This window comes from Pantherophis guttatus, chromosome 6 (assembly GCF_059756535.1).
Source record: "Pantherophis guttatus breed Tessera chromosome 6, ASM5975653v1, whole genome shotgun sequence".
Classification (NCBI taxonomy): Eukaryota; Metazoa; Chordata; class Lepidosauria; order Squamata; family Colubridae; genus Pantherophis; species Pantherophis guttatus.
This window is the reverse complement of record NC_142068.1, coordinates 21,312,016-21,455,262: the sequence shown is the minus strand read 5'-3', so window position 1 is coordinate 21,455,262 and position 143,247 is coordinate 21,312,016. Positions and strand designations below refer to the sequence as shown.

Genomic DNA, 143,247 nt, shown 5'->3' with positions numbered 1-143,247 from the left:
GCATGTTGTTAAGGATATTGTTGTGTTAACCAACCAGCTGAGCATAGCTCACAGGGAAACGGTGCTGAGAGCAATGAATAAAATACATACAAACTGGTTTATCAAAGTTTTTACTTTGTAGTGAAAAACAATCTCATAGTCTTTAATCAATCCAAGTTTTTGCCAGTCAAATCAGTCCAGTGATACAAAAATCTTCTTACCATACAAAACAGCAGTATGTAATAAATAGCAGCACATTCACGCTGGTAACAGATCACGATGGTAGCATATCCACCCACGATGATAGCATCTCCACACACAATGGTAGCATATCATCAATAACTACATTTCAGCTACCTTCTTAAATACAGTTACAACAGAGCTTATCCATTCAGGATACAATGACTCAGCATTACAATGACTCAGCATTACATTTTAAAGTCATATAATACATATTCATGTTAAAGTCATAGAACACATATATTGTCCATATATTGCCTGGACAACCTGTTAGGCTTACACCATATCCTAACACGTGTGATGTGACATATTTGTATTTGACATGATGATTCGTCAAGCTTGGTACAGTGCAGCGAGATGCGATTATGAGACGCATGCGCTCTGCACAGGAGAATTGTTTTGACAGAGTGCACCGCACTCAAGAGTGAGTCGCACACAAGTGGCTTTGTTTACTTCTTACCAAAACACAACACAGCACACACCCAAACATTAGACTCACTTCTTCTTTTTTTTCTTCAATTTATTTGTGTCTTCCTTCTCATTGTAAAAAAGTTGGTCACCTTACTTACACATATTATTATTTTTTTACAATTTTAAGTTTAAAATTTAACTTTAAGCAAGATTAAATGGAAACCTGGAATATTTTAAAAATAAAATATCAGGTTCCAGCAATCTTTTATTTCCAAGCTTCAGGGCTTTATTGGAATTTTTGGAAAATTAAAATTGTGGCATTTTTGCTGTAGTGTTTTACTTAGAAATACACCTATTTCTCAAAGAAAAAAAAAGAGAAAGCAATGGAAAGATAAGTTGCTAAGGAGGAAATGCTGGAGAAAGAACAGATTTGTGTTTTGGAAGGAATGACTACAATGACTTTTGTGTCTTTTAAGGAATGACTTACGACCACAACTGAGGCCAAAATTTATATTGCTAAGTGAGATATTTGTTAAGTGAGTTTTGCCCTCTTTTACAACTTTTCTTGCCACAATTGTTAAGTGAATCATTGCAGTTATTAAGTGAGCAGCCCGGTTGTTAAGTGAATCTGGCTTCCCCATTGACTTTGCTTGTCAGAAAGTTGATTATATGATCCTGGTGTCAGGTTTCGCTGCTATCTTAAATAAACTTCATTCTCAAACGCAAGGTCTCTAATGAATCTTTTTTTTATTTAAGAATAGAAAGAGCGACATCCTTGAACTCTTTGTGCAGCCAAAACTGGCACCTCCTTCCAAACCCCTCCCTTTCCGTTCTTCAACCCCAATGTCTCATTGGCCATCGTGCAGATCCATCTCTTCATCCCAAGCACTTTCTTTTCACAGGAATTCCCCCCTCCCTCTGTCACCCAGGTAACACTATCTACTAAAAAGCAGGAAACTAGGTAAAAGTTCATGTCAGCATTAAAGCAAAGCTTCTCCCTCTCTCATTAATGTCAGCGCTGGAGGAGAACATAATTTGGAATGCTGACATCTGGCACACTACAACCATCATAAATATGAGTCAGTTGCCAAGCATCTGAATTCTGATCATATGGCCATGAGGTCATAAGTGTGACAAACGGTCTTAAGTCACTTTTTTCAATGGTAACTGAAAAAAGTTACCATTTGTAATTTTGAATGGTCATTAAAAGTTCTGTTGTAAGTCGAGGAATACCTGTATTTTGTGATTAAACATATCAACCATGACAATCAGTTTATACTTTTACCTGTTATCTTGTATATGCTTGACAAATAAATAAATAAATAATAAATTATTTTCCATTGTTAAATAATTATATTGCTGCTAAAAGTATATGATAACCTAATGAGAAGGAAGGACTCACTGGAGAAGAGCCTAATGCTGGGAACGATTGAGGGCAAAAGAAGAAGGAGACAACAGAGAACGAGGTGGCTGGATGGAGTCACTGAAGCAGTCCGTGTGAGTTTAAATGGTCTCCGGAGGATGGTAAAGGACAGGAAGACCTGGAGGAACGTTGTCCATGGGGTCGCGATGGGTCGGACACAGTGGTGGGATTCAGCCAGTTCGCACCACTTCGGGAGAACCAGTTATTAACTTCCTGAGAAGTTTGGCAAACTGGTTGTTAGAAGAAATCATATGGGCAGAGAACCAGTTGTTAAATTACTTGAATCCCACCACTGGTCGGACACAAGTTCATGATTAACAACAACAGCAAAAAGTATATATTTTAACAAACCTTTAGGGATTTTGAGCCGAGGTGGCGCAGTGGTTAGAGTGCAGTACTGCAGCTACTTCAGCTGACTCCTAGTTCAGCAGATCAGCAGATCAAATCTCACCGGCTCAAGGTTGACTCACCCTTCCATCCTTCCGAGGTGGGTAAAATGAGGACCCAGATTGTTGGGGGCAATATGCTATTTAGTATACTGTCTTTGGTGTAAGCCGCCCAGAATCCTCGGAGAGCGGGCAGCATAGAAATATGATTAATAATAATAATAATAATAATAATAATAATAATAATAATAATAATAATAATAATAATAATCTGCTTTTTCCAACAGCATTGTTGGAAATAGTAAGCCCTTGGAATTTAACAAACAATGTAAAACTACATAAGTTTTATGAATTATATAATAAGAGAACATTTCAAAATGACAATATGGTCATATCATTTTGTTTATATATATACGATGACCTCATTTGTGTGTGTGTGTGTGTGTGTGTGTGTGTGTACACACACACACAAAACAATGGAAATTTTCCAGTCTTTGTGACTCTTCAATAAGAAACATTTTCTTAGGTTGCTATTTTCTAATCCGTTCTCTCATATTTAAAACTGTTTTGGCTTTGTTCCAATGTTTACACAGACTTGTATTGTTTTTTGACCACAATGATTTGTTAAATTAGAATCTATGGAGAATTTATGGTGTAAAGTTGGATATGTCAAACATAAGCTGCTGATTAAAAATAATGCAAAATTCATTTTCTGCCTGTCATCAATATTGACCTTCCATTTTCATGTGTGACCCCTTGTATTCTGCTGGGGATGCTGACAATTATATCACCTTGCTATATGTATGCAAATTTATGCTTCTAAACAAGAGAAACACTTTGGCTAAAAGCATGTAAACATTTCCCTAACTAAGCAGGTGAAGTTGAGGCAGATGTTTTCTTCACTCAGGCCATGAATAATGTTGATGTGGAAAGGTGATCTAGATTTTTTGTGTGTGGCTCACATCACAAAGTCTCACATTAAGTTCTTTTTACAAAGACCTAAAATCTACAAAGATTTAGTTCTTTTTACAAAGGGCAACCAGTTATGGTCAGAAAAATTAAGATTTTTTGTGTGTGGCTCACATCGCGAAGTCTCATATTTAGTTCTTTTTACAAAGACCTAAAATCTACAAAGATTTAGGTCTTTGTAAAAGGGCAACAAGTTATGGTCAGAAAAATTAAGGCATCACAGTATGGTCGAAGTTCTGTCTGTTTTTTATGCAGCACACATTAAAAAAAGGAAGACTTTTTTTTTTAAAGGAAGAAAATCTATCTAAGAAATGTGGGGGGGGGATTAAAAACTGATTTAACATCATTCTCCTGGACTGTCAGCACCTTAAGGTAGACTAGATCAGAAAGCATACTCCACAAGAAGGTCACAACTATATTTTATTTTATTTTTATTTTTTAAGACAAACATTTATTACATCATTCATTTCTTCCATGTGACATTTCGGTGTTATCTTCAAAAATTTCTTCTCTCCTCTTCTGTCTTCAATCTCACCAAATCCATTACAAAGATTTTCCACTAATATATTATTCTAATTACAACCAATTTTTTTTCCAATCTCTTTTAAAAAACTTATTTGTATCTCTTTTCTAACCAAAAGTAAAATTTATTACATATCTTAAAATATTCTGTATCTTCTCTTTCCTTTATCATCATAGTTAATCTATTCATTTCTGCACAATCTAAGATTTTTTTAATTACTTCTCCCTCCGAAGGTATATTCTCTGCTTTCCACTTTTGTGCATAAACAATCCTTGCTGCTGTTATTACATGTATAATCAAATATATATTATCTTTACTTGTTTTCTCTGGTAAGATACCCAATAGGAATAGCTCTGGTTTTAAATCTATACATTGCTGTATCATTTCCTCCATTCATAACTTAATTTTATTCCAACAGTTTTTTGCTTCAGGACATGTCCACCACATATGGACACATCTATATTTTATATTATTGAGGAAGGCTATAGTATCTTATAAATCTGATGGGACTTCTTTTCCTTCTTTTAAATACCCTAGTGAGTCAGGGAGGGGACATCCTGAGTCATTTTTAAAATCTATTTTCCTTCCTGGGATGTAAGGAATGCTTCTGTTCTTCTGTTTATATAAACCTCTGAATATTTGCTTCAAGCTGTCTCTCTGCATGGATAGACAGTCCCTCCAGGAACATGTTGTTTTTATACTTTCAATCTCTAACATAATTTGGAAATGTTTCTACTGTCTTATCTGCACTTCCCTTGGATTTTTGGATGAATTAACTATGTTTTGTGTATGCGATAAGCAGCATTCAGATCCTTCAGTCTAATCCTAGAACAAAAATGTCATAGCATTATCTTCTGGAATTGTCTAACCATATTTGGATAGATGTGGTAGCTCAGTAGCTAAGACTCTGAGCTTGTTGATCGAATGGTCGGCAGTTCTGCTGTCTGAATCCCTAGTGCCGTGTAATGGGGTGAGCTCCCGTTACTTGTCCCAGCTTCTGCCAATCTAGCTGTTCGAAAGCACGTAAAAAATGCAAATAGAAAAATAGGGACCACCTTTGGTGGGAAGGTAACAGCGTTCTGTGCGCTTTGGCATTTAGTCATGCTGGCCACATGACCACGGAGACGTCTTCGGACAGTGCTGGCTCTTCAGCTTTGAAACGGAGATGAGCAGCACCCCCTAGAGTCGGGAACGACTAGCACATATGTGCGAGGGGAACCTTTACCTTTATGTGAATAGAATCAGTACAGGATCCAATCTGGGTCTGTCACCAGGATGAAAGATTTAGTCTTCCAAGCTTTCGAACTCATGCTGGAGCCTATCTTCAGGAAACTCCACCAGAATGTGCAGTAGAATGTATACTATCACATTCTGCTAGAGAGAAGTTTCCTGAGGATGGGTTCCAGCATGAGTCTGAAAGCTCAGAAGACTAAACCTCTGGTCCTGGTAACCGATCCAGGTTGGATCATTTAACATTATCCTGGGACACATATATCCGCCTTCATTCGTGAGAATCAGTGCAGTACTATGCCACTGATGCTTGACTAGATAATTCTCCAGAATCTCCTAGTTGACAATACTGAAAGCTTCTTGAAAGTCCTGAAGCATGGAAAGGATTACATTCCCCTATGCTGCTCCTGGTAAAGTTCTCCCACAAGTTGATCAAAGTATTTTCAGTGCCAAAAACAAATGATCTAAATAATCCATATCATTCAATGATGACTAGATCTAATTAGCAATCATATCCTTCAGCATATGTTCTTGAGCATGTTCTTGAGATTGGACAAGCATTTGGTTTTCCTTCCTAAGCAGCGGGTTGGACTTGAAGACCTCCAAGGTCCTTTCCAACTCTGTTATTCTATTTCTATATTGCCCCAAAACATCCTAACCAACTTCTTTGGTCCAACCACCATGAGATTAATTATTATTTTATTATTATTTTTTTATTAGTTTGATTTATATGTCGCCCCTTTCCGGAGACTCAGGGTGGCTTACAATGTGTTAAGCAATAGCCTTCATACTTTTGTATATACCTGCTTAGTAGGGCTTTGCCCCCCCCCCCCAGCGGTGTTCTTTTTTATACAAAGTCAGTTTATTGCCCCCACAATCTGGGTCCTCATTTTACCTACCTCAAAAGGATGGAAGGCTGAGTCAACCTTGAGCCTGGTGAGATTTGAACTTGCAGTAATTGCAGGCAGCTGGCAGCTAAGTGTTACTTTAACAGCACTTAGTCCACTGCACCACCAAAGTTCCTTATTGCAGGATTATGCTTGATTTGAGAAATTCACAGTAACTTTTGAATGACAGGTAAACAAGGATACTCAATTGGAATATCTTTTCCATGGCAGTGAAGGAAATTCCTATGTAATAATGCTACGAAGAAGGAAAATACACACAAAGATACACACCGGGATGCTTAATTCCTTTTCAAGAATGTATCTGGTCTTTAACTTGAACATTATTATAAGTATATTGTTCCTCTGGTCATGGTGAATTAATCTTTTGGATACAGTTTTCTACATCAAATAGCAACCCATCAAAATCAGTGATGTTATTTCAAAATGAGTTATCCTCAGTGGGAGCCTAATGGGAAAGATGTCCTCCTTGAAGGATGAAAATGGGAGCAGGTGTGAAATTTTCTCACACCTGGGAGAATTTATTTATTCCAAAGAACAGCTGCCTGTGCTAAAAAGTCAGGCTCATCAGAAAGTGAGAAGGTATTTTCCTGATGCAATTAAAGGAGGGTGGATTTAATGGAAAACCAATTTTCTGTGTAATACTAATGTCTGGGAAAGTCTCTGAGATTTATTTATTTATTTATTTATGGCTTCTGGACATCTACTTTCCATCTATCTATTTTATTTTATTTTTATAGATATTAGAATGAAAATTACCCAAAATATAGCCACACTGGAGGTTGCCATGGCAATAGAAGTGGGGGAAATGAATTATACAACATGTAGCAAATGGTTCTTATTCAGACTCTACATGTGTAAAACTGCACAGCTGGGAGGATTTCAGGTTTTCCATTTACCAATATAAACAGAGAAATGGAGGGAGTAAAACTGTGTAGAAACAGACTACTTTACAGGAAATATGTTATGCCTTATGTCCCCACGGATGGTAAATTAAAGCACTTGAGAGCTTTCACACAATGTTCTTAACCAGTTCTGTTAAAGATCTAACAGATATATTAGTACAACATTATATGTTATACTAACGTCAGCCTTAGGTATGAAGGGATATGGTTAGCATATAAGGTTGGGCAAATCCAGCCTGTTTTGTTAGTTTATGGTTTAAGATATTGTTTGTACTAAAGGTTTTTGTCTTTTTGAAAATACCTATTGCAATCTATTACTTTTCCTTTTTTTAAAAAAAAAAGTTTTTATTTTTATTTTTTAGACAAACATTTAATACATCAGTCATTCCTTCCATGTAACATCTCGGTGTTGTCTCCAAAAATTCTTCTTTTTGTATTACTTTCTCCTTAATGTCAATGGAGATTCTCAATAATCCAGATCATGGTTATCTCAAAGGTGCTTTTCCAAAAGGCAACTGAACTTTCTTGATTTTTTTCCCCTTGAAAATGTTTCGCTTCTCATCCAAGAAGCTTTTTCGGGTTTTTTTTTTTCCTCAAGGAAAAATAAACAAGATCCTGCTCCTTTTTGGAAAAGCAACTTTGGGACAAGAGAAATTCAAATTTCCATTGCTAGAAGGATTACATTCCAGTGTACAAGCAGAGGTGGATTCACATAATTTACTTAACGGTTTGCCCAGCACCGAAAATGTGAGTGCACCAGTGGTGGGTTTCAATTTTTTTTACTACCGGTTCTGTGGGTGTGGCTTGGTGGGCGTGGCATGGCTTGGTGGGCGTGGCTTGGTGGGCATGGCAGGGGAAAGATACTGTAAAATCTCCATTCCCATCCCACTCCAGGGGGAGGATACTGTAAAATCTCCATTCCCTCCCCAATCGAGGGGAAGGATACTGCAAAATCCCCATTTCCTCCTGATCAGCTGGGACTCGGGAGGCAGAGAATAGATGGGGGCGGGGCCAGACAGAATTTTTACTACCGGTTCTCCAAACTACTCAAACTTTCTGCTATTGGTTTTCCAGAACTGGTCAGAACCTGCTGAAACCCTCCTCTGGAGCACACGTGTGCACGTGCACGCTTCGCTCGCAGGTGCTACCTCTGTGCATGCGCCTGGCCTTCCGTGCATGCACTTTGCTCATGTGTGCACCTTCCGTGTATGCACCCGGCCTCAAAAACGTGTCTAAATAGGACATCATAGAGCTGGGACGGGTGGATGGGTGGGCAGGGCTACCCAAGATTTCCTCTACCGGTTTGCCCGAACTGGTCTGTGAACCGGCTGAATAAACCTCTGACTACAAGACTAATCAGAGATTGTCACAGATCTTGGTGAACTTTACTAAATCCTGAATGACTGTCAAGGTGCCAGAAAACTGAAGGAGGACACATGCCATCCCCATCTACAAAAGAATGGAAGAAAGAAGACCAGAAAAATAATTGTCCTGCCAGTTTGATAGATGTAAACGAAAGATCTGTAATAGATAATCAAGCAGAATATTTGTAATATTAACAGGAATCAGCATGAGCTTGTCACAAACCAATCATCTCAGATTAATCATATTTCTCTCTTTGATCATGATTTGCTTTCAAGGCATGCCGTAGATACAGTATACCTAGGCCTCAGCAGAACAGACAGCCTCCTGATATTCTTCTGAATAGTGTGATATAATAGGGACTTTAAGGTACCACTGTTAGATAGATTCAATGACTGACGGTTCTACTTCATCTTGGAACAGAGTATTGTGTGAAGTGCCACGGGGCTCTGTGCATGGCCCTATGCTGTTCAACCTTTTTTATAAACGGCTTGTTAACCAATCCAGGCAAAAATTAATTTGATACATTCTTTTGATAATGATTTCTTTTACCCAGAATGGAGGACAGGGATAGCAGTGGTGGTAATGGAATTCTAGGCGATACCTTAATCAAAACGAGGTTTATTTTCTTTCATTCCAGGGAAAAAATGCATATACAGTACAGTGAACTTATTTCATTCTGTATCCTTGAACAAATGTATGAACAGACCTTTGGTTATCCTTTGAATCTGCACTGTCCCACATTTTATGCTACGGTTTTGAAAGAGGGAAACCAAAAAAGATAATGAGGAAAGTTAACAAGGACATGGACATATGAAAAGTGCTTGGAAAAAAAGGCATATTTGAAAATCTGTTCCTTGTATAAATATGCATACGTTAGGCAGTATATGTATAATATGCCCAATTTCTACGCATATCATTTTTGAAATATAAATAGCAAGCTGACATAGGAAATGAAGCTTTTTTTGTTTCTTGTTTTTTTAATTATCTGTTTTAGAAGCAGTATTTTAATATTGCAATTCTAGTAATTTGAGGTTTTATGCTGCTATACAATTATGAATGAACTACAAAACAATGAGTGATGCTTTTGCAACAAAAAGGCTATGCAGGTAGTCCTTGACGTATGATCACAATTGAGCCCAGAATTTATGTTGCTAAGTGAGAAATTTGTTAAGTGAGTTTCGCCCCATTTTACAACTTTACTTGCCACATTTGTTAAGTGAATCACTACAATTGTTAACTTAGTAACACGGTTGTTAAGTGAATCTGGCTTCCCCATTGACTTTGCTTGTCAGAAGGTCACAAAAGGTGATCCCAGGACACCGCATCCATCATAAATATGGACTAGTCGTCAAGCATCTGAATGTAAAGCATGGTACCATGGGGATGCTGTAATGGTCATAAGTGTGAAAAATGGTTATAAGTCACCTTTTTCAGTGCCATTGTAACTATGAATGGTCACTAAATGTAAGTTGAGGACTACCCGTATAGAAGCCTTACTAGAATAAAAATAGTTTTCATGGATGAGGTAAACATCCATAAATGCTACTTCTGGAGTGAAAGGTAAAAGGATAGAAGGAAATTTAGATTAGATCAGCGCTAGATTAAGGCCAGCTGATCTCCCAAGCGTAGCGCACAACTGGTGCCCCTCAACGGATGCAAAAATCTCATGTCAAGAGATGGAAATGAATGAAATATCTGTTGACATCTTGAGGCCCACACTTTTAAACTTTCACCTTGCCAAAGAAAAGTTTTGTGTGTGTGTGTGTGTGTTTTAACAATGCAGAGTAAGGTCAAACACAGCAATAAGGGCAAAAATTATAGTGTGGCAGTGAATGTGTTAAAGGCATAATAGCTAGGAAGGAAAAAAAATCCTCCTTCATGCTTTAAGTACATGCTTATTTTGCTTAATGGTTAAATGCAGGAGCTCTAAAGTGGCTACTGCATTTTGGGAAGAGTTCTTATCTACTTCTGACTGTTGTTAAGTGGAGTTTTCAGTGAATTGAAGAGCTGACAAAGCAGAGCTAAATAGGATTTGGAAATTGCCATCTAGCCATTTAGATTCCTCTATAAATATGGCTATAATACATTCATTGTCTTCCACTTGAAAAAGGAAGCCTTATCTTGTAACTAGGAATAATTAAATGCTCATTTGGGTTTACAAGTTAGATTATGGTCCTGATGATGATCTTCAGTGAGTAATGCACATTCTTATTGTCTTCCTTCTGATGTGAGAATAATGACCTCATTTCCTTATCTGTTGGACTAAATGCATTTGAATCATCTTTTCTGTCATACCTACTTTATGAGAATAAGAAATTTATTATCTTCAAAAGTTAAATTTATAAGGTAAGATTTAGTGCCATCCAAGTTTTTTCAGCAGAATCATTCCTATAAAAATAGGCATTTGCTTCTAAGACTTCATTAATTTGTGATAATCAGTTTTCCTTTCCATCTTTGAAAAGATCAGCCATGTTGAATTTGGTAGGTACATTACATTACTGAGTTTTATAAAATACTATTATAATGGTACTAGGAGACTTCTGATTTTTTTTAAATCAAACCTAAAAGTAATTTCAAGTGAAAGTTCTAGTGAAATCATTATTATTATTCCAGGTGCAGAAATAGCAAAATGTAGGAAACTGGGTATATTGAGGCTTTATTGTTTATTGACTATCTACAATAGGGAATTTTCTGTGAGATTAAAATTATAAATAACTTTATAATTTTTAAAATGCTTTATCTCTGACCAGAGAAGGGATAACTGTTATCTTTTATTTCTATCTATATTTATAGATACTATAAAGTTCAAGTAATAAGACAACTACAAGCTTTTATTACTATTATTAGATAATGGCATCAAATAAAATAACCCACAGGTTTTTAAATGTAAAAATTATTTGCAAACTACATGTAAGATAATTTAAAATGAACCCACAATGGACCTGTAGAAAGTCACCCCTCCCCCTAGAAGAATGAAATATATTTGAGAAATATTAAAAAGTCAGAATATTATATTTCCCTAAATGAGAAATGGAGAAATGGGGGGGGGGGGGGTTAGAGGCAGAAAGCAGCCCCAATCTCCCTGCCCCCCCAGCAGAAACTGAGGAGTCACCTTTTAGAAATGCAGATTTGGTAATCCATTCAAGACAGGACATTTTGAAACTCCCTGCAGCAAAGTCTGAACAAAGGCAGAATAATAGGATTAGCTTCTCACTCAAGATCCAAACCAGGACAAAGTGCTCAGTTGTTCAGTCCCTAGTCATCTCTCAGATGGATTATTGTAATGCACTCTACATGGGGCTACCCTTGAAGAGCATTCGGAAGCTACAATTGGTACAGAGTGCAGCAGTGTGGGTAGTTTTGGGACACCCCCCCCCCAAGAATGGCCCCTGTAATGCCATTGCTCAGCGAACTGTATAAGTTACTAGTCTGCTTCCAGAGGTGCAATTCCAAATGTTGATGATTGCCTTTAAAGGCCTTCATGGCATGGATCCAGGTTACTTGAGGAACCATCTCACCCCATTGGGATTGGCCCGTACCACTTGTGCCCACAGAGGAGGCATGCTGTCAGTCCAGTTAACCCAATTATTCTGGCTGGTGGGGTCTAGGATAAGGGCCTTGTCTGCTGTTGCTCCTGCCCTCTGGAATATCTTCCCCCCCCAATATGAGGCTGGCCCTAAGCCTCCTATCTTTTCATAAGGGCTTAAAGACCTGACCCCGCCAGTTGGCTTGTGGCCCCAGAATGGGAACAGTGCAATGGAGGTGGTTGATTGAGTAATATAACAGACATAACAAATTAACAGAGTTGAAACGGACCTTATAGGTCATCTAGTCCAACCCCCCACTCAAGCAGGAGACCCTATACCATTTCTGACAAATGGCAGTCCAATCTTTTCTTGAAAGTCTAAGTGATGAAGCTCTGACAACTTCTGAAGACAACTACTGTTCCATTGGTTGATTATTCTCACTGTCAGAAAGTTCCTCCTCATTTCTAGGTTGAATCTCTCCTTGGTCAGTTTCCATCCATTATTCCTTCTCTGGCCTTCAGGTACTTTGGAAAATAGCTTGACCCCCTCCTCTCTGTGGCAGCCCCTCAAATATTGGAACACTGCTATCATGTCACCCCTGGTCCTTCTCTTCACTAGACTAGCCATGCCCAGATGCCACCTCCATATAACAGATGCCATCTCCCTCACCCACACACAATCTGCCCTTGTCCTCCTCATGTGTCCTTGGTTTTAATATCTGATTTTAACTTTTTATGTTTTAATTGTAAATGTAACTGTAAGCAACCCAAAGTTACCCTATGGTGTGTGTGTGTGTGTGTGTGTGTGTGTGTGTGTATACATATATACATACATATGTCTTTGGTTATTCGGGTTTTCTCCCACGTAAAATTGGAAGTGTCTTGGTGACATTTTGACAAAGTCTCATTCGTCATCTTCAGGCTGGTGTTTTCAGCTTCGTGCTTCTAGGAGCAATGTGTGATCGTAGCTGTTTCTTCCTTTTAACTGCTAGTGAGGGTGTGAACTGATTGGGTGGGAGCTTGGCTGTGCTCTGATTGGATGGGGGTTTGGCTGTGCTCTGATTGGATATGTACATATGTACATATGTATGGTTATATATATATATATATATATATATATATATATATATATATATATATATATTCTTACTTCTTCGTAGGGTTTATGTGTGTTTTTCTTCTAGCCAAGTTTTCCCTACGTAGCCAAGGTTTTTTTGTAGCTCCAGCTCAGTAGAATCTCATCTACTCGGTTCTGGGCTTTTTTCTTTTCTAACACCTAGCAAGCTCTCACTGCTAGGTGGGAGACCTAAATAGATCCATTTCTAGCTCGTTAGCTGTCATCAGTAGGCCACACCCATATCCTCCCTGTAAAGGCACAGTATCAATTTTCTTACTTCTTCGTAGGGTTTATGTGTGTTTGGCTAGAAGAAAACTGTGTGGCTCTCGTGAGTGTGGGTCTGGTGTCATTCGTCGTGTTAGGGACTCATTTGTCAATAAGGGCGGGTTTCCAAATGGCTGGTAGGCGGGAGGTATCGTCTCATACTGTTCATGCTGTGTGGGAGTTTTTCTATGTCGATGGCTCCCGCCTACCAGCCATTTGGAAACCCGCCCTTATTGACAAACGAGTCCCTAACACGACGAATGACACCAGACCCACACTCACGAGAGCCACACAGGATGTCACCACCACACATCCACGCAGAAAGCAGACTCAAACCCACACTGATAATGAGCCACGACCAAGGACCAGAAGCCAGACCGCAGCTGCATCATTAGCCACTTTAAACCCCTCCAATCCATACATGAAGCAGACTGACACCCACCATGAAGAGCTCGCACGGCCACAAACACGAAGCCAAACAACAACGACGCAGCTCACCAGCTCAAATCCCCCTACAACTCAGACTAAGCTGAGCACAACCAAGCCCCCACCCAAACAGAACACACCCCCAGCCAATCAGAGCACAACCAACCCCCCATCCAATCAGAGCACAGCCAAGCCCCTAACCAATCAGAACACACCTCCATCCAATCAGAACACAGCCAAGTTCCCACCCAATCAGCTCACACCCCCACTAGCAGTTAAAAGGAAGAGACAGCCGCGATCTCACATTGCTCCTGAAAGCACGAAGCCGAGAACACCAGCCTGAAGATGACGAATGAGACTTCGTCGAAACGTCACCAAGACACTTCCAATTTTACGTGGGAGAAGACCCGAATAACCAAAGACCTACATACAAACACCCGCGAAAACCTGAGAAAACATATATATATATATATATATATATATATATATATATATATATATATATGTGTGTGTGTGTGTGTGTGTGTGTGTGTGTGTGTGTGTGTGTGTGTGTGTATATGTGTGTGTATATATATATATATATATATATATATATATGTATGTACATGTATATATATATATATATATATATATGTCTGTCTGTATGCATGTGTATGCACGTGCACACACACAGACACACACACAGAGAGACAAACAGACGTATATCTTCTGCTAATTTATAAAGACTTTTGAACTTATAATTAAGGGGAAGCAGGAAAAAACAGTGTACGGTGAGTTTTGTGTGCTTATTTGTGTGTGTGTTTAAGCTTCGAAGTAGAATAGAGACAACAGACTTTGATTGATGAATTCTCCCTTAAACCAAGTAGAAGTATGCAAAATATTATGAATTTGAAAACTGTTTTTGACCATGGCAAAGTGTTCTATTGCTTTTTGAAAATGTTTCAGAACAACAGTGACCCTTTCTGAAATTCAAACAGGGGTTTAAAGCTCACAGTAGGGTTCTCAGTAGCTGGAATAATGTCAGAATACTTTTAGGAAGGTTAAACCAGTTCTTTGGAGCTCAAATCTTTTGCATAGAACTAAAGAAAGAATGCAATTTGTATAAAGAAATTAAGCTAAGACTTCACTTAGCCATTTCTTTGTTCAGCTCCAAATCAAATGTATGACAAAATAGTTATTGAGTTATATCTTATTTTAGATAAAATCTAATGCCATGATAATATATTTAGGCTTTTTCTTTTCCAATATAGTGAGAAAACAGAACAGCATTTTCACACACACTTAAATTGCAATAACCTCAAAGCCCTTGGCAAGTTTAGCATTATCAAATTGAGATAAATATTAAAAAGGCCAAAAGCAGGGAACTTTTATACTGACATCATTCCAGGATTTTACTGCCAATCAAAACACTGACAGAACTACTGATCATGTCAACAGTTGTCAGCTTCCAAAGAAGTACGATTTGAATATTGCCAATAGCCAGTTATTTAGTAAAGCTATGCTTGCGTCAAACTTACATTAAAGTTAATGAGCTGACTCTTTAAAGCAGCCACAGCTACCTAAAAAAATGGTGCTGTAATAAATAAAGAAATGTTCTGGACTGATGCCTTATAACAGTGATGGCGAACCTTTTAAACACCGAGTTCCCAAACTGCGTGTGTGCATGCCCAAACTGAAAGGTGTGCGTGTGCATGAACACATGCATGTGCTGACATGCACGTGCATGCACGCATATGCTTGAATGTGCACATGCATGGACATGCACAAACACGCATATGCATGGACATGCACACATGCGCAGCAGAGACATGAAGACCAGGTCAGAGGGAAGCAGGGCATCCCAACACCGGCAGCACAGCAAGAGGTAAGATCTCTAACTTGGGGTGACGGCACGCATGCAATAGGTTTGCCATCACAGCACTTATAAGAAGTGAAGCACTCCTTCCAACTCATTGTCGAAGTATTCACAATCCTCTTATTTAGCATTGTGGATAATATTTTCTATGATGTTGAGAATAGGTGAAGTATTTCTGTTGTTTCTAATTAGTAACTTTTCAAGTATTAACATCTGTCCCAAAAAGTGACTAAAGATCTACAATACAATTTCAGAACAGACTTTTAATAGTTGAAAGAGTAAGTTCTGTTTCTAAACCATAATTTAGAAAAAGTCTGATAATGGCTAAAATACTGAACACATTTTTAAGGAACTCCTTTCAGACACATTAACCCTTATATTAGCCCTAAAAATTCAGATCTGCAGATACATTTTTAATGGGAAGTTGCCACCCTGAAATGTAAATGAGAAAAAGAGAGGTAAAATAGTTGAATATTTTTCTATGTTATCCTCTGTAGTTTAATTCTACATTATATAAAGAGCTACTCTAGAACCAGCTGTCTGCATAGAGTTTTTTTTTCAAAAGTTTTCATTATTTTTAATATGGAATATATCATTTTTCAAAAATACCTACTTTCTTTTCATAACATATCCAAGATGAGTTTCTTGGGGCAAGATCAATATTTATTTAGTTATTTATTTGATTTCTGTCCTGCACTCAAACATTATACTTGATGTGTGCTCAGCCAAAGAATATGAACATGCACAATGGAAGATTAAATGAGCAAAAGTATGCTTAAAATAATACATGGACTAGAACAGCTGGAACATCTTCAGAAAATTCTGCAGATCTCAGCATCCAAATAAGTCCATAAGAGAACAAGAATCTTTCAAATAACCTTGAAGGCATCTTCAACCGAGTCTGCAAATTACTTGTGAAGTAACAAATCATTTAATTTTGAGTGATATGGCTGTGCTCTCATGAAGTAGGTGATAGCATTACTATGATAGATCCCACCTAAAATGAGCAAAAGCTATGAGGAGTGAAAGCCCATTCCATGACACATGTATCTTTTAGGTATTCCATCTGGCTTTGTAAATAAAGCAGATCTAGAATACACAATCTGTTGGTTTTTAACCTGCTTAACCACCAAAATGTTTCTCTCTATATATATGTGTGTGTGCCTGGGGAGAGAGAGAAATGGGCCTCTCCCCACCACCCCTGAGACCCTGCAGAGGCAGGAAACAGCCTGTTTCCCTAACTTCCAGTGGGCCCAGAAGGCCGGCATGCACATTCGCGCCAGAGCTGAGCTCACGTGCCCACTGATATCGCTACACGTGCCTCCTGTGGCACGCGTGCCATAGTTCGCCATCATGGTTCTAGTATCTCTATTGGCCGATCTGTTCCTGACTCCATTTCTGAAAGTGATATACTTCTTAAAAAAATTTTTTTTATTTGATTTATATGCCGCCCTTCTCCAGAGATTCAGGGCGGCTTACAATGCGTTAAGCAATAAAATTCTTCTTTCACCTGCTCAGATGTCTCACAATTTTTCTCTCCTTTTTGGATATTCTACATATTTATTTGATCACTGAGCCCATATCCCTAGCATCTAATCTGGTTCTACATCTTCATCTGTCCCAGAAGACAGCTAGAGCGCATATGATCTGTGCATGCATATGCAAAGGCAGAAGGATGTGAGCTCAGGTTAGTAGCCTCATTGACAATAAGCAGGCAGAGTACTAGGAAAAGAAGCAATGCCAAGGAAATTGTTCATTCAAAAGGTGATGATGTGCTAAAGTTGGATGATGGTTGGGTGGTTGGTCAGAAGGGAAGAAGCTGAGAAGTGAAACATCTTCAAGGAAAAAACAAAGTCCAGTTGCCTTTTGAAGAAGCACCTTTGGATGGGTGGGTAAAAGAGAGGGAGGGACGGAGGTTCCTGGCTCATTCTGAATAAAAAGCTTTGTACTATGATAATACCATGTATGTTTCAGAAAAGAGTGAGTCTCCATGAAAGTATGTTTGTATGTGGAGAGCTATATTTGTGTGGGAGCTGAAAAATGTTGCATATTTGGAACCTCTATGCAAAAGCCTCATTTTAAAATAAGGCTGAAACCAAAGAATCGTGAGGGGGAAAATGTTTATCTTGCACAAAAGTAATAGTAGTGAATTAGTCTACTTTAATTACTTTGTTAATTTAAGTGACTTGTGCATTTTTACTGTAATTATGTTGCCATTTAGACCACAAATCTTACAGAAAAAAAAATAGAAAGAAAGAAATATCTCTTTACTTCAGGATACATTTGGCTATTTGCTGGAAATATCAGTCTAGTCCCTTTTTCAATTAATTATTTAGAACTATTTTTGTCTTATTTATGTTGAATGATTCACAGGAAAACATCCAAATAGGGCTTAATGCAGTCAATTTGTATACTGTTTAGTATTTGCCTAAATGAATCCTAAATGAATCGTGAGCTGCTACAGTATGTGGACATGTACACTTCAAACTGCTGAGATACAGTTTTTTTCAAGCTGGTGATTTCTAGATAAGTTAATAAGTTGCTTAGTAGAGGATTATGGGATTTGAAGTCCAAAACACAAAACTGTGTTAGGGAAAACTGTGGTAAGGTAAAGGTAAAGGTTCCCCTTGAACATATATGCTAGTCGTTCCCGACTCTAGGGGGCGGTGCTCATCTCTGTTTCAAAGCCAAAGAGTCAGCGCCATCCGAAGACATCTCTGTGGTCATGTGGCCGGCATGATTAAATGCTAAAGGCGCATGGAACACTGTTACCTTCCCACCAAAGGTGGTCCTTATTTTTCTACTTGCATTTTTTACGTGCTTTCAAACTGCTAGGTTGGCAGAAGCTGGGACAAGTAACGGAAGCTCATCCCATTACATGGCACTAGGGATTCAAACAACTGAACTGCCGACATTTTGATCGACAAGCTCAGCAGCTTAGCCACTGAGTTACCATGTCCCATCTAAAACTGTGGTGGGAATATTTTATTTATTTATATCCCATCTTTATCATTTTTATATAGCAAACATATCTAATGCCCCTTCCTACCTCTATTTTCCCCACAATAACGACCCTGTGAAGTGAAAGAGAGTGATTGGCCTAAAGTTATACATTTGGTTTTCATGTTTAAGTTGGAACTATAACTCTGAGTTTCCTGGTTTCTAGCCTGGTACCTTAACCACCAGACCAAACTAGCTTTCCTCCCATCAGAATATTTTTCTGCTAGAAAAATGGACAGTTGGCTACCAACATAAATGAGTCCAATTAAATAAATAGGTGAAGATCAATAGGTCAAATCTATTAAAAAAATAAATTTTGGAATGTTCTAGAGTAGAGGTGTTTTTATGGGGAGTGAGTAACATTTGGAATCCATCTGGAGTTCTATGAGGGCTAGTAACTTAGGAGGGCTGTGAGAGTTTTGTGTTAGTTTCGAAGGGTGGTTTGGGACAATCTTCCAATTTTGAGAAATATACATTTTGAGAACAAAAACAGAAAAGCAAGTAAAAAGCTATTTGATTAGAACAATTGGCTTACCTGACTCCTTGCATGTCTATGCATGTTTTAACTTAATCGGTTTGCCTAAAAAATCTAATGTTTTATTTCTCTTCTAAACGTTGTGTTTGCTTGCAGCAGTCATTTACTGTGGCCGCTTATCCAACTTTTTCAAAAATAGAGAGAGTGGGACCTGAATGCCCCGTCAATTTTTTACTTTGAGTTCTGTCATGGCTAAAAGGTCTCTTACTGAAATTGCAGATCAACTGCAGGATAAAATCTATTTCTGATGACAGGTTAAAGACATAATGAATGAAGGAATAAATGGCCAATAAAGAGACATTTCTCAAAACAGACCAGTGGAAACCGAAACAGTTTGTTTCTTATCAGATATTAGAAAGCATATTTGGAAGGTGCTTCTGATAGACACATGGTTCGGAAGCATGTGGTCCTCCAGTTACTTCTGAAGTACAATTTCCAGTATCCTTTTATACTTACCCTGATGGATATGATTATTTGTAAGTGTAACTCAGGAATATTTGGATACTACCTTCATTCTGAGCCATCAGAATTCTTTTGATGCTTTTAGGCAATTGCTACCAGTTACACTAATACATTTCTGTGCAGGTAGTCCTCGATTTAAGACAGTAATGGAGTTTATTATGGCAGTTGTTCCAGTTATTGTGCCAAGGTCCACCTCCCTTGGGCTTCCGAAGGCTTCCTCTACACAAAGACACTCCATGCTTGATTTCTTGTTCCTCGGGGTCTTTTCTCTCCCACCCTCACTGGGTCCATGAAGGCTCAGAAGAGTTTTCTAATAGACAACTACCATATTTTTCGGAGTATAAGGCGGACCTTTCCCCCCCCCCCTAAAAGAGGATGAACATTTAAGTGCGTCTTATACATCGAATGTAGCCCAGCCCACCCACTGGCCCCCACCCTTTGGCCTCTGCCTCCCAGCAGATTACCTCCTTGCAAAAAGCAGCAAGAAGAAACAGCCCATTTCAGCTTCAGCACAGCCTAATTAGCACAAGTTGATTGGATCGTCGTCCTGACTCTCAGGTGTTTGGCTCTCAGCTGTTTTGCGCCAGCCTCTGCTGCTTGCTGCAAGGAGGTAAATTGCTGGGAGCAGATTTTTTTTCTTGTGCTAATCAAGTTATGCTAAAAACGAAAATGAAAGTAAAGAGGCCATTTGCTGTTTGCTGCAACAAGGCAAAATTGCTGGGAGGCAGAGGCAGATTTCTTTTTCTTGTTTTCCTCACCAAAAAAGGTAGGTGCATCTTATAGTTTGGAGCATCTTATACTCTGAAAAATATGGTACTTGGAGAGAGAAGCCAAAGAGTAACCAGTTGTTGTTTAGATAACTTCTATAGTTCCAGATTTTGTATTTACTTCAGTGTACTGTTGATGCAGTTGTTCTTCATAAGAACAATGTGTATTTATGGACAACCAGTTGTGTTGCCCAGGCTGCATCTAATAGGTATTGGCATAGCATCACTTTTCAATGCTTCCTATACATTTTTATTATTATTTACTGATGAAACTATTCCATCAACAATTTCATTCTGTATCCTATGGGTCCATGTGTATATGTATCTAAAATATTAAAATTGTGAAGCTTGGTGATTCCTTGAACTTTTTAAAAGAATTATATTTGGAGTCTTGGCCAAGTGCCTTTGCATTGATTGGGAAGTAGTTATTAATTTCACTTTCTTTTGGTGACATTGAATATTCTCCATTTTTAAAAGATAAAATGAAGTTCATATTCCCTAATGTTGGCTGGTAAAAAAAATAAACTTCTAACTAATTAAACAGGTAGCAGGATGATCAATATTGTATTTTAAGCAAGTCTTTCAAAATAAGTTGCATCAATAGTTAGATCAGTCAATCAAACTGACGGCCCTCAGTTGCACTGACTGATTTGAAGACCACATTACAGAAAAGTGAAATGCCAATTTGTGGAATTGTGAGAGTCCCTTTAAGGAAATCATTTACCAGTTAGGAGAGGTATGAGTTTTGTTTCTTGCTTTAATAAAACTATAGATTATGTAATGTTGTGGTTTACTATCTCCAATGCAAGTCAGTTTGAAGACAGCATGGTAAAATTTCTAGACAGTTACGTATGCATCAGCATACAACTTGCAACATCCAAGAATCACAAGGTAAAATGGATCATTCCCGTTGCTTTTTTTCCCATCTTTGCTCATTTTTACATTGTTGATTACATAGCAATAGCAATAGCACTTAGACTTATATACTGCTTCACAGTGCTTTACAGCCCTCTCTAAGCAGTTTACAGAGTCAGCATATTGCCCCCAACAATCTGGGGTCCTCATTTTACTGATCTCAGAAGGATGGAAGGCTGAGTCAACCTGGTGAGATTTGATCACCAAATTGCAGGCAGCTGGCAGACAACAGAAGTAGCTGCAGTACTGCAGTCTAACCACTACGCCACAGCAGCTCATAAACGACAGACTTCATGTGATCTTGGCTCAGGTCAAAAAGCCAAAAGTTGGATGTGGTTATACTTGAAGGTGAAACCACCAAGTAATCTTACAGCTGTACTTTAGATGAGTGGTGAAATTCAAATTTTTTTACGGTGGCTTGGTGGGCGTGGTGTGGCTTGGTAGGCGTGGCAGGGGAAGGATACTGCAAAGTCTCCATTCCCACCCCAACTCCAGGGGAAGGATACTGCAAAATCCCCATTCCCACCCCACTCCTGGGGGAAGGATATTGCAAAATCTCCATTCCCATCCCACTCTGGGACCAGCCAGAGGTGGTATTTGCCAGTTCTCCGAACTACTCAAAATTTCTGTTACCGGTTCTCCAGAACCTGTCAGGAGCTGCTGGATTTCACTCCTGCTTTAGATTAGGAAGCCATTTTTTAAAAAAAAATTATGGAAGAAGACAGTGGCAAGTGAGTTCTGTATTACTGCCAACCTTAACTTAGGAAAATGGACAGATATAGTTCAGATATGTATTTTTCTGAATATTTAACATTAAAATCGTTTGTGTTCAAGCAATTTATTTCATAGAACCAGGGAATTCTTGATGCATCATGAAACTAAATATGGAAAACATCAGTCTCTTCTTTATAGGATCATAGAATTCTATAGAAGTAAGACAGTTTTGATGGCTGAATAATGCAGGAATTTCAAGAATATGAACATAGAAACAACACTATAAAAAGGAATGTGAAGGAGGTATAGTTTTAGTTAAAGGCACTGATTGGAATTTAAATAATTACTACATAGGAAACAAAATGCAAATATGTATATGATATGTTGAAGATAAATATTCAAAACCTGGTTCATTTCTCACCACATTTATGGAAAACATCAGTCCAGAGATTCACTCAGGACTGGAAATAACGTTGGATCAAAATATTCAGAAAATATCTTCCCTGCTCCTCTGTCTAGTTTCTTATTCTGCTTTGAAGAATTCTCTTATCTATTACATAGAGCAACAATGCATCAGATTATAGACAAGGAAATGTGATGACATCTGACAAAATACCATTTGCTAACTTGCAATCCCTAGTTCAAAGCTTTTTTTAAAAAAGTTTGATGAAATAATAATGACTGTGGAAAACATTCAGAGGCATTGCAATAGTGAAAATGGGAAGTGACCAGAGCATGGGTGCCTGTGCAAAGGGCTTGTTTATTTATTGACATTTAATAATCTACTGCATGTGTTGTTAATAAATGTAAAATTCTCAATGTGGTTCTTAAAAGTTTCAGCCTCAAAGCATTGAAAAATATTTATTTGGCTTTGTACATATTACCTATTTTCAGCACATTTTCAGCCTAGAAAAAAAATAACATCTATAAGGAAATGACCTTTATTTCTCTTGAACATGTCTGCAAAAGTTCACATTAATGCAAGAAAGAGAAGACAGCTGTGTATGCAAGTAGAAAAATCATTTTTTGGCAGAATAGATCTTACCAATCCTTTTCAGATCCTTTTTGCTTGGTGAATCTTTTAACCTTCTTCAAGTTTTGATTCTGGCTTTAAACTTGCCATTAATTTGCACAAACCATGGATGGAATACAATATGCCTCCAAATTTGGCCTTGTGGATGATCAGTGACTTGGTTTTGCTTTACATTTGTCCAGCAAATAGCAATGAAAATGGCATTCATATGCTGTGGAAAGAGTCAAAAAAAAACAAACAAAAAAAAAACCCCCACCATAATGTTTTACTACATTGTTAACAATGGTCCAGTATACCCCCTCCTGCAAAAACCAGAGATGCAGTTTGGGTAGGGTGATTCAGCCAGGTCAAAGCAAACCATAAACAATGTCACTATAATAGCATTGGAGATGATGAGCCTTTCTCAAAGAACATAACTTTTGGAGAACTCTTGTCAGGAAATTCAGTATAATATCCATTAATAAATCGGAAAAAATAATAATACCAGACTCATAATTCAAGTCAAAAAAATAACATCAATGAAATCAGCATTATGAAAATTCTGGGAGGATATAAAGGATTAATGTTGAAAGGACACCAAAGCATCACGGTAGAAGAATCTGCTGATAGCTTGCTTTGACTAAGAGGATTCTTTTCTTATTCACCACTTCCTTCACTTCGAAGTGCAAGGATGGGTCTCTGATGAAATTTTCGGCCTCCAGATGGGCTCATGTTAAAGGAGATCCTTCTGGTATCCACACTTAAGCTGAGTATGACTAAATACTGGCTTCACCATTCTCTGTTATTTTTAGCCATAGACTAGGAAGGCTGGATATTTGTCTAAGCACCAGACAAAGAGGCTTTAGCACCTGCTCTTCAGTTCAGTTTCTACCAGGCAGCTCCACAGCCTAACTACAAAAGCACAATTAAAAAAAAAAAGTGAAGTGGAATTGATCACAGGTTGGATGAAGAATAAAAGTGGATGCTTTTAGTTGATGATTTTAGAGTCCTCCTCCAGAAGATTGCCACCTAAATGTATTTATGGATCTTGAAATGATAAGCATTTGTCTAGATGCTTGATAGGTTCCAGGTTGAAATTGTTGCTTGCATAGCAAAAGAAAATAAGGAAGGAAAAGTGCTTAATTTAACAGCATGTCTTTTAGTCCTTTATAAATTCCATCCCAATGATATAGTCAATGTAATTTCTTCCCTACTTGCAAAGTGTAAGAAAAACAATCTTTTTCTTCACTTCCTTTGTCATAACAAGTGGCAGCACCAAGGAGACTGTCTGATCTTAAAAGAAAACAAAAACAAGCTTGTTCAGATATGGTTAATGCTTGGAAGGGATTGCAAGGGGAAATAATAGGAGTATAGGATAGATTAGGAATTTGAAGGGGAAAAAAGACCTGGGAGATTTATGTATTGTTGATTGCTGCATGGAAATAACATGCAAATACCAATGAAGTCATTAGGAATCTATCTTGACTTGAGGAAGGATTTATGATCACAATTTCTCTTCTCAACAGAGAAGAGTATTTTTCTTCAACAAATAGAGGATATTTTCTAAATATATGTTTTTCGGGGATTGGATTTTTTTTTCCAGGGGGAGAGAAATACATATGAAGATAGATATAAAAAACATGACATTTCCATAAGATCAAGGCACAAAACAAAACAAAATCTTATTAAAAAGCAGAGATGCCAACATTTACCTATCCTGACATGATGAGATTGTGGTAACAGATATTTAATTCAGGACACAATCTGAATCCTTAATCTGCATGGAGCAAAGCCTTCTTTTAATGACATGAAAAATCTGCACATTAATAATCAGAGTGCATTTTAGAAAGCTCTTACAAAAGACATGAATGTGAAGAGGTTTTTTCTTTCTTTCTTTACATTTCTTGGATATTTCAAAAAGAGAGAAAAAGACAGAGACTCCTTCCTTCTAAACTGCAAGCTCATTGCATGTATAACCTTTATTAATTCATTGTTAGAAATTTACTGAGATACCTTGACTTTAAGTACTTCCAAAACTCTTTGTTATTTATTGCACTAGTATTAACTCCTATTTATAGCAAATGAAAAATAAAACCTCTCAGTTCAAACTACAGATATTTCATTTTTTTCCCTTCTGTGGAAATCTTCCGATTTGGATATCTTCAAAGTGCATAGGAAAATCAGAAGTAATGTTATGCTGAATCAGATTTACCCATCTACCCATGGACAAGCTATGTTCCAGAGGTCTGGAGAGCACATTGTTAAAATTTGGAAGTAAAGTGGCCATTGTCAGATATACAGTGTATTTGATTGTTTATCTTGGATTATTTAATTTTTGGAATAATATTATGCACAAGGGCTTGGCTTCAAAGATCTGGTTAGATCATCATGTTAGATTACCTTTAAGATCAACATCTATTGAAAAATAAGCAGCAAGCATTTCCACCCATACAAAGGGGGGAAAGTTGTGCATTCCTGATTTAGCAGCTAAAACATTCCCCCAAAAAATCTTTTTAGGTTCCATAATGCCCCAGAATTTTAATAAAATGTTCTCAATGTTTTAAAGGATTTTAACCCTCTTCACAGATCCACAATCACATCATTAAATAATCAGAGATGGATGAATCAAACTATTGCAGATATACAGCATGACAGCTTTAAATACACTATGTTCTTTCCTAATTTTGCTTCTTTCTTAGAAAGCATACTATTCGAAACAGAATTTTATCCTAACACTTCTTTTTCTTCTTGTTAAGGTCTTTATTACAAAATTTGGATAAGGATGATAAATAAAGGACAATTCATTTCTCAAGGAAAGTGTGGACAGGGTCCATTTATATCACAGTTTAGAAAGATCAGACCCTTGAAATGCTTCATTCAAGAGTTGTATGTGAATGTACAGATTATTGGTCCTTTTTATGAAGGAAGAGGAAAGCACAGGACAAAATATTTTTTGTGATAGATATATGATCACGTCAAACCTGTTTCCTTGCAAAGTGCTTTTTTCTCTCCAGTAAAATGGGATTTGTTCTTTCAACATTTTTAATTCATTTGGAAAAATTAAGAAAATGTGAGATGTCAGGAAAAGCATGATAGGGAGCTGATAGCTGCTTCCCCTATTTCCTATCCTAAGTAGAAACAAATCTATTTAAATATATACCATAGTAACTAACTAACATTGCATTGCTACATATTGTGTTGAAAATATGCCAATAGGAGTAACTATTTTCCCAAGGACAATAACAATTACCTGCCTTTAGTTCAATATAATTTATGCTTGTCCTTAAGAGCCATTATCATTTGAAGGTATCCTTGAATATCTTAGATTAATATACCATCCTCCAATGTTACACTTTTAGAGAGCTTTTAATGAGAGAGTTTTAAACAAATCACATCCACATTTGTATTTGTAGTGATGCAATCTCAATTTGTACTTATGGTGGTGCCATGAATGAATTTCATTCTTGTATGTATCTTAAGCCTCGAATAAGCCATAGGAAAAGGCTACAACCTCCATACATTCTTAGAATGTATGCCAGAAATAGAAATAGAAATTCTGGATCCTTGCCACTAAGCCACGCTTCGATGAACAGAGCTAGGGTCATATACAGATATATTTACAGCAATAAATGTGGGTTCACATGCTCATAAAGATATATTAGTTAGGCAGATGGATGGATGGTACCTAGATTCTTAACCACTTCTGAACCCATGCATTTACACTGTTACAAGTCAATCTTTCCCTTCTGTGATTACTGCTAGGAAGTATGGAAGTATTGCTTTGGTTTGTCAACCTACCTGAAATGAAGCAAAATAATTTGCATTACTACCTAATAATATTCAGTGGTACCTTGGTACTCATCATTAATTGGTTCTGGGAGGTGCAATGAGTACCAAAAATGATGAGTACCAAACATTTTTTTTCTATAAGGAATAATGTAGTGAGTCACAAGGCAGCCGATACTGACAAGTTCTAGTTTGTGTGTTGAGTACCAAACAACGAGTACCAGGACAAAATTTTCATGTCAAAATGGACTGAGTACCAAGTTTGATGAATTTCAAAGCAGTTGAGTACCAAGGTACCAGTGTACAGTTATGGTCCAAATTATGTCAAACTTTCTTATATCCAATATTATATCATATATTACGCATTTGATTTTAATAAAATGCCATTTCTCAATACTTGAAAACTTATTTGAATTTGTCCTAGCTTTAGTTGATTGCAGATACCTTAACTCTATACCACTGAAATCAAATTCACTGCTGGCAAATCTATATATCACACCTCACTTTTGGGTTTCCATGGTAGGAGACATAGTAGAATGTCATTACTATCTGTCCCTGTCAGCAAATCAGAAACATTGTCCATGTTATTTGTGATACTATTTTCTCAGCCTCACAAGTCAAATACTATAGCAGAGCTAGAAATACAAATGGAATTATTGAAACTCATGTAAGAACTGAAACCTGCGAGGCTTTCAAATAAGGACTATGGCAAATTAAGACAACTCTGAAGGATTGGTGTTGTGGAACAGACAGGGGCCAGGCCATAAAATATCACCCACCTACACTCGGGCAACTATTTAATTATGTCTCTAAACATTCCCAAGGCACTGAAGTCAAATTAATCTGGAATCTCCCAGACTGAGGAGGCTGATTTATTGCAATAATGCTTATTGCTTTTCTGCTTGGATTTCTGACCTCAGATGGTTTCCTTCATAATCATTATTTCAGTGAAGTGATCCCAAAGGTGTTTTTCAAAAGGCAACTGGAGTTTTTTTTTTCTTGAAGATGGTTTGCTTCTCATCCAGGAAGCTTCATTCAGAACTGAAGAAGCTGCTTGGATGAGAAGCTAAACAGCTTCAAGGAAAAACAAAGTCCAGTTGCCTTTTGAAAAAGCACCTTTGGGACAATCATGGCCTGGATGATTGAGAATCTCCACAGACAGTTACCGAGGGGAGAATTCTTAAGAGTCATAGAATTGAAGGGGTATTGAATCCACTGAAGTTAGCCACCTGATCCAGAAGCCAGGAATCCACATCATAACAGTGGCTGTCCAGTCTGTACATGAATCCTGCTTAAATATTCCACCAACTTTGGAAAGATCATTTAACCTCAATCTGCTTTTCTGTAACTTAAAATAATGTTCTCTGTCTTAAACCTGGGAAGATTAGAAAGACTTTTATTGTTGTATTTTATATATGACACATTTTCTGGTACTTGAAAACTGATATTGCATTTTCCTAAATATCAGTTTTCTCTTCCTAAGACTAAAACATCTTGGGAAATATGAATGTTTTCTGGGGAAAAGGGTAATGCCCCTTAGTTTAAAAGGCCCAGTGTTACAGTCTTTTCTGAAGACGCTCACCCTGGAACCAGCTGTTTCTTTTAATTTTCCTCCAATTTCCAAACTTTCATCCTTTGCAAATGATTGAGAAGGTAGTGGGGAACCAGCTATAGAGAGTCCTGGATAAATTGAATTATCTGGAGACCTTTCAGTTAAAATTCAAATCTGGGTTATGGGTAGAAATGGCATTGATCGATCTGGTTGATGACTTGTATCATAACCTAGATCCGTGATGATGAACCTATGGGTTTTTTTGTTTTGTTTTGTTTTTTGCTTTCCCCAGCCTCCAGAGACTCCTAGAGAGGGTCTGGAGGCTGGGGACAGCAAAAAAATCACTTCCTGTCCAACTGGAAGTTGGGAAAAGGGCCATTTTGGGACTCCTGAGGGCCTCCAAGGGGATGGGGAAGGCTGTTTTCACCCTCCCCAGATGCATAGAGAGGATCTGGAGCCAGGTAAGAAAGAAAAATGAGGCTAACGGGCCATCACGTGCCAAGAGCAGGGGGTCACACACACATGCACGGAGTGGGCCACATAGAATTATGGGTGTGGGCATGCGCATGTGCAAACCTTCCCCACCTCCCCTCCTGGCACACGATGGCAAAAAGGTTAGCCATCACTGACCTAGATGAACATGTATCACTTTTGATAGACTTGCCAGCAGCATCTGCTATCATTGACCACAGTGTCTTTCTAAACTGTCTGTCCTGTTTGGAAATTGGGGCATGTTTTATGACATTTGGACTATTTCAGACTGCGGTAATATGTAATCAGTGTGAAACTCAAATGTAGGATGCTTTAGGACTCAATAAAGCCCCCATATTATTTATGATCTAGATGAAAGCAACATTTTTTAAACAGGAATTCACATTATGTGAAAATGAAAAATTCTTTACACATCTCATTTTTGTCTGACTGTAGTACTGACCCTTGTGAATAATGCTTCATAACAGACACAAATTATAATTAACTCCCATCTGCAATATGGACATATATAGTATTAATGTAGGCAGTATTAATGTTTATAAAAAGAACTACTAAAGTGACTACTGTGTCCTTCCTCACTGCAATAATAATAATAATAATAATAATAATAATAATAATAATAATAATAATAACAACAACAACAACAACAACAACAACAACAACAACAACAACATAACCCAAGCATCAATTCATAAAGGTTTCTTTTTCCACATATGCACATGATTACATTCCTACTCATAGTTATACCAAAGGACCTTAAAAAATGTAATATAAGAAAATGTAAGGAAAAATATCTGGATAAGGAAAACTAGTAAGTCCCGTCTAAATTCAGAGATTAAGGATGTGGAATATCGAAAATCCACAACTGAGACTACGTTAGTCAGTTATTTATACTTTTCTTTAAATCTGAAACTATAGGTAAATTCAAGAATTAGAAAATATTAAATGAAATATGTATATGCATATAAAATTACTATAAATAAAGACTGCATTAATTTTCACTTCCCAATTACAGTATCTGTTTTTGCACATTTAGAAAACAATAGTTTGGAACTTTAACATAATCTTACTGAATAATAGCTTATTAATAGACTATAAAAATAGCCTACTCTCACCACCTTTTTATTTGAAGCTTCAATGTATGATCTCTGAAAAAAAATAAAGCTGTTCTTTCATACTTTGCCCTCATAGCAACCCTATTATGCAGCATAGGTTACGACTATGTCTTGCATCAGTTTTACAGTTAAGCAAGAATTTGAAGCTTGAGCATTGCCAGACTGAAAAGACATTACATTTAGATTTTAAATAACACATACAATCCACAAGTTGTCACAAACTCACTCTTGCCTCCAGTATTTTTTATCCTCAAGAACATTCTCAATCATAGCAGGCCAACCAAAACAATATAAGAGCACACAATAGATACAAACTCATGGTAAACCGATCGAAACTAGACTGCAGAAAATACGACTTCAGTAACAGAGTTGTCAACGCCTGGAATGCACTACCTGACTTTGTGGTTTCTTCCCCAAATCCCCAAAACGTTAACCTTAGACTGTCTACTGTAGATCTCACCCAGTGGTGGGTTGCCCCTGGTTTGGACCGGTTCAGCCAAGCCCTCCGCCCTGGATGTCATCATTGGCAATCTGCACATGCACAGCAGCTAGGTGCGCGCGCAAGCGAAGGGAGCGCACATGAGCGATCCCATTGCGAACCAGTAGTAAAGGTAAGTAGAACCCACCCCTGACCTGACCCCATTCCTAAGAGTTCTGTAAGGGATATGCATAAGCGCACCAGCGTGCCTACCATCCCTCTCCTAATGTTTTCTTTTATTCGTATACTTTTCATGTATTTATAATTATGTTTACACCTGTATCTGTCATAAAATACATGCTTGATGAAATAAAATAAATAAATAAATAAAGCTCAAAAGCTGAAACAAAAATGATCACCAAACAGTATTTTTTCTGCTCATAGAATTCATATTTTAAATCATCTCATCAATAGTTAATTTTATTTTAATAAAAACTGCTTGATTTTTTTTTTGCCTGCCTCTCTTGATTTGTTAGTGTGCAGTCTTGACATGCCAAAGACAAACACTTATGCCACAATAGATAGATGCTTGGAATTGCCAATGAAGATTCTGTATAAACATCTCAGTTGCAATTCTTATCGCTGTTAGCCTATCTCAGTGATGGCTAACCTTTTTGCCATCGCGTGCCAAAAGTGTGTGTGTGTGGGGAGTGTCGAGCGCACGTGTGCCCACACCCATAATTCAATGCCCCCCGTGCTTCACCCCTGCCCACATGCTGCACGCTCCCCCCCCACTCCCCCCGCTTTAGGCACTCAACAGCAAAAAGGTTTTTCGCCCTCCCCAGGCTCCAGAGGCTTTCCCCTCGGAGGCTCTCAGGAGGCTGGAAACAGCCCATTTCCCTATTTCCGGTGGGCCCAGAAGGTCCAAAAATCAGCTGGCCGGCATGACCCATGTGCACTGGATCTGAGTTAGAGCAACACTCATGTGCCCACAGATATGGCTCCAGGTGCCACCTGTGGCACACGTGCCATAGGTTCGCCATAGGCCCTATCTCATTATATGATGGAAATAATGAGTGCTTGTCTTAAGGAAAAAGGAATGTGTATATTTTAAACCATCCCTTTCCTTCCCCCTATTTTTTCTACTACTTCTAGCCATAGACATACTTAGTTAAATCAAGTAAAATAGACATATTCACACAACATACTAAGCTTCAATGTTAGTAACCTTATTCTGGTTTTCTGAAGGCTCATTTAAAGTTCAATATATTATGCCAATCCTGGAACTGAGTTACTTCAGTTTAAGAGCAATCAATGATTTGGTAATATTTAGGCAAGTTGAATGCAACTTCAGAATTGTTGTTGTTTTTTTTAACAAAAAAAACTAAAATGTTTTTTTCTCACAACAATCTTAAATGCACTGAAAATGAGGAGCTACATGTTGATTAGGTAGCTTTACTTAGTATATAACATAGATATGCAAAGAAGTGCTTTGGACTTGTGTGAGTATGTTTACAATACTTCTTTTTTGTTCATTAAAGAAGGCAATTTTTTTTCAGGCTCCTACGTGAATTTTGAAAAATGAAAATAAAGAATGCTTCCACTTTAAAAGACATATACCCGTGATGGTGAACCTATGGCATGCGTGCCGAAAGTGGCACACAGAGCCATGTCACCTGGCATCTGCAGTGTCGCCTGTTCCTCTTCTGGGTTTTTGTGACGCATGCACGTGCGATGATCAGCTGGCCTTTTTGCCTGCAGCAGTGCTGGAAACTGGAGGAGTTGGTCTTCCATTTTCCTGCGTGAGCATGCGCCAGCCAGCTGATCATTGTGAGCGCATGCGCGCCAGAAACCCGGAAGGCAAGCTGGCCGGCATGCATCTGTGTGCTGGAAACAGGAAGTTCATTTTCGGGCAGGCACATGCCATCACTGACATATACCATCTAATTTTGAGCCTCACCCCGAAGCCTGAAAAAACAAAACAGAGCATTTTAATGAACAGCAGATCAATGCTGTGCTTGTACCAGGTTCAAAGCGTTTCTGAATCATTTGCAAAGCATGCGTAGTTCTAGTAAAGAAGTTCATCTAATGAAGCATGTCCTATAAGCTGCAAAAATAACCCTCTGAAGTCCAAGTCAGTGACTGTCCTTAAAAAAATATGCAAGAAAATGAAATACATGATCAGAATACATTAGTTGTATGTCTTAGCCTGCTTTTCACCAACCTAGCATCTCCCAATGTGTTTCAGTAGCATCTGTTAACACATCTGGAAGTCTAGGCCAGGAAAAAAAGTAACTCTGAAGGACAAACCAACATGATTAGAAAATAATTTTAGCCTTCATTTGTTCTGCCAGCAGAAGAGGACCTGTAAATGTTTGCTTTCAAGGTAACATTCTACAAAGATAGGATTAATTTTGCTGAAGGGGAATTGGATTAAATTTGTTCCACCTACCTGTGCTAAGAATTTCCTTTCAGATTTTGTTTGATTCAGGTGAATATAAATTAAATGGATTGCCATTTGTCAGAAATGGTGTAGGGTCTCCTGCTTGAACGGGGGGTTGGACTAGATGACCTTCCAACTCTCTTAATCTGTTATATCTGTTAAATGACCTGGCTCTGAGTCAGTGAATCTCATTTGCAGTTTTTCTCATAGAAATGGAAAGAACATATTTTGGAAGATTAACAGTTAAGTTTCACTGTTACTCATGAAAAATATTTGCATAGGTGTGATTAGTAATAGCACTTAGACTTATATACTGCTTCACAGTATTTTACAGCCCTCTCTAAGGAGTTTACACAGTCAACATATTGCCTCCAACAATCTGGGTCCTCATTTTACCGACCTTGGGAGGATGGAAGGCTGAGTTAACCTTGAGCTGGTGAGAATTGAACTGCCAAACTGCTGGCAGCCGGCAGTCAGCAAAAGTAGTCTGCAGTACTGCATTCTAACCACTGTACCACCATGGCTCCTACTTGTTTTTGCAATTCCCATTGAATAGAAATGACCCCCAAATTTGGGAACCTCTCATTCTTATACGAGTTTACAAAGAAATTCTGCTCTTTATGTTAGGTTTCCTTGAATCATAGTTGACTGAAGTCTAACACTGAAATCTGAACAAGTACTGCAACAAGTCCCAAGGATAACAGAGCAAGATTTTGCGAAAGTAAAAATGTTTCAGGTTCAGCTTGAAAAGATAGTTAGCCTACTGTTTAAAGGTAATATTTTTTTTAAAAAAATAAAGTAGTTTAGGCCACCGAGGTGAGAGAAAATCAAGTTAAATATCCTATTTATGGAAATGAAAATCAATAAAACATATAACATAAAATCAGAGAAAATGACTCAAACAGTAACCTGTCAGTTATCAAGAACAACAACAAAAAAGTTTTGCTCACCACATAAGAAAGTTGAACATCAACAGAATTTTGGTGCTTTAAAGATCATCCAAGGTTATAACGCTTATTCAATTGTTACACATCAGTTGTGGAACTGACTACAATATGAACTTAATCTTGTACACCTGATTATTTCCCTGATACAGCAAATGGCTCTTTTTCATCTGCAGTTTGTATAGCATTATAGCAAAATCATTGAATTATCACAATGTGCAGCTAATCATTCTCATAGGGAACATTATATTCTGGAACAGAAAGGAGAAGCAGAATGAATATGAATCTTATTACATACATTGTGACTTTCTATAAAACTCACAACTCCAGCTCGTTTGCTATGATAAATCTTATTTCTAATATTCACACAGTGCCTTGGAATATCCTAAACTGACTGGAAAAGAGATGGCGAATTTGAATCATATCCCCTAAACAGTACTGAAAAAAATATCAAGTAAAGTATCAGAAAGCCACATGTCCTTTTCCTACTCATTATGAACAAATTCAGGGAGAAAACACACAGAGATACTGTATACCCGTTTCCCCGAAAATAAGACCCTATCTTATATTTTTTTGAACCCTGAAATAAGTGCTTGGCCTTATTGCCATGTGCTGAAAAGCCCAACTGGGCTTATTATCAGGGGATGTCTTCTTTTGGGGGGAAAGGGTACACTTTTCTCATCAACATAGTCACGTCCAACTATCAAATCTTTTTTTTTCTCAGAATTATCTTATCTATCTGAACTGTATTGGCCAAGACATGACTTTCATCCCATATTCAAAATACAATTTACTCTTTTGTATATACATAAAAATATTGGAGTGGAGATCACCATTATCATCTGCTGCAAAATTTATTGAGTTTGATACCTATGCAGCCTAGACAATAAATAGCCACTCAACTAGCAAACTGTAAACGCTGGAATCAAAGCACACTTGGAAAGTAACAGGATGGACAAGCTTGCATCCAGAATAGGCACAGAAATCCCCTAAGGAAGATGTTGATAAAGATGAAGGTAGAACAGGATATTTAACTTGCCCCTTGATTCCATGTACCATGTCTTAGACAGACAACTGAATTTTCCTTCTGCACTGGGGAAGTCTGGTGGGGCTACACTTTCATCATTTGTAGCACTTAGACTTAGACATCACTTCACAGTGCTCTACAGTCCTCTCTAAGTGGTTTATAATGTCACTCTATTGCCCCCAATAATCTGGGTCATTTTATCCACCTCAAAAGGATGGAAGGCTGAGTCAACCGTGAGGCTGGTGAGATTCGAAGTGCCAAATTGCAGGTAGCTGGTAGTCAGCAGAAATAGCCTGCAGTACTGCATTCTAACTACACCGCCACCACGGTAAAAACATTATGCTGCTTTTAGAGGCAAATTTCAGACTACATACTGTAGCACCAAGTTCTCTTAGCAGCATCTCCTTCTGCTGCATCACTTTGTTTAAAAGTGAAGTTTAAATAAGCCACTTAATCATCTATTCTATAGCATTGATAACCTTTCAGTCAAATCCTCTGAGCTGGGCTGTTTTTCTGAACAACCTAAAAACCCTGGAAAAGGATCTTCCATCCTTTTCTACCATCCTTGCTTAGCTTTGATGTCATTCTGTGGTGTCAACATTCCCAACAAAAGCTAGCACTTATTATGCTTGGCTATATTTCTGAAGGTAACATACTTTTCTAGCAAATCCATAGGGGTGTTGTTTAGTATTTAGTTTGACTTCAAATTGCACTGCAGTTAGTAGGCAAATCATTCAGCCGTTTTCGTTTGACATTCAGCCAGCTGTCACAAGCCATAATATTCCACTACAAAATGTTCCTGAACAGTAGAAATATTAATTAATAAAACCTGTTTTACAGCTGCAGAGCAGACATGTTAATACTTAGAGGGAAAAGGTTTTGTTCAACTTCAATTGCTCGCATGCAGAGAATCCACACCTACTGAAAAGTACCATTTATTTAGCAGATTAACTACTAAACCAAGCTCTGACTTTTCAACACTGAGCAGATCTATGAGAAACTCTTCCGTCATGGGGAAAAAACAAAAACAAAACCAGAGTTGTCTCTTTCAGCTGTCAACACATTGAAAATCTCAGGATTTGATCAGTACTTTAAAAATTCTTATTGAAAATGTTTTATTGTGGGTATATATACATGCTTAATCAGTTAATAACAACTATTCATCTCCTTATAGCAATAGCACTTAGACTTATATACCACTTTTACAGCCCTCTCTAAGCGGTTTACAGAATCAGCAAATGAGGACCCCAACAATCTCAGTCCTCATTTTACCAACCTCAGAAGGATGGAAGGTTGAGTCAACCTTGAGCTTGGTTAGATTCGAACTGCCAAATTGCAGGCATCTGGCAGTCAGCAGAAGTAATCTGCAGGCAGCTGGCAGTCAGCACAAGTAGTACTGCATTCTAACCACTGCGCCACTGCAGCTCTTATGTATATAAGCATGTATATTTTTCATAATAAAAGATTTAATTTCAGGTATGAAAATCCATGCATGAGACATTTTTTGGGGGGTCCCAAAAATTAAATCTGTCCATCAGCTTCCCTGCCCACCCCCAGAAGAACTGAAATCTAGCAATAACACTTAATACAATAATATACAGTTCGCATATAAAATATCAGGTATAGGCACTAATCCATACTGGTGACTCAAAAAAACCCAGAAAAAAAATATCCAAGAGAAAGTAGATCTTTATCCTTGCAGGTACTACCATTATAACCATCTCGCACTTCTTGGCAGCTTTTTTCCCCATCCTTGCCCTTCAAATATTCCATTCTTAAATGAGATGGGTCTAGGTTGTCTCTTGCCTTTTGTGATTTTAATATCTGTACGACTGACAAGGATGCACATATGCCAGGGTTGCTAGGCAGCTGACATTTCTCTACCACCCCCATGTATTTTACAGACACCACCTCTTCCTTCTGCTCACTGGTGAAGATTATCACAGATCTCTAAGAGGTAGAAATGGAAAACATCTTTCAGGAAACTATAATATGGTATTTAATATAAGCATTGACAGTGGATACCATTTGCTTGATGAGTGCCCTTAAAAATGTAAGAATTCTATACAAAGGACTTCGCTGAAGCATATTTTCATAACACTTCCCTCCTACGAATATAATTTTTTTTCACAATTATTTCAATTAATATTATTGCTGCTGCTATCTAACAAAACTGCTAATGGTGATAAACCATCTCCACTAATTACCCATCACTCAGATTAATGAATGAAAACAGTCGCTGATGGGATGACCCACTTTAGAGAAATGAACAGCTATAGTTCTGCCCATTAGCCACTCAATCCAGTAATATTACCTCAATTAACAGTTATATTATATACAGCAGCATTATATAGCTGTGCCTTCAGACCCTGAATATGACAGATTTTATTGGATATTTAATAAGCAAGAGAATTATTTATGCAAGGAAACAAACAAAATTCAGACTCCATGTTCTTCTTTCTTTCAAAAGCATTCCTTTAAATAGAAAAATTAGTCTTATACATTCGTTTTCGCTTAATATTATTTCAGCATTTCAGTTCAAAACTGATTTCTATATTTAAGCTTAGATGTCTTTGTGATTGACAATATAAACAAAAGAAAAATATTATTTATAGCCATTTAGCTCTACGATGCTGGTGTGATGTTATATTTCAAGACATAATGAGCAATTCATCATGTTTTGAAGATTTTATAAAGAAAGAAAACGAAAGAAAGAAAAAAAAGGAAAGGAAGAAAGGAAGGAAGGAAGGAAGGAAGAGAAAGAAAGCAAAGAGGTCATAACTGCCTATAGGAAGTATCTTGGCTGAGATGGGTGGCTATAAAAAAATTGAATAAAATTTTAATTATTTTAATTATAAAATAAATGTGTATTTATGCTGATAATTTTTTAAAAAAAATATCTTGCTGACCACCCAGCCGTACAGGAGAAACAAATGAGCTTGATGAAGCGATAATGCTGTAAACCCAAAACTGCAATGACACCTCTATGATAAAAAAATGCATTTGAAATTTTCTAATTTCAGAAACTACATTAGAAATGATGAGCAGCAAATGCTTTAGGAACTCAGATGTATTGGATTCACAGCCAGACAGCGTTAGGATAAACAGCTTTTTGTACATCTCAAATTTAACACAACTGTTATAACAATTATTATGCTGAATCTTGGTATACTTTTGCACTACAATCATATCCAAAGTTGGTCATATCCAGCATGAATCTATTTTACCCGCTCAATCTAACTTCCTGTTACTGGATTTTGAACAGTATTCTAATACAACCAAATTCCCTAGACTCTTTCTTCCTTTGTGGAATAGAGCTGTTTTCTCTACTATGGAATAAAGTAATCATCATCATCATGCAGTGTAGGGAGGGGGGGGACTGTATCCACTTTACACATGAAAACTCCCAGTAGTAAAAAAAAAAAAAAGACTTTAGGGAAGAAGCCAATGGCTCAATCCAGTTAAGACCATAGGCCTGAGTAAATTCTAGAAAGCTGCTGCAATTCAGAACGTAGATGGACCAGTGGCATCAATGTTACTGGACCTAAAGCATACTTAACCAAAATCACAGTCAACTAAATTACACATTTTATGACTTGAGCTTTGTACACAAGTTTACTTTGATTCAATATGCCCATGATTAATAGCACAAAGATATCTCAAAGCAAAAACTGGGCTTTTGTTACTGCCTTGCTAATTGTAGATCACAGATCGATTATTGCAAATAAGACTCAGTAAATAAATACAGCATTGTACTGTTCTCAATCCCACTGTCTGGGTGGAAGAGCCTAAATTCAATTTCTATTATTCTTAAGTGGGATATATTTCATATTACCCCTGGATAGGTGAATATTAAGACAAAATTCAAGAGTAAAATCTTCAAAATAGTTTCAACTGGCTTAATTTCCAGAGCTTTGATTTTTACCTGGCTTTAGAAGAGGGGATACAGTGGGTTTCCTATTCCAGTTTATTTTAGTGTTATTTTTTTAAAGGAACACATCCCGAGTGATTAGCGACCATATGAAGGAACATATATTTTAAACCCAAGATTGCAATTTATGCACTGATTCCTTAAATAAATTAGAACAAATAAATCATGGATCAAGAGTATGAGAGGAGAGATAGATTTCCCCACCCCACCCCATCTTACAATAGAGACACTTTAAATTCCCTGGATAGCATTTTAGTAAGACAAATAAATTGCTTTTATGACTTATTTTATTTTTTAAATACATTTCCCCTTTCTTCATGAGTGTGTGTCTGTGTGTCTGTGTTATATAAATATAAAAACCATTGCTTGAAATCGTCAGAAACAGGGTACCACCACCATATTGGTACATACTAAAGGAAGTACTTTCCACAGTTTCCCTTTAGTTTGATTTTTTTATCTTCATGTAAGGCATTAGTGACGTCTGGTGAATTACATTCAACGTGATGATTTTCTATTAAGGGCAGATTCGGGACTCCAAATGGATAGGCTGTGTGCACCATTCAAAAGTAGCCTCCTGGTCTCCGGGTGTCATTTCTGGAACTCGGGTGCCATCTACTGGCCATACGGGATGGATAATATTTTTTTCTCCACCAAGGAAATCTTTCCCTTCGGATTTTTTTCAGTGTCAACTCAGTTCTACAAGAAACAAGATACCAGCTAGATACCTTGGAAAGGAAATAAATGAAACAAGCAAACTTTTTTTTTTTTTGCTTCTTTTCATACTAGTCAAAATAATTTGGGGGGAAAAATGCTCTACGAAGTTAATTTGGCAATATAGCAATTCTAAAGTAAAAAAGAAGAGATATAACAAAAAAAATCTATAGCAAACACAACAAAACCACTTCATTTATCTCAGCCCAAACTATGATTTCAGTAAAACAGATGGAAGCTTGTAGCCTAAAGAGAGTTACTAGGTCTAATTTTCTCAACTGTTATAGAAAAAGAGGGGGGGAAGCAACATACCCACACAGTTAAAAAAAATGCTGAAATTTATGCCTCCCGTTCTAAAAATAATATATAATATATTCAATATATTTAAAAAATTTAAACTTCGGGGTGGGGGTTGAAATCAAATCAAATGACTTTTCCTTGCAGCAGAACATAAATAATGGTACCAATAATTTCAAAGAATTAAATAAATCTATTGCATATTATTACGTAGGAAGAAACTCATTCCGATAAAAGCATAACAAATTGAAATGGAGGAAAACAGAAGGAGCAGAAGGGAAAAGGGAAGAGAAAGAAAGAGATTGAAAAATCAGATTTTAAAAATCCAAAATAGCATTTTGATAGAAAAATTGCAGAGATTGTTATTTTTGTTATATTCTATTAACATCACAATAGATTGTACTGGTATTAATAAAACAACATGGACTTAACGGGAAGCAAGGGTATGAACAGGGTATAGCTCAAGTTTTTAAAATTCAAGCTTTTGTATCTTCTAATATATATCTATTTTTTTTCAAAATGTTTTATTAGGAAAGCTATACCAGACGCATCACTGTACAATGATTAAACATTACCTTTACAATTGATATTTACTTGAAAGTACAGAATAAATATATGCACATTTGTATTTGTGTCTGTGTGTGAGAGAGTGTGTGTGAGAGCAAGGAAGAGAAAAAAGAAAGAACATTAAAAGTGTTTCTTCTAAGAAATATCTGTGATTGGTATCCAGTGAGTTTTATTTTTCCCCCACCTGTACACTTATTATGTTGGAGTCTTAATTAGAAGTGTGGCTGCTATTGAATAGAAAAGTAATAAACTTTTTTTAAAATAATAATAATAATAATGGAACTGACCTTTTCTTCCCCACAGGAATGCCACAAGAGACCAAGAGCTGGAAAGCTTGGCTTAAAATAATAGTTTTAGGCCAGCAATGTCTCTGAACTCCCTTACACAACATTTACTGTGGAAAATGGAGGGAGAGTGGGCACTTTGCAATAATGGCAAAGGAAGCTGATCGAAGAAGGTTGGGAATAGAAAGTTGAGACTGAGATTCGGGACTTGTGTGTACATGTAGGTGAAAAAGGAGAGAAGAGAGTGAAAAACATTAACAGAGGACAAGTTCCCCCCCCCAAAAGCAGTTTCCAGACATGCAGCTAACTGCATTTTTGTTGTTATTCACCCCACTTTTGTATTCTTTTAAATAAATGTACAGAATCTGTGCCATGATAAAAGGGGGAGGGGAAAAGCTGAAGACGGTTTTTTTTGAGTCCACCTCCCATTGTTCAATGTAAAAAATAGAATGGAAAGGATTGTGTTTCTATAGTATTTTGTTTCTTAAAAGAAAGAGTGCAGGAGAGAGAGAGAGAGAGAGAGAGAGAGAGAGAGAGAGAGAGAGAGAGAGAGAGAGAGAGAGAGAGAGAGAAGAGGAAAAGGAGGAGGAGGAGGAGGAGGAGGAGGAGGAGGAGGAGGAGGAGGAGGAGGAGGAAAAAGAGGGGAGGATAGTACACACAGAATTGTACTTTGTCAGGATCAAGACAAAGTTCCCCCATGATGCTAATTAATAATAATATTCTTATATCTTAGACAACATGGCACAGTCAAAGTCTCAGGTTTTTTGTTTTTCAATATAAAAAAATAATGATTGATTAACATCTGCTGGCAAAAGTCTGCAAAGGCACTTTTATCGATTAATGGTCATCTGAGTTAGGCCCTTCCTCCAAACCAACAACTGGCAGGGGGGAAGCACAGAGCTGTATCTTCTAGTATCAGCATGCGGTGGTCAGGGGGAGGAAAGGGAGAGGAGCGGATGTGATGTGAGGGTGCTCTGGGGGCTGGGGGGGAGTGGGAGATGCTGGAATTTGGCTGTAAAAAGCTAGACGTTTTTTTTTTTTCTCAAAACCTATAAGTGGTCTTCTCCAGGACTTCGAGGTAATCCGGCTTGGTTTGGAGTTTGGCCCTTAACTCGAGGTATTCACTTTGGGGGGGTTGATGATGTTCTGGGAAGCCCTTACCAGCTGAGAAGAGAAGAGTTTCTTTCAGTCTGGCGTCCTGTTGTAGGTCTGGATATTGCATGCCAGGGGGGTGCACGTGCAGTTCCTTTAATTTGGGCACTGTGCCGTATAGGCAGTCCACAAAGCCCACTGAGCATGGAGGGACCAATGGGGGCCTCTCCCTATTGTCTAGAACGGCACCAGTAGGAGGGAAGAGTACTACCCCACCATTCTTCTCATGGTGGAAGACAGGCGGCACCAGGGCTAGCTCCCCCAAGAGAGGAATCCCCACACCAATTCCTCCTCCAGATGGCTGAGGGTGTGGGTGATGGTTGGTTGTCACTATGGTGTTGAGCTGCGAGCTGGACACTGCCAGGTTCCATTCCTTCTCCTTCTCCAGCAAGGTCCTATAGCAGCTACTGTTCCCACTCTCCTTAGTGGGGTCAACAAACTGTTCCCCAACACAGGTACTACCTCCATTGCCACCTCCTAGAAGTATGTCCCCAGGTTGCCCAGATTCTCCTGCTATAACTTCATCTTCTTCGCGCGGCTTGTAGATGGGATTGTTGCACATCTGGGTTACCGGATGTGGGATGTAATCATAAACATGACCCATAGGGGGTGCCTTCTCTGGGGATGCACTCATTCCACCACCACCTCCACCGCCTGCCTCCTCAAAGAGGTGATGACATTGCATCTGGATGCCCGTTAAGTCAAGGGCTTCCTGCCGCTGTTTGTTCCGGAAAGGAAGCTTCTTGCGCCGTCGGCGTAAGACAAAGGCAAACAAGCCTGCAGCAATGAAGACTGCAGAGAAAAACAGCACAAGTAGACTAAGGATGAGCACAGAGAGTGGTACTGGCCCTCCTCCAGCTGGGGGTAGCTCATAGGGTGAGGGACTGGTAGGACTTGGGTGACCTGATGGTGGTGGTGCTGGTGAGGCAGTGGCAACATGTAACATTTCTGGACACAGCACCTCCAACTCCACAGAGCGGACATCTCTATTAGTAAGGTTCTCTGGGCTGGCACAAAGGACATCCCCCACCACAATGACAGAACTGATCGTCTCGATCCACTGCTTGAGGGGCACCAGATCACATGTGCAATCCCAAGGATTGAGCTTCAGGTCAATCTGGACAATGGCATTAAGGTGCTCCAACACACCAGCCACAGGCAGGTACAAGAATTTGTTGTTCCGCAGGTTGAGTCTGGCCAGGGATGTGCCAGCAAAGGCATCAGTAGGCAGGGTCCTCAGGAGATTGTCATTGAGGAAGAGTAGCTTCAGGTTAGGCATGAGACTGAAGGCGGCGGGTTGGATCTCCCTGATCTGATTGTACTCAAAGTACAGATAATGCAAGCACTGCAGGCCTCTGAACATGCCTGGGGTCAATCTCTCAATGTCATTGCCATTCAAGTATAGGCTTTTCAGATTAGGCAAGTTAATAAAAGCCCCATCCTGCACATACGAGATCCGATTGTTCCCAAGATGCAGAAGATCCAAGGAAGAGAAATTCCAGAAATCTGAACGGTAAATTTTTTGTATCAAATTCCCACTCAGGTAGAGTTTCTTGGCATTGATGGGCCTGGGTAAGAGCTCGGAAATATTGTGGAACCCTCTTTCCTTGCAGTTGACAGTTAGGCCCAAATCATTGATGTGCAAACTACAAGAGCAGCCGGTAGGACATATGATGGGTATAGGTGGCCTCGTCTGGTATGCAGCGATCGGAGGCTGGTTGGGTGCAGGATACAGGCCTCGAGGTGTAGGTGGTGGTTTGGGAGCCCTGGGCTGTTTCGTTGGCTTGGGCTGCTTAATGGAGGTTTTATATTCAACAGAGGAAGCAGTGAAATGGAAGGAGGACAACATGGAAGAAGGTTTAGTAGGCCAAGCATTTTCCTTGCTTGAGGGTAACTGAGGGACACCAACGCTGACAAGTTCCGAGTCAGACAACATGGGGCAGAGTTTATTTCTTTTGATTTCCCTCAAGTCCTTGCCATGGAAGTGAAAGGGGGTCTCACACGTAATGTCTCCCACAAGGGCAGTATACGGAATACGTTCCAGCCAGCTCTTCAGCTGAACTATTTCACAAGTACAGTTCCAAGGATTCTCTTCCAACTGAATCTCCATCAAACTCCTACCAATGTGGTCCAGCATCCCTCGATAGGAAAGTACTTTCAACCTATTCCCACGCAAGTCCAAGTGAGTCAGAGACACCGACTTAAACAAATTGGTCGGAAGCATAGGAATTAGATTGTCATTTAAGATCAGGACCCGGAGTTTACTCAGGTTTCGAAATGCCCCACTTTCAATTCGCTTAATAACATTGTAATCTGCCTGCAGATATTCCAGACTCTCTAATCCCAGGAAAGTATCATTTCGGAAAACGTCTAGTTTATTCTCATGCAGGTACAGTCGCTTCAGAATTTTGAGCCCATTAAAGGCCCCCGTCTGAATGTCTTGCAGTGCGTTGTTGCCAAGGTTAATAGAAACAGCATTGTTCAAGTGGAGAAAACTGTTTGTGTATAATCTTCTCATGGAGTTTCTCTGCAGGTAAAGTTTGAAAGGTCTCGACCATGATTCCGTTATCTGGCTAATATTTATAAATCCCTTGTTGTCGCAGTGTATATGAAAAAGGCTTTCTTTGACTTCACAGTAACAAGGATCAAAGCAAGCTTCCTCAATTTCCTCAGAATCCTCAATCAAAGGAATGGGGGTAGTCCATGCTACTGCAATTGTGCTTAGAAGGGTAATCCACAGCATCCTTCTCTGACGGGGTGGATCTGCCATCGAAGGCTTCATGGTTCAGATGGATTACGAGACTGTAATGAGAATCAACAACACAAAGGGATTACAATCGATCAGCATTTCCTTTAAAAATACATTTCCAAGCAGTCGGACGGGGTGGGGGTGGGGGAAGAGAAGGAATGAGTTTGCGGGGATTCCTATCTTCATCACCAAAGGAAAAAAAACAACAACAACCTAGCAGCATTTACTTACTTTCGTACTCAAGTGATATCCAAACATTTAATCAGGCAGTGGCCTTCTTCCCTTCCCCCAGCCTGTCCACTCGTCTTTATCTAATGTTGTTTAGTACATAACACCATAATGAGGGAGAAAATGAAGGCTGGTAAAGGCCGTGCTGTAAATGATCTAGAAACATTCCCCCCCCCCCCCCAAAACCGAGACAATGTTCAGGAAGCAGATGATGTGCACAAACTCAGCTTCATATTTGCATTAATTAGAAATGAAAAGATGCGGCTGAAGAGAGATTTTTTTTACCCCCTTTTAATCTGGATACAGATACTCAATTAAGGGTAGAGGTTATCACCGTAAGCAATAAGCAAACATACACTTAACTTTCAAGGGATGGGATCCCACCAGGGGAATATCCAATTTTACATGACACCACAACAGACATTACTGAAGAAAAGGAGGACAAACAAGTTTCCGATACCTCTGATTCCTAAAGAAATGCTTGCGACTGGAATTAGAAACTAAATACTGTACACAGCAGCAATGCCAGACTCAAAACAAGAGAATTAAGCCTCTGCTCTTCCCAGCGCCCAAACCCAAATTAACATAACTGGGATATAGTACCAGATTTTTTTTTTAAAAAAAAAACATGCTACATATTAATCATTTCAGCTGATTAAAGCATTTAGAGATGATTAATCTTTGGAAAGAACCTGCTGTGCCATCTACAGATCCAAGTTGAAGACTAAGCAATGAAAAGACTGATAGGGAGATTGTCTGGCTGTACATTGAAAGGGGTGGGGGGTGGGGGAATACTTTGAATGATGATGCCTTGTGCCCAGAAGTCTACCCAGGGATGATCCAGCAAGGGAAAGGAGGAATGGAGGAAGACTGAAACTTGGGAGGAGATAAAAGACTTTTGCATCAACCACAAGCAAAATAACCATTCCTTTCTAGTAAAAGCCATCACCACCACACACATACAAGAATCAACTTAAAAGAGGCTTACCAGAACACAATGACCTACACAGGTTTCTCAGCTTGTCTTTGTTTCCTGGGTTCCTTCTTTCACCCGCACCCCCTCCATTCCAATACAGAAGAATAGATCACTGTTAAAGACTAGGCATCCTGACAAAGGTTGGGGGGGCTTCGTCGCCCTCCATCTACTGCCGTTCAAAGGTTTGCCAAGAGTCCCTGGTATTTAGTTGGGCTGCCTTCGCGGGCAAAGGAGAGACGGATTCGCTCGCACTCCCTCCATGCAGGAGAAGACACTTCAATTCCTCCCTCCCGATAAATAAAGGGTGGCGGGGGGGGGGGAGAGAAACCTTCCTTGGTAAAAGGTCATATTTAGGAAGAAAAACTGGGAGGGGAGGAGTTAGTGGGATTCACATTAGGGAAGAAAGCAAAGGATCCATTTGGAAATGAAGGAAATTGGGGAGCCTGGTAGGAAGAGAATTATACGAATAGGGAGGGGGAGGGGGAGGAAAGAGATCTCTGGGTTCAGCATTTTCATTTCACTCTTTGCCTAGACAAGCGAGCACAGCGACGTATGTGTGTATATTATTATTATTTTCTCTTCTATGTTTTTTTAAAAAAAGATGTTTGATCCAAGCACACATGGGGGAGGGGGAGGAAGAGAGAAAGAGAGAGAAAGAGATCCAGAAAAAAAAAAAAAAGCAGCTTCTACTTACCGGGTTTGAAGGAGGAGAGATTTTAGTACATTTGGAGAGCAGAAAAAAAGAGGGAGGAAAAAAAAAATCCTAGAAAATCTTACTTTAGCAAAATAAAGAGGGAAAAAAAAAAACCCCAAAATGACATATAGGCAAAGAACGTCCTCGGCTCTTCCTTTTTTTTTTTTTTTTAAGTTGCAAAAATAAATAAATAAAGGATTGCTGGTTTCTCTTTCTCTCTGCTCTGATTCTATACTCTAGCTTGGGAGCTGAAGCAAAAGGGAAAGGGGGGGCTGAGCAAGCACAGATGAGACGTGGTAGGAATGCAATGAGCTTCTTTAGGATGCAGAGATACTGCTTGGCACAGTCAATGGAGCAGGGAGGAGAAGGGGGCTGCTGCAGGCATCCCAGTTTCTGCTCTTGCTAAGCTATGCCTGGGCTGGGTATATATCGCCAGCTCATCTTTGGGGAAAGAAACAGAAGGAAGGAAAGGTCTGGGGGTGGGAGACCGACCAAGGAAGGGAAACAGAGCTTCTCTCCTGTGCTCTGGATGCCTCTATGGACCTTATTGCCTCCGGATCAGTTTTTCCCACCATGTACTGGAGCTTCAGGAAGACGCACTTGGCACCCAATCGGGAGCACACATCTGGGAAGTCCTGCCTGACTGTACAGGGTTTGCCCCCTTCTTCTGTAAAGAGAAAGACTGGGGTGAAGAATATCTATCTATCTATCTATCTATCTATCTATCTATCTATCTATCTATCTACAGTATCTATCTCTAAGATATCTAGCTAGGAAGAGGTCAGAAGTGGGGGAACTCTGAGATAATGGGGGAGGCTGGAACTGAAATGCCAGAATGGATTTGAGCTGGAGGTGGTCCCTGCCCTCGTTTCCCCTGAAAAATAATCTATGGGGAGTGTGTGTGTGTGTGTGAATAGGGAAGCCCCTAGGGCTCTCAAACATCCAGATTCCACCAAATTCTTGAGAGCAGCATACTTTAAGGCAAGGTATGGAACTATCTCACATTCAGGCAGGAAAGATTCTTAGATTCTCTGCAGTTCTCCATCAAACCTAAATCTGTCCCAGGAGAAGAAAATACAAGAGCAGCTTTGTGTCTGTTTGTGTGTGTCTAGATATGTGGGACTAAACAAGGACCTTTTTCTCTTGCCTTACTTTTTCCTATTCTTCTCATCCTCTCCCCACTTTCCCATTGCACTAGAAAGTCTTTGCTCTCCCTTCCAATAGGCTATTAAAAAAAAAATGTCTAGAACCAAGGGTTGAGTGACAAGGGACCTCTTTTTCCCTTTCTGCCCAAAAGGAAATAATGGACAAATTTAAGGGCTGCTGCCCTTCCCCTTATCAAAAGATCTGCCTTCCCCTTTCTCCCCTTTTTTACGATTCTTCCTGAAATCTACCCCTGAGGATAGGCTGCCTGGTAGAAGAAAAGAAAAGGGAAAGCTCTAATCTAAGCAAAATTTCTGTCTGAATCCAAGAAAATGACAACAAAGACAAGGAGCCTGGAAGGTAAAGGAAAATTCAGCCTGTGTAGAAAATAGGGGGCCAAGGGATTAAAAGAAACAATGGAGGTGGCAAATCGTAGCTACTCAAGAGCATCCAAAAAAAGGTTTGCTGATATAAGAATCTCCTCTGACCATTACAGCAAATGGAGTTGATGCCCAGTCATTTTTTTTTTTAAATATACCCAGGATCAGTTCCATCTTCAAGTTCTGTGAAAGCTGAGCTTGTATTAATCCATTGGGTGGCTTCCAAAACTGCCCACCTTCCTGCCCAGCCTAAAATTCTTCCCCAGGTGAAAACTACAAACTTTAAGTTTTCATAAAATGGACATCAATCCCGTTTCAATCAGGGAGGAAGGGGCCTTGTCAGCAAAATCCAGTTGCAGCCTACAAAATGGATTTGGAGGGTTGGTTGCTTTCTGCCGTTCCCACTTGAAGCGGGGTAGAGGGAGGGGGCAGTGAGGCTGGCAGGTGGCAGTGTCATTGGATCCCTTGGGAAACCTCCCCCCCACCCCCCAAACTCTATTTCTGCTCTCCCTATCACACTCAAAAGACCTGGGATTGTTAACAACCATTGAATGGTAGGTTGAGTGATGGGTTCAAAAATCAGACAGGCTTGCAAGGAATGAGAGACTCTTGTGCCTGAACTATTCTCTTAGGAGGCTCCACAAGGGTTACCAACCCCCCCACCCCCCATACGAGTGTGTCCCACCCCTCACACTTTAAATAGCTCCATAGGCAGACGCAGCAACAGCCACCTTGTTACTATGTCCTCTGGCACCATGGAAGTGCTCCTTAGTTGCGTGGAGGGGGGGAGCGGTGTGGTCCTTTTAATTGCTTTAAATGCAATCGACAGAAATCAGGGGTTTAAAAAAGGCAGGGATTTGTGCGATTTCTTGGAGAGCTGGGGAAAGGAGATGAATGGGGTGGGGGGTGGGGGGGAAGAAATGAAATGGAGGCAAATTAGCCGGAGGCAGTACATACCACAGCTCTTGCCCTGCACGAACAGGTCTAGGGAATCCTTTGCAATACAACCAGAGCAAAAAAAAAGAAAGAAAAAGAAAAGAAAGGTGTAACCTGTATCCCATTTTTTTTTTTTACCCGCGCGCTCTTTCCCAGGCATGCACAGATAGAAACAAATCGCCTGTGGCAAAAAAAAAAAAAAAAAGCTGCAATCGAGCTTCAGTCGGTCGCCAGATCTAACGGACAAAGAGCAAAGAAGGAAGGGCACCGAATACCTAAAGGCGATCCGCGCAGGATGGGCTGTCTGGAGACCGGTGGGTCGTCCCCGGTGGCGCGGAAGGACGGTCGCGTTTCCCTTCCTTCTTCTTCTTCAGGAATCTGCTCGGCAACTTCCATCCTGGGCCGAAGCGCAACCTGGCCAACTTCAGCCCTGCTGGCCCGCCGCCGCCGCCGCCGCCGCCGCCTTCATACGGCCCCCCCGCCCCCAAGCTCCAAGCGCGCCCGGTTCCTGCTCGTAATCCGTCCCCGCGAGCTCCTTTTCCCGCCCCCCCACTCCCCTTCGCAAGTTGGCCCGAGGAGAGACGGGGAGCAGCGGCGAGGAAAGGCTGGGCAAGAGCGATCGCCCGGAGGAGGAAGAGAGCGCTGGATGCAAATCAGTCAAGCGGGTCATGGCGCCTTGGCAAAAAAAACGCAGCTCGCCGGACGCGCCGCGCCTCGCCTCGCCTCCTGCCTTCCCACCGCGGCGGGGCCGCCCGCTTCCAAGGACGAGCGCGTGGCTCCCGCCGAGGCGGCCGCGACGAAAGAGGCGAGCCAATCGCTCGATCCCCGCCGTTGAATCGCCGGATGCATGGAGGATTGCTCCTGGTGCCTTCACTTCTTCTCTCTTTCGGGGAGGGGAAAGTCGGCCTGGAGGTTTCCGGAATCTGCGGGAGGCGGGGGCATCTCAGCTCGCCCCGGCTCAGCTGTATCCTTTTTTTTTTCCCCTTCCCTGTCTGAGGCAAAAATAATAATATTTTTTTTTTTAAAAAAAAATGGTATGGGTGGGAGGGTCTGCCTTGCCACAGTGATGGAGGCTGAGCAAGGAGAGGGAGGCAAAATGCTGGAGCCGGTCAGCTTCTTATTATCCCAGTCTCTTAGCAGAGCAGGAGCGAAATGGCTTTCGGGGGTGGGGAAGGAGAGAGCTTTTCCCGACGGTTGTAAAAAAACTGGGCTGGCGACGGGAAGCGGAGGAAGCCAAGAGAGCTTCGCAGCTGGACCATCTGGTGGCATCTATCTAGTTGGCGGGCACCATCCCATCCCATCCCACCTGCGCTTCGTTTTGGAGTAAGTCTCGCCTAACTTCAAAATAAGATTCATTTTGAGAGATGGCTGTGGAAAACGGGCCGTCCTGACTGGGGGGGAAAGGACTTTGAGGGGAGGGCACTCTTGTCAATGTTCACTTCAACCGTGATGGGGGGGGGAGATGGGAGGGCTCCCGAGGAGGAGGGGGAGGGGGACATGACTTTTCACCTGGCAACCAAAACCACTTGAGAAGGTTCATTCACATGATGGCAGGCGGGAAGGACCCTCCCACGTGGAAGGGGGACCTTTATCTGCAATTGCACTTGGACTTTCTTCTAAGGAGGGACCACCCCACATAGACCTAGGTCAGTATATCTACACTAAATATCAATGGGGCTCTGAAACGCTCAGACAGGGATTTCCCCGTCTCTCCCTAGAGATGTCGAGGGTTGAAATGAGTGTATGCCACACATTTAGTGCTGACTTTCAGCACACTTAAGATGCAGCATGTAAGAGTTTGTGGATGATGTTCCTGTTCCATAGAGTGATCTCCTGATTTTCCTTCCTGGAGCTGAAGGTAGCACTTTCTTATCCAGTTTTTCCCCACCACAGCCCTGGAAGGTAAGTTGGGTTGAAAGATAGGGGTTGCCAGCCACTGAGACGCCATGAAGATAGTCTTGTTCACTACCTAAAGCAAACCTAAGCAGGATGCTTTCTTTCAGGCTGCCCAGCAAGCAGATTGTTCAGTCTAATCTTCTTTGGCATGGCCCATCCCATGAGGATTTTCTCCAGGAGCTATTCCTTTCCAACCAGAGTACAAAACAGCATCTACAGGTCTGAATAGGAATTATTCTGTTGTAAACTCAGTATTTGCCCCTTAGCCATACTTTTGTGTCACGCCTGTGAATATATGTTAGTACTTTACGCACTAAAGTGAAAGTGTTTATATGCACAGTCTTTTGCTGGTAGACCATTAGGGATGGTCCATTGCTAGAAGCATCAGTCAAGTGTCAAAACGATCAATTTCAACTGTATGCTTTAAGAGAAAGTGGGAATCACAGTTACTGTGACAGATCTGGATTAGACTAAATATAAAAAAAAAAATACCAGGTCTTGGTTTACAATATTCCCTGCCCCTGTATAGTTTATTGTTTTTTGAGCTGAATTTGAAAAAAAAAAAGATCAGCAATAGGTTATCTTCAGCATTGATGGTCAATATGAGAACCAATATGGAAATGGAAAGCTTTTTTTTTTATTCCAAGGGTATCATTGGCATTTCAGTGGATGTATCAAGACCTACACCCCAAAAAGTGCATGGAAACGAGATAAGAAATAGGCAGAGCCAACAGAATGAAAACCTACATTTGATTTAATTTAGATGTGATTTTAAATAGGATACAGATAATTGTAAATATTTTCCAGTCTTCTGTAGTATCAGAAAATAGAATTTTATGGGAACTTTTGTGCATTACAGGTATGATAGTTAAGACTCTTTCAGTCAAGTCTTGTGTCTCTTCAGGACAGAGGTGGTGCACCTGAATTCTTAGTAGAACATTGCAGCTGCTGAGTTCATTTGCATTTGAAAGTTGCTAAGATCTCTTGAGGATTGGATTCTGATCTCTGTTTTTAATTCATGTGATGTGTTGAGGGAAGATTTTGAGCTTGAAAACTGGTGCTTGAAAAAGCTTTGGGGACTGAATTGGATCCCAGGAAGCCAGTTGCTTATCCCAAATAAAATGCCATTTTCTGTTGTATGAATATGCAACAAGGACATCCCAGATGATGGGTGAGGAATGAAGGAGCTCTTTCTCTGCATATTCTTCTCTACCTCTACTTTAATAGTCCTATATAGGATTATTCCTATATAGTTCCTTTTAAAAAAAGAGTAAAATGTCTGAATTGGGTCTCTCTGGAGAACTTGGGGGAGGGGGAGACTTGGGGGAGGGGGAGACAAAATATAGCATCTATGTAAGCATGTTCTTTAGGATCCTAAAATGTTTAAAACACTGTTTGTGGACTAGTTTCTTTACTGAAGTTACAATTAGAAATATAGTAACCATATCTACTGGGATTTTTCGATTTAATCTTTCTTTTTCTTTTTTTAAAAGGTAATTTGCTCCACAGCCTAGATTATTCACCTGACTTTCTATTGCTGAGGCTTTAAAACTACTGATTGTTTTATACTTAGTCCTTTTATATGTATTGTTGTTTGTTGCTTTTTGAAAATCACCTCAGGTTTTAAATCTAGATGTATGCATTGGTTTTTCCAGGAACTAAAACAATACTGTTGCTAAAACCATTTAAATGTTTAGGGAACCAGATTAGAAACCATGGAGTGTTTTATTTGGAAACGGAAAGCCTCTATTTATTTTATTTATTTATTTATTTTTAAAAAATCTCCTCTCTCCATTGTGATGATCCCAGCCACTGCCTAGGCTTGAACACAAATGAGGGCAGGGATACTGATAAGGAAGTGCCCCTTTCTGAGAATCTTATCTGAGCATTACATTTCTACAGAAGGCTTTCCATTAGGCTCACCACACCCCTCTGGAGTGCAGTCATTTTTAACCTTCCATCTTAAACTGCTGGATGAAATCTAATAGGTCTTCCCCCTACATTCCTTTGCAAAATGGAACCAGGGAGAAAAAGACTGGAGTGAAGAAGCTACAGCCACAGTACTGAGAAAATAATGCAACTAATGGAGAGAAAGAGTCACTGTAGTGCTGGCTGGCATCTAGCGAGTGGCAAAGCTTTTGCTGAAGCCTGGAGATTGGCAAAGAGCCCATGATTGCAACAGTGCACAGCCACCATTAGAACAGAGACTTCTAGAAGTCCAGCAGTAATGTGGGATAATTGCCATGTTGCCTGCCTTGTTTTAATAATACAAAATGGTCCATGTGGCATAGCATTTGGTTTTTTTTATTCAAAGTCACAATTAAACAGATAAAAATTAATGCAAACTAAAAGGAGAAGGAAGTGAAGAAATTAAAACAGAAAGAAAAAATGAGCATAAAGAAAAAGAAAAGAAATATATAAAGAAATCATTTCCCTTTATCACAGTAATTTTAGTAATTTATCACGTTTTCTTAAAATACTGCAAGTGATCTCTTTTTCCCATATCTATGCTTTTACCTAAATATAAATCCTTAAAGCTTATTGTTCACTCCTGTTCAGCAAAGTCCATTAAGGGTTACCAGACATAACAATGTGCCTGTTTTAACCTTGATCAAATAAACCAACTTTATATTCCTTTCTTTTACTTTTAACAATATTGATATTTAGTCCCTTGGAATAATGGCATAGAACTTGATTTTTTTTTAAAAAAATTTTTTTTTACCCTTTTCACAAAATTCTTCAAGACCTTAACAAGCCTCTTGCAAATCCAATACAGCAAAATTATTCAGATTACTCTATTTTTTTTTGTTGTTGTTGTTACTTGTATATGCCTTGTAATTGTCCAGGGTAACATTTCCTATAGGATTCTTGTAGTCTTGTCATTTTAAAATCCATTTTCAGATAAATTCAATCTGTCAGGTAAAACTTGTTTCTCTTTCATAACTTCTTTGAAACATAGTCTATATATACTGTATATAAAGGCAGATCTTTGAAAAATTAACTTCTAGGTCCATTGTTCAAAACTATCTTTTAATATATCCAATGTTAAATTTTTTTGTTTCATTCTGTATTAGTAAGTCAAATCTAACTGTTCTTTAATTGTGATCTTTAGTTCCTCCTGGTTCACTCTACTATTTAACATGCAAAATCTGATCCTATCATCTTTTTAAAAAAGAGAATTCAAAACAAAAACATGTTCCCACAAAAGGATTCTTATAATTAATTCCAAAATCTTATTTCAAATCCATCTGGATCTTAAGTCCATTTATAGCTTTCCAAAATCAAGTTCTAATCGCCCTTTTGCTGTTTATTGCAAAAGAAAATAACTAAGTCCTTAAACTTGAATTTAAAGAAAACTCACTTGGTGCTATAAAACTTGTCAATCCAAAGGTACCTAATAGCTGGAAAGCAGTTTCCAAAAGTGATTAGAAAAAAAAGTATGCAAACCCCATGTTCTTTTGAGGGCACTGAACATGGTTTGAGCCAAAAGACTTCTATCCCCCTATTTCCCAGAGCTCTAAACCAACTGGGGACTCCTGTCTTGCAGTCTCCTCATGAGGAGCAGCAGTCAGGGGTACTTGTGACCGATCTGAAGTCCTTTCCTTGTCCAGAAAGGAATTATGAAGAATTGGTCTACTTGCTGACTCTTCATTCCACCATGTTGTGCTCCACTTTTAGTCAAATGCCTTTAATTCACTATTTCTTGAAGCCTGTGGTCTAGCACAGTGGTGAAATCAATTTTTTTTTTTTACTACCGGTCCTGTGGGCATGGCTTGATGGGCGTGGTGTGGAACGGGGGGGGGGTGTAGCAGGAGAAGGATTCTGCAAAATCTCCATTCCCACCCCACTCCAGGGGAAAAATTCTGCAAAAATTTCCATTCCCTTCCCACTCCTGGCGGAAGGATATTGCAAAATCTCCATTCCCACACCACTCTGGGGCCAGCCAGAGGTGGTATCTGATGGTTCTCTGAACTACTCAAAATTTCCGCTACCGGTTCTCCAGAACCTGTCAGAACCTGCTAGATTTCACCCCTGGTCTAACATCTTTCCATCTGCAAACCCGTGAATGGCATTAAACAAATCCATCATCCCAATGCCCAGTAAGTGGTGTGAGTATGCAGAATATTAGTATTCTGACCCTGTTCATAAATGAGTATCATCTGCATTCATGTAGCTTAACTCCTTTTTACAAACACGGAAGGTAGAAGGCATGACAAGTTGGTGCTTGCATCAAACTGCCACACTTCCTAGGACAGATTCAGCATTTCAATAATACAGGTATTTATATAAACTAGCCATGATTGAACTAATTTTATTAGGCATTCTGACTTAACAAATGGTTACTTAAAAAACATTTGGACGGACCCTCAAAAGGGTACTTACAATCTGATTTACATGTTCTTTGGAGGTATATTTCATATAGTTCCAAACTTACTACGAGAGCTAGGTAACAAGAAGGAGATCTTGTGCTACTAGCAAAATAAAAATATTTTTTTTTTACGTTTTATTTGTTTTATTTATATAACATTCAATTTCCATCAAACAGTGTGTGATCTGGATACAGTTATTTTTAAACAACCATAGTCCACATAATTGTTGTAATATTCATCGCCATAATATTAATATTATAATAATATAATAACATAAATAAAATCCTCTTCTTTAACAACTCTCCACATTAGCATTTCCTCTTTTTCTATCTCTTCCTTTCTAACTTCTGTTTCTATTGTCTAGCCAATGATAGAATATAAAATCTTTCTTCATAGTATGCATGATTTTTAAAAATTCAGTTCTAACCACTTTTTCATTTTTTTAAATGAAAAGCCAGAAATGCTTCAGCTTTTCTATCCTTTTTTTAGAAATTATGTATCTGTTCTGCAGTGCCTTCAGCTTTTTGAAATACAACCCGGGATCTAAGAGCAACCAAAGCATTTAGATATATCTTCCAGGCTAAGGGAGATTATGAAAGATTACTTGCTCAAGGGCTTACAACTTCTTGGTTCTAACAGTGAGTAATTTCTATCGTTGCAGTTAAGGAAGGATGGGCCAGTATGATTAATTGATTAATGTATGTAGTGTAATGTATCTGGATTTTTCTATTCTCCTTTCATTTTTTTAATATTTAGAGTCATAGGAGCCTGGATAGCTCTGCAGACTAAGCACTGTAATTTAACACCAGCTGTCTGCAATTAAAGTAAGTTCAAATCTTGCCAGGCTCAAGGCTGACTCAGCCTTCCATCCTTTCTAAGGTAGGTAAATTGAGGACCCAGTTTGTGGGGGCAATAAGCTGACTTTGTATAAAATATACAAAAGTATGAAGGCTATTGCTTAACGCACTGTAAGCCGCCCTGAGTCGCCAGAGAAGGGCGGCATATAAATCAAATTTTAAAAAAAAATAGCAACTTGAGCCTGAAGAGGTGGGAATAGTGACTATTTAAGAGATAGAAGACTGTCAAACACAAATCCAGAGGCAAGACAGCAAGATCCAATCAAGTTCAATCCTTTATTAGTTTCAACCTAATGGACGGAATCTTGCCAAACTAAAGCTATAATGGCCTTACCTGCTAGATATATCTGAAGAGATTCAAGAGTGTAGCTACCCTGACTCTCTTCTCTCTTTCCCCCTATCCATCTTGAGACTGTAAAATTTATTAATTTGGGCCTCTTTCTGGGAAGGCTCTGAGTTAGCAAAATCCCATTCCATCCCAAAGGTTGAAACCAGGGGTGAAATCTACTTACCTTCCCAACCAGTTCAGAAATGCACGCATGCGCAGAGGGTAAAAAACAGGTTACTTCCTGGTTAAAACCAGAAAGTAACAGCGCCCCCATGGGCGGGCGGAGCCTCGCACTGCTATCGCTACCGCCTCTCCGAACCACCGGCCACCATCGCTACCGGTTCAGCTGAACTGGTCTGAACTGGGAGCATTTCACCCCAGTTGAAACCCAAAACCCAAAAATAGAAGGCGACTTTCCCAAGTCAGCAGCAATCTGAAATTTACTGAATTTACTGAAATGATGGAACTTGATGTGAGCTCTCTCTCCAGGTTAAGCTAGAAAAATAAGTAGAACATCGGGCAGAATCATGGCATTCTGAGGAATATCATGGCAGTAAGGAATGAAATCACTTGTATGGACCAACTTGATGCCTTTCAGATATTTTGGACTTTAGTTCCCAAGGGGCTTAGGTAATATGACCCATGGCAATGGACCGTGGACCATGTAGTAAAACATCTGTTAGAGGTGTTGTCATTTTTAGTAACGAGGGCACCTTCACTAGCATTCAACCTCCTCCCTGTAAAATTCCTCTTACATCTCTATAGGGAAGTACTTAGCAGTTATTCCTTGGTGAATTCAGATATTCTGCATATGGCCAGAGGTTTTCTAGTTTCACTGCAGAGGTATTTTTGACAGGTCCTAGGTCATAGCTCATAGTTCAGGTCCAATCAAAGCCTGAAAGAGGGCATATTGAGGGATGATTGTGTTGTCATATCTCTTTATCCAGCCAAAACCTTTGCTCAAAAAGGAGCAAGAACAAGAGCTCAGGAAGAATCAGGATTTACACTCTCAGTGCATTATTTTAGTCTCTATTTGCATGTCTAATAATATCCACAGTACAAGTATGAATATGTAGCTTCGCAAACACGTTTTCTGCAGAAAGAACAGAGTGGGTTCAGTGCAATGATGAGATGGGATTCATCAGAAGAAGAGAACATGTGGCAATTCCAAGTAGGAGGGTGAAATATAGGCAGGGAAATCGTGAAGCTGATTCATTTGATGAAGTAAAAAGCATTTAGGGGAAATGACAAAGGCAATCTCTCTCTGAAAATTTGAGTTCTCTGCTGACCAGCTGCTATGCTGATCTGAAGTGGATCTAATATAAGATCTTTTCTTTAATATACATATGCAATTAGCCAGAGAAAATATCTAGCTCATCAATTTCAGAACCAGTTTACACAAATGGGATCCAGAAAAATAAGTCTGATGTATTTTTTTTTTCCTTCTTCTTCTTCCTACATGTTATCACTACATTGATAAAGGAGCATTTTGTTTCAATTTTCCTTCCAGGGTCAACATTGTTGAAATTCTTGTGGTGTGACTATGGTGGTCTTGTACAGATTTAGTTGTAAGGCAACAGAGAAATATGTGTGAAAATGTCCTATCTTTCATTACACATCAATCAGGGAGTTTTCAGCATGATGGAATGTTGTGTGGAACAGAAAATAACAATTGTATCCTCCATGATCACTTTCAATCAAAAAGCACCAATTTTTTTTCTTCTTTTTTTTTTTTTAAATCTCAAGTACCTTGAAAATCAGTTAAAGAGAAATAGAAATTGGCCTTACATAAGTAAGGCCAGTAGGTAGGGACTTTCAAAAATAGTTTTAATCACTCTTCCTCCCCTTCCTCCTCCTCCTCCTCCTCCTCCTTGTCCTCCTCCTCCTCCTCCTCCTCCTCCTCCTCCTCCTCCTCCTCCTCCTCCTCCTCCTCCTCCTCCTCCAAAAATGAACTTATTCATTTTGGCTTTTCTGGGAATTTTGCATTTGTTTACATAATTGTTCCACTGCATGTCCAAACATAGCTCTGGGCAATATAAGATGAATTAGCAGTACAACTGACCTGTATAGTCTCTTTAGGTTGCATATTTTGCTAGGTAATGTGTAGAAATGACATATGAATTATAATCAGTATTATATATTGTTAAGAAATTTGGGCATTACTAAAATTCAGGAAATAGTCCAAAGGGAAGGGATTGAAACACTCTAGCATAGGTAGTCCTCGGCTTTCAACCATTTGTTCAGCCACTGTTCAAAGTTACATTAAAAAAAAAAGTGATTTACAACTGATCTTCATATTTATGACCATCGCAGCATCCCCATCCCCATTGTCACATGATCAAAATTTGAGCATTTGGCAACCAGCATTTATTTATGATAAATAAATTTGTAGTGTCCTGGGGTCATGTGATTGCCATTTGTGATCTTCCAAGTTGGCTTCTGACGAGCAAAGACAATGAGGGAACCTGGCTTGACTTAATGACTGCATGATTCACGTAACAACTGCAGCAATTTACTTGAATAAGTGTGACACAAAAGGCACAACTCACTTAACAACTGCCTAGCTTATACATTCTGGTCCAAATTGTGGTCATACATCAAGGACTACCTGTATTAAGATCGTTTTCAAATAGAGAATCCCTAATATGACCAGTTTAACAAAAAGATTGGGCAGCAGATGGTGGGAAATGATACAGCAATCGTATTAAAGCTAATTTGATCTGGAAGGGACAAGCATCTGGAAAAGAAAACAGGTGGGGATTGTACTCATGTTGTACTGAGTATTGGGATAGTTGGGGAGAAACATAGCTTTAAAAGTCAGTGCTTTCCATAATAAAATAATATGTTGTATTAGCATGATTAGAACTCCGTATCTTATTGACATTTATAACTTGATCCAGTTTTAGCTGGGCTACAACTTAAAAACAACCTTTAAGCTGATCATCATAAGGGTTGCTCTACTGCATGGTGAATTTTGTTTTGTAGCCAAACAAAAGGAATTATAGAAGAAATACGAAGCATTTTATCCTTTTTCCATGCTCAGCATACAAACCAAATAGACTGCAACAGAAGGCCAAGCAGAAAAATATTGTTTCTATTTTTTCCCCATTCCCAGCAGGCTGTTAAAGTATGGTAGGCTACTAACTCATGTTTGTTTATTTAAAAGACCGGTGTAAAAACATAAACAGTTTCCTGACCTACTCCAATCTTACAATAACATCTCTATAAGTATTTTTCTTTAAATTGAGAAATTCAATGTTGGTGCTAAAACTCGCTCAAGTCTTACCATTATGGTACTTCTAAATAATTGGCAGTACACTTTTTGCTGTAACAATATTTCAGGAACAGGCTAACCTGTAATTTTAGTAATGAGGAAGATTATCTAATATGCATTTTTCCTACGTCTTTTTTTAACCTAAAGTACACAAACTAAGATAAGCTCATTGCATGAACAGAGAATGGATCTTTATGGCTAATCACTTCAGTAGCAGATCTGTAATACTTCTTGTAGTTGAAGGCAATTGATTTACCTGCATTCATATAAAGGTAACAGAAAACACCAGATTTCTGCTTTCATTGTTAATAGCAAGGCTTGTAAACCTCCATCTGTAGAGTATGTAATTAATTTTGCTTCTCTTCATGCAAGGCAGTGCTACTGTATTGTATGATTTTTCAGTTCTATGCATTGGGAAAAATTCTTAAAAGTATTTTATGTCAGAGGAAAGCAACCAGAGCCACTTGTAAATAATGAAAGTCAGTAACACCTATGTTACAAGAATCTCACCAGAGTGCTTGCCTTTCCCTGGACCAAATAAGGCTTCATGGATCTTGGGGAGCATGGACAGTGGTCAAGCTTATGCCACTTATGACTGTGCAAGGACTCCAAGCTAGATCCTCGCTTGACTCCTTCCCACCTGGCTGGCAGTTTCCCAATCTCTTAAGGTAAATCACAACTTTTTTTTTCCCCAAATACATTTCCAGTCTTTTTTCCCTGTCTAGTTTTTAGACCACAGCTGATCACAACCACAGTGATCAAGGGTGCACATATAATTACATTCCCATAAATTATGGAAGTGTTATATTCCAAAGTGATCTACAACAACTCCTGCCATAAAATCAGAGCAGCATTATGCCCAGCCCATTAAACTAGGGTGGGATATATTAAATATCATTTATTTATAATCTATTGTAATCAACTTTTGAACAATTCTTATGTAGGTTTTGCAATAAACCATGGGGAGAGAACTCAGATATGTGTTCTCAAATGTGAAAGAATGGCAAAACGTTCAGGCAACATGCATCCAAATAGTTAAACATTGTATAATCAGAATAAGATTTTGCCAGAGGGAAGAATGAAACTAATAGTTGTGTTTTACAGACAGACAAATACAAGTTTGGGGATCTGGCTTTAAATATAGTTCTCTGTGTAGTAGGAAGCAGATGCCAAATGAAGGGCATAACTCAAATGTAGTACAACATAATGCTTAATTCATAGTCATTAAATAGGAGCAAGGCAGTCTCTAGACAAAAACATTCTGTAGTATTCATAGGTTTCAATTATATTAATTATGTTTGAAGTTCTTAATGACTGTATATCTACCTATAAAGTAAGAGGCAGAAGATGTAACTTCATATTTTCTATGGAATATACTTTTTCATTGTTTTTCCCCCTTTTGGCTAATTTCCTTTGAACATTGTCTTTTTATTAATTTGTCATTCTTCCTCTATCTTCAGGCAAGGCATGAGTTTATTATTCTGCTAGCGGCGACTTCTAAGGATCATAAGGTCACCTATTGGCAAAGAGCCCAAAGGGCCAACTCTCCCAGATCAGCTCACAAATGACAGCATGCTTGAAAAAGGTAATTCAATATAAATAGCATCTGGATAAATAGCAATCAGACCTGGAAGCAAATGCCATCCTTTTCTTAGCAATGGCAGCCAAGCCATTCCCTAGAGACGTGGCCCATTATTCAGTGAGAGAATACAATCTTTGCTGAGCTCAATTCCCCAACATCTCTAAAGAATCTTAGGCAATAAGCTGGAGGAAGAGCCCTGTCTGAAAAGAGGCCCATAGGATACATAGTTTGCATGAAGACGGTCCCAAGCTTCATTTCTGAGATGTCCCGGTAGGGCTGGAAAAGCATCACCCCGAAACAGAGGAAAGTTGCTCCCGATATAAGACAGATTTTTACATTCACAAGATGGAAAGCTACTGCCATCCTGGGAAGCCCGTCTTGGATTAAATATCCTCAATAGGGCTATTCAGTGCAGAGTGAACTAGGAGAACAAACTATATAGTAGGAAGATGATAATCCTTTTCCAGGTTCGTGGGTCCCCAGTCATCTGGTATAGCATCAGTTCTGATGTTGTATGTAATGTGCCCAAAAGAGCTCTGGTGGGCAATTCATTTTCCAAGCACGGTAAGTTAGCTCATCCAATAATATCTACACTGATGTACTTGCCAACTTCATATGACTGTAAAAGAATCCACCTCCTACAGCAGCTTTCCCACCTTCTGGTACCCTACAGATGGGTTCAGAATGCAATTTGCAGAATTGCCAGACAGCTTGATCTAAAGTTCCTGGGAGTGATAGTGCCAACAATTAGGGTAGGCTTTGTTTTGGGAAAGGGCCGTTCTCCATAATATTTGGAAAGGAAATATCAGAGGTGAAAGCTCACAGGATGTTACTGAGATGTCACATGCACATTTTATAATTTAATTTAGTTTTAATTGATTTAATTTTTAATTTGCATCTCAGCTGAATTTGTACATTTTCCAAGAAAGATGGATGAGAAGTAAGCAGAACTCTTTCTCTTCAGAGAAGTAACACATTCAAGGGGTCAGAACGTGACCTCCTGTAGGCAGTGAATCCAGAGTTGCAGAAATTCAATCTGCTACACAATCTTCGAGAGAAAGCTCTGAAAATATCTGACAGGACAATATAGAAGCATAGTGAGCTGTAATAAGAAAAAAACCTCAATTGTACACAAAGGGTATAGAAAGTAGGAAAGCTAATGGAGAAACTAAGGCCATTCAGATTGCTGAACTACAACTCCCAGCACCTCTTTCTACTCACCATGCAGATTACGCTAGAGTTCTGAATCTCAACTTTTTAAATAAAATGTTGAGATTTTGTCCCCTTCCCTGTTTCCTTTTCATTAGGGGATTGGAGGCGAAAACATACAAAGAACGGATGCAAGAACTGGGTATGTAACTCAAAGGGTTGCGGTGGCTCAGTGGCTAAGATGCTGAGCTTGTCGATCGAAAGGTCGGGAGTTTAGTGGTTCGAATCCCTAGTGCCGCATAACAGGGTGAGCTCCCATTAGTTGTCCCAGCTTCTGCCAATCTAGCAGTTCAAAAGCACGTAAAAAATACAAGTAGAAAAATAGGGACCACCTTTGGTGGGAAGGTAACAGTGTTCCGTGCGCTTTTGGCATTTAGTCATGCCGGCCACATGACCACGGAGATGTCTTCAGACAACACTGGCTCTTTGGCTTTGAAACAGAGATGAGCACCACCCCCTAGAGTCAGAACGACTAGTGCGAGGGGAACCTTTACCTTTTTAGTTTAACTAAAAGAAAGACTGGGGTGATAGGATAGCAGTGTTCCAATATCTAAGGGTTGCCACAAAGAAGATGGGGGTCAATCTATTCCCAAAAGCACCTGAAGCCTGGACAAGAAGCAATGGATGGAAACTAATAAAGGAAAGAACCAGTTTAGAACTAAGTAGACATTTCCTGACCATTAGAACAATTAATCAGTGCAACAATTTGCCTGCCATCATTGGAGGTTTTTAAGAAGAAATTAGACAGCCGTTTGTCTGAAATGGTATAGGGCAGTGATGGTGAACCTTGTAGAGACCAAGTGCCCAAACTGCAATCCAAAACCCACTTATTTATCGCAAGATGCCAATACAGCAATTTAACCTGAATACTGATATAATAATTATTAATCAATACAGAGGATTTCAAAAACTATTTCCAGTTATGAAATATTTATTAGCTTGATTAAGAAATAAGTGCTATGAATTGCGGACACCATACATACAGAATACATTATATAAATTTAGCATTTTCACATCAGCTATATTTTCCAAAGATAGAATGCCAATTGTAAAGATTCTGTTTCACGGAGTGGCTTCATTTGAGAAAAGATTCCATCCCACAAACTGACCTCTGTTTTTTGAATTTACAGTCGAGCAAAATATAAAAATCATTGCAAATTTTGCATGTTGTGTTTTTGATTTGATAAATTACTACCTAAAATAATGATAAACAAGACAGAGTTCAGCTAATTGTTCTAAGAAAAATGTGATAAATGCACTTTTATGCCCCTTCATTTTTTTTCTGCTCTTGAAATATGTTTAGCAAAAATAAAAAAGAAAAACTTTTGTAATATCATTTCTTGGTTTTTCTCTTCATTTTGTCATCCCAATTTTCTCTGTATATTTTTACTTCTTTTCTTGTTAAAATAAAATATTTTTAATTTCTATTATTGAAAGAGACATCACCTTCCTCATAACTAAATACTCATCGATTATTTATCTGTATCACCATTAAATGTCTGTCTGAGGTGGAAGAAGGGCTGCTGCTTGTTTAGCGGGGGTGGCCTCGGCTATAGCGGGCAGCTTCGTTGTTTTTTTTGTCCACCACGATCCGTGAAGGAAGAAAAGGCCACACACAGCTGGGCATGCTTGGTGGCAGGAGGAGGCGTGGCGTGAGGGGGCTGTTTTGTTCACTACCGACAGAGCCACTGGCTGACTGACCGACTCGATCAAAGCTGAGCCCAATGTAAGGGAGATTACGGGGTTAGTTTGTCCAGGCAAATTATCCCCCTCCCCACTATCAAACTGGATCCTGGTTGCTGCACTGCAATGTAGAAATGGGAAATGAAATGACTAGCATGAGGGAAAGAGAAGAAGCAGGGAGAAGAGAGGGTGTTTCTCTGTTGCGTTTCTCACCATGTTGTGCTTGGGCGACAGCACACATGCCCACAGAGAGGGTTCTAAATGCCCCCTCTGACACATGTACCATAGGTTCATCACCATTGGTATAGGGTTTCCTGCTTGAAGAGGGATTTGGACTAAAAGACCTCCAAGGTCTCTTCCAACTCTGTCATATATTATTCATGGTTATTAATTTCTATAAATTCTTTCCTTTTTTTCCACCAGGACTTGGACTGACCCAAAATCACACCTTATTCTCAGCCTTTGAACTGACCCTCTCTCAATATAGTAAAGATCCATATGAAACTGTGTAGGCAAGCTTTATTCCAATACTTTTCTGAATTTATTGTCAAATGTGTGTATCACGTTTTCTTTAAATTATTGAACTTTTAAAATTAAAAAAAAATGCATATGTTGTTTAAACCTGGTTTAGTTCTTCTATTTCCCTTCTACACTATATATTATAACTGTAGCAAAAAAAAAAAAAAAAAGCTCTATTAGTATTGAGTTAGAATGACAACTTTTCAAAGTGATTCCACTCTAATATTAGTTCCAACCCTAGCAGATCTGCTCATTGGAGAATCAAAGAGTTGGAAGGAATCAGGGGTGAAATGCTTCTGGTTCGGATCAGCTCGGGCGAGTAGGTAGCGATGGCGGCGGGCAGTTCGGAGAACCGGTAGCAAAAATCCCTGCCCTCGCCCCCCCATGCCCAGCTGAGCCGCACGATCATCAAAGCCTTTTTTCTTTTAAATGGCTCTGACGATCCAAGCTCTGACGATCCCAGCTGAGTTTCCTGCCGATCAGGCAACTCAGCTGGGATCGTCAGAGCCTTTTGAAAGCATTTTTTACATGGTATTACATGTAAAAAAATGGTTTTAAAAGTAAAAAAAAAAAAATTGGCCACGCCCACCCAGTCACATTACCCCCCACCAAGCCACGCCCACAGAACCGGTAGAAACTAATTTTAGATTTCACCCCTGGAAGGAACCTCCTTCTAATCCAACACCCTGCTTATTTAGTTGCTGTAGGCGGCTTTCCAGCCTCTTTTTTTTTTTTTTATTTGATTTATATGCCGCCCTTCTCCGGAGACTCAGGGTGGCTTACAGTGTGTTAAGCAATAGCCTTCATACTTTTGTATATTTATACAAAGTCAGCTTATTGCCCCCACAAACTGGGTCCTCAATTTACCTACCTTAGAAAGGATGGAAGGCTGAGTCAACCTTGAGCCTGGCAAGATTCGATCTTACTTTAATTGCAGACAGCTGGTGTTAAATTACAGAGCTCTGTCTGTTGAGCTATCCAGGCTCCCTGGATTTGAGGACCTTCAGTAGAGGTGTCATAATACTTGATGAGGCAACCCATTCCATTGGTTCTGAATGTCAGGAAACTTCTCCCAAAAGGGAAGTTGAATCTACTTCTCCATAATTTCAACCTGTTGGTTCTGGTACTTGCTAGAAAGAGTGCAGAAAAAAGCAACAGAGATGATTAGGGGACTGGAAGCTAAAACATATGAAGAACAGTTGCAGGAATTTGATGACAAAAAAGGACTAGGGCTGACATGAGATCAGTGTTCCAATATTTAAGGGATTGCCACAAAGAAGAAGGGGGTCAACCTATTCTCCACAGCATCTGAAGGCAGAACAAGGAGCAATGGACAGAAACTAATCAAAGAGAGAACCAACCTAGAAATAAGGAGAAATTCCCTGACAGTTAGAACAATTCATCAGTGGAATGGCTGGTGTTCAGATGCTGTGGGTGCTCCAACACTAGAGGTTTTTAAGAAGAGATTATACAATCATTTGTCTGAAATGGTTATAGAGTATATAGTCTACTGCTTGAGCAGGGTTTGGACTAGAACACCTCCAAGGTCCCTTCCAATTCTGTTATTTTTTGTCTCAGACTGCTCCTTCATTCTTCTCTTCTGCTGCCTAAGCTTATTTTTTAAAAGTTTTCACTTGTAGAATTTGGTTTCCAATCTCCTTACTATTTTTGTAGCCATCTTCTGAAGGCTTTACTTTTTCATAGACTGTGGGGCCCAGAGCTGGACCTAGTATTCCAAGGCAGACTGACCAAGGCCGAATGGAATGGGACAGTTACTGACCATTATGTATTTTTCTACACTCTCTTTGGTTATCCTGAGCTCTAGCTCCATCACTCACTCAGCATATCAGTAGTCAATTAGACCTTTGTTTTTATTCTGAGAGAACACAAATCAACCCTATGAGATGACGTTCTTAACACATCTCACTACCAGTCCATTGCATTTTCTTTATAATAGACCTACAGCTTATTTTTCTTTTCCTTTGCTTCTGATTACCCCCTCCCCTCTTGTGTTCTTTTGGACATTTGCCATAAGGCTCAGCACATTCTGTGCTAAAGCCTTCTTGTTTCAATCCCTGGCAATTGCTTTGGATTGGACACATTTTCTTCCATTTTTCTATATGTGTTCCTTTTTTTCTTTTTTAAGCATTTCAGAAAGCTGTAGGTGTCCATATTGGCCTCTTCCATGACTTCCATTTTTTCTTCATCTGTTCCTACTTTTATGGGCAAGTGCACCTTCAAGGATTTTGCAGAATTTCCCAGATACGTTTCTCCTTCAGGATTTCATATAATTAGATCTGTCAAGCCTATATCAGCAGTGCATGACCGAAAAAGCTAGATTCATACACAGATCTCACTGATTAAACTTAATACCAAGAAAAAGAGGTTAGGAGCAGAGGTGGGTTTCAGCAGGTTCTTACCAGTTCTGGAGAACCGGTAGCAGAAATTTTGAGTAGTTCAGAGAATCAGTAGTAAAAATTCTGACTAGCCCCGCCCCCATCTATTCTCTGCCTCCCAAGTCCTAGCTGATTGGGAGGAAATGGGGATTTTGCAGTAACCTTCCCCTGGAGTGGTGTGGGAGTGGAGATTTTTCAGTATCCTTCCCCTGCCATGCCCACCAAGCCACGCCCACCAAGCCATGCCACGCCCACCAAGTCACACCCACAGAACTGGTAGTAAAAAATTTTGAAACCCACCACTGGTTAGGAGGCAGAGTCTTGGATACTAGTAAGTAGACTTTACTTTCCCCAGGCTTTATTAAGTAATAAGTAAATTACTGTGAACTGTTTGATGTTTCTATCACCTCTGTAATGGGTAAATTAATGGGTAATCTGTTTGTTCAGGTGCCCTGTAAATAACTCCAACAATGACATCATTTTTGTTTTACTCTCCTTTGATTTGTACCCATATGCTTTCAGGATTTCTGCAGACCTAATTTGTGAGGTTTTTGCACAGGCTATTCCTTTTTTACCTACAGCAAAAAATTTCTCTTGAATTTGTTTCTTTTGAATAAATTGTAGCCATATAAGACTATGTTGCAATTAAGTTTGTCATCTCACCAAGTTTCAAGGATGCCTGAGGCAGTATATTTGTCCACTTTGGTTAGGATTTCATATTTTTCCCTGTTTGTTTCCCATATTCCTTCACCATTGTCATTTCTTGACAATCTCCAAGTATTTCCTCTGGACTTATGCTGCCTATTTTGTTTCTTGGGCTGTTGTCCTTGACATTATAATTGGATTTTTGATGTCTTCCTACTTTTGATCTAGTTTAATATCCTCCAGATAGGATTTGATGGCATTCTTTCTAGCCTTCTTGATGTGTAGCTTGTTTCTTCCCCCCCCCCTAAAAGTTCTAATGTTGGCAGTGCAGTCTACACTTAAGGAACTCAAACAGGTCTGGGTAGCATCACTTTTTGACTTCCAGAAGTTTGTTGTCTCCTCTTTAGGCCATGTTCTCAGTTGGAAAGATTGGTGAAATATACTTGCAAATCCTCTTATTCCAAGTCTTTTTTTCTGGCAGCATTGTTCATCATCATATGAATCAATAGGAAGGGATAGTCATTTGTGGGTTTGAAGTGTCTTGGCAGTTTGTCTGTCCCATGCTAATATGAGTACCAGGCAAGTAACGCACCTTCTGCAACATTATATCAGCTCTCTGCTGATTGTCAGCTGCCTTCCTCTTGTCAAGAAATTACTCACCAGGGTGTCTTCTTTGTAATGGCATGTGGGAATAACCTTGGAAAATGGGCAAGATACATATAGCCAAGGAAATGGTCAGATAGGCAGCAATGTAGCCCACAGAAATAATGTGGGTATGGGAAATGTCTCAGAAGATATACTGTCAGTATATTCATGAACTGGAATAGGGCTTAGTAACAAGGTCAGCCAATGTATAGGCATAGCAACTAAGTCAGCCAATGGGAGCTGATTGGTGACTGAAACAGTTTTGGAGCCTGGGCGTGGCTTAGCTCTGTGCTCAGGTCTGAAACTGAAACTGCTCTGCTCTGCTGAATTGAAACTGAAACTGTTCTCTCCTCTGCCTGTGTTTGCTTGTACTTGCTACCATGTTGGAAAACCTGTTTTTGGTATTGTATATTTATTTCATGTGTTATATTACATATAAAGAGAAGTTAATGAATCCTGCTGAATCAGTTACCTGTGTGTGCTTTCTGGATTTGATTTCTGCAACAAACTCTGACATATACCTCCCTCCCCATTGTGTCTTGGGCTATAAGGACAATGGGGGACAAATGTGCTGTCAGACTGCTAAGGTTCTGTTACTGTAACCTTAGTATAGAGCTAGTATTTGCACTACACTTGATCTTAGCCAAAAGACCAAGAAGCAACCATTTCTAGGTGTGCTTCTTGTCTGGACTAACTCACAAGGCTGACATTCTCCTTTTTGTTTCCTCGGATTAATAGTTTTTATTTTTTTAATTTTTTTTAAAGATGTAAAATGCTTTGAGACATTTTGTTTAAAAAGTGTTTAAAATATAGAAAATATATCACAGTTCTGTTTACCAGAGCTATTGGGTTGGTAACTTCCTCCTGCGTTTGACCTCCTTAATTACACAAGCAGTTTTTCAGAAAATAACAACAACAACCTTATTGTCATTGTACGTGTATACACAGTACACCCATACAACGAAATTCACTTAACACCCAAAGACCAGGTCCAACAACACATAACAATCCCCAAACACACCCCCACCCACCACAAATTCCCCACCCCTAAACCACCCAAACATTCACACAACAGACCAAGTAATGCTGCCCAACAGCTCACTGATGGTGGCCCTTTAGTTCATTGTTGAGTGCAATTATAGCTCTGGGATAAGCAACTACAATTCAATAATAAGATGTCCCCTAGCTTTATTGTCACAGTTTCTAATCACCCCAGGAATGAGACTGGAAATGTTAAAAATGGCTCAAAGAATATAGTTGAGGTATTGCATCTTCAGCTGGTTTGCTTTGAATGTCTCCATAACAATGAGGGATGGTTTCTGCCAACTTTATTCTCATTATGCCCTTTCCAATCTTTCATAAAGCATCATCTCACTGAAACTTTGCCTTGGACTTCCCTCTGGTGTGCTTTATTGTGTCACTATGCATAACTCAGAGCTCTTTCCTGTTCAGCATAGCTTTAACGCTGCAGGAATTCATTAAAATTCCCTTCCAGAGTCTTCACCCAATTTGGGTCAGTCACTTTGCCTGACAGGTGATCTTCCCTTAATACTCCATAAATGCTCTCCTAGACATTATCCTGAAGGCATTTCTTCTTATCCAGGTAATTCTCTTGTGGCCTTCAAGCTGCAATGTTGGCAAATCAGCATGCCTCTGCACTGTTTTGCCTCCTCCTTCCTGTTTGTGAGAATGAATCTTCAACAAACATGGTGTGGAGATCAGTTGCAATGCAAACCTGGCTATCCCAAAGGTGTTTTTTTCAGGAGGCAACTGGACATTTTCATTTTTTTTTCCTTTTGAAGACATTTCGCTTCTCATCCAAGAAGCTTCTTCAGCTCTGGCAGGATAGTGGGGAATAGAAGGATTTATAGTCCTTGCAGACAGCTGGTAATTTGCATCCTTTAGAGGGTCATTGAAGCACTTGGAGGTTTAGCTGGGTCTTCATGGTCACCTGAGTGGTGCTACTCCTGTAGTCTGCAATATTTTCCTCTGAAAATCCATCCCTACTCCCACACCATTCAAAGGGTGTTCATCCCAAATTGTATAGCTAGCTTTTCTTCTTCAAAAGAAAAACAACAACAACAACAACAAGGAAGTCCAGTTGCCTTCTGAAAAAGCACCTTTGGGACAACCATGACCTGGATGACCAAGAATCTCTACAGACAATGCAAACCTGGGTACCTCAGGTCTCAAATCTAGGAGATTCAATATTATGACAATTTATAAGATGGATACCAGGGTAGCAGCATCCATTGTATGAGCTGTGAGATCAGCAGTTCTGTGAAAGTAGATATAGTCCCCTAAAGAGACTTTTATAAGTAAACTTTAGATATTTAGGGGATAACGATATGATGCAACAGACAGAAATATCTCTTCTGGCACACAGTTAACATAATAACAGAGTTGTAAGGGACCTTGGAGGTCTTCTAGTCCAACCCTCTGCTCAAACGGGAGACCCTACACCATTTCAGACAAATGATTGTCAAATTTTGTCTTAAAACTTCCAGTTGGAGTTGGAGCAAGTTGGAGTTAATCAAGATTCAAGAACATCATATAAGGCATGCAGCATATCTCTGAATTGAATAGAGGCTGGATTACTATAAGGGTAAGATTTAGAATGACACACTCAGGGTGTATCTCTGGAGAATTTCAGCTACTAAGGAGTAAATGATGAAGGCTAAATGAAATGTCTTCATCTCCATAACTTTAACTTTAAAAAGAATATTTTAATTAATGGAACAGGAAAATAATCCTTGAAATGAGTTATTTTGTAATCTGTATTTATGTCTCCATAATTATCACCATTCACTGCACATTTCTGCCACTGATAGACAAGCTTCTTAAAGCTATCATGAAAGAGCTCCATACTTTTGTCTTTTCAACCAAGTCCTGACAACCCTTTCTACCTCTTCATATTCTACCTCTTCTTATTCTACCTCTTCATATTCTACCTCTTCATACCAAGAGCCTTGGTGGCGCAGCAGATTAAAGTGCTGTTAACTAGCACCAGCTGCCTGCAATTACTGCAAGTTCAAATCTCACCAGGCTCAAGGTTGACTCAGCCTTCCATCCTTTTGAGGTAGGTAAAATGAGGACCCGGATTGTGGGGGCAATAAGCTGACTTTGTATAAAAAAAGAATACCCGGGGGGCGGGGCAAAAGCCCTACTAAGCAGGTATATACAAAAGTATGAAGGCTATTGCTTAACGCATTGTAAACCGCCCTGAGTCTCCGGAGAAGGGCGGCATATAAATCGAACCAATAAATAAATAAATAAAATAAAAAAAGAAATATTAATCAAATAGATTTCAACAAAGGCATTCCTTCCATTTTGGGAAAAGGTAGAACTTGTATGGTAGATGGGATATGGTGATGATATCCAACTTTGCAAATGCCTTTTTGGTGGCTTGTATGATGTGAGGGCTAGTGTTGTCACACTGCAGCAAGCTGCTGCTGAACTCTGCTTTTTCATTTTTCCCCCAAAGTTTTGTTGAAATATAGTGCTTTGTGTTGATTATAATGCTAATTTCAAAGAAATCCCTGTGAATAACACCAAACTTGAGCTTTCCTGCCAAAGACTGTGTTTTCCATTCTTTTCTTCAGGTGAAGATTTGTGATGCTATTTCATGGATATTATAGTTCTGGATCATAATAATGAGCCTGTGCAACAGTGGTGGGTTGCTATCGGTTTGCCCGGATCGGGCAAACTGGTAGTGGTGGTGGCAGAAGGCTCCACCCACCTGCCCAGATGTCTCTGCGCATGCACAGAAACTTCTGTGCATGTGCAGAAGCATTACGCACATTACGCAACCAGGATGATTAGGGGACTGGATACTAAAACATATGAAGAATGGTTACAGGAACTGGGCATGGCTAGTCTAGTGAAGAGAAGGACCAGGGGAGACATGATAGTGTTCCAATATTTCAGGGGCTGCCACTGAGAGGATGGGGTCAAGCTATTTTACAAGGCACCTGAAGGCCAGAGAAGGAATAATGGATGGAAATTGATCAAGGAGAGATTCAACCTAGAAATAAGGAGAAATTTTCTGACAGTGAGAACAATCAACCAATGGAACAGCTTAGCTTTGAAAGTTGTGGGAACTTCATCACTGGAGGCTTTCAAGAAGACATTGGACTGCCATTTGTCAGAAATGGTGCAGGGTCTCCTGCTTGGGTTGGGGATTGGACTAGATGACCTACAAGGTCCCTTCCAACACTGTTAATCTGTTAAATTGTCATGATATTGTGAAAAAAAAATCTTTACCTCTTTTGTCATAGCATAAAACAATTGCTGGCAAATTTCAATTCTTGAGCTTTAGTCTCTGCTTTCAAAATACAAGGAACCCATCTTATACAATCCAACGGCATTGAATATCATCAATAATGTGACCGACACATTCCTGGGAAATGCCAGCATTGATAGCCATTTCCTTCCAAAATATCTGTCAATTTCCTTAATTCATCAAAATTCATTTTTTTATGTGAAAATTATTGGTCACAAGTTATCCACTTGATTCTTTAGCATACAAATCAGCTTTTCTCTGTTCATCATCTTTACATTTTTTGATCCAGTGAAGCACAGTATTCACATCCACACAGTTATCATCATTGTACAACTTGCAGTTAGTAGTGAAGTTCAATTGAAGGGAACATCCTTTAATATTGGAGGATTTACTTTTTATCCACCCTCATTTATTACCAGCAATATTTTACTAGAAAGAGGCAGCGTGTCTAGGTTCTATTACTTTGTGGCTGGGTTGGCAAATCATGCTAAATTGTGGTCTTTAAGCCATAAGCTATGAATTATAAATCATACTATCTGTGTTTGCACTTCATGCTAAAGTATATATGGTGGTCTTTCAGGTTTGAAGATACGCTGTTGTGCAGTTCATCTGTGGAAGGGAGGTGGATCTGCAGTCCCAGTTTGGAAGTTTCTAGCACAGTAGGGTCACTGGAAGTCCTTTACTGGCGACACCCAGGGGGAGGGCCTTCTCTGTGGGAGCCCCTGCCCTGTGGAATGAACTGCCCCCAGAAATGTGTAAGATCTCCGACCTCCGTGTATTTCGCTTTGCCCTGAAGACCCTGCTGTTCCACCAGGCCAGGCTATCAATGTAATGATTTTAAATTAGGTGTTTTAAATTTGGGGGGTTTTAAATTTGAGCCGAAACTATTTAATAATTTTAATTATTTTTAATTGATGTTTGTCTTTGTGCTTTTAATAGGTTGTACAACAGCCAGTCCTCCGGGAGAAGGGTGGTATAGAAATAAAATAAAATAAAATAAAATAAAATAAAATAAAATAAAATAAAATAAAATAAAATAAAATAAAATAATAAAATAAATAAAATAAAATAAAATAAATAAAATAATAAAATAAAATAAAATAAAATAATAAAATAAAATAATAAAATAAAATAAAATAATAAAATAAAATAAAATAATAATAATAATAATAATAATAATAATAATAATAATAATAATAATAATAATAATAATAATAATAATAATAATAATTTACTATAGTGAGTGTTATTTGGTGATGCTGCTCATGTTTTCTATCAGTTTTTGGTTGTGCTGGTGTTCAAAGCCAATGGAGGTTTCATAGAACCTGATTCACCAGTGTATTCTGTCAGCAGCTGCAATTTTACTTCTCTTGGTTAAATATCACGGTGGCTTAGGGTGTCTTTCATGGTTTCTTCGTGGCACTTGCATGGTCAACCTTGAGGTCTCTTCCCAGATTCCAGTACACTATACAGCAACTGGCAAGAGATACAGCGGTCATTCATTTTATGATGTATCTCACCATACTCATCTGTACCAGAACTCAAAGCTGGTGGACTTTGCACAATACAAGATCTCTGGATGAGAGATGTGGCCTCATCAACAAAATGAAGGATGAAGTGGAGAGTCCCCCTTGTGAAATTTCTGCAGTTGTTTGTCAGGCCTTTGGTACAGGGTCCAGAATTCACATCCATGTAAGAGAGAAGAATAACCACAAATTTGTAGACTTTCAGCTTTGTAGTGATACAGATGTTGTGTTGACTGAGCACTCTAATATGCACCCATCTCAGTCCCTGATTTGCTAACCTTGGAGTCAATTTCTTTGTACAAAGACCAGTTGCTGAAGATGATGCTTCCTAAGTAGTTGAAACTTTACATTTGTCAGCTGGGTGTCATCAACAGTGATTTTTAGTTCTAAGGGCTCAGTATTTCACATTGACTGGTAAAGTATTTTGGTCTTGTTCAGATGGACAGCAGCATCTGAGAATGTGTCAAATACCAAATGTATTTGTGCACCAAAAATGCACAGCCATTAGCAAGGAGTCTTTTTTAATAACTATATAAGGAGACCCTTTGTACATTCAAGCAAAGATAGAGCTGTCCAATTGGTACCCGATGTATACTCTCTTTCAGACCTTGGACAGCACCTAACAAGATGCAAGTGAAGAACACATTGAATAGAACTGGGGCTAGCACACAAACCTCTTTTACCTCATTGGAAATCAAAAATGAAGCTGATATATCACCGTTGTAAAGAGCCTGCCCTGACATTCTCTTGTAGAGAGGCTGCATCAATTTCACAAATTTCCTTGGACATCTGTAACATCTCAGGATTATCAGAGAAACTTCCTGTTTACAGTGTCAACAAAGAAACTACATTATAATGGTGCAAACACAGTCTGTTTCAAGTCACAAATGAACTATATATTTGCTGAATTCAATTAATTGAATTAATAAATTCAATTAATATATCTTACTGTAGTTTAAGAGGTGTATGTATTCCAGTAGAGTAGAATAACTTCCTAGGATGGAAATTCATACTGATCAACCAGACTCATGGATGACCTGATATGTACACCAGCTAGTGAGTGTTTTGTTACCCACCTTTATTGCCATCACTATATTTATACATCTCCTAGAATTCCAAGTCAGCACGGCAATAGTTGAACATTCTGGCATTTGAAATCCATGCTTCTATAAAATGTAGCTGTTGCTGTTTAGAATAAGGCAGATTCATAAGAAAATCAGGGTCAGGTTTTAATCTGAATCCATTCTTTGTTTTGTAGCATGTGAAGATGGCTATTCCTGAGATTCTATTTTGTGCTTCATGGAGAACCCTCATGACCGTGTGAGTATGCCACCAAAAATTGATAATAAACTGCCATTTAACTTTGAAAAAAGAAAATAACAATCTTTATTTTAGATTGATAGACTCGCCCATTTCCATTAAATTCATTGCTCAATTTTTTTTTAAAAATCAGAAACATAATGAAAAGTTTTGAGATTTTACCTGTTTTAGCATGCTTTCATGCTTATGCCCAAATGACAATTTTTTTGATATCAACAACATTGTGTCTATGGAGATTCTCAGTCGTCCAGGTCATGGTGCTTTTTCAAGAGGCAGCTGGACTTTCTTTGTTTTTCCTTGAAGATGTTTCATTTCTCATTCAAGAAGCTTCTTTGGTTCTCTCTGAAAGTCCAGTTGCCTCTTGAAAAAGCACCTTTGGAACAACAACATTGTGAACAGAGTTGACGTGAATATACAGTACATGGAGAATGATACTGCTTTATCATCACGTGCTTCCCATTGTCTAGAATTATTACCATGCTTTCACACAATAGACATGAGGGTTAACTTGAACACATCCTCATTGCAAACCAATAACATTTGTGGGTTTGTTGTTGTTCAAATAAGAATAGAATTTATGTTTCCATTTTAATGATTTAGCTGATGATAAGATAATGTTCCATGCCAGTTCCAATTGCCCATCTTTCCCCCCTTAGGCCATTATACTCTATGATTTTCAAAATGTAAGCTAAGCAACATCAATTATAAAGTTACCTTAACTTGTTTATTCTGAAAGTATATAAAGATGGTAAGACTGGAAAGGAAGAGATGGAAGGAAGAGATGGAAGGAAGAAATAGAGGGAACTATTAAGTGATAGCAAAACATGCAGAAAATTCTTCTTTCTTTCTTTCTTTCTTTCTTTCTTTCTTTCTTTCTTTCTTTCTTTCTTTCTTTCTTTCTTTTGCTTTCATCTAATGTTTTTGCAGTTCACAACTTCACATATATATTAGAAATGGGTAACCCTTCACTCAGAGCCATAATTCCACATTTTGGTATCTTTCATATGCATTGCCTTGTAACTCAAGTTTCATAACCTTTGGTCCAGATAACCAAATAACAAATATGCTAGCTAAGGGATTATGGAATTTCCTGACACTATGTGTCATAACTATTTTGATGTGTTGGTTGTCTTAGGGTATGCTTAGAGTTCTAGGTAACTGTGCTTTACTTTATTATAGTTGCATGAGCTTACTTTATCTATGAATTTTCCCAAAGTATTACAAACAGTTGCATGAGACAAAAGTGCTGCTCTCTCTGTCTCCAACCTTATTGTCTCCTAGGCAAGGAGACACTTTACTATGGGAGCTGCCATTTGCATAAGCTGCCTTGCATAGGTTTCCATCTAGAAGCTTAGGAAACCTCCTGACTGGGTAATGCGATGCTGGTGAATTTTCCAGGCTTTTCTGCATCAGTTGGGAATTTAGATTATGTCAACAATCAGTGTTTGATGGCTGCATATATTATTAGCTTTTTAAAAAAATGAATATCTGACTCACCCTTGCAAATGAAGTGACCGGTGTGCCTGGGGCCCTAACTTAAAACATATATCATTGTGCAGTTATTAATTTGGGCTGGCACCTCTCTTCTCTTACTTCTTATTTTCTGGATGAAATTCTCACAGCTCTGCCAGTCCCATCTATCACTTGGAGGCAGCTGTACCATTGGCTTAGAAAGGATCCATTGAACACTGTTCTACATACTGTCTCAGCCCTGAGGTAAAATCTGTTACAAGCATAAATCTGTTGTTTTTCTCCCCCTTTTTCCATGAGCTCATTTATCACATGTAACAGGGTTTAAATTTATCCAAAATGCTCCCACAACTAAAAATTTCCCACAAGTAAAATCTGACTCATTGTGTTCTAGTTGGACAAAAAATAAAAATATAATTTAGAACCCAGCAGAAATAGCATATAGGCTCCAGGCAACATGCAAATAAGTGAGCCATTTTTTGAGGCAGGAAATTGATTAAATAAGTAAGCTATACGAGAGATGAGCAAGTCGTAGCCCAAAGATTATGGTATTTTAATTTCTAGCCTTCTCTGAAATCTTGTTGAAATTATATAAGCCTGGCCTGGCTGTATCAGATAATGGGAAATCTCACATACTATCTTAATTTCTATCACCGAATATAGATAGGATATAAGGCCACAACTATATAAAATAAAGCCAGTTTGAGACACTGTGTATGACTCAGTGGAGAAGAGCTGTACACTTCTGCTGTAGGTATGGAGATTCTCAGTCATCCAGGTCATGGTTGTCCCAAAGATGCTTTTTCAAAAGGCAATTGGACTTTGTTTTTCCTTGACGATGTTTCACTTCTCATCCAAGAAGCTTCTTCAGTTCCCCTGTCCTGTCCAGTCATGACTAACTCTAGGGGGAGCTCATCTTCATTACTTAACCAAGGCAACCAGCATTGCCTGAAGACACTTCTGTGGCCATGTGGCAAGCATGACTATACACTGAGGCCAGAGGTGGTATTCAGCAAGTTCTGACCCGGTAGCGGAAATTTTGACTGGTTCAGAGGACCGGTAAATACCACCTCTGACTGGCCCCACCCCCATCTATTCTCTGCCTACTGAGTCCCAGCTGATTGAGAGGAAATGGGGATTTTGCAGTAACCTTCCCCTGAGTGGGGAGGGAATGGAGATTTTACAGTATCCTTCCCCTGCCATGCCCATCAAGCCATGCCCACCAAGCCATGCCCACAGAACTGATAGTAAAAAAAATTTTGAATCCCACCCCTGACTGAGGCACATGGAACACTCTTACCATCCAACTGAAGTGGTACCTATTTATCTACTCACATTTGCATGCTTTCAAACTGTTAGGTGGACAGGAGCTGGGGCAAATATGGGAACTTACCCCATTGCTCAGTGCTCACGTCTCAAACCCAGACTTGTCATATTTATAGCTGATAAGCTCAGTGACTTTAACCTCTTAAAAAAAAACCTAAACAGAAATCAGAAACAGTATCAGAAAAAGGACAGATAGTCCTTAATTTACAACCATTCATTTAGCAACCATTCAAAGTTACAATGTCACAGAAAAATAAAAGTGACTTATGACCAGTCCTCCCACTTTTGACCATCACAGCATACCCATGGATATGTGATTAAAACTTCAGGTGCTTGGCAACTGGTTTGCATTTACAATATTTGCAGTATCTCAGGGTCATATGATTGCTACTTGCAAAATTCCCAACCATCTTTTGACAAGCAAAGTCAATTGGAGGAAGCCAGATTTGTTTAATGACCATGAGATTAATATAACAACTGCAATGATTTGCTTAACAACTATGCCTAAAAAGGTCACAAAATTGGGTGAACTCAGCTTGCTTAGCGATGGAAATTTCTGGTTCCAACTGCGGTTATAAATTGAGGACTATCTATAATGGCAAAGCATGTTTGTATTGTTACCAATAAAAGTACACAGTCACAGGAGCTGAACTTTATTTGTTGAATACCTTCCCCTGTGTGTGATTGTGATATTTTATCTGGAGATATTTTCTAGCTCACTGTTTTTGAGAGATCCGTCATTTGCCCTTCAATTAGATCCAGAAGAAGAATGTATGTACATTGCTAAAGTAAAAGGCCAAGTCCACAGGGCCATGGCTAGTGGTAAAGCACATCAAGGGTAGTTTTCAGCATTTTAAGAAATGGATGGAAAAACTCCTGGCTGAAAGCCTGGAGAGACACTGCCAGTTAATGTTGGCAATGTTGAAATAGCTGTATCAATACTCTGATTCACTATTAAGTAAGCTTCCTATGTTCCATGATCACACCAAGATAACCTAAATGCACCAAAACGTGAAGACTTTTGAGTGGAAGAAGCAGATCAGTCATCAGTTTAACCATGTGAAAAGATGCCGATCAATAGTGCATATGGAGTTCAGGGCAAATGTGAATTTTCTTACACCATCACACCAACCTTCATCTGTTCTTAACGGTAGAAAAGCAACTTCTCCTGAGGCCAGTGAAAGTATCTCCCTAGAGTCTATGGAGATTCTCAGTCATCCAGGTCATGGTTGTCCCAAAGGTGCTTTTTCAAAAGGCAATTGGACTTGTTTTTTCCTTGAAGACGTTTCACTTCTCACCCAAGGAGCCTCTTCAGTTTGAACAAAGTCCAGTTGCTTTTTGAAAAAGCACCTTTGGGATATCTCCCTAGAGATTACAGCAGTTCCAGGAAGTTCATCCTTCCCTCCTCCCCATGTCAAATATTTAGACATAGAAAAGATTGATAGAAACAAAATACATAAAATAAACCATTTAATACCAAATCTGATATAATATGTAATGTATTAGTTTGCTGGTACATTTTCCACTGCCTGTGATGCAGGTTCCTCAGTTTATACTGATTGATTGATTGATTAATTGACTGACTGACTGACTGATCCTTGACTGACCACTCATACCCATCCCATTTAGTGACCATTCGAAGTTACAATGACACTGAAAAAAGTGACTTATGACCATTTTTCACTCTTATGACCTTTGCAGCATCCCCATGCTCATGTGACTTACATCAGTTACTTGACAAATGGTGCATATTTATGATGGTTGTAGGATCCCAGGGTCATGTGATCATCTTTTGAGACAAGCAAAGTCAATGGGGAAGCTAGATTCATTTAACAACCATGTTACCAGTTTAACGACTGCAGTGGCTTAACAAATGGGGCAAGAAAAGTCATAAAATGGGGCAAAACTCACTTAACAACATAAATTCTGGGCTTAGTTGTGGTTCCTAAATCAAGGACTATCTGTATTAGACATATCAATTCTACTTAGAGAAGACACTCATGGAAGCCCATGGAAGCCATACCATATAAGACTTTTTAGATTAGACCCAGCACTTTGCATTGTTCCCAGACAGTGAATGAAAGCCAAAGGAGGGTACCTACAGTAGTTGGTACCCTCCTTTTTGTTATCTACCAACAAATAAGCTGTCATAAAAGTAGACACCTGTATGGTTCATTCAGCCTAAATTCTTCTATTATGATCTAAGTTACTATTGCTGATGTATATCAGTCCAACGTGAGTGGCAACTGGTGTTCCACCTGAAACTGAAGAACCTTTCAGTCATGATCTCCACATGCCAATCTACTAGTAGCCAAGAAGCCAGACTGATCCTCAATTCCACCCAGAATTAAGCATAGGGCTAAAGACTAAAACATAGGGCTAAGATGCTAAAACATACGGCTAAGACGCTGAGCTTGTCGATTGAAAGGTCGGCAGTTCAATGGTTCGAAACCCTAGTGCCGTGTAATGGAGTGAGCCCCCATTACTTGTCCCAGCTTCTGTCAACCTAGCAGTTCAAAAGCACATAAAAAATGCAAGTAGAAAAATAGGGAACACCTTTGGTGGGAAGGTGTCAGCATTCCATGTGCCTTTGGCGTTTAGTCATGCTGGCCACATGGCCACGGAGACATCTTTGGACAGTGCTGGCTCTTTGGCTTTGAAATGGAGATGAGCACCACCCACTAGAGTCGGGAACGACTAGCATATATGTGCTAGGGGAACCTTTACCTTTTACTTTAGCTCCTCTTCAGACACTTTGTCCCCTCCAGACCAGTTAGCCTCTAGGCCAGATTTGGGGTACTATGATCCTTTTATGATTTGTGGACTTCAACTTCCAGAATTCCCACACTGGCTCAGGGATTCTGGGAGTTGAATGCCACAAATCATAAAAGGGCCATAGTTCTCCACCCCTGTTCTAAATAATCAGTGAAGACTTGGTTATTACACAAAAAACGGCTTCTGACATGTAGCTGCTGGAAACTCACACACAGGAAAGGAAGATGCAAACATTAAACTACAATTTACTATCCAAAATAACATATTAGTAGGCAAAACAAATTTAAAGAAAAAAGTATTCCAGTGAATGAAATATTTGTTTAGGATCAGGAAGTGATATTATTTGCTACTTGCGATCATTAGTTGTGGTACAGAAGAATTCAGTCTTCATTCAGACTGAGACATCATATTAGTGTTCGGGGAAGAATGTCAAGAGCTATTTTCCATTTCTACAAAAACCAGGACCAGCAATTATAAGTTTCAGCTACCTAAATTTCATTTAAAGATAAGGAAAAACTTGATTTTAAGATCTGTATAATAGTGGAATACCCTACCTAACAGAAGCTGTGAGTTTTCCATCTCTGGAGGCTTTTAAGAAGAATGGTTTAATTAGTTTCTCAAGAATGGTTTAATTAGTTTTCCTGCACACCGCAGAGGGTCAGATTAAATGTTCCTTCTGGTTCCTTATAATTCCACAATTCTATGATTCTATACATCAACATACTTTTGGAAATTATTAGGAGATGATAGAAGCAGCAGCAGGGATCTCAATAAATACAAGTTCTACCAGTGATGCCTAACCAATCAATAATTTATATAAAATTAATTGATACAATTTGTGCCTTTGGCACTCGTGCTTACCACAATCAAAAGTTTATTGTCCTTTCCTGGTTATGCTCAGGAACATAGTTCAGACTTAAGAGATATAGTATGTAACACATACCCGTATTTTTCGGAGTAGAAGACGCTCTACTCTAGATACACCTACCTTTTTTGGGGAGGAAAAACAAGAAAAAAACCTGCCTTTGCCTCCCAGCATCCATCCAGTATTCATCTGGCCCATTCACCATGGCCCACTCAGCACTGCCATGGCCAATTCACCAGCACCACCCATTTGCCGCCACCCATTTGCCACCACCATGGCCCGTTTGCCACTACCCATTCACCACCACCATGGAAGTCCATTTGCCACTGCCCATTTGCTGCCACCTTTTTGCCACCGCCACCTCCCATTTGGCACAGCCCATTTGCCGCTGCCCATCTGTGGTAACTTGTTTGCCACTGCCACACCCCATTCGGTGCAGCCCATTAACCGCCACTGATCCCCGCCGCCTGGAACTGGATGAAAATCCAACGCTTGGAGGCCAAAAATGGGGCATGCGGAGGCCGAAAATGCGACGCACGGAGGCTGAAAACGGCTGAATGGTGGGGGCCAGTGGGTGGGCGGGCTTTGGCAACATTCGGTGTATAAGATGCACCACAATTTTCACCCACTTTTTTTGGGGGGAAGTGCATCTTATGCTCCGAAATGTATGGTATTTAGTAATTAAACAATGATGGCAAAAATGTGTTTTGGCAAGTTAAACCCAGACACCACTTGCACAACAAATCTTATTATTAAAAATATTTTTATTTATACTCACAAAGCATCTAAAATCTAACTAGTTAAGCAATTTATTTGTAGAATAGCAAAAATAGCAACAAAGGTCTGTTGATTTTATGTTAGGAATTAGAAGTCCAGTTCAGAATATGTTTTTTATTTATTTATTTATTTATTTATTTATTTATTTATTTATTTATTTATTTATTTTTATTCAATTTGTATACCGCCCTTCTCCTAGTGGACTCAGGACGGTGCACAGCCAGAACTAAAACACATACCAATACAAAATTTAAAATTATTAAAAGAATTACATAACTGGCCCAAATTTAAAACAATTCAGTTAAAACCCAATGACAATTTAAGAACTAAAAAGCTAAAAAAAACTAAAAAGGGGGGAGGGGGTTCACGCCAGCCCTGCTTGATGGAAAAGAAAAGTTTTCAGGGCATGGCGAAAGACCCGGAGATCCGATATCCTTCGTATTTCCAGGGGCAAATCGTTCCAGAGGGCAGGAGCTGCCACAGAGAAGGCCTCCCCCTGGGGGTCGCCAGCCGACATTGCCTGGCTGATGGCACCCTGAGGAGTCTCTCTCTGTGAGAGCGTACTGGTCAGTGGGAGGCTATCGGCGGGAGAAGGCTGTCCCACAAATACCCAGGTCCTATACCATGGAGCGCTTTAAAGATGGTAACCAACACCTTAAAGCGCACCCGGAAGACCACTGGAAGCCAATGCAGCTCACGCAGGAGAGGTGTCACATGGGAGCACCCCCTCGCTCCCATAATCCCCCGCGCAGCCACATTCTGCACCAGTTGGAGTCCCGATCCAGAAAGGGACGCAACTGGCGAATCAGACAGACCTGATGAAAAGCCCCCCTGGCCACGGCCGTCATATGCTCTTCTAAAGACAGCCGTGCATCCAGGAGGACGCCCAAGTTGCGAGCCCTATCCGTGGGGGCCAATAACTCACCCCCAATAGCCAGCGATGGCACCAGCTGGCTATATCAGGACGCCAGAAGCCACAGCCACTCGGTCTTGGAAGGGTTGAGTCGAAGCCTGTTACTCCCCATCCAGATCCGCACGGCCTCCAGGCACCGGGACATCACTTCAAGGGCATCGTTGGGATGGCCTGGGGTGGAGATGTACACCCCAACCATACAAATTAAATGAGGCTCCTAAATAGGCTATTTGGTTTCAGGTTTTTGGTTACTGTTGTACACTTGGATCATCAAGAATGATGATCCAAGCAAGGATTGATAAATGGAACAATGTGGTATGAATAGTCCCACTACTATTGGTAGTAAGGTGAACAAGTTTGTAGCAACCATAGCAAGTGTGTAGTTCTTAATGAATCTCTATCTATATGAAGGGAGGTACACAATGGGTTCTACGTTTAATTTTGGATTGCCACAACTATGCTTTATTCTGAGAAAAAAAAGAGTAAGTGAAGACAAAAAGATGGTGAGAGGTTTAGCGGCTACATCCTATGAATAATGGTTAAAAGAATTGCATATGTTTAGTCTAAAGAAAAGAAAATAGAGGGAGCATTATGCAGGTCTACTAATATTTGAAGGATTATCACAGGGAATAGGGTATTGATTTATTCTCTGTAGTGCTCAAGGTTAGAAGAATTAAAAGGCTTTACAGAGACAGTCCAAAATTCAAATTGAGAAGGAATTTCATGAGTATGAAACTATTAATGAGTAAAACAGCCTTCTGGAGATATGGATAATTTATCATGGAGTCTTTCAAAGGTTGAAGATCTTTTTTCTGTTATCTAAGGAAAACATATTAAGCTGATTCTGGTAAAAGTGGGAGAGACCCCAATTTAGAGAGGCAGAAATCTTCTCTATAGAAAGATCAGAAGGTTCAAAAAGAAAATTGCTACCTAAAAGTCGTTTTGGACCAGGCTAAAGTTGAAGTTTTTAAACGTTTTTACCTTTTAAAGTTGAAGTAGTTGGTCAGGGCCTAGGCCATAAGAAGAGACCTCAGAACTTGTTCTTATTAGCACTCATAAGGTAAAGGTAAAGGTAAAGATTTCCCTCGCACATATGTGCTAGTTGTTCCCGACTGTAGGGGACGGTGCTCATCTCCGTTTCAAAGCCGAAGAGCCAGTCCTGTCTGAAGACATCTCCGTGGTCATGTGGCCGGCATGACTAAATGCTAAAGGCGCACGGAATGCTGTTACCTTCCCACCAAAGGCGGTCCCTATTTTTCCTACTTGTATTTTTTACGTGCTTTCAAACTGCGAGGTTGGCAGAAGCTGGGACAAGTAACAGGAACTCATCCCATTACGCGGCACTAGGGATTCAAACCGTTGATCTGCCAACCTTTCCATCAACAAACTCAGTGTCTTACCCACTGAGCCACCACATCTCCTATTAGCACTCATAGATATTCACAAAACAGAGTAAGGTGAACAAGTGGCATGTATGATAGAATCATGAAAACTACACAAAATACACAATTTGTATTACAATTTGCATGGGTGTGCCTTGTGATGCTCCAGGACTTCAGAATGACCTGAAGGAGACTTTAATTTTCAGCCCAGTAAGCCAAGAATGTTGTCATGGTAGAGACAAAGAAAAGAAAACAGGATTGTTTTTTTTAATTGTTTGTTTATTTGTGAACGAACTCTTGCTTAGATTAGCACCTAATCAAGAATATGGGCATCAACAGATCAACATAATCGTCAGTAGATATTTATTTTGCCCAAATATTTACCGTATTCTTCAGAGTATAAGACACACCTTTTTCCTCCAAAAAAGAGGGTGAAAATCTGGGTGCGTCTTACGCTCTGAATGTAGCCCTGACCAGCTTCTCAAACTGAGGTTTCAGAGGCTGAAAAAAGCATCAGAAACGAAGCTTCAGAAAAGAAGCCCCCAAACAGACTTAAAAAAAGCCCCCAAACAGAGATTCAGAAAAGAAGCCCCCAAACAGACTTAAAAAAAAGCCCCCCAAACAGAGATTCAGAAAAGAAGCCTCCAAACAGAGCTTCAGAGGCTTTTTTTCTGAAGCTTTGTTTCAGAGGCTTTCAGAGGCAGAAAAGGAAGCTTTTTTCTGAAACAGAGTTTCAGAAGTTTCAGAGGCAGAAAAAAAAGCAAAAAAAAAAAAAAAAAAAGCAAGGCACAGAGCTCACAACCAAGGAATCTGTTGCTAAAATTCACCTCTGGGAACAGCTGATTGGGGGTATTCTTGGAGACTGATCCACCTGCCAATCAGCTTTTTTCTTATTTTCCTCTCCAAAAGCTAAGGTGTGTCTTATACTCTAGTGCGTTTTATACTTCGAAAAATATGGTAATCAAATGGAGGTTTAATTAAGAGTTTGGTTCATTCTTTTTCTTTATCACTTCATTCATCCCAAATATGTTAACCGGAATATAAATCGAACCAATAAATAAATAAATAAATAAACTTGAGAGATTGTCTCTCTCTAGTTGTTCTTATCCATCCAATCTGATCCAGCAGGATGAGAATGCTTCAGCTAAGGAATGTTAGTTGGTATGCCTTTTCAGCATTAGTGCCTGACCTATGGAAGTCAGGATGGGCCTGATTCTGCTAGTCTTTTCTAAGTCCTTAAAGAACTGATTCTGAGCCTGGGCCTGGGGCCCTGAATGTGTGAAAGGATCTATCTCTTGTCTGTATTACAGTAGTGGCCAAAATTGTGGAAGCCTTTTGGGAAAAGTGTATTTTCTAAAACTAGCCAATAGCACCACTTTTTTCGGAGTAGTACCATGAAATTATATATCAATTGAAAGATAATTTAATCAAGAATGTAAGGCAATAACTTTTATGAAGGATTTGCTATTAGAATAGTAGTTATAGTATAAAGGAGAAAAGTGAAACACGTAGAAAAAAATGAGATATACAAAAATTATCACCATAGAAAAAATGAGATATACAAAAATTATCACCATGTTAGTTAATACTTAGTTAGGTAACCTTTAGCATGAATTATGGCCTTACAACGTCTTCCCATGGAGTGAACCAAGTCTTTTAATTCTGCAGCTGTTATAATGTGAAACCAAGATTGAATGATCGCTTCTATTAACTGGGTTTTATTGCTGGGTCGCTTCTGACTAACAAGTTTCTTTAGTCGGCTCCATAGATTTTCAATTGGGTTAAGATCTGGGCTATTGCCAGGCCATTCCAGCAGTGGAATATGATTATCTTGAAACTCCAAAAATATATATATATTGTGCTATTAGTCATCAAACTTACAAAAATACACTTTTCCCAAAAGGTTTCCATAATTTTGGCCACTACTATAAGCACTGATTATTGTAATGTTTTCTTTGGCTGTTATGCATTTTAATTTATGGATGGATGGTATGTTTTTAACTTTACTTCTACCCGGAGTTATATCTTGAAATGGACAGTTGTACACATCGATTAAATAAATAAAATATATCTAAAGATAAGGAGGAAATATAGGTTTGCTCTATATAGGTTTGCTCTAGTGGCTCAGGCATGAGGCTAGAAACCAGAAGACTGAGTTTTACTTCCACCTTAGCTGCAAAAGTCAACTGGATAACTTTTGGCCTGTCACTCTCTTTACACCTGTTGTGGAGGAAATAGGAAAAGGAAGGAGTATTAGGTGTGATCACTGCCTTGAGTTATTTGTAAAAAAAAAAATAGACAGATAAAAATAAATTAAAAATACCTTTGACCGCCATTGAGATTGTTTTGCTACAAGTTAAAACAAATATTCCTTCCCCTCCTACCAATTCTCATAGGTTTGGAACCTCTGATTCAGTGGTGGGATTCAACATTTTTTACTACCAGTTCTGTGGGTGTGGCATGGCATGGCATGGCATGGCTTGGTGGGTGCGGCAGGGGAAGGATACTGTAAAATCTCCATTCCCACCCCACTCCAGGGGAAGGTTCCTGCAAAATCCCCATTTCCTCCCGATCAGCTGGGACTTGGGAGGCAGAGAATCGATGTGGGTGGGGCCAGTCAGAGGTGGTATTTACCGGTTCTCCGAACTACTCAAAATTTCTGCTACCGGTTCTCCAGAACTGGTCAGAACCTGCTGAATACCACCTCTGTTCTGATCTCAAGGCCGAAATAAACTTTTATATAGTTAAACACTTTTTAAAGAATGTCTAGCATTTTATCTGTCATTTTCACTTGTAACTCCGATAAATCCTGTAACAGTAGTCATTAAAGGGTGTTAAAATGTTTGCTGGTTTGTCCTTAATTAACTCACGAATGTGCCTTTGCTCACATCCAAGGGCACATGTAGGAGTTGTCCAAAATCAAATCAAGTTATTTCCTTTTAACAGCCTTTAATGACTTTATGATTGATTAAGAGCATTCACTTGGCTTGAGCAAAATGATCCTGTTATATTCACAACTGCCAAAGTAGGTGAAGGGTGGGGAGTTTCCTGCCTTCAATCTATTCCCATCCCATCATTCAAGTCTCTGTGTGAAGCAGAAATTCTATTCTGCAGGAATTAACAGAGGATTTCACACTTTGCTGGGTAAGAAGATGATCTGAAGAAAGTCATTTAAAACATCAGATCAGGGGGAAAAAACATGCAATTTTTTGTATTGCTAAAGATGTTATAGGAAACACACACATAACACATTTCTTTTTTTCCAGTAGTACAGGTTGACTGGCTGGCTGCTCCTTTACTTGAATTACTGATTGGAAAATAATCCATCTTCCCACATCAACAGTGAAAGATAATTGCCTAGCAGAACTCAAACCAAAAGTTTAACTAAAAAGGTACAATGCAGATGATAGGAATTTGTGTCAGGCATCAAGTTCCAAATTCATTTCGGTAGCAACTTAATTCTGTACTTGCTTAGTATAAATTCCAATTCAATTCAGTAAGATTTCTTTATGCTGCTTCTGATGTAGTCAAACCCATACACAACAGGGAATATTAACAGACTTGGAGAAACAGATTTGCAGAAGCAGGGGAAAAAAGTCAATAAATCAGTTAGGAAAACAGCCCGGTAAAGACAGAACATGCTCAATGGGAAGACAATTCAAAAAAAGAAAGAGAATTTTTTTAAAAAGGGATCTATAAGTTCTAGATGACTGACTGCACCTCTAAAAATGATGACACTAGTTGCCTTTTGCTTTATTTCCAGCTTATAATATAAACAATGTATTTTATTCCTCTTTTTACCATATTTCATAAATGTGCATAATCAAATTCCTGAGTAAGTTGATGAATATCAAATGTAAAGAAATAGATTCATTTAGGATGTATAAATATACTGAATATCTGTTCCTGTTTAATAGAATGAATGCCTACGGATATTCTCAATCAATCAGGTCATGGTTGTCCCAAAAGTGTTTTTTCTAAAAGGCAACTGGCCTTTATTATTATTATTTTCTTTGAAAACATTTCACTTCTCACCCAAGAAGTTTCTTCGGGCCAGTAGTTTAATAGAGCATTCCATGATCTAACCCAGTGGTCCCCAACTTTTCCAGCTTGGTGGCCCGGCCTGGCGTAGGGGTGGCGTGTGAGTGGCAAGCGCACAGATACACACAGGTCTATTTGTGTGATGGCATGCGTGTGCCCTTTCCTTGTGCAAATGGAGCTTCACGTGTGAGCAGAGGGTGTTTGCGCTTGTGCATGAAACTCCACTTCTATGAGCGACAGGCACTTGCACGAGTGTGCAAAGCTCCACTTGCATGAGCGGAGGGCACTTGAGTGGAGGGCACTCACCAGCAAAGCTCTATTTGCACAAACAAATGGAACTTCACAAGCAAGCGCAAGGACCCTCCGTTCACGTGAGTGGAGCTTCGTGTGCACATGCTTACCCATTTCTCCTGTGGCCTGGTTTTGAACAAGCTGTGGCCTGGTAGTGGGCCATGGCCCAGGGTTGGGACCAGTGCTGGGTTTCTACCGGTTCGGGCAAACCAGTAGGGGTGGCGGCGGGAGGCTCCACCCACCCACCCGGACGTCATCATGGGTGGTCTGGGCATGCGCAGAAGGTTCTGTGCATGCACAAAAGTGCCACATGCGAGTGAAGCAAGTGCACACACACGCTCCTGTTTCCAAACTGGAGTGAAGGTAAGTGGAACCCACTACTGTTGGGGACCCCAGATCTAACCAAATAAGGAGAAAAAAAGGCAAGAAGGTGTGATTTGCCTCATAATTCCTAGCTACCTTTGAAAAGACATCTTTTTCTTCTAGAAGGTATTTGCAGGTATTTCTGCAATGAACTTCGTTCTCTGTACTTAACATGGAATCATAGAATATGTGAAGTTACGGAGCATGGAAGGCGCAGGTTGCTTTTCCCCAGGCTACTTTGCTATACCCAGTCTTAATTAGGAAAAAGAAGCCGTCAGCTGGTCCAAAAGTCCTTTCTAAAAGTAAGAAATCCAGCACATTTGGAGGGAAAATGACTTTGAACAGATCTGTGCAATGTTTTGGTTTGGGAACTAATGTCTCTTCTAGTAACTAATTTTAAAAGTGAATTTAAAAATGCAATCTGTCATTCTCCAAATGAACTATTTTCCGATGTGCCTTATTTCACATAGTAAAGGCATATAGTCAAGGCTATGGTTTTACCAGTTGCAATGTATGGCTGTGAAAATTGGACCATAAAGAAGGCTGAGCACCAAAGAATTGAGGTCTTTGAACTATGGTGCTGGAGAAGACTTGGACTGTCCCTTGGACTGCAAGGCGATCAAACAAGTCAGTCCTAGAGGAGATCAACCCTGACTGCTCTTTAGAAGGCCAGGTCCTGAAGATGAAACTCAAATACTTTGCCCACCTAATAAGAAGGAAGGACTCACTGGAAAAGAGCCTAATGCTGGGAACGATTGAGGGCAAAAGAAGAAGAGGACGGAAGAGAATGAGGTGGCTGGATGAAGTCACTGAAGCAGTCGGCGTGAGCCTAAATGGACTCTGGAGGATAGTAGAGGATAGGAAGGCCTCGAGGAACATAGTCCATGGGGTCACGATGGGTTGGACATGACTTCATGACTAACAAAAACAACAACAACAACAAGAAGAAGAAGAGGCATCTATCAGTATATGTACAACATCTTATAAAGATGTTGATTCCTTTAAAGCAAGAATTTGGTTTTAGAAAGGATTTATCTTTGATCAGATTAATCAAGCAATGCCAGATTTCTTTCCTGACTTGCTTTCTTTCAATTGTTTTTTTCCTCTGAGTAATCAATTAGGGTATTGAGTTTATTCACTATTAACAATTATTATCTCTATAGTAGGATGGAAATAAACTTTTTAAATATTTCCTCACAAAAAGAGTATTTTCATGGAGGTCAGTCAAAGCTATTTCATTAGCCAGTTTTTCAGTAAACACATCCTGTTATTCAGTAATAATGACCAATAAAAGAAGTTGAAGCCAATCTGAATATATCTCTTAACTACCGTATGTTACATGAGATTATTAAATTTACAAAGCTCAAAATCAATTCCTGTCTATGTATAGTTACAATGGCATATTGTATTATAACAAAAGAATCCCCATTTTATCAATACTCCTGTATATTCATTAGAACATCTAAAAATACAGTATCAGCAGCCAATGTTATTATATTAAGCATAGCTGCAGATTGAGGAGTTTCTCCTTACTTAATCGGACTTGCCTTAATTTTGGTTAGTTTGATCAGTATGAATGTAAGCTTAGTAGGAAAACACTTATTTTGAAACAGAAAAGTCCAGGTTCAATCCACAGCCTTTCCAGAGAGCATTGGAAAAATTCCTGCCTGAAACTACTGAGTTGGTGATACTAAATGTCAACAATATTAAGATTAGGTTCTTAACAAATGTCACCCCAGAATTCTCCCTCAAGGTCAAATTATGCTATTTTGGACACATCATGAGAAGACTCAGCTCTCTGGTGATGGTCTAATGCAGATGAACTCACTATGGACCTGACTACACCATCGGGAGATTTGAAAGAATAGATTATAGAGAGATCATCATGGAGATTTATTTTAAATTTACTTAAATTTATTGGACACCCATCTCTAGATCCTATGTGGCGCACAAAACTGAAAGAGACACAAAAGCTACTAAAAATGTTAAATCAACAGGCAAGACTAACATGCTCTAATAACAAAATCTACAAGCCAAAACAACAAATAACAAGTAACAAATGTCAACCCCAGGCCTGAGATCAAAACCAGGTTTACAAAGATTTGTAGAAGTCTAGGAGAGATGATGAAGTCCTTAATTTTAGGAGGGTGTTATTCCATAGGGCATGCTTTCTAGGTTCCACAGGAGCCTTAATGAGGAGACCTGAAACACACCAACTCTGCTGTAACATACTGGGTGGGTAGAAACATTTGGAGATAAGTGGTCTCTCAGGTATCCTAGGCCCTATGCCACACAGGGCTTTATAACCAAGAACAGTAACCTGTGCACAGTCACTCACACCCTCGTCACCTCTCGCCTTGACTACTGCAATGCTCTCTACATGGGGCTCCCCTTGAGGGGCACCCGGAGGCTCCAGCTGGTCCAGAACGCAGCAGCGCGGGTAGTGATGGGAGCAGCATGGCGCTCCCATGTAACACCACTCCTGCGTGAGCTGCACTGGCTCACGGTGGTCTTCCGGGTGCGCTTCAAGGTGTTGGTTATCACCTTTAAAGTGCTCCATGGCATAGGGCCTAGCTATCTTTGAGACCGCCTGCTGCTACCGACGACCTCCCAGCAACCCGTGCGCTCCCACAGAGAGGGCCTCCTCAGGATGCCATCAGCCAAACAATGTAGGCTGGTGACCCCCAGGGGGAGAGCCTTCTCTGTGGGGGCACCTACCCTCTGGAATCAGCTGCCCCCAGAGATAAGGAGAATCCAAGACCTCAGTGCCTTCCGCCGTGCCCTTAAAACTCACTTTTTCCAGCAAGCCGGGCTGGTTTAGGAAGAAATTTTTTAAAATTTTTAAATGTTTAATTGGTTTGTGGTTTTTTAAATTTTGGGCCAAATTTATATAGATTTTAATTGTTTTTAATATTTGTATTTCATGTTTTTAATTCTGGCTGTGCACCGCCCTGAGTCCTCAGGGAGAAGGGCAGTATATAAATTGAAAAATAAAATAAAAATAAAAAGTATTACATGGCAGCCAGGACAACCTGTGCACCAGCTCAGAGGTAGCTTTCAGCATGTTCTGACCAATTCTGGAGAACTGGTAGTGGAAATTTTGAGTAGTTCAGAGAACCGGTAGTAATTATTCTGACTGGCTACGCCCCCATCTATTCTCTGCCTCCCTACTCCCAGCTGATCGGGAAGAAATGGGGATTTTGCAGTAACCTTCCCCTGCCATGCCCACCAAACCCCGCCCACCAAGCCATGCCACGCCCACCAAGCCACACCCACAGAACCGATAGTAAAAAAGTTTGAAACCCACCACTGGACCAGCTGAATTAACCCTCTTTCTATGAGGTCACTAAGAAATGAAAATGACTGGACGCCACATAATCAATCAAAATCTCAACAAAGGAAGTTTTACTTTTGTACATGATGGACCTTCCATGAATGGATATATACTGTATGTAGTCTTTGACTTACAATCAGAATTAGGACTGGAAAAAAGTGACTGTTAAATGAGTCATATCTGATTTTACAACCTTTATTTCCACAGTTGTTAAGTGAATCCCACTTCCCCCGTTGATTTTACTTGTTGGAAGCCAGCTGGGAAATCATGAATGATGATCACATGACGACAGGATACTGCAAACATTGTAAACATGTGCTGGTTGCTAAGCATCCTAAGCCTGATCACATAATTATACGAACATACAGTGGTCATAAATTGTAAGTCTGGTTGTAAGTCACTTTTTTCCATACCACTGTAACTTTGAATGATTGTTATAAATTGAGGACTATTAACTAGTAGTAACTAGTAATTAGCAAGTTCTTGCTATGTCTTAAAAGTTTAAACTGTTTGCACAAGGTTTGGAAATGGAACTTACTACTTCTGAAAATAGCACCCAAAGCAGATCTGAGCACAGAAACATTATTTCTTTCAGCAAAAAAATACAAAGGCTTGAAATCAGTGAAAAGGTAGAGAAAAGTAGCCTAAAATGCTTCTTAGGCTCAGAGTATTATTGGTTTTTAATGGTATGCCAGGGGTGCATTCCAAAAAGTCACAGGGATCAGGACAAAAAAAATGGATAGCAATAAGACAAAAGCTTAATTTAATTTAATTTAATGTACTTAATTATAGATGACCTGATTATTCTCCATGTGTTTAATAGCATTGCCTTGCCACATTAAACTTTAAAATCTCATAGCAATTTTAGGAAATTCTCAAGAGACATCTGAAACTTCTAGGATCAGATGTGACCTAAAGTTTTAGCAATATTAATGCTGGGCAGAGCAATTCTGCATCATTGTTTGCTTCTTTGTTGTTGGTCAGTTCTTATTTATTTGATGGAAGAAAATTTGCTATGGAAATTATTTCAAAAGATAAGATAGTGTTATTTTTAGAGAAACTTTCAGAGATCAAGCGTGGTATTCTTGAACTTGGTTGAGTAATCAAGGATGTATGTGACTCTCCTCTTTCATTTTATAATCATCTCTAGTTTCCCAAATTAATCCCAAGAGAGCTTTAATGAGGAAACTCCATTTGTTGGTCTTTCTTAGAAGTAATGTTAGTTTTTTTCCCCCTAAAGCAACAAAGAATTTCTCCTAGAAGTTCAGTTTTTTTTTTTTACCAGCTTCTCTGCTAATGGCTTTGGGAGAGAATTCCAAAAGACAATTGGATTGTAGCTCCACTTTGAGTACCAAACAGTTTAAACTCACACTTGCCCAAGGTGAAAGGTGTGACCTTATCCTTGAGCAACTAATCAGAAAGTTTTATATGTATATGAATTAATGATAACAATAATGTAGAGATTCATCTTGAAAAGCAAATAGGAAAGGTCCTCCTAAATATTAAATATGCTTTAATATTTAACAAATTCATATGTGCATTTTGCACTAGAATGGTATACATTATTGTGTAAAAATGAGGAGAAAGCCTAGACTTTCATGTTTAACTGTGATTACATTACAACATGCAGAAATAGTTCTCTGTAATGGACCCACAAACCATTTTCCAAATCTGTAGTGCAAGGTTTTTTTTAAATAATACTGAAAATGTTGATTCGAACTTAAATCTCCATTTCATACATGCTTAAGCAAGATGGAAAGCAGTGCAGGATGAACCCTGCTGGAATATCCTTCTTAAAAGCAGCAAATGATTTTATTTTCATGACTTTCATTTGTAGTTTAAAATAGGCCTACGATATTTTGAATTTCTTTTCAGTTTTACCCAGATTGCTTGCATAAAGATCTGGAAGGACACATCAGAACAATGCAGTTCATCTTTCCAGCAATTATTAATGTTGTATCCCATGCAATTTTATGAATTATCCCTATAAAGCATGTTTTAGGAAAAGCAGCTTACAGAGATTTGAGGGCACATTAATCCATGGGATTTTTCACTGAAATAAAGCACCAATCATATCATAGGAAACTTAATTGAAATATACTTGCTCAGATTTCAAGCATCTTGAACATACTAAGTTGATTGGGAATGATGGAACTGCGATCATGGAAAGGTTAAGGTCTTGATAAAACATTTTGCTCCCCAATTCTATCTAAAAGCTAAGGAGTTCCAGATAACAACAACAAAACTATTGCACCAACAAACATCTGCAGCCTTGCATTTTTACCAAAGTTCATTCAGACGAATAGAATTTCTAAAATTCATATTAAATTCTAGATTAAAATAATGCCCAGGGCCAATTGGAAGAAAAACAAACATTAAGAATTTTCTTTGGATATCAAAAAGAAATCCAAAAGATATCCCTCTCACCTTTTATCTTGGATATTTTATACTTGTTGCCTTAATTAAACAAAACTGCCTTAGGCGAAGGATGCAGAAAATTTATCAAGTGGAAAGTCATGTCAGTTTTTCAACCATGTTAGGACTGCATTGCAAAAGAGAAACAAAATTCAAAGTGCTTTAAAATGCAAGATGGGAACAATTTTTGTTGTATTAATTAATTTAATTAAATGCTCTGCTACACTTCGTAGCCAGAGGCAAAAACATACTTTTGAGACACTACCTGCAGCTCCTTAAACCAACCATATGGGCTATCCATGTGATCCTGATGTAGGATCTAGCTGCTTTAAAGAGTTCTAGATGGGTTTTTTTTCCTAAGCATTCTTTCCCTCTCAAATATGAAACATTGCATAGCCTACTCTATATTCAATGTTATGATATAACTGCTCAGTTTTAATGCACATGGACATACATACTGTTCTGCCCCAGCTACAGACCCCAAAGAAGGCAGCACACACAAAGTATGTACAAACCTTAGTTTACTAAATTAAATCAGTCTTTTTCAAACAAATTAACTTTAATTAATTAACTTTCTTAACAGCCTACAAGAATCCAAAGAATAAACAATCGTAATCTTACTATGGTTGGCAGAAAGCCCAGAAGCAATTTGCAGGAAACTGATAAGAGAACTAAGATCCAGATGCGAAGGAGAGTGAACAAAGTTGTTCCCTGCAAATTGCCTCAGTCGTTGTCCTTCCTTAAATAAGCTAAGGGAGTGGCCAATTAACCCCAAGCCTTACTCTCGAGGAGACCTCCTGAGGAGCCACTCCTGCCTTTTGGCAGCTCTGCACGCCTGTGCCTCTTCACTTATAGGAGCTTCTGTAGGTTCTGAAGTTCTGAAGGTCCTGGTTGAATCCCCACTTCTGGCACCACTTCTTCTCCAGCCTCCTCATTGTCTAACTTGGGTGCCAGCTGCACAGGCTGCTGGCTCAGCACCACACCAGCCTCCTCACTGTCGGAATCAGCTACTAGCTGCACAGGCCGCTGATGGGCCACAACACATACAGATCTCTGTGAATCGAAAGAAAAAATCTTCCAGACATATTTGCGAGATCTCTGTGAATCAAAAGAACAAATATATCTTCCATACATATTTGTTTACACACCGAAGACATACAGTATATAGATATTCAAACATTTCATATTATTGCCTTAGTTTGCCAATCCAAGATGGAGAAAAGAGATAACAAATAGACAACTAGAATGGGATCAGTAGGCAGGAAAATATCTATATCCATTTTGCTGAATTGGCACTGAAAAAGCCCACAGGGTAATCCAGAACTACAGGAGCTAGGCAGAGGCTCACAAAGTTATGGCCTGGAATGCTTATGAGCTGCATAGGATTAGCTGACAGCTGCTATAAAAGACTGCCAGGCTCAAGCACAAATGCTAGGATTCTGCAACGTTTTAGGTTTTAAGGCAAAATCCTTTTTAGGGCACCTCAGAGCATAAATGTAGATCCTATCAGCACAATGTAGAACCCATCTGCAGCTTCTTCAACCAAACATGAAAGAAGAGCTGCTTGTACCCAGAAAAAGATGTGGCTGCTTTAAATCTCCCTTCCCTACCATATCTTTTAACCTTTACATCCAAAGTGCTACAGAACCTTATTTAAAATGCAGCAAGAGGTATTTCTGTTCCCAAGACTTTCTACTGGCCTGAGACTTTGCAGGAACATCATCCTGCAAAATAAATATTTTTTTCTCACGCATTTGCTATACTTCGTATCCTGCAGCCTTTATATCTATCTGTCCATCTATCAGTCTGTCTGTCCGTCTATTCATCTATCATCTATCTGATTCACGGTGGCACAGTGGTTAGAATGCAGTACTGCAGATTACTTCTGCTGTCTGCCGGCTGCCTGCAATTTGGCAGTTCGAATCTCACCAGGTTCAAGGTTGACTCAGCTTTCCATCCTTCTGAGGTGGGTAAAATGAGGACCCAGATTGTTGGAGGCAATATGCTGACTCTGTAAACTGCTTAGAGATGGTTGTAAAGCACTGTGAAGTGGTATATAAGTCTAAATGCTATTGCTGTCATTAGTCACCTAACACCAAGATCATAAATTTGGTGTGCCACAGGAGAATGGCAGGTAGCTGCTGGAAACAATGTAAAGTCCCTGCTTAGCCTAGCCTCAGCTTGATTGATCCATAAACTGTGTGTAGGCTTGTTCATCTGTTCCTTGCTCCAGTATTGTTCTCTGCCCTCAGTAATGTTTCCTGGTTGGGGTGAGGGAGCAAAGGAAGACAGAATAATGAAAGTAGCTTGTGGTATTGTGATGCAAAATCTATCCCTTTTTTGTACACTTCTAATGAAAGCAGCAAGTTTCTGCAAAACCTCGTGCAGTCCACCTTCTCTGATCCTTCAGTGGCATACAGGTAGTCCTCAACTTATGACCGGTCACTTAGCAGCCATTCAAAATTATATGGCGGAATTTCCCTCCCCCTCAAAGCTATTTAGGACCTGGTCTTGAAGTTATAGCTGCTGCAGCATCTCCCTGGCTGTTCACCCTTACACCTGACTGTAGGGTTGCTTCAGCACACCCAGCCGATCTTCCCCGATCCCTCCACACCAGGTCCATGCAGACCTGCTTTCCACTCCACCAGGTCCCACACCTTCCTCAATTACCTTTCAAAGATCTCCAGAACTTGGATTAGGGATGGACTACTTTTTGCTGGTCCTGGAAGCAGCCACCATTTTCCAAGCAGCTGCATTGAATTGTGGTCGCTCAGAATATGGCAGCCGCTTCTTGTATTGTACCAAGTGGCTGAGCAATAAAGCAGTCTATTCTGCTTTTCCCAAAGTATGGGTAGCATTTAACCACCCCGTCAGGGGGATCAGGAAGTTGGGGCCATTAAGTGAGGCTGTGACAATAATGGCAGGCTCCATTGCAGTCTTAATCTGAGGATTACCTATATGTACAGCACATATGAAGAAGGCAAGACGGAGTATGTGGGGGGAGGGAGTTTTCTGAGAATTTGGAGAACAATTGAGCCATATTGGTGAGCTTCAGGCAACCCCTGGGATACAGATTATGTAACTATGCTTAAAAATGTAGCAGAAACCCTGGAAGAAAGTACAAATCAAATGTTAATTTTTTTTGTGCATTATACATTTATACTAACTGGGTCATTTAGGGTATAGACCTAATTAAACCTGTCTGCTTTTTCCACATTGCTTAGCAACTGAGCAGAGATGAGTAAAGGTCAAGCATGTTTGGCTGGTATAATGGGCTGTATATACCATGTGCTCTTCTCAAAGCTACCCTAGCATGTCATCTTTTGCTCTAGTGGGCTTGCTGAAGGTGTGTGTGTGTGTGTGTGTGTGTGTGTGTCTACATACACACAAACATATACCCATACATACATGCAGCTGCTATTAAGCCTATTTCATTTTAGAATCCATCTGTTTCCTGATTCTTAATCCACTGAATTCAATTTGTTTTTGTTTTGGTTTTTTTTGTTTTTTTTTCAGACACTCTTGTATCACTCTTCTAATACCTGGAACATGTATATACATATTTCATAGGAGGCATTTAACTATAGCCTAGCTAGCCATTTGAAAGCAATTTGTTTTCTGTCAGTGAGAATCAGAATAATTGGAAACAATGCAGAAGAAATATTCACTGCAGCACTCATGGAAATACAGACCGGGAAAAAAAAAAGCTACATAAATCTTTTTATTTCCCAATATTTATTAAATGCAAAATCTTTGCTGGGACCTTCAGAAAAATGTACAGAATGTATAAAAGCACACATATTGGTTATTCATGCTGTAAAATATATTTTGCATAGCTGATTGTAATGTAAACTGACAAGTCAGATTCGCCACCCACTGAAAATGCTGATGAATGCTCACATCCGGTTCTTATATCTGGCAGTAGTTTGCTTTGCTGTTTTATAGATGCTTTCAGTACCCTCAGATGGACTCGCAGGTGCTATTCTCCCAGTATAGGGATGAGTGGGAAATCAGTATAAGTCTATAGACAGCAGAGGTTTAAAATCAAAGAGGTGGCACTGAATTAATGGATTCTCAGATTTAGTCACATAATGTTCCTAATTTTTTTTTTAAAGGGGAACAGCCAAAGCAATAACTTGAAGATAAAATCTTTACTTGGTTACTTGTTTTCCCTACTTCTTCCAGATCTAAGTTCCTCACTATTTCCTGGATTTAAATAGCAAAAGCACTTAGACTGCTTCATAGTTCTTTACAGCCCTCTCTAAGCAGATTACTAAATCAGCATATTGCCCCCAACAATCAGGGTCCTCATTTTACCAACCTCGGAAGGCTGGACGGGTGAGTCAACCCTGAGCCGGTCAGGATTGAACTCCTGGCAGTGAGCAGAATCAGCCTACAATACTGCATTCGAACCACTGTGCCACCATGGCTCAAACTAATAATAATGCTTTCCACTTCTAGAAGATTACTTTTTGGTCATGTAGGTGGAAGATACAGTGTAAAGAGAAAAAAAAAGCAAGACTCTAACAAGACCAAGCTTGGAATTTTCTTAACTCTGCAGAATGGAAGAAATTCCAAATTCTCCCTCCCTCCCTCCTTCCCTGCTGTCTAAAGAGTTGTTGACAGCAGTCCCTGTCGTCTTACAACCAGCATGGTCAATTTCTTTGGTGGTATAATAGGTTAGTAGAGAATCCTATGCTAATCTGATGTTTCAAGCTTAATTTTTTCATAGCCTCTTTGGGATCCTAGGTACAGTTAATATCTGATACAGTGTGTTTCAATTAATATTTTCAGGCTTCAAGTGAATATGAAGGTCAAACAACTCATAATTCCTCCTGTTAAGTAGATATGCATATACAATATAAACATAATACTTATTGATATGAAATAACTTCCAGGCATAAACAATTGGCTATGTCATTATTTCATTCAGTCTCAGAATTATGCAGTGATTCTTAAAGTATTAAAGCAAACAATAGCCTACCCATGAATTCTAGCTACTGGAAATTCTGGCTACCTAGCAATCTAATTAGCACATTGTGGAATAATCTTTTATTGTATAAAGCATTATCTGCAAATCACTTGTTAGTCCTTGGCAGCTATTTAGCCTAAACATGGAGGTTAAAAGATACAGTATGGTACATGAAAGGGCATTTGCAATCCTTCCCTCTATCCCCCTGAAGTTTTCCACAACTGAATCCTGCTCAGATGGATGGATGGATGGATGGATGGATGGATGGATGGATGGATGGATGGACGGATGGACGGAAAGACAGATGATAGATAGATGGATAAGAGAGAGTGAGATATGATAGATGAGAGGTAGAGATAGAAGAGAGATGAGACAGAGAGAGAGGGAGACAGAGGGAGGGAGGGAGGGAGGGAGGGAAGGAGAGAGAGGACAGGGTTTCAGCAGGATTCAGTGCACAAGCCTGGATTACAATATTTGTAATTTGTGCAAACATAATGCAAGATTCATATATCAACCACTTATAAGGCTATTTTGTTGGTCATGCTCATTGCCTTTCTGACTTGCTGACACACACTTAACCTTACATACTTCCTTTTCTCTTAATAAATGTATTGCAGCAAATCCTTAAAAGCATAATAGAAGAAAATAGATGCAATATGCTTTCATTCAGGTTAGCATTTTTTTACAATATAAATATTTATGCGGGACTTGACATATCCTCTATGTTTGGCTAGCCTTTATGAGTGATCCACAGTGTGCATTTTGAATTCCTTGTCAACCAGCCTTGAAGAGAGGAGTGTCCCCCACCCCCATCCAAGATCAAAGATGGAATATCCACAGATTTGGGTGATCCAAACACCCACAGTTACTTGGTCTTGTAGAATTGACTCAGAGTTGGTTACTCCTCATCCAAATCCACTCAGCTTCCTGCTATTGGAGCAGACTCTTGGTGTTCTCACTTGACTAGTTAGGGGTCTAAAGGTATCATCAGCATACCGAGATTACTGAATCTCAAACCAGCAGATGACCTCGCCAAAAGTTTCATGTAGACATTGAAAAGGAGTTTGGGAGGGAATAAAATTTGATGCACCCCACATTGGAAGGGCCTAAGGAGTGATGTTCCTACCCAACACCAACTGCAATCAGTTTCAGAGAAAGGAAGAGAACCACCACAAAATTCTATCATGTGTAAATCTGTCTGTCTGTCCATCCATCCATCCTGTTGATGTATGTTAACTGGTAGTAATGCCTTGATCCTGAGTTTCTTAATGCCTAAATGGGGTTCAATTAATCTATATGAAGAGTGTGCCTCTATCTTTGAAAATGCATAGTTTTTTTTCATAATTGTGTTTGTCTAGTCCATTCCATTTCTTTATATAATGTTTGTTGTATCCGGTTGAATAGCTTATACATTTGATAAGATCTCAAATATCTTGTGATCTGGACTCCAGTTTGAGGGGAAAACATGAGTTTTGGAAATACAGAAATGTTGTCATGAGTGATACATGACTGAATCTAAATTCAGTAGTCAATATCACATTGTATCAGAAATCAAGTGTTAATGAAAACTAAGTTTTAAGTGATAATTACTATGTTCAAGTTGGAGGTTAAACTGCATAAAGCCATGTACAGAAAAGCAATAACATGAAACCTGGAAATAATCAATTTCAGAGTTTGGTGTCTGCAGAAATCTTTGCCATTCAGAAAGTTTCTGTCATTTCTTCCATTATTTACAACCTCCATTTTATCTTCAATTTGCTTTTCATTACTAGAAGTATCTATTACTTCAAAGTGATCTCAGACCAGATGCATATTAAATACTGTAACTATTGAAATTAGCAATTACATTAATGACCAAAATATGAAATTGAAATCTTCATTTTCTTTTCCAAGGCGTATAATAATATACAACTAATTATGGTTGCTTCTGAGAAATGTGTACAGTGTTTTTTCTTCATAGGAAAGAAAGCCTTGTAGAAAATATAGCCATCTGCAGCCAATCAAGTGAGTTTCAAAATGACAACATCCAGATGATGATGTCATAATGCAGACTCTTTTCTTAATGTATTCGCAGCTTGATGCAAGCACAGAAGTATTGTGAAATTATGTTGCATATTTCTTCACTTCCATATTTGGCCTCTATCTAAGATAGCACACTCAGATAAATATTCAAACCCAGTCCTCATTGTGCTGTTACAGATAAACTACAAAACAGAATAAGTTTATTCCTTCTATGGATATCTGTCAATCTGCTTAGATGTGTAGCTCCTTTATTCTTTAAACCACTAATCTCTCTATATGTATAAACTCTGTTAATCTCTTTCATAGTGTCAATGTCAACATCCAAGTATACTTGCCCTCTCCATAGTGAACAATAGGGGGAGGGAAATTTAGCAGGTAAATGCTGAAAAAGAAAGGAAAGAAAAAGTTTTCTGAACAAAATATTACAGTATTCTTGTTATGTATTGTATATAGTTGTCAGTTGAAGTTCTCAGTCTTGTCCTCTGTTGGAGCTGGAAAATACCCTCTCCTGATTGGTTGTGGGCTGATCAGCTTCCCTATAAAAGGAGCTGTGACAGCCAGGGAGCAACAGTTGCCTCACAGGCAGTATCGAATAAAGAGCTGTTAGACATCATTCTGGTCTCACCTCCATTCTTCATCCAGAACATAACAATTCTCTTCCCATAACTTATTCCTTTTAGAGTTACAGATTTTTACAGATTTTTCTAGATACAAGACTCCATATGGTTGATACCTAGCTGGGGAAATTTTGGAGACATCCCAGGGAATAAAGAACTAACCTTGTATATGCAAAGACCATAAATTAAATGAATAATCTGCTGTCTGTTTTACGATATGCAAAATTGGCTGCTCAAGATGCCCATTCCTTCCTACCCAATAATACGGCCTATCTTGTTGAAAAAGGAGAAGGAAAAAGGAGAAAAGAAAAACAAGAAAATTAGCTAATTTCTGCACTAGAACTTACTTTATGTAACAAATATAGTTTGCCAGCATTTTATATGGTGATTCTTCCATTAAAAAATTGCAAAATTAAAGGGGACAAATTCAGTTTCTGGAATAGTGTATAGCTAAATACGGAATTGGCTTGACTTTTAGCCATTTGGCTTTGTTCAGAGTTCTTTTGTGGTGAAGAGATTTGAAGGGATCACATACTAGCTATCATAAATTGGCTCAATGAAAATAATGTTTTAGTATGGATTTTGTTTTTTATTGTTTCATTTTTCCCCCTTTTAGCCAAGCTGTTTTTCAGTAGAACAAGCAAACTTTCCAATAAATATAATTACTGTGGAACTTGATAGTTAAACTCATTCTTTTAAAGATTTTCTACCTATCCTCCAGCATTTATCTATCTTTCTATTTTGCCTCTGTTTAATTTTGTTTTTATGATCAGCATGACCGCAATAGTATTGAGAAGACAATGTTTAAAAATCTGTCAAAACTGGAAAGGTATTCTCCACAAGAAAACATTTCAGAAAAGCTTCCAAAGTTGCTAGGAGGTAACAACAATTTTAGAGTTAATTTAATGTGATCTATGTTAATTTATGTAGTGGCATCTAAGAGTTTATTACACACAGAGAGACAGAGCTCACAAGGCACCTATTAAACAATTATAATATTTGCAAACTGATAAGAAAATGATCCTTACAGTTGTGTTTAAAGAGTAAAGCTGTTAAAAAAAGGATTACCTAAAGCAGGAAATTAATTAGCTGATTAGCAAAGAAGCATAAAGAATTCATTCCTTTATGCTTTTCTCTCCTTCCTAAAGAAAAATATGTAGAGTGCCCACAAAGGTAATGTTGAACTCCTTTGAAATTATATCACCCCAAGTAGTCATTTTGCCACCTACTTTCAGCAGTGTAATCTGAAGACATGGGATAGACTACCCCTGCTTTATCAATTATTGTTAGCACTTGAATGAACTCAGTTGTAGGAAGAAGAAAGTTGCAAAATTATGATGGAGTAGCAATTTTGCAACACATGGGATATTTATAAAGAAAATAAATGTTGATTTATTTGAAATATTAATTAAACTGAATGTGTATGCAGACAATCCTCATTTAGCAACCACAATTAGAATTGGCAACTCATCATTAAGCAAATCAGTCACTAAATGAAACTGTGGCTGTGTTTATCATCTTACTTCAGTTTTTCTTTGCTTTACAAACTGGTTACTTTTTCATCACCACTGTAACTGTGGTCACCGAATGAGGTCATCACTAAGTAAAGACTGCCTGTAGTGTAGTTTCTCTTCCTGTGTCCAAAATAGGCATATAATAAAGTTAATATTTTATCTCTTGGTTTGAAAATGGCAAACAACCATCACATTGATGACAATGAGTAATTACTTTAGCTTACCAGGAATAGGGTAACAAATTATTAATAAGCATTAAACAGGACACTTGCCTTTCAACTGAGGATGGGATGGAATAGGAATAGGAATAGAATAGAATTCTTTATTGGCTAAGTGTGATTGGACATGCAAGGAATTTGTTTCTGATGCATAAGCTCTCAGTGTACATATAAACATATAGTATACTTACAAACATAAGGTCTCAGCATATATATAAACAACAAAGTAATAAATCATAAATCATAAGATACAATCATAAATCACAAGATACAAACAACAAATTGATAAATCATAAAATACCAATAGGAGAAGGTAATAGGAATGAAGTGAAGGATAACAGCAATACAGTCCTACTACATGGATAAATATCCTTAGGCATAAGATGGTGCTGTCCGAATTAAATGTTTACCTGTATAGCTAATGACCTATACTAGGGGTGAAATACTCCCGGTTCGGACCAGATTACCCGATCTGGTAGCGATGGTGGTTCGGAGAACTGGTAGCAAAAATCCCTGCACCCCACCCCCCATGCCCAGCTGAGCTGCACGATCATCAGAGGCTTTTTTTTTTTTTTTTTACTTTTAAAAGCATTTTTTTCTACAACCTCTTCGGCTGAAAAAAATGCTTTTAAAAGTTAAAAATAAAAAGCCTCTGACGATCAGGCAACTCAGCTGGGATCGTCAGAGGCTTTTAAAGGTATTTTTTCCTACAACCTCTTCGACTGAAGAGGTTGCAGGAAAAAAATGCTTTTAAAAGCCTCTGACGATCCCACCTGAGTTGCCTGATTGTCAGAGGCTTTTAAAAGCATTTTTTTCTACAACCACTTAAGATTGTAGAAAAAATGCTTTTAAAAATAATTTTTAAAAAAAGGTGGCCACGCCACCCAGTCACAAATCAAACCCCCCACACCAAGCCACGCCCACAGAACTGGTAGTAACAAATTTTACATTTCACCACTGACCTATACCTTACAAAATATCTCAAAAATGCTCCTGTAAATCTATGGATATTCTTAGTCATCCAGGTCATGGTTGTCCCAAAAGTGCTTTTTTCAAGAGGCAACTGGTTTCTCTTTGAAGAGGTTTCAGTTCTTATCCAGGAAGCTTCTTCAGCTCTGACTGGATGGTGGGGAATGAAAAGATTTATACTCTTTGAAGACAGATGGTTAATTGCATTCTTTTAGCATGCCGTTAAGGTCATCTGGAAGTTTATCTGTGTCATTGGGGTCACCTGAGTGGTGCAAATTGGTGTGGAGCCTTCTTGGAACTGTGGAAAGGAATCTCCAATCTACAACAAGTCATTGACCTAGATATGGAACCAACTAAAGTTGACTCAGCCTTCCATCCTTTCTAAGGTAGGTAAATTGAAGACCCAGTTGTGGGGGCAATAAGCTGACTTTGTATAAAATATACAAAAAGGATGAAGGCTATTGCTTAGCGAATTGTAAGCCGCCCTGAGTCTCCGGAGAAGGGCGGCATATAAATCAAATTTTTTTAAAAAGTGATAATGGGATATTATACTGATTCTTTGCTAGTTGCTTTGGTTTCATTGGTTCTATACCAAGACTGTCATCTTTAAAAACCTTAAGTCTGGTTTGAAGAATGCCTATATGATTCCCAAGCTCCATCCCCTAGCTTAACTACTAAGGTCCACCAGGCACATGAGTAGGAAGAAATCAATTAAAACTGAAAATTACTGCTGCTGGAAGTTTGCTACATATTAATAAAGACTCACCATGTGATATAGGGATTAAATTTTAAAAGCTGCATTATGCTTTGTTTGTGTGGGGAAAACAACTGAATGGAGCAAGGCTTGAATTATAAAGATAAAAGGAAACATTAATGCTCATTAAGAAATGTATCCATTTATGACAGAATTAGTGGGACAGAACTATGTTATAATAAAATAGGCAACAGAAACATAAGAAGGTACAGAATCAATAGATAAAAGTACAATACCATGTTTTCCCGAAAATAAGACCCTGTCTTATATTTTTTGAACCCCAAAATAAGTGTTGGCCTTATTTTCGGGGATGTCTTATTACTTTGGGGCACGTGGAGAAAGAGGGGGCTCTTCTTGCTGTCTTACCTGATTTCCAGCTCTGTCTCCCTAACCCTAACCAGAGGAAATGGCGGGGACTGCATTTCCACATATGCGGGCTGCATATGCGTTTAAATACTTTTGGGGACGGCTTATTTTTTGGGGGGGGTATTTTAACGCATGTACTCAAAAGCCTAATTGGGCTTATTATCAGGGGATGTCTTATTTTAGGGGAAACAGGGTAGTGAATTATTTGTCTGGATTTTAGTTTTTATATAGTATTGATAAACAATCAGTGAGCAGAATTTGATGAACAATTACTGATTTTGTGCAAGAAACTTCCTTAAATTATTCACACCTTTAGTCTGGTTTGTTAAGATGTGATAATCTAGCAGAAATTTTCCATTTAAAAATTGGAAATCTTATTACAGATTCTACACATCTGTTCCTTACTGGGGGGAAAACCCCAAGCAGTTCATAAACTAGAAGAAATCAGACTAATTAAGAATGATTGGAAGTCCCTTCAGATGCTTTTGATAGATTTCACACAACTTATTTCTTTTGAAATTCCACAGATGTATCTATGCCAGCCTTGCTTCCCAAGACAGCATGTGCACTTGGTGTAAAGCAGGTGAGGTTCAAATCATTTGCACTGTTTGTTTTTTTTTTCCCCTGGGTGATTCGAGACAGGAATATGCTGTATGGTACTGTATATATGGAAAAATCATTCTGAATTTATACGATAGATAGATAGATAGATAGATAGATAGATAGATAGATAGATAGAGAGACAGACAGACAGACAGACAGACAGACGGGTGGGTGGGTGGGTGGGTGGGTGGGTGATAGGTATAGATATTGCTTTGAAAAAATAGCAATATTCCAAGTGCTTTACTGCATCAAACACCTGCAATTTCATCTGAAATACTACATTAGTCACTATTCGTGTTCTTGCAGTTGTAGTTTACCATATAATCTTTAGTAAGGATACCAACAGAAGTGAATTTGTAGCTCAGAGTTGAACTCTGGAGTTCTTGGTGCTCTCTGAGCTTAGTTGTTTTCACAGACTCTCAACTATGTAACATCATCAGTGCTAGAAAGGAGCAGGGTTAGCTTTCTGTTTATATGGGAGGGAGTGGGAGTGTTCTTGGTAGCTCCTTGGTTAGGCTGTTGTTTACTGCTTGTTCGATTGTTTGTCTGAGTAGGTAATTCTCTGATTATTTATTGCTTGGTTTTTAATGATTAATCCTGGTGTTAATCTCTGATTAACATATGTTGCTAGCATGGTGCCTAATTGGTTAATGAAAAGTCGCAAGAAAATAACTAAGCTCAGTTAGTGCTGTGGCCCGTCAGCAGCCTGTGCAGTTAGTAGCTGATTCTGACAGTGAGGAGGCTGGTGTGGTGCTGCGCCAGCAGCCTGTGCAGCTGGCACTTGAGTCAGACAATGAGGCAGGAGAAGATGTGGTGCCAGAGGTGGGGATTCAGTCAGGGCCTTCAGAACCTCCAGAAGCTCCCATAAGTGAAGAGGAAGAAGAGGAGCCTCTTCTCAATGCATGAGCATGCAGAGCTGTTAAAGGGCAGGAGTGGCTCCTCAGGAGGAGGTCTCCTCGAGAATAAGGCTTGGGGCTAATTGGCCACTCCCCTAGCCTATTTAAGGAAGGATGACGACTGATGCACTTTGTTCATATTCCTTCGCGTCTTGATTTCAGAAACGTTTGATTCGGCTCTTGTTTCTCTCTTGTCAGTTTTTCTGCAAATTCTTTCTGGGCATTGTGTTCGAACAACTACGAAGAAAGCTCATTAGTAGTCCTTAATTAGTAAACTAAGGTTTGTATGGACTTTGTGGATGCTGCGTTCTTTGGGGTCCGTAGCTGGGGCAGAACAGTTAGTAAGAATATTAGTTAGTATTATTAGTTAGTAAAATTATTAGTTAGTAAGAATATCCACTCCTCTGCTCGCAACAGAATTTCTTATGTCACCAGACTTGAAATTTTGGCCTTAGACAACTTAGAACTTTGCCGCCTTCGGTCCAGCCTAATGTAGTACATAAAATTATCTGCTACAATGTTTACCTGTCAATGACTACTTCAGCTTCAACCACAACAATACACGAGCACACAATAGATACAAACTCAAGGTAAACCGCTCCAAACTTGATTGCAAAAAAATACGACTTCAGCAACAGAGTGGTCAATACCTGGAACACACTACCTGACTCAGCGGTTTCTTCCCCAAACCCCCAAAACTTTAACCTTAGACTGTCTACTGTCGACCTCACCCCATTCCTAAGAGGTCTTTAAGGGACATGCATAAGTGCACCAGCATGCCTACCATCCCTGTCCTAATGTTCCCTTTTATTCATATCCATTTCATGTATTCATAATCATGTTTATACTTATATCTGTTATCTAATACATGCTTGACGAAAATAAATAAACGAATAAATAAATATTATTGTGAACAAAAGCAACACTGTTGAATATTCATGGGTGAGGAAGGGATCAACCATGTTGCATCCTATTGATGTATAAGGATATTTTTTTTCTGAAAACCAAAGTATACTTTCTTTCCAGAACCTGTTTCCAGAATCTGACATCATTGAGAGGTTGCATTGGCATTTATGGTTGGTATCCCCTTTTAGGTTCATTGAGTAACAATAGTGGATTGTAACTACTCTGTTCCCAAATCAAGAATTCTTTTGAAATGTGTAAATAGAAGTTTTGTGTAGAAATGACACAAAAATATAGACTTATAAAAAGCCATTGTAGAGCTTGTTTGATACTCTTTCTTGACAGGAGGAAAATCCATCATATCGATAAGAACAGTGATGTCAGAGAGGGTCTACTGATATTAGAAGAGTCCCATTTATCTCTTTTGCAGAGGTTCACATTTACAGTAGCTTTGGCCATTGACTGCATGTGAACAATTTGCTCCTCATTACTTTTGACAGCAGGTTACTAAGCTGACTTCCCTTATCTGCTAAAACCTCTCAGTAATAGAGTTCCCCACTTTTCAAGAAGCATGAACAACCTGTGTATTGGAATCTGTTAGCCATTCACACCTTTCAGATGTTGTCCAGGAACCTTTGTTTCCTCAACAGTGCATTGTCTCTGTTTTCAGCTTCCCCCCCATCCCTTCCTGCTCAAAGACCAGGCAGTTTTGGAAGGTTAAAAATAATAGATATTTCACGTATAACAACTCAGAACTAAAGCTAAATCTTAGTCCCTTGCTGGCTTCCTCACGTTAAACACAGAACTGGAATGAACTGATTGTAGCAGCCATGTGTCATTATTCATGAGCATTTTTAGCAGGAGAATAAAGCACAAACTCTTACATTCTGTTGAAAACTTTTTGTGGAGTGAGCATTTATTAATCTATAATTGAATAAGATTTCAGCATGGGAAATTCAGCATGTTAAAGGGCTACAGAAACTCCCTACAAAGCTGAGAGAAGGTAGGTTGATTGTTTTGAAAAGGAGCATCTACGGAATAAAGTTATGTGAAGTAGGTGTCATGCTTCAAACTTTCAGAACAAGGAGGAAGGTCAGGGGCTCACATTCAATGGTCTTCATTTCATCTACTTCAGGATTAGCATCAAAAATATTTAAGTCGAAAGCAATATGTCTTCCATTAGTAAAATTTGATGGGCGCAATTTATTTCTAACTTAAATTTCCCAAGTGTTACTGCATTGCATTAATGTGATGGTGGGAAATGCAGCTTTTCTAATAATATTGACTATTGCTCTTTCTCATAAATTTTCCACCTTTCAGTTCTACTCTGTTTCTGGCAATATAATGCATCTGCATCACTTATCAATTTAGACTTTTCTTTGGAGAGAAAAGGATTTAAGTGATGCATAAAAAAAGCACAGTATTGTGGTTCAATGTTTTCATGAACAATAGTCACAAATATGCTATATTATGGCACACAGAGAGATTCTTCATGGGTAAAAGGCCTGGACAATAAAATTACACTATTATATCTAACTATAATGAAAGAAACAAAATCTTAAAAAATTATGATATTTATATAGTTACTTACTAAGTACATCTAAATTATATTAAAGTAACCAAAATATCTTTACAATCCCCAAGACATGTCGCAACTTTTGAGCACCCCTAATATTTGGAAACTGAAAAATTTGACACTCCATTGTGATAATGACCATGGGAGATAGGAGGAAAAGCTGTAGACTGGACAATGGCATGTAAAAGATTTCTTGGCCTACAGAGGGAGAGCAGGTATGGGAAGCATTTCAGAAAACTGTCCCTAGCTTTCTACAGAACAAAAGGGGAGGAAGGATGAAATATTTTCAATCTTGCAAAATCCTGTTAATGTATCTTTACAATAAAAATACAGTTGGTACTCATGGCTGTGCCTCTAGTCTGGACTGTCTCTTAACGGGTAACAATAGCAATCCCCTAGTGGCCTCAAGAGCTCTCAGAAGAATGCTAATGACCAGATAACTGCAAAGAAATGTGATCCTTCCCCACCATCCTGTCTGAACTAATCCTTCCATCACTCCCACCATCCTGGCAGAACTAATGAAGCTTCTTGGTTAAGAAGCTAAATGTCTTCCCCAAGGAAAAAACAGTCCAGTTGCCTTTTGAAAGAGCCCCTTTAAGCTAACAACAACAGCTCCACCAAGAAGTCAAATCCACAGGAAAGAGACTAGAAAACTACGACAACAAAACTTATATGAGTCTGATTGTAGTGCATCAACTCCCCCTTCTTATGCTCCATTGAATTAGGGAGGCATCTGCCTGAGCCACTCTCAAACATTATCTCATTGCTCTGGACTTGAAAAAAAAATGTTTCAGCCTCTTTTGCCTAGTTAATGATGCTTGCAAATTTTTGTCAAGGTCATCCTACCCTACTTTACCCTAGTAATCAGACAATGGAAAAACATATTTTGCTGTCTTTCTCACACACACACCCCAAGCAAAATGTCTCCAATTGTATTCTTTAATTAAGATAGCTGGGTGGGAAGCAAAGATTTTATTTCTAAAAGCAAATAGGGGAATTTTGTTGAAAGATCATTGAGGAACTTGTAAATGCTGCTGATATGATGGAATGTGTGCCTGCCTGCATTTAAATGCGTTCTTTTAAAAGAACTGGCTGTCTGATACGCCTTCATATTGAAGGATTTGACATGAATTGGCAAGTCAGAATAAATTGGGTTGTCAATTGCTAGAATACAAATGAAGTCATTTTTATTTCCATGTATGTGAAATAAGAGACTGAGAGCAATATGGAGAAACTAATAAGCCATAGAACATGGGGTGGGGGAGGAAGCACAAATTCTAGTCATGAGGAGAGCAGGACAAAAACCGAAGATGAATAAATATTAAATAGGGGGAAAGAGTGGGAGAGAAAGAAAGGAAAAAAAATGAATGAGGTTGTTGTTTTACATAGAGAGGCAGGGTTCCATTACGTAGAATGAGGTGATTGTTTCAGGCAGCAAATTCTAAGGGCAACAGGGCCATCTTTGTGAAGTCTTCAGCTCTTGCCCTCCTTGAAAAGATAAAGATAGGTATACCACTTAAACTGTCAATTGCTAGCTGAAACAGGAATGATTTTAATCTCTTTCCCTGCAAGGTTTTTCTTTGTCTTCTCAGCAAAAATAGAACAGACCAATTCCCTCAGCTGGCAGACTCAGCTTAGGCTCAGTAGGGAAGAGGTGGGTCCAGGTATGATACAGAAGCATTGAAAGCACTATGTGTGAAACCTTACAGTCTGTGTTGTGCATATGGCTCTGAAGGGAATCTAACATAACTGTAAAAGAAGCATAAACCTCTGCTATTAACTGTAGTGACAAAAATGGGAGGAATCAAACTTGTGTTCTGCTGTTAGAGTGCAGCCTAGAGTTTGGTACAAATTGATAAAATACAGAGTATGAGTTCTGATATCATAACACCATTTTAGAAGGTACCTGTTGGCTATCCAACAGGTAGAAATGGTGTTTGGAGTCATCGTTCTGAAACTAACCAAGAATAATTTTTGGCAAGTAATCCATTCATGTAAAAATAGATATCCATAAGGTGGTAATTAAAAATAGTACCGTGTTTCTCTGAAAAAAAGGCCGGGTCTTATTCTCTTTTTACCCCTGAAAAAACAGCTAGGCCTTCTTTTTGGAGGGTTCTAATTATTGACTCACCTTGCAGCGGTCTCACCGACAGCCCTACCCAGCAGGAGTCCACTGCTGGCCCACTTCTTCTGCAGGCGCTTGCTGCCACTCGCATGCATTGCCCCGGTCTCCGTTTCATCGTCAGATGCCTGCCAGAAGGCATTTGAAGGTGAAACGTAGGCCAGGGCAATGTGTGTGCAAGCGGCCGCAGAAGAAGGCAAGGTAGGTGTCGGGGTGTGCGAAGCCCGGTAAATAGGGCAGCTCCACCACCCTAGCTGATTTTTTACCTGTGTGCCTTGCCTTACCCACCTCCTGCACCCTGGGGTGGGTGGGGTCTTAATTAGGGCTAATTTTGTGGGTGGGGCTTAATTTGATCGCATGCACTCAAAAACATGATAGGGCTTATTTTCAAGGTGGGTCATCTTTTTGGAGAATTACGGTACTGTGTAAGGAAATGTGTTGGTTTTTAATATACTATGGTTCTAATTATTATTTTTTTACATTCTTATATTGTTATACCTATACAAACCATGCAGACTGAACAGAACTGGTGCTGTTATTTACATACAATATGTCAGCACCCAGCCAAATATGAACTTCGTAAGCAGAGGTATGCTGAGGCTACAACTAATAGCAAAACCAGATAACTGTTTGAAAGTCAAGAATCCTCTCCCACTCTCTCTCCTCTCCTCTCCCAGGAACTGCAATGGGCAGATCTATTATTTGATAACATTGCAATGACAAGGAGTTCTGTGAAGATCTGAGGAACCTAGGGATCGTATTTCCCCCTCCTGCTTTTCCTTATGTTATGGTTCTGGTAGTTGAGCATCATTATTCAAAGCATATTTTTGTTTTGCTCCAGAGAAACAACTGCGAAACAATCCTTATGAGTGATTTAATTGTGTCTCCAATATCACTAGGGAAATCCTCCTTCCTGTTTAATTCATGAAAGGTAGGCAAATGGATATCGGGGGGGGGGGTTGGGGGGGTTTGCGGGAGGGAGGGGACGAGGTATCATCATGGATATACATCTCTAACATTTATGAAGATGTATCAGCATCTTACTGCATTAAAGATTCATATTATAATGCCAGGAAACAATAATGATAAGAATGCAAGTAGCTTGTTTTGAACAAAGTGTCGTTGATTTCTTGTGAAGCCTCTAATTAAGGTAAAACACATTTATGTAATGCAAATCAGGTATGTAGATAGCAGAAGAACACATACAGTTAGCTGTACAAAATAATAATACTAAAATAATAAAAGGCGTTCCATCAATTTGATAAACAGCATACTTGGTATTATTTTTCGAGAGCAAAATTGGAGAACAGAAACCCTGATATATATTTTTTTCCTCTTGGGAAAAGGAAGACTGATTGAAATATGCACACAAACTGCAGATTCTATGGAAAAATCTTTTGAATGGTGGATTGGAAATACCGTATCTGATATGCAACTCTTCTTCCAACCCCAGTTACATCATTTCCTAGGTATTAGCCTTGGCTCATATCATTTGAATATGCTCATAAAAATTAATGAGCATAAGTGTCATCATGCTTGCTTTCTAGACCTCATAGTGTAGAACAACCTTGGTTGAAGTGCATTGGATTGCACCTGTAATATAGTCAATAACTCTAAAAACCATAAACCTCATTATAATAGCAAATGACAACAAAAACAAACCGGATAGGTGGACTGTTAAATTGTACCAATTATAATGTTTACAAGAAAACAGGTAAATTTTAACATGTCACTTTGAACTGAAGCTATAACTGAATAATTCTTTCAGATTAAATGTTTGAGTCTACTTTTTCAGAAATCAACAATACTTTGAAAATCATTTTTCCATGCTGGAAAACTTTCAACATGGCCTCTGCATAATGAAAATTGAGCTTAAATCTATTGTTTACTATCTTATCACATTATAAGATTCATGCACTGGTTCATCACAACCAATAATGAATCCAGTGCTGAAGTAAAGAAGGCCTGTACTTGCTAAAATCAAGTCTAAAAACATCAATTTTATCCCAGTGTCTGAAACTGGTTCATCATATTCTTGAGTATCTTCATATCCAATAAGCAAAAAAAAAAAAAAAAAATCATGTTCCCAATTTTTTGCTATCTCATCTTGTTACACAGTGAGTGTGACTGTACATGTGTGAATGTGTCTGTGTGTGCATATAAGCAGTAGGTACAAAATATTGCTGGGTTAATTTAGGTACATAACTGACAGAAGGGCTTCAGTGTAAAAGTTAGTTATGGGGCTACAAATTGCATTTTGTGCACCAGTGGTGGTTATTGGACTGTTTCATACTTTTTACAAGTATACAAAAAGTTTTTTATATATATAATCTGTTGTTCTGCTTTTAAATTCCAGGTTCAGCTGCATATAATGCATAGGAATCAGCATAGATCATCAAAATGCTAAGTATCTTTATGCACATGAATATGCTTTTATTCCAAAAGATCTTCTCACAGAGAAATGAAGCACACAGAAAATTTATGCATTGTTATTTCTCTATTATGAGTTGTAATCATCATTCAAAATAGCCAGAGATGGAGAATTATAAACTCGAAAATACCCTTGTACTTCCAGTCAATGGAGAAAAATTAGCTTGGAAAAGCATTAGTGCTTGAACGATTGAAGCAATTATGCTTTGCACATAAGCAGGAAAAATGCAAGGAGGACCAAGCATTCACATTACAGAAGTGATAAGCTGATACTGAATTGACGGATTGATTGATTATGTGCCATCAAGTTGGTGCCAAGTCTTTGTAACCATGTAGAGTCTTTTCTCCAAGATGATCTAGCACATAAGCTGGCACATTACTCTGAAATGCTATTACCTAAAGATAGAAGAGACTTGGGGAGGAAATCATTCAATAAACATATTGTAATGGAGTCTAAGAAAACAATGAGTTTGTCAGTCAATCAAATCAGAAAAAGTAGTAGTACTTTATTATAGTCATTGACCAGCTCAAGAAACAGAAGGGAAAAAAATTGTGAGAGCAAATAAAAACCACAGAAAAATCAAATAATTATAATTGGAGTGGTCAAAGTAGAGAGTGTTTTGCAAATAGTAAAAGAAAGTGAGCCATGTTAAGAGAAATAAAATCATAGTGGTTGGATAACAACTACAGATAAAATGGATGTAAAGGTAAAAGTTTCCCTCGCACATATGTGCTAGTTGCTCCTGACTCTAGGAGGCAGTGCTCATCTCCATTTCAAAGCCGAAGAGCCAGCACTGTCTGAAGACGTCTCTGTGATTATGTGGCCAGCATGATTAAATGCCAAAGGCGCACAGAACACTGTTACCTTCCCACCAAAGGTGGTCCCTATTTTTCTACTTGCATTTTTACATGCTTTCAAACTGCAGAATTTGGGACAAGTAACGGGAGCTCACCCCGTTATGCGGCACTATAGATTTGAACCACTGAACTGCCGACCTTTCGATCAACAAGCTCAGCATCTTAGCCACTGAGCCACCATGTCTGACTCAAAATGGATGTAGGTGACCTGAAATATGACAACATGGGATATGATTAGCTGCTGCTGGACATCTTAATGGAAGAAACATAACAAAACATTGGTTAATCTTTCAAAAACTCTTTTACCACAGAGACAGTGTCTTTGTTCAATGATATTTTGCTCTCTCAACCGTTCTGGAGGCATTAAATATTGCCAGGATTAGGGTTCTTCTGAATTTGGGAACTGCTACTTGGCTTAGATATCTAGCTGGTTTGAAAAAAGAAAGATCAGTTGTCTGTGTCAAACCTATGGCAGAAAATGTAAATTCAACCAATAAGGGAAGATGCATATCCAAATATGTGTTTCAATTTTGATCACAGTGTAAGTCCATGTTTAAAAAAAAATGGGAAGAAAGTATGTGCTTTAAGTTTTTATACTACACCATCTTTAAAGGTTTCATTTGAGTTCCAAACAAAAATTGTATCTGCACAGCGGCTGAAATACATCTCATTCATCCATACAACAAAATGGTCAGAAGCACATCTTATATGTTTTATATATATTTTTTCAGGAAAAGATTCATTACTCACTAAAGACCATTCCATTTTCCTATGAAGCATAACTATCTTCTTTGATATTATTTTTCAGATATGTAGCCTCATTATATCATTTAATCATTTGCTGCAAATGATTTACACCTTCATGATTTTAATGACATCATCCTACAGAATACACATGCATTCACATTCCTAAACAACATCCTGCTGTCATAAATGTTCCTCATATATTTATTCATAAATACATTCAACATCTGAGGTGACATCAGACAAATTTGTCTTAATCCCTGCCCAGTGCATTCCTTTACTTCAATTTCATCAAAATTATTTCATCATTTATTTATTTTTACTTTTAATTCCAAACATTCTGTAGGAGGTTCTTTTTTTAACCTTGCTCATCCATATCCAAAACATTAAAACAAAATTCTTTCAAAATCACTCAACATTTCCTGTCATTTTTTAATCTTAACTGTTCTTTGTTCTGATTGCACTTTTGAAATTATTCTTGTCTATATATGCATAAGTATTTCTCGCTCATTCTTTTTACAGCAATCTCATTTTTTCCTCATTCAGTGTTATGATTTGATTGTTCCCTCTTTTTTGTGCTTTCTACTAGCATAACTCCTCACACATCTGTAACATAATTCTTTTCTTGTGTTCCAAGAGACTTCAATATCTTTTTCCCTTACATCAGCTGTAAATTTCTAGCAGCACTAGATAGTAGAAAAGAAATTCACAAGCCTCTAACTCTTTGTTGACACTTACCGTGTTTCCTCAAAAATAAGACCCTGTGTTATATTTTTTTGAAACCTGAAATAAGCGCTTTGCCTTATTGCCATGCGCTCAAAAGCCCGATTGGGCTTATTATCAGGGGATATCTTACTTTGGGGGAAACCGGGTAGTAATAATCCAGACTTTTGCATTCCAAATGTAGTAGCCCTAAAGTAATGTCTCAATAAAATCTGTGCAACAGTCATGTTTTTGTTGTTTTTTGCTGACGTCCTGGGAAATGTAGTTTTACCTGCTTCGTATTAATGCCCCTACAATAGTTCCGAATGTTTCTACTTGTACAAAACATATCATTTCCATATGAAAATGGTCATTTATGTGCTCACACCAGTTGGAAATCCCAATTTCTACCTACAGTTGAGCTCCTTGCAGTTGATCAATAACAATGGCTGTATTCTGTGCTGTTGGGGAGATAATTATAGAGATTCTTCTAGGGATTGGCTTTAAGAGGTAGGATTTGTGTCACCTGGAAATAGCTGCTCTTCCTGACAGGTAAGTTGTTCATGGAGCCAATTTAGACCTAAAGAAGCAGATAAAAATAAACTGCAGAATGAGGCAGGCTTTTTAAGAATATTCTTTCTACTAGAATCTTGTTTTGATGCAAAAGCTGTATTCCTGTAATAAGGCATTATGCCTCTGTTTACTACCTACTTGGATACCCTTTTATATCTACACTGCATTGTTTTTATAGCCAGGCAACCTAGAAAGTCTGTCCACTCAAGAATTTAACAAATATGATGGTGTTGATAGCTTTCTCCATAGTGCAAATGCTTAACATTATATAAGAAAAAGTAATTTTTATACAGTTTTTAACTTAAAACCAATTTAACAGGGCGGATAATATCATGCAGATCGAGGTAAGTGAGATCCAAAAGAAATAAGGATACTTATATCTGTTTGTGTCAATAAATCCCCTGGAAATATTCAACTCAAAGCAAAAAATAAAATAAACCTGGGCAGGAATTTCTTTAAAAATTTAATGTAGAGATATATACAATGGGAGTTATTCCTTACCTACAGGCATATTAACTTCAGTAAGAAGAGATTTAGAAAATCATACCAACTTGTCCATTATTAGAACAAATAAATAAGATTTCTTTTTACCATCAGAATGTTATCACCAGAATAACTCCCTGGCACTGAGCCTACCTACAGAATTCAGAAATCATTGTTGGCAGCATCTATCTACCTTGGTGCTTGGGGCTAGATGCTTGGGACTAGATCTCTTCCAACTCTAGTATTCTATGTTCTATGCTGATTTTGAAAGGGTAAGTAGGATTGGATCAGGTTAGTATTTGAAGGGGAGACTACCCGAATAGCCAGGAGTTTAAACTAGATTGGCAAGTTTGAAAGGAGATAAATAGATATCACTTCCATATTGTTGCCAAGAAGAGTCCTGCTTCAAGAGTCTTGTCTCTGTCACTTCAGCCGACGGAATAACTCCAAGCTGGACAACCTCTTTATTCTTCCTTTTACTGTAGTCTGAGATTCTATAACAAAAATCATAAACATAAAACATTACAATTAATAAGAATCAGATTAAAAACTACAATCAGATTAAAAAAAACGACAAACTGAGAACATGAATGGATGAAGATGGAATCTTCTGTATCACTCCACCAACCATATCCAGCATGGAGCACTATTATTGAGGCTCCAACCATCAGAACAAAAGGAGTGATTTAGGAATTGACTTCAGCAAGACATTTTATTTTATTTTATTCAGAGGGGAAAAAACTAACCATCTTCAATTACTGTTTCAGGCAGATGGTGCCAGAAATGGAAAAGAAAGCCAAGGAATTAATTTAAATACTGAACAAAAGAACCCACACTGCAGCTTCCCCCCCCCCACCGCCCCCCAGTCATACTGGTAGATCCATAATGCTAGATCTTACTTTTTAAAAAGTTAAAGGTTTCCCCTGACCCAATGTCTGACTTTAGGGCAAAGATGTCAAATTGGCAGCCCATAGGACAAATGCACCACACGCAGGCCACGCCCTCCCCAGCTCTGCAAAGGGAACACTGTGATACATTATGTGACAGCAATGTGACGTGACTAGTTTGACACCCGTGCTCTAGGGGGTGGTGCTCCTTTCTGTTTCCTAACTGAGGAAGCCAACATTGCTGAAGACACTTCCATGGTCATATGGCTGGCATGACTGTACACTGTACACTGTTTCTACTCTACCATACCACCCCATTTTGTGATCCTGCAACTGCTCAAAACCAAAACTTGATTCCTGTTCATATATTTTAAAACAGTAAAATCACTTTTCCTTGCCTTTTAATGTACATAAGTATAACAGAGAAAAGGAAAGGAGACGGAATGGGGGGAAGGGGAAAGAGGAATTGTTTTGTGCATCTTCTCCCTTCTCAGTGTCAGTACTTATATAGGTTACTTTCACATGCCTAGGAATTAAAAAAAACACATCCTGATTAGTGGTCAAAAATACATTCTTGCAGCTACCTATCTGGGAGTTAAGCCAAACTGAGCTCAATAAGATTTAATAGGACTGCACTGACACTGTGACAGCAAACTCATGTCTATTGAGCAGTTGTAAATCCCATTGTGTTTAGTGGAGCTGATTCCCAGGTAGGAGCATTCATAATTGCAGGAAATGCTTTGTAATACTTGGCGATAATCACTGTAAAATGACACACATTAACTTTCAAATCACAAATGCCTCTCTTCTGTATTCTCTGACACAGTGGCAATAATTATAATGGAAGGGGTTTAAGTAATTTAGTCCTTATGTGTGGTTTGCCTTTACCAATTCTTAACACCTAAAAATCTTTAGTATCATTGCTTCAGAATTTATTCCATTGGTTATAGCTTCAGTAGATTGATAGCTCTTTCTCTATCATGAAAATAATTGATCGCCAATACATTATAATTTTTCATAGTGAAAACCTGTTATGCTGTAGCACTGATTGAAAGAATAATTCTGACTAAATGAGTTGGTGAGAAAAACAGTTAAACAATGCAGATTAATCTCCATCATTTTTGCTGAGGTAAATCTTATGCAGTAGCACAATGCATCCTTGGCAATCAAATAAAATAAACTCTCTTTTTAGTTAAAATGCACTGAGATAATTTTAGCTGTGGCATGGAAACTAAGAACAATGGAAGGATTATTATTAGATAAGCATAGCCTTATGGAATTAGAGATGTGAAATGCAATATAGAAAAGGTTATAAGGGTGAGAAACCCCCCGGATAATTCATCTTTTTAAGACTTTAAACTGCAGAAGAGACAACCAAACCTGTTACCATAGCATTTCTTTTAATGGAAGAATAAATCTGTAGTTTTTATTTATACTGTTCATTCTCTGGAGGCACTAATGGGATTCCCTTTAAAATTCAAGTTAATGAGAAAATAATGGAGAATTGTAGATATAAGCATTTTTCCCCACTGTCACTGTCATCAACTTTTTATACAGCCAGAGGGCTCTCTGAAAATATGGGTCAGATTTATTTTGTGTACTGCCAAAACTTTAGCAATTTTTCCCCCGCAAGGTTTAAGATTCCAGCCTGGAAAAAAACTGAAGGAATCCCACCTAGTTATCTAAACACATTTCTAAATCAGTATGCCTTCCATAAAATTAATTTTAGCTGTAAAAAGATCAACAATAAATACTGTGATTTGTAGAAATCTGCCTTAGCAACACTGCGCCAATGAGAAACTATATACGGCAAGGAACTAAACACTGAATTTATTAGTAAACGTAGCAGATGAATAAAGGCCTGATAAAGGAGAATATTTGTAGTTCAGGATTGACACGCGGGGGTCCTTGGTGCTCTCTGAACTACATTGATTCCATGTGGTTGTAATAGTCTGTTAGTAGTTTCTGAGATGTTTTTGATTCAGAAGCCACCAACAGATCATTTCAACCACATGAAATCAGCATGGTACACACACCAACTAAAATCTTTCAAATCATCCTAAATAAACCTAAGTGTCCAATAATCCCGGAAGGAAAAACAGGAGTCATCTACAACATACAGTGTAAAGCAGAGGTGGGATTCACCTACCTTCCCTACCGGTTCGCAAAGGGGAGTGCACACACTACCTCTTCCACCTTTGCTACGTAGTGGCTATTGCAGTCTTTACACCAGTGGTGGGATTCAGCTGGTTCTGTCCAGATCATGTGAATCAGTAGCGGTGACTATGGGAGGCTCCGCCCACCTGCCCTGACATAATGTGCGACTACTGAGCATGCGCAGAAGGCCGTGTGCATACGCAGATGTGCATGTTCATGGTTTCTGCGCATGCACAATAGTCGTGCATTATGTCTGGGCGGGTGGGCGGAGCTTCCTGCAGTCGCCACTACCAATTCACGTGATCCAGACAGAACCAGCTAAATCCCACCACTGGTATAAAGACTGCAATAGCCCCTACGTAGGACAAACAGGGAGACAGCAAGCAGAAGGCATCCATGAACACCAACGAGCAGTCAGAAGACATGGTAAAAACACTTTAATTTCACACCATATAAGCCAGGGCCATCAAGCTCCCAGCCCGCAGGCCAGATACATCACACGCTGGCCACGCCCACGCCCAGTTTAGCAAAAGGGGAAAAACTCCCGATACATCATGTGATACCGCTGTGATGCTGTGAATTTGACACCCCTGATATAGACAAACTTAATTATAGTTTTAACTGGGAAACGCTGACCATTCTAGACCAAGCCAAGTCCAAAAACATAGACAATTTCTGGAAGTTTAGTATTCTGACAAATTTGTCATCAATAGCCACATAGACATAAAATCTACATATTATGCAAGAGAGAACAAGCCCAAAAGACCAAAACACTTCCATAACAGCAATCTAGACTGGAAGTCTGAAAGGAGATAAATAGATATCAACTCCATACTGATTCCAAGAAAACTTCATGGACATAATTATGTTTTTAACGCAAATAAGAGTATCTTTTTTCTTCTAATCAAAGTTTAATGATACAGGTGGGGTGCATCTGTGCTTACATGTGTGTAAAACTATACTGTTAGATATTTTATACTATCTGATTTTATCGGTACAATAAATGTATTTACTTATTTATTACTTATTAAATTTATATGTATCCCATCTCACTATCCAAAATGACTCTGGGTGGTTTACAATACCATAACATTGTCAGGTGCAAGGAACTAGAACAACTCTATGAGTAGGCAAAAGTGATTTCTTTATTGTTATTCCTGTTTTCAAGAATCCAGCCAAGCTAACTGTATTCTCTTTAGAATAGGCAGTTAAAAGTTTCAAGACACTCAGATGAACATAGATTAACACCAAGATTAACATCAGATCAACAATCAAGACATAAATGATACCCCAATTAAGGAACTGCCAAACAAGTGAACAGTAAATAACCCAAGTAAAGAACCTCCAAGACCACTCCCACCAATATGGAAAGGGCAAGCCACTAGAACATACATTGAGAACAATCACATGCCTTAGCACTGATGAAGTTACCTAATTTGGGTAATGAAATGTCTACAAGAAAACAACATCCTTCATGGATGAAGGCTTTCAAGAACAACTAAAGCAAGCAAGCAAATAAATAAATATATAAATTCATTATAATTTATTTACTTTTGCTATGTAATATATACAATATCGTTGACCACATATTTTCATTATTTGTTATTTATTTGTCTATTTATTAAAATAGGTAATAAGTGGCTACAGAAATCAAATTACTAAGCAAATAAAATAAACTAATTATATTGTATGTATATACAACAATTATATTGTATAATTATATTGTAGGATGTGTTGCAATATAATTTGTGTACTAAAATTATATTGAGGAAATGTGAATATATGATATTATATGTAATCTCTTCTATTTGTGGGGCAGTGGAGAATTTAGAATAGAATAACAGAGTTGGAAGGGACCTTGGGGGTCTTCTATCCCCTGCTTAGGCAGGAAACTCTATACCATATGCATATACATACATACCTACATACGTACATACATACATACATACATACATACATACATACATATGTATGTATGTATGTATTGAATATATACTGTGCAGTACCTGTATTCAAATTATACTGAAGCATATCCTACATGTTTGAATTATTTTGATGATCTCTCTAATTGTCTAATATCCAATGAGCTGACCATCATTACAGAATAGCACAAGGAACACTCTATTACTCTGTATTGTTTTAATGTATGTAATGTTAATGTTGGGCTAAGCAAAGGAGAAATCAGCAGATTAGGAGCAACAAGGATATTTCCTTGCAATATTGTGGATTTTTTTTAAAAAAAAAAGCTTTGAAGAAGGATTGCCTCGGTCATTTGGTTTCAGAACTGTCTACAGCTTCAATCACTGAAGCCTTGCAGTGAACTGAGCTGCCTGTTGGAGATAGGTTAGCAGTGCAATTAGCTGTCATTGTTCAATAATTATATCCCTTGTAATTGGAATCTTGTGGATGTTTAATTGCATTATATGGCAGACTTGTGGGAAATTAAACTGCATTGCATGGTTTCTTGGGGGCAAGTTCATTTATTGTTCGTGCTTTTGTACTTGTTGAATCTGTTCCTTTTTGTTTGGATCTTTGTTACAACGTCCATGCTTTGTTTAACCTTAGTAAACTTTACACTGATCAGCATCGGTGCTTACAATATTTGGTAAATTAGCAGGACTGTTTGGTTATTGGAAATAGTTGAAGTGCTTAGAGGTTTGCAATCATTTCCATTGATTTTTAGAAACTCAAGAAATTAGTATGGTAGAATTTACAATGCTGCAGTAGTGCATGGTAATGCTTGCCTTGCATATAGACCAGTGCTGATATTTGAAACCCAAAACATTTTAGTGGGGAGGGAGATTCAGTTTTCTGTAGTGTTCAAGATGTTGAACTAAGAGCATGTTCTACTTACCCCCTCAACCACAGAAGTTCCCTGGTTGCCTTTGGACTAGTCACTTTCTCTCTAGGGACAATCTATTGTGGGAAGCCATCCTAGAAGAATGGAATATTTTGAGGAATATTAAAAAAAGGCAGAATATTATCTTTCCCTAAATGAGAAGAGGAGAAACATGTTTTTTCTTAAAAGATAGCAAACAGACTCAATCTCTCTCCCCCCAGCAGATTTTTGTTCCCATTGAGAAAGATTGGGCCAGCCTATCTACAAAGAATTGAGGCCTTTGAACTATGGTGCTGGAGAAGACGCCTGAGAGTCCCTTGGACTCAGTAGTGGGTTCCTCCCGGTTTGGCCTGGTTCCACCGAGCCGGTAGCGGTGGCGATATGACGTCACTGAACCGGTTCTGCCACCCCCCGCCCCCCGCCCCTCCACATTATTCTTACCTTTTATTTGGCCCCACCCTCAATCTATTGCTGCCTCCTGAGTCCCAGCTAATGGCTAGAGGGAAAAAAAACTGTTTAAAATCTTGCCGTGGGGCTTCAAAGGACTGCCCTACAGCTGATCAGTGTTAAAAGAAAACAAATGGATAGACCGGTGCCTGCAAAAATAAATGGGAAGACCGGTACAGCTCTGCAAGCAGTTAAAAGCCTGATAGACCAGTACCTCTGTTAAATCCTAAAGAATTGTCACATGACCATCAAGCCACGCCCACAAAATAAGCCATGCCCACAAAACCAGTAGTAAAAATTTTTAGAACCCAACCCTGCTTGGACTGCAAGGCGAAAAAACAAGTCAGTCCTAGAGGAGATCAACCCTGACTGCTCCTTAGAAGGTCAGATCCTGAAGATGAAACTGAAATACTTTGGCCACTTAATGAGAAGGAAGGACAGGGATTTGAAGCCCACACATCTTAAACATTGCTTAAAAAAACAACAACACTGATCTGCATGCATCAAAAGATCCACAAATATCTTCCTTAGCTCATGTCAGACATTGCTTCATTAGATCAACATTTTTTTAAAAAAAGTAATATTTGTATTTCCAAGAATGGAATATATGGTCTACATATATTGAAGAATATAGACATGGTGGATTGCTGCAATGGTGAAATCCAATTTTTTTTTACTACCGGTTCTGTGGGTGTGGCTTACTGGGTGTGGTGTGGCTTGCTGGGCATGGCTTAGTGGGCATGGCAGGGGAACTATACTGTAAAATCTCCATTCCCACCCCACTTCAGGGGAAGGATACTGCAAAATCTCCATTCCCACCCCAATCCAAGTGAAGGATACTGCAAAAATCCCCATTCCCTCCCATCTCCTGGGGAAGGATATTGCAAAATCTCCATTCCCACCCCACTATGGGGCCAGCCAGAGATGGTATTTGCTGGTTCTCTGAATTGCTCAAAATCTCCGCGACCAGTTCTCCAGAACATGTCAGAACCTGCTGGATTTCACCCCTGGATTGTTGTAATCTAGAGATTTGTTTGGAAGAGATGTTATTTGTCCACTCAAAGCTTAAAATACACTTAGGTGACAAGGGGGCATTTTGGAAGAGCAGAGAGGATAACAGGGAGTAAACTCATTAGTTAACTTTTGGTAAATAGCCAGTCTGTGAATAGGCAGCTCCCCCTTCCAGCTATGGCGACTATCACAAGCAAGGTTTTACAGATGAAAAGCTAGGCTATAATAAATCATAATAAATTATTCAGGTCATTGGAAACTGTTTTATACCAAATGCACCATTAATCCATGTAACTCAGTATTGTGTTCACTGCCTCTTCATAACTCTCCAGAGTTTTAAACTTGAATCTTTAAGAATGATTTTAACCTTCATCTCTGGGCCTGCAGGGATAAGATACTAGCTGTTCCTTTAGTGAATTTCTTCATTTTCTCCTTATGACAGAATAAGTGTCGTTTATTCAAGTAAGAAAAGCAATATAAAAATGTTTAACTGAAACAGTTAATATTCTGCACTTGGGGACAAGATGGCAATGGATAAAAGTACTAGATGCAAAAATACCTTAGGTAAAGGTAAAGGTTCCCCTCACACATATGTGCTAGTCATTCCCAACTCTAGGGGCGGTGCTCATCTCCGTTTCAAAGCCGAAGAGCCAGCGCTGTCCAAAGACATCTCCGTGGTCATGTGGCTGGCATGACTCAACACCAAAGGCGCATGGAACGCTGTTACTTTCCCACCAAAGGTGGTCCCTATTTTTCTACTTGCATTTTTTACGTGCTTTCAAACTGCTAGGTTGGCAGAAGCTGGGACAAATATCAGGAGCTCACCCCGTTGCGTGGCACTAGGGATTCAAACCGCTGAACTGCCGACCTTTCGATTGACAAGCTCAGCATCTTAGCCATTGAGCCACCGCACCCCTTAACTACCTTATTGAACTTTATAAATTTACAAGGGAGAGTAAGTGCAAAATACAGACCCTTCTCTCCTTATATCTCATCCTCACACTGCTAGGTATTTAATTTAATCATATGAATTAAATGTGAGCTTGAAGACTGCCCAATTTCAAACTGGGAGTCAGATTTTCCATAAATATGTAATAACACATAGTATAATTGGAAATCTGAATTCCTCCCACTCCTATCTTATTTATTTTTCAAGCAGGCTTTGCCTACACAAGGAATTAATGTTTTGTTTTTTTGCTGTTCATATTAGTTAATCATTAAGAAGAATCTCAGGAGAATTTCACTTCTCTGTGATTTTTTTAAAATTTTCTGTAGCTTTTCCTATGCAACAGTGATCTGCTGAAACACATCCTGGAGTGAATGAAAGTTCTCCTATTGCATTCACGGAGAAGACAAATTCAAGCTATTTCTCTCTTTTTTTTTTCTTTCCAAATGTTCTTGGTTTACAATACAGCTTAATTCAAATATTTTATGCTTGCATGGAATATCCCAATATGGATTTATAGTAATCCTTATATCATGCAAAGAAACCTAAATCATATATTCTTGTAACATGTACTAGTTTTGTCCTTTGAAAGAAGATGGATTCAGCAGGTTAAATCATTTAAATACTGAGGCACAGTTTTTCATGTTGTAACCTCATCTGGAATGCACAGAGAATATGGAGCAGGAAACACCAAAAAACAACAACCGCATTGCAATCATTTTTCAGTACTAAAAAAACTTTATTGATTCCAGCTATACTCCACGTATTCTCAGCTAAGGTTAGAGCACAGCTCTTACTTGGTGTCCAGTGGCAAGGCGAGGCGAGGCGAGGCGAGGCGAGGCAAGGCAAGGCAAGGCAAGGCAAGGCAAGGCAAGGCAAGGCAAGGCAAGGCAAGGCATATGTGTAAGAGGAACCTTTACCTTTTTATAGCAGGTGTATATGTGTGTTATGTATGTGTTTGGGTAGATATACACTTTCTCTTGAGAGCAGGCAACAGAATTTCATTTTTATTTTTTAAATTTTTTATTGAAATTTATTATAATACAATACAGTACAATCAGTCAGACAGTGTTATTTTTTTACACAGGTTAGATTGATTCTTCTTTTACTTTTCATTGTAATACAATGTCATTTACATATGCATCTTAAGATTTATATTAACTTTATATTTATATTTTATTAAATTTATATTATTCTTTATTCTATTATCAATCCACCTGTACCAATCATCCCACACCGTATAATATTCTGAGTCCTCTTTCTCATTTAATTCTAATGTTAATTTGTTCATTTTGGCACATTCTAGAACCTTCTGAATAATATGTTCCTCTGGTTTTCCTTTCCAATATTGGGCGTAAGCTATTCTTGCTGCAGTGAGTATATGTATGATTAGATATCTTTTTTCCCCCCTGATATTTCGTCTTTAGTATTCCCAGGAGAAATGTTTCAGGTATCAATTCAATTTTTTCATTGGTTGATTATTGTAGCCAATTTTGAATTTTTCTCCAATACCTCATCACTTCGGGACAGAGTTTCATTTTTAATGTGGACCGGTGTGCTTGCAGTAAAAATATGACAATGTTATCTTATCATATTGTGATAAGTGCATACTGTCTAAGATTTTTTGCTATGACACCAAAGAATGGCACCAATGTGTTAATAACCACCACAACCGTAACAACCAGTTTATGTCATAATTTTTAATACATTTAAAACTTTTAAAATGTATTCATTTGGTACAGAAATGTTCTCAAAAATTAACCAGGGAAAAATTAACCATCTCATAGCCCCTTGCTATATTATATTCAAAATTACCAGTTTAGCCCATGTAATATCTATATATTTAAGACTGGCATGGTGGCCTAGTAGTGAAGAGACTTGCCCCCCACTCAGAATCCTAGGTAAAATAGAAGTTTCTTTTTCTAGGGAAAAATAGAAAATATCTGCTGCAAACTTCACATAGGCATCAGGAAGGGCATCCATCCAGTAAATGCTCAGTTCCATTCAGTTGCCCCGACTCTACCCCGAATTAAGGGATTCGGATCATTTATTTAACAATATATACCAATTTTGCAAAGTGGTTTGAGAAAAAAAAGTGCCTAAAAAGATTAAATTAAAAATAGCGTAAACAAAATCTTTTTTTAAAAAAGATCTTCACATTGGATCAACTTTAACATTAATACAATCGAACGAGTCCAGAAATATTTCATGAGAAAAGTCCTCCACTCCTCTGCTCGCAACAGAATACCTTATGCCACCAGACTTCAATTTTTGGGATTAGATAATTTAGAACTTTGCCATTTTTGGTCAGACCTCAGTGTAGAACATAAAATTATCTGCTACAATGTCCTACTTGTTAATGATTACTTCAGCTTCAACCACAACAATACACGAGCACGCAATAGATGCAAGCTTGTGGTAAACCACGCTAAACTTGATTGTAGAAAATATGACTTCAGTAACAGAGTCATTAATGCTTGCAATGCACTACCTGACTCTGTGGTTTCTTCCCCTAACCCCCAAAACTTTAACCTTACACCTGTGATGGCTAACCTATATTGGTGGGCACGTGAGGTCAGCTCTGGCAAGAATGCATGTGCTGGCCAGCTGATTTTTGGGCCTTCTGGGCCCACCAGAAATAGGGAAACAGGCTGTTTCCTGCCTCCGAAGAGCCTCGGGGGTGGTGAAGAAGGCCTGTTCTTCTCTCTCCCCAGCCTCCAGAGCCTTTCTAGGTGTCTGGGAGTGTGAAAACAGCCTTCCCCATCCACTCCCACCCTTCAGAGGCCAGAAATGGCCCATTTGCCAATTTCTGGACCGGAAGTTGGCAAACAAGCCGTTTTTTACCTCCAGAGGGCCTCCGGGGTGGTGGTGGCCATTTTTGCCCTCCCCAGACTCATAGAAAGGTTCTAGAGGCTGGGGAGAGCAAAAAATGGGCCTACCGTGTCACCGCATGCCAGGAGCGGTGAAGGCATGGGGGATCATGTGTGCATGCATGGGGGCAGCATTCAGAGAATTATGGGTGTGGGCATGCATGCATGCGACCCCCCTCCTGGCACGCAATGACAAAAAGGTTAGCCATCACTGCCTTAGACTGTCTACTGTCAACCTTATCCCATTCTTAAGAGGTCTCTAAGGGGCGTGCATAAGTGCACCAGCGTGCCTACTATCCCTGTCCTAATGTTCCCTTTTATATGTATCCATTTCATGTATTCATAATTATATTTATAATTATACCTGTTACCTATTACATGCTTGACAAAATAAATAAATAAATAAATAATAAAATAAATTTGCACACATACAAGCACACACTCAGAGTAAAACAGTAAGTTGAACAATCACTTAAAGCTGACACTAAGCAGTGGATCCAAAAGCATTAATTAAATGTCTCTACTGCAGCATGAATAGAGAGTCAATATTAAAAAGCCTGAAGGAATAAATCCATCTTTTCCCAGTGCTGAAAAGACAATAAAGTAGGCATCAAGGTACTTTAGATGCCTCTCTAGTAGAATATCTCACAAATTAAGGACTTGAAAGCGATGCAGAAGAAGAAAAATGCTTTCTGGGACGGCATCAAAATTTCAAGTTTGACTTTTCCACATAGTTTCTTTCTCTTTGCAGACACATTATGCATAGAGTTGCGTAGCCTCTTTTTTTCTATATCAGAATTCATGAAGTTATGTTGGGATTCTAGCATTAAGTGGTTTTTATAAACAGTGGAAGGATTCAGCTGTCAGCCCCACTGTGACGCGCCTCGTGGCTTGGGACTGTCATTCAGGCAGGACCTGAAGGGAGCTGACCTGGCGATGCTCAGAAGTATGTTCTGGTCTCCCAACCTAGGCGTCAGAAGCCTGCTGCTGTTGCTGTGATTGCCACCAAAGCCTGCACTGCTGCTGCACAGCTGAGAGACAGACGCCAGAAACAGCTGAAGTTTAGGGCCTCGACTGTGTAAAACCAAGCCAAGCCAAGCCTCAGCTGGTCTGATGAGCCGAGAGGAAAAGCGGAGTTAAAGCCAGCTAGGTTTTGGTGTAGGTTAGCTTGGTCAGATGTGAGTTAACTGTAGAAAAAAATGCGAGATGGGGGCAGGGCCAAGGGGTGGAGTCACAGGTGGAGCGCGGGAGCCTTTAAAATGGTGGTGGGGAGCACTGCACGAAAGTGCTCACAATATCTCACTTTGAAAGTTGGTGATTGTTGGAACGTGCTGGAGGGCTTGATAAAGATCTCTACAACTAGGAACCCAGTTGCCTGGAGTCTTATTTCAAAGCGCCATTCCAGAACCTGACATCAGCTACAGATTGTCCCATTTCTTTTTTCACCAGAGAAATAAAATAATACAGCATAGAGCAAAAATGTGGATCATATCTTCATGTGACTTCACGTACTACTCCTTCCCTTCTCACCCATCTATTCAACATATACGCAGGTCCATTGAAGAGCAATATATAAAAAACGGGGAAGCAAATCATGCTCAATAGGCAGCTGAATACCAGAGGTATTGAATGATACAAAGAATGGGGAAATACCACTCTCTGCTGACAAATAGAACCTACTGAAACCAGGGACAGGAAGAAGAGCTTCCTACATGCAATGCTTATATTGAATGCTAACCAGAAGCAAGAAAGTCACACAGTTGTGACGGATCCCCAAAGCTTTATTGAGCTGCTTCAGTGCATTTTTTACAATGTACAAAAAAAAAAAAAACCAACTGCAACAAGCAAGGTTTTCAGTCAAGAAATCCAGTGGCATTTAAAGAAGGTAGCATTATGAAGTATCTGACAACTATCTGAAAGAAGTAGACAAGCACACTTTCAGTCTGTAGGTTTAGTAGGGTTAATACAGTGGGAGAAACTTCACCCACTGATTCATTGTGTGATCTACTTATTCCTTTATCTATTTTAGAATCTCACAGTTCCCTGATCAAAGCCAATATAAATTGGTGAAACAAGGAGAGGGTTCTAGATACTCCAAGTTATCAAGATCCTTCAAACCCAAAGGCTTATAATCAGTGATCCACGGGCTACATGACCCACCTTCCCACAAAAAAGACTTGAATGTCATCCCAGAAACCTCCAGAAGTTATTAACATTTGACTGAAGAGGGCATTATTAAGCTGTGATCTAATATCTACTATATTTATATAGTAGACATAAAGGTAAAGGTAAATGTTTCCCCTGTCTAAATCATATTCGATTCTAGGGGATGGTCTCATCTTTGTTTCTTAGCCAAGGGAACCAGCGTTGTTTGCAGATATTTCTTTGGTCATGTGTCTATATGCCGAAGTGCATAGAACACTGCTACCTTTCCACCAAAATGGTACCTATTTATCTACTCGCATTTGCATGCTTTAGTACTGCCTGGTGGGCAGGAGCTGGGGAAGGTAACAGGGCTCACTTTATTGCAGGGTGCTCAGGTCTCGAACCTGGCCTAATGATTTTCCAGCCAACAGACCCAGCTTCTTAACCATTGAGCCATCGAGCCATTCATTCACATACATAAACCTACTATCTATATTTATCTACTATAAATCACTCTACCAATAAAACACCATATGGTTATTTCTATTTGAAATTAAGGGTATAGTATAACAGATAAATTGTACATATGTATAAATTAGTATGTGCACAGACATCAAGATTTGGCTCAATGTCATAACCCATAGCTTCAGAAATAGTCTGATTACACCAGACAAATGAATGTATTGTCTGATATAATCTTTCTGCCTGAGTTAACTTAACAAAGCACTTCATTATTTTCATAGCTATCTCTGTTCCCCTGATCACCCTGTTCTTTTGAAGTAGAGTAGGATAAATATTGTAATCAAGTTTTTGAACAAAGGGCATTCATAAAAAAAAAAACATTGATGCTTTTGTTTAATGTAATGGTCCAGATTGTCAAGAGTTTTGCAAAGTTACAATCATGTGAATCAGAATGTTCAAATGATTTCCTTATAGAATTTAGCAAGAGAAATGGAGTAAATATTAAAAACCGATGATGTAATGAGTGAGAACAGGAGAGAAAAGTAATATAAATTACATTCAATAAATGGGGACTAAGCATTTTGTATCAAAAAATAGAAAGGAAAAAAGGTCAATTTCACCAATCTCAGTGTAGAATGACTACTGAGAATAGCTTTCTGAGTCAGAGGTGGGTTCTAAATTTTTTTACTACCAGTTCTGTGGGCGTGGCTTATTTTGTGGGCGTGGCTTGATGGTCATGTGACAATTCTTTAGGATTTAGCAGAGGTACTGGTCTACCAGGCTTTTAACTGCTTGCAGAGCTGTACTGGTCTACCCATTTGTTTTTGCAGGCACCGGTCTACTCATTTGTTTTTGCAGGCACCGTCTACTCATTTGTTTTTGGAGGCACCGGTCTACCACCACACTGCCTTTTAACACTGATCAGCTGTAGGGCGGCCCTTTGAAGCCCTGCGGCAAGAGTTTAAACAGTTTTTTTCCTTCTAGCCAATCAGCTGGTACTCAGGAGGCAACAATAGATTGGGGGTGGGGCCAAATAAAAGGTAAGAATAACGCGGGAGGGCGGGGGGCAGAACTGGTTCAGTGACATCATATCATCACCACTACCGGCTCGACGGAACCGGGCAAAACCGGGAGGAACCCACCACTGTTTCTGAGCCACATACAGCAAATTGTAATAAAAATAATCATATCCAAATTGAGTTGGCCATAGTTCTTTCTCAACTAGCACACTATAATCTAATATTTTCTCAAGAGTTCCAATCTCTATACCAGTTGTTCAAGAAGATTGTTTTTCTAAGAGTACCTGGGAGTTCTAGAGAGGTAGTGCTGTACCAAGCTGGACGGTGGTGTTTTTTTTTTTTTTTTTTTTTGAAAGTGTCAGATCTACCTGGCTTGGCTTGGGGAGCCCCACAGGCATCTGGCCATAAAAAGAAGAAGGGGGGGGAGGATGAAAGATGAAAGGGCAATAAAGCTTTGTGTGTATGTGATAGGAAATTGGGAGGGGAGATGACAGGTGAGAAGGAGCAGAGCAGCTGCACCCTGAGGAATATGCAGATTACACCCAAACATCTCAGAGTTCCCAAAACATCTTGGTGAGTTCCTGTTGGCTGAAACAAATGGGAGTGGGCTGGGAGACAAACCTACACCTTATTTTGTATCCAATAAGGCATTTGATAAAGTAGACCATAACCTATTACTAGATAAAATAGAAAAATGTGGGATAGACCACCAGATGGATTTGTAACTGGCTGACAAACTGCACTCAATGGAACTGCATCTACATGGAGGAAAGTATGCAGTGGGATACCCCAAGGCACTTTTTTAGGCCCAGTACTCTTCAACATCTTCATCAATGATTTGGATGAGGGAATAAATGGGAAACTCATCAAATTTGCAGATGACACCAAGCTAGCAGGAATAGCCAACAGTCCGGAAGATAGGCTTAAGATACAGAAGGATCTTAACATACTTGAACATTGGGTGCTATCTAACAAAATGAAATTCAATGGTGAAAAAAGTAAGGTTCTACATTTAGGCAAGAAAAACAAAATGCACAGATACAGTATATGTGGTACCTCACTCAATAGTAGTAACTGTGAGAGGGATCTTGGCGTCCTTATGGACAACCATTTAAATGTGAGCCAGCAGTGTGCAGCACTTGCCAAAAAACCCAACACAGTTCTAGGCTGCATAAAGAGAGGGATAGAATCAAGATCACATGAAGTGTTAATACTACTTTATAATGCCTTGGTAAGGCCACACTTGGAACACTGCATCCAGTTTTGGTCGCCATGATGTAAAAAAGATGTTGAGACTCTAGAAAGAGTGCAGAGAAGAACAACAAAGATGATTAGGGAACTGGAGGCTAAAACATATGAAGAACGGTTGCAGGAACTGGGCATGTCTAGTTTAATGAAAAGAAGGTCTAGGGGTGACATGATAGCAGTGTTCCAATATCTCAGGGACTGCCACAAAGAAGAGGGAGTCAAGTTATTCTCCAAAGCACCTGAGGGCAGGACAAGAAGCAATAAGTGAAAACTAATCAAGAAGCAACCTATAACTAAGGAGAAATTTCCTGACAGTTAGAACAATTAATCAGTGGGAATTACTCCCACTGATTAAATTACTCACCTGCTGCTATCAAAGTTGATCCTGGGCAGTGGTGAAATTCAATTTTTTTTACTACCAGTTCTGTGGGCATGGCTTGGTGGGCGTGGCAGGGGAAGGATATTGCAAAATCTCCATTCCCACCTCACTCTGGGACCAGCCAGAGATGGTATTTGCCAGTTCCCCGAACAGCTCAAAATTTCCACTACCGGTTCTCCAAACTCTCAAAATTTCCGCTACCACTTCTCCAGAACCTGTCAGAACCGGATGGATTTCACCCCTGATCCTAAGTGCTGTACTGCAATGGAGAAATGGGAATGGAGCAGCTAGCAAAAGGGAAGGAGGTAAAGCAGGGACAAGAAAGAGGGAAAGTGGCCTTCTTCTTCCCTCACTCTGGCTGCTCTGGTGCCCATTTCTCCATTGCAGTGCAGTGCAGCGCCCAGGATCCACTTTGATAGTGGGGGAGCAGGGGGAATTTAACAATAAGTTCACCTGAACCGGTGCAAACCTGCTGAATCCCACCACTGTCTGAAGGGATCGGATTGTGGCAGGTCTGACAGACTTAGATGCAAGCTAAATAAGTGTGGTCTTATTTCAGAAAGGGGTGGTCTGAAATTCTCCAAATAATCTCAGTTTGGGATTTGTCCAAATCTAACACACATGTGCAATGTAAATGATGTTCTCAAAACTGAAGGGATAGCAATTTAACATATTTCCATTTGGGGTTTTTTAGGTTGGCTTTTTTTAAAATATTGTTTAAAAATGAAGGTTATTTGAAACTGTTTATTCAAGACATGAAGTGACACGTGTGATGACCATTTCTATATATATATAAAAAGAGAGTTGGTGTACAGGTGTAGCATTAATTGACTCTTTGATTTTCTGAATTAATCCCACATGTTTCCGTAGCACATTTGTAAAGTTTTGACATGCCCATTTAAAAGCACAAGGGAGCATTTCTCCTGCTCTTCCTACCATATGAGAATATTGGAAAAACTTCGTGTACATTACAATATGATGAGATTCCAGAACAAGTGCCCCATGTACATTGATCTTTAAATGCGAGCAACATAAAATGTACATTATAGTGGTTTTAGATTATTTGCCTGTCTCGTTCTTTATTTATTCTGCATGATAATAGCTCTCCAGAGATTCAGGAAGAAATGTGCTTTACTTAACCTTGTTAATTGGTCATGGCAGAAACTGAACCTGGGATTATTTGCATGCAAAGCATGTGCTTTTTCTCTAAACTATAGTCCCTCTATGATCAGAGAGCAGAGTATACATGTCACAATGCAGACTTCTGAGCAACTGTCACATTTACATTCACTTCTGATTTCATGGCTCTCACCAATGAGATAAATATGGCTCTCTATTGTCACTGTACTTTTAAGAACCTGTTACATGAGTTGGTGTTGTTTAAGAGTGAGTAATTCCCATGAGAAGATGTCTTATTGGATTTAGATTTGGGTTCAGACTGTCATAGCTGGCCTTTACAAACCTTTTAAAGGCAAAAATAACTATTTTATATAGTCCAGCACTTTTACAGAAATTGGCCAATGTTTATTTATTTAAACAATTTATAACTGGATCTTCATCCCAAAATGAAGGTTAGTGTGGTAATTATGAACAATCACAATATATAAAAATTACCGTATTTTTTGGAGTTTAAGGTGCACTTTCCCTCCCCTAAAAGAAGATGAAAATTTGGGTGCGTCTTATACACTGAATATAGCCCCGCCTACCCACTGCCCCCCACCCTTTGGCCTCTGCCTCCCAGCAATTTGCCTCCTTGTAGCAAACAGCAAATAGCCTGTTTCAGTTTCAGTTTCAGCACAGCTTGATTAGCACAAGCAGCTGATTGTTGGTTGGATCGGCCTCCTGACCATCAGCTATTTCAGGCTGCAGGAATTGGCATTGCCTATTGCCGCCTCCATGCACCCCATTTTCACCCTCTGCTGTTTGCTGCAAGGAGGCAAATTGCTGGGAGGCAGAGGCAGATTTTTTTTGTGTGCTAATCAGGCTGTGCTGAAAATAAAAATGAAGCTGAAATAGACTGTTTGCTGTTTGCTGCAAAGAGGCAAATTGCTGGGAGGCAGAGGCAGATTTTTTTTTCTTGTATTCCTCCCCCCAAAAAGGTAGGTGTGTCTTATAGTCCAGAGCATCTTATACTCTGAAAAATATGGGTATATAGAAAACCCTATACTTTTCTAAATATGTTAGTATATAATCAGAAAGCCTTACCAGATATTATGTCAGTGAATTCATGTCTAAAATGAGAATAGTCCCAATAGAATTAGAAAGGGGGAATGACTAATCACATGCAGACATTCCCATCTTGAACATTGGTATCTACAGAAGAAATCTCTGTATGTGTGGATGTTGAACCTGTTTGCTGCTACCAAGAATACCTGACCTTTTTGGGATGGTCAAAAGGAACTTGGACTGCTACTTTGAGATCTAGTCCTAACTTCCATGCTATTGAATTTCACTGCATGCCATTGTCCTCAACATATAGCATTTGGTCCAGAAAACATGAGTTAAAATCGTTCAAGACTTTAAAGCTGTGGGAAGCCCTGGAGAATGCGCACCCACTCATACTTGCTTAATAAAAGCTAAAGATTCTTGGGCAAGTTATTATCTTTCAGGGATAATAGGGATGCGTTGGCATGAGGAATAAACTAGGAAAAAAATGTTTTATATACAGAGACCTTCCTCCCACACATGCACACCTACTGTACTAGCAAACATTATTTGGAGAAAGAATTCTAAACAGTGCACAACAGATTAGTCTATTCCTCACACCCCTAGTCTTAGGGGAAACATGGAAATATTTCCAAGCATTTGAGAGGCGGGGGAAAGCTAGAATGTTAATGGATTCCATTTTCAAACACCTTTATTATCTGTGATGACAGATAGCTCAGATGTTATTATGTTGCCAGCTACTTTTGGAGGTTAACAGTTTAGGGACACATTTTGTTTGCAAATTGTCAGAACGATTAAGTTGCTGTGTTTGCAAGGAATTTAGCTGAACAAGAAAAGGTTTGAGCTTACCCTCTTTAATCACAGAAATAATCCCTTAGCTATTGATATCTGGTTGCCTTTATGATGCACAAATCATTGTATCAGAACAAAAGAATGGGGGAAGGGGAGCATTCTTCTACCACTGAAACTTCTGAGACATGGTTGTAAAGAAAGCTACTATTTTTTTTTTCTATTTCATTTCCGAGCCAAAAGATGAATATTTTTCAGGATTCTCCCCCCCGCCCCCCAAAAATTGAACTGGTAAGGTAGACCACTGGTTCACTAGGGAAATCTATGGAAGTTATATAATGATTCCTGAAGATCAGCCAATACAATATATAATAGTTACTTAGTGTTAGTAGCATAATTCTGGCCTGTTATTAGGACTGTCAGATCTGAGCTGCAAAACTCCAGACAACCAGTAGATAGCAGCCAAGCAAACTCAACATCTGGAGTGTTGCTTCCCTCATCCACTTTTGATACATTCAGTACGACGAAGCAGTTAGCTCAATCTGCAGCAACCTGCTATTGAGATGGCTTCCCATGCTTTTTGAACCAGTGGCTACATTCTGACTTTAAGAAGAAAATTATGTGTACCATCATAAAGAGCAGCAATTAGGGGCCCTTGCCTTTGCATAAAATGTCCATCGTTGATTCTTGTAATTTTGTGCTTTCAAATCAGTTTTGATTCCTGCTGACTGCCTAGGCAAGCCTCTCCAGTTTTCTTGGCAACATTTTCTGAAGTGTTTTAATATGTCTTTCTTTCTAGAAGTGTGAAAGAGATACTGAGGTCACCCATCTGGCTGTATGCCTAAGGCAGGACTAAAACTCATGATATTCTGGTTTCTTTTCATTGATTTGCCAGAAAAGGAACTAGTGAGATTTTTTAAAATTCTGAATTCGTTAAGAATGAAATTATAGTGCCCACTACACAACAAAGCTTAATTGTTAACTTTAAGACAACCAGTATTTTTCAAATCTAACCTATCTGAAATCATAAAGATGTTATATGAGAGCAGTAAGGTAGATATCCTTCTGAAAGAATGGCTCAAAATGGCCTGATAGGTTGATCTGCTGACGTTTTATTATTATTTATCATGACGACCACCAGCAAATATCTTTTAAAAATTGTCCTTCCAGTTTCAGAGTGGCGTAGGATGCCAAATGAAAACAGACAATTTTTAAAAAGTTAAAATGCTCCCAGGATTGCTGTTGAAAGGCAGCCTCATTCTGAAAGAAATAGCAAAGCTACCCAGAGAGCATAATTTTAGATTGGGATAAACTGAATCTGCAGATTAAGTGGGTGACACAAATTGAAACTTACAATCCACAAATTGAAAAAAAAAAGGGAGTAGATTTTAGAGGTTGGCTTATTGTACAGGAACAGAGAGAATTTAGCAAGAATACGGAGTTGCTTTCAGGTAACTGGATTTCCTGAATTAAACAATTTGGCTGGTTCCATTGCATCTGATTATAGAACTCCTGAGGACAGTAAGCCAATTCTGTCAGCCAACCTATCCTTGTGATTTGTCAGCCTCCTGCAGATCCTCATTTCCATACCTAAAGCAGTTTCTTTGAATATCTGCAGTTCGTTTTGCTTTTGTTCCAACTCACACTTTGTGTTCTGCAACCCACAACAGGATAACTGAACAGAAAAAGCTGATGATGATCTCTTCTGCGAGGCATTTTCTAAATTATGTCCCTGCTCCATGGACTCAGTAGGCTGACATACATCGGTCAATGTTTTTCTATTTTGTAACTCTGGCTTTAGCTGACTGATATAAAGGCAATTGAAATCTCATATAGAACTACTACTTTTAAATAAAATATCTGGAAATATATAACAGGAATATATATATATATATATATATTCTGAGGTTTTCGCGGGTGTTTGTATGTAGGTCTTTGGTTATTCGGGTTTTCTCCCACGTAAAATTGGAAGTGTCTTGGTGATGTTTCGACGAAGTCTCATTCGTCATCTTCAGGCTGGTGTTTTCAGAACACAGCCAAGCTCCCACCCAATCAGTTCACACCCCCACTAGCAGTTAAAAGGAAGAAACAGCTGCAATCACACATTGCTCCTAGAAGCACGAAGCCGAAAACACCAGCCTGAAGATGACAAATGAGACTTCGTCGAAACGTCGCCAAGACACTTCCAATTTTATGTGGGAGAAAACCCGAATATCGAAAGGTTGGCAGTTCAGCAGTTCGAATCCCTAGTGCTGCGTAACGGGGTGAGTTCCCATTACTTGTTCCAGCATCTGCCAACCTAGCAGTTCGAAAGCACATAAAAAATGCAAATAGAAAAATAGGGACTACTTTGGTGGGAAGGTAACAGCATTCCATGCACCTTTGGCATTTAGTCATGCCAGCCACATGACCATGAAGACGTCTTCGGACAGCGCTGGCTCTTCAGCTTTGAAACGGAGATGAGCACTGCCCCCTAGAGTCGGGAACAACTAGCACATATATGCAAGGGGAACCTTTACCATTACCTTTTATAAAGATATCTGAATTGCACATGCAGATCTTGAAAGAATGCTGTTTCTACTAGTGTTCCTAATTGTCTTATCCTGCTGCTTCTGAGCTAATTCCCAGATTTTAAGAAAAATATAGATGCATGTGCAACACCAGATATTTTTCCAAGTTGTGCAAATGGAACAACTTGGGAGCAAATGAGAAAGTGAGTCAATGGTCTAACATTGTTTATGGTCCACAGTTATATGATTCCTCTAAGGCTGTTGTAGCCCAGGTAGCACAGTTAGATAATGCTGAGAGATTACCCAACTTTTTCTAGGAACCATCTCAGAAATCAGATGGGAAAATGGAAACTTAAGCAATGTATGAAGGCAGGGGAAACTTCATTTCTGGATGGTTGGAAGAATTTTGGCTTTGATTCAGAAACGGGCTTGGCTAGTATTAATGATTTATCCTCATTTTTGCCAACCTAGTTTCAAAGCTCAGAATATCTCAGGGAACAATGGAATCCAATTAACTCCCCCACACTGCAAGCTTCTTAAGCTTCCCTGTGAGTCCCTGAAGCTGTTCCCCATATGAGCCTTTATGATCCAACGGTTCCCTTTATTCAAAATATAATTAACACAAGACATGATCAAAAAACCTCTCACTGAGATTGTCAGCCTTCTCTTGTATTTGCAAATGCAGTGGTCCAAACATCAGAATACAACTGTATAAAGGACTGTGATTAGCTTTTGAGTGATATGTCAGTAGTCTGTAAATATGAATAGGGCCAAAAGTTAATAGTGCCAGGACAAACATTTAAAGTTGACTGAATGTTAAGTGAAATAAAAAATAATAATTTATTAAAGACAGTCAGTGTGCTTGCTCTCCAACCATTTCTCTTTTTCTCTTTCTTTCAAATTAAAATTATAATTCAACAGCAACTTTTAGAACAGGTCTGAGACTGGCCCCAAATATTTGAGACCTTGGTTTATGCATTTTTTTTACTCATTTGCTGGTTTGCTTGTTTATTCACTTGAGAGACTGCTATCAGAAGTTACACACTCACATTTCCTTGAGTTGTGAACGTAGCGTGCCAAAGAAAACAAAGGAACAATTAAGGAATAGAACAGAAGAATTTCATTTGTACTATTGCTTACAGTAGCAACAACAACAAATTTTGCACTGCAACTGTATGCCTATTCTGTTGGAAGGGAATGTGAGTGAATGCAATAGGTTTGTTTCTAAACAAATATGTACAGAACTCTACAATTATTTCTGGGAATTGTGTTGTTTTCTGCCACTAGGTGGCTGCAATGTGGAGGCTTAAAAATGTGCACTTTAATCTGTCCATGTCATGGTTTAACTTTCTGCCACAAGTGCATTGTAAATAATACGTTTAGCATACAAGATCTCTCCAAGATTATAATATACATACCCACCCCGTCTATAACATTCTTTGCTTGTTTTTTTGTTCTTTGTATACTTTCCCCTTGCAGAGTCCAGGTAGCGCTTGATTTACAACAATTCACTTAGTGACAATTTGAAGTTAAAATGTCACTGAAAAAAAGTGACTTATGACGATTTTTCAGTCTTGAAACCATTGCAGCATACCCATGGTCATGTGATTGAAATTTAGATGCTTTGCAATTAACTCATATTTATGACCGCTGCAGTGTCCCACGACCATGTGATCACCTAAGCTTCTGACAACAAAGCCAATGGGAACCCAGATTCACTTAGCAACTGAGTTCTTAACTTAATACCTGCAGTGATTCACTTAACAACGGTGGCAAGAAAGATTGTAAAATGGGGCAAAACTCACTTTACAAGGGTCTCCCTTAGCAACAGAAATGTTGTGCTCAGTTGTGGTCGTACGTCAAGGACTATCTATACTCAAAAGCATGCTATAAGAGAAGTAGAGATAATTCTTTTTTTCTGGTCTAGAAAGAACGTTATTACATCTAATCATGCAATATGATCTAAGCTCCCTCCTTTTTTTATGGGGTTCATGATGGTTCAGCCATGCCTAAAAAGATTGGAAGTTGAAACATTCATTGTTCTGACAAAACTATCTTTGAGACCGCCTTCTACCACATAGCTCCCAGTGACTGGTAAGATCCTACAGAGTTGGTCTCCTCCGGGTCCCATCAGCTAAAAAATGCCAGCTGGTGGGCCCATGGGGGAGGGCCTTTGTGGCTGCTCCAGCTCTCTGGAACCAGTTACCTCCTGAGGTCCGGACCACTCCCATCCTATTGGCCTTCTGAAAAGCGGTGAAGACCTGGCTTTTCTGGCAGGCCTGAGGCCGCTGATCTCGCTGTTGCGATCTTGTGAGATCCGGCCGTGAATGGTGTGAATGGGTTTTAATTTTTAATTTTTAAATGGTTTTATAATGGTTTTCTAAATGCATTGTAAGCCGCCCTGAGTCTCCGGAGAAGGGCGGCATATAAATTGAACTAATAAATAAAATAAATAAAATCATGATATCTTTTGGCCAACACTACTGTGCTGAACTGTGGCATCAGTGGTGAGTTGCTCCCAGTTCTGTCAGGTAGTAAAAGCAGTGGGAGGCTCCACCCACCCTCCCAGATGTCACAATTGATCTGCATATGAGCAGAAATGCATGCATGCATGAGCAAAGCAAACGAAGCTTCTGCGCATGCGCAGATCATCAATTTTGATGTCCGGGTGGGTGGTTGGAGCCTCCCGCCACTTTTACTACCAGTTCTAAAGAACCAGACAGAACCGGGAATAACTCACCACTGATCTAATCCCTAATGGGACAAATTTTAAATTTCCATTTCATGGAGGAGATGAAATCCTGAGTTATTT

General features: G+C 39.0%; 1 protein-coding gene and 1 long non-coding RNA gene across 12 annotated transcripts; one reads left to right on the top strand and one right to left on the bottom strand.

Annotated features, from left to right (window-relative positions):
* Positions 1-22,842: 22,842 nt before the first annotated feature.
* On the bottom strand, positions 22,843-49,642 carry SLITRK3 (SLIT and NTRK like family member 3). Of its 6 annotated transcripts, none has more exons than XM_034439054.2 (3): positions 49,030-49,162; positions 41,658-44,450; positions 22,843-24,222 (listed from the first exon to the last, which is right to left on the bottom strand). In XM_034439054.2, the coding sequence occupies exons 2-3, from the start codon at positions 44,428-44,430 to the stop codon at positions 24,140-24,142; spliced, it is 2,856 nt and encodes a 951-aa protein (XP_034294945.1). In that variant the 5' UTR covers positions 44,431-44,450; positions 49,030-49,162; the 3' UTR covers positions 22,843-24,139. The 6 variants fall into 6 exon arrangements, with proteins under 6 accessions (XP_034294945.1, XP_034294946.1, XP_034294940.1 ...); XM_034439055.3 differs by lacking the exon at positions 22,843-24,222 and adding an exon at positions 38,907-39,333 and having other exon boundaries at positions 49,030-49,635; XM_034439049.3 differs by lacking the exon at positions 22,843-24,222 and having other exon boundaries at positions 41,242-44,450; positions 49,030-49,642.
* LOC117678220 (uncharacterized) lies at positions 49,585-117,751 on the top strand. 6 transcript variants are annotated; one of them, XR_015728573.1, is made up of 13 exons: positions 49,585-49,718; positions 59,924-60,147; positions 60,940-61,064; positions 64,377-64,461; positions 70,666-70,763; positions 75,225-75,286; positions 76,909-77,002; positions 93,031-93,203; positions 105,766-105,936; positions 107,198-107,253; positions 109,196-109,245; positions 113,612-113,701; positions 115,127-117,751. It is a non-coding gene; the product is annotated as an uncharacterized LOC117678220 (long non-coding RNA). The 6 variants fall into 6 exon arrangements; XR_015728575.1 differs by lacking the exons at positions 70,666-70,763; positions 93,031-93,203 and adding an exon at positions 88,061-88,186; XR_015728572.1 differs by lacking the exon at positions 109,196-109,245.
* Positions 117,752-143,247: the final 25,496 nt, after the last annotated feature.

Excerpts from the sequence above, each read along its gene's own strand:
- SLITRK3 (XM_034439049.3), bottom strand. The coding sequence starts at position 44,430 with ATGAAGCCTTCGATGGCAGATCCACCCCGTCAGAGAAGGATGCTGTGG.